The sequence below is a fragment of the Stegostoma tigrinum genome, chromosome 25, assembly GCF_030684315.1.
Source record: "Stegostoma tigrinum isolate sSteTig4 chromosome 25, sSteTig4.hap1, whole genome shotgun sequence".
Lineage (NCBI taxonomy): Eukaryota > Metazoa > Chordata > Chondrichthyes > Orectolobiformes > Stegostomatidae > Stegostoma > Stegostoma tigrinum.
This window is the reverse complement of record NC_081378.1, coordinates 45,969,262-46,113,440: the sequence shown is the minus strand read 5'-3', so window position 1 is coordinate 46,113,440 and position 144,179 is coordinate 45,969,262. Positions and strand designations below refer to the sequence as shown.

Sequence of the window (144,179 nt, the reverse complement as noted above, 5' to 3'; positions counted from 1 at the left end):
GGAAGGGATGGGTGAGAGGAAGAACAGGTTAGGGAGGCAGAGACAGGTTGGACTGGTTTTTGGATGCAGTGGGTGGAGGGGAAGAGCTGGGCTGGTTGTGTGGTGCAGTGGGGGGAGGGGATGAACTGGGCTGGTTTAGGGATGCGGTGGGGGAAGGGGAGATTTTGAAACTGGTGAAGTCCACATTGATACCATTAGGCTGCAGGGTTCCCAGGCGGAATATGAGTTGCTGTTCCTGCAACCTTCGGGTGGCATCATTGTGGCACTGCAGGAGGCCCATGATGGACATGTCATCTAAAGAATGGGAGGGGGAGGGGGAGCCACCGTGTGGCTTCCTCTACATTGGGGAAACCAAGTGGAGGCTTGGGGACCGCTTTGCAGAACACCTCCGCTCAGTTCGCAACAAACAACTGCACCTTCTAGCCGCAAACCATTTCCACTCCCCCTCCCATTCTTTAGATGACATGTCCATCATGGGCCTCCTGCAGTGCCACAATGATGCCACCCGAAGGTTGCAGGAACAGCAACTCATATTCCGCCTGGGAACCCTGCAGCCTAATGGTATCAATGTGGACTTCACCAGTTTCAAAATCTCCCCTTCCCCCACCGCATCCCTAAACCAGCCCAGTTCGTCCCCTCCCCCCACTGCACCACACAACCAGCCCAGCTCTTCCCCTCCACCCACTGCATCCCAAAACCAGTCCAACCTGTCTCTGCCCCCCTAACCTGTTCTTCCTCTCGCCCATCCCTTCCTCCCACCCCAAGCCGCACCCCCATCTACCTACTAACCTCATCCCACCTCCTTGACCTGTCCGTCTTCCCTGGACTGACCTATCCCCTCCCTACCTCCCCACCCATACTCTCTCCACCTATCTTCTTTTCTCTCCATCTTTGGTCTGCCTCCCCCTCTCTCCCTATTTATTCCAGAACCCTCAACCCATCCCCCTCTCTGATGAAGGGTCTAGGCCCGAAACGTCAGCTTTTGTGCTCCTGAGATGCTGCTTGGCCTGCTGTGTTCATCCAGCCTCACATTTTATTATCTTAATAATATATCCCCCCTCTTTCTGCTGCCACTTGACAGCAGCTGGTGAACAGAGGTTTTGAGGATCGGAAGGAATGTGACTAAAACTTTTATCATGTTTGTGAGGTCTGAGTAAGTACCCAAGCACAAATCCTAACAAATGTTCCATCACTTGTCCCTGAATGCACTCAGCCCCTATTTCTCATGGATGGATGTCAAGCACACCATTGTAAGAAATGGTATCTTTACAAATATTGTTAATAGGTGCAGTCTATCAGTGCTTCCGATGGAAGGCTATGTATTTTTATCTATCTGCATAAAAGTCAGGGAAACAGTTCTTAACCATCAGGGACAAAGTTAAATAAGGATAATGCCTAAGGAGAATGATGTTTCTAAATGAGAGCATGTGGGTTATCAGTGACTTGGAGACAGTAAGGACTGCAGATGCTGGAAGCCAGTGAATAAATGCGAAGCTGCCAAAGTACAGCAGGTCAAACAGCTTTCAAGCAGCAGGAACATCAATGTTTCAGGCTAAAACCCTTCATCAGGAGTGGGGAGGGGGTGAGGCTAGGGGAAGGGTAGGTGGGATGGTGATGGGTGGATGCAGGTAGGGGGTTATTGTGATTGGTCAGTGGGAAGGGTGGAGCGAATAGGTGATTAGTAAGATGGACAGGTTAGGTCAGGTCAAGGAGGGGAGGAGGAAGGGGAGGTCTGGACATGGGATAAGGCCGAGGGTAGAGGGATTTTGAAGCTGTTGAAGTCAATATTGAGGCCATTGGGCTGTAAGCTCCCAAGATGAAACATCATGTATGGTTCCTCCAGTTTATGTTTGGCCTCACTCTGACAGTGGAGGAGGCCAAGGATGAACATGTCACCAGAGGAGTGGGAAAGGGAATTGAAATGGATGGCAAATGGAGAGTTGTGTTGGTCAGTGCATGCAGAGCATGAATGCTCCACAAACCAGTCCGTGAGTCTGCGTTTGGTCTGCCCAGTATAGAGGAAACCATATTGGGAGCAATGGATACAATAGATAAGGTTGGGTGAAGCCCAGGTGAATCTCTGCCAGATCTGGAAGGATTGTTTGGGGCCTTGGATGGAGGTGAGAGGGGAGGTGTATGGCCAGCTGTTGCATTTCTTACAGTTGCAGAGTAAGGTACCAGGTGCGGTGGTGGAGAAGTTGTTGGAGAGTGTGGAGTTGATGACGGAGTCTCAGGGTGAATGGTCCCTGCAGAAAGTGGACAGGGAGGGAATTACCTTTTTAGTGGTGGGGCCTGATTGTAGGTGGCAGAAATGTCAGTGGATGATGCGTTGGATTTGAAGTTTGGTGGAGTGGTATGTGAGGACTAAGGGGACTCTATCCATATTGTTCGGGGAGGGGGTTTGAGGGTAGAAGTGCGGGAAATGGAAGAGATGCAGTTGAGGGCATCTTTAATTACAGAGGAGGGGAAATTCCAGTCCCTAAAGTAGGAGGATATCTGGGATGTTCTGGAGTAAATTGCCTCATCATGGGAGCAGATGTGACAGAGGCGGAGAAATTGACATTATGGGATAAAAGTTTTGAAGGAGGGTGGGAGAAAGGAGGTCATGATTTTGAGCTCCTTTACTGCTGTGTCTGCCTCAGTGCCTTGCTGTGTCTGCCTCAGTACCTATTTCTTTGAATGGAAACCTAGTCCACCCTTTAACGAACCTTCTCCACCCTCCAGTAAACTCCAGTGTTCTGCATATCCCTTCCCAGCCTTCTACCCTCCCTCAACCTCTTCATCGCAAAATGCCATCGCAAAATCAATCACCTGGATCTCTCTACCCCTCTCACTTACTCCAACCTCTCCCCATCAGAATGTACAGCCCTCTGCTCCCTTGTTTCCAGCCCCAGCCTCACTGTGAAACCTGCCAATAAGTGGGCTGCAGTGGTAGTATGGCAAACTGACTTCTACATCACTGAGTGACAATGGGAAGTGCAGATGCTGGAGAATCCAACATAATAAAGTGTGAAGCTGGATGAACACAGCAGGCCAAGCAGCATCTCAGGAGCACAAAAGCTGACGTTTTGGGCCTAGACCCTTCATCAGCTCTCTGATGAAGGGTCTAGGCCCGAAACGTCAGCTTTTGTGCTCCTGAGATGCTGCTTGGCCTGCTGTGTTCATCCAGCTTCACACTTTTTTATTCTACATCGCTGAGGCCAGGTGTCAACTCTCCAGCACCTCCTCCTACTATCCCATTGATCATGACCCCACATCTAATCACCACGCCATCATCTCCCAGACCTAAAATAACCTCAGGAGATCTCCCATCCATAGCCTCCAATCTGATAGTTCCCCAACCCTAATCTGCCTGTTTCTATCTCCTTCCCAAAATCCATAAACCTAACAGCCTTGGTCGACACATTGTCTCTGCCTGCTCCTGCACCACAGAGCTCACCTCCTCTATCTTCACTCTGTTCTTTCCCCTTTGGTCCAGGAACTTCCTACCTACACTTGTGTCACTACCCACATCTTACACTTTTTCCAAACTTTCCATTTTGCGGTCCCTAACACTTCATCTTCACCATGGACATAGAGTCCCTCTACACCTGTATCCCCCACATGGAGGGCCTAAAAGCCCCCTGCTTCTTCCTCTCCTGTAGATTCAACCAGTCCTCCTGTGCTGACACTCTCATTCACATGGCAAAACTGATCCTCACCCTCAACAAGTTTTCCTTTGATTCCTCCCACTTCCTACAAGGGATGGCCATGGGCACCCGCATGGGCCTGAGCTATGCCTGCCTCTTTGCAGGATTTATGTAACAGGCCCTTTTCCACAACTACACTGGCACCATCCCTCGCCTCTTTCTCCATTATTTTGCTGACTGTTTCGGCACTGCTTTGTGCTCCTACGAGGACCTCGAGTAGTTCACCAACACCTTCTACCCTACCCTCAATTTCACATGAACCTTTTCTGACAAGTCTCTCCTCTTCCTGGACCTGCCCATCTGCAGAAACGAACTCACCAGTGACATCCATTTCAAACCCATCGACTCCCACTGCTACCTTGATGACACCTCCTCTGGCCCACCCTTCTGCAAGAATTCTATCCAATACTCACAATTCCTCTACCTCAATCTCCACCTCCACCTCCACCACATCTGCTCCCAGGATGAGGCATTTTACTCCTGGACATTCCAAATATCCTCTTACTTTAGGGACTGGAATTTTCCCTCGTCTATAATGAAGGATGCCCTCAACCACATCTCCTCCATTTCCTGCACTTCTGCCCTCAAACCCCGCTCCCCAAGCAACAATAAGGATAGAGTCCCCTTAGTCCTCACATACCACTCCACCAACCTCCAAATCCAGTGTATCATCTTCCAACATTTCTGCCACCTACAATCAGACCCGTCCACTAAAAAGATATTTCTCTCGCCACCCCTGTCCACTTTCCACAGGGATTGTTCATTCCAAGGCTCCCTTGTCAGCTTACATTCCCCAACAACTTTTCCACCACCACACCCGGCAATTTTCCCTGCAGCTGCAAGAGGTGCCACACCTGCCTCTACACCTCCCATCTCACCTCTCTCCAAGGCCCCAAACAATCCTACTGGATCTGGCAAAGATTCACCTGCACTTCATCCAACCTGATTGACTGTATCTATTGCTCCTGATGTGGCCTCCTCTCTTTCAGGGAAACCAAATGCAGACTCGGGGACCAGTTAAGGAGCATCTGCGCTCCGCATGCACCAGCCACCCCAACCTTCCAGTTAACATCCACATTACCTCCCCATTCCCCCTTCCCTGGCAACATGTCCATCTTTGGCCTCTTCCACTCTCAGAATGAGACCAAATGTAAACTGGAGAAACAACACCTGATATTTCAAATTGGGAGCTTACAGCCCAGTGTCCTCAATATTGACTTTGGCAGCTTCAAAATCTCCACTGCCAGCCTTATCCCATGATCAGACCTTTCCCTCTTCCTTGCCTCCCTGACCTGACCTAAACTGTCCATTTTCCTACTCACCTATTCACTTCACCTTTCCCACAGACCAATCACAATAACCCCCGACCTATATCTACCTATTGCCAGCCCACTTACCCTTCCCTCAGCCCCAACTTCCTCCCGCTATTTATTTCTGGGCTCCTCTCCCCTCCCTAGTCCTGGCAAGGGGTTTTGGTCTGAAACATTGACATGCCTGCTGCTCGGATGCTGTCTGACATGCTGTACTTCTGAAGCTTCTCATCTAATGACTCTCAACACTGTAAGTGTTCCCGAGCAGTGAGAAGTGAGTCTTATATCCTGTATTTGTACAAGTGTCTGGCAGAATGTGATAAGTGATACCCAGCATGGGATAAGCTGAAACATAACCTCAAGGCAAAATAATGGGCAGAGGGAGATGCCAGTAATTGGTTAGATAGGACTGAACGAGTGGTTGACACTGGGTGGACCATCAGCCTCTTGGAATAAAGATAATGATTCAGATTTTTGGATCACTGGGATCTCTTCTGGGACAGAAAAACCTGTTCAAAAGGGATTAACTTCATCTGAGCTGGAAGGACGACAATATCCTGGTGGAGAGATTTGCCAGTGCTATTTGGGATTAAACTAGTAGGGTCAGGGGATTGGGAGAGTCCTAAGTAGTAGTGAGAATAGAAAGATAGATGAGGATGGTTCTGAATTAAAACAATAGCAATTTAACCAGAAAAGGCAGGCAAGAGCAATTCAGAGAATGAGGCAACTCTGATGAATTAAACTGAGATAATAAGGTGTAGAGCTGAATGAACACAGCAGGCCAAGCAGCATCAGAGGAGCAGGAATGTTGATGTTTCAGGTTAGGACATTTCTGAAGAGGGGTCCTAACCCAAAACATCAATTTTCCCACACCTCTGATACTGCCTGGCCTGCTGTGTTCGTTCAGCTCTACATTTTGTTATCTCTGACTCCAGCATCTGCGGCTCTTGCTATCTCTGAATGAATTAAACTGCATTTGTTTCAATGAAAAGGGTCTTAGAGATAAGACAGATGAATTCAGGGCATTTATGGGAACATGGGACTGGGACATCATAGCTATTATAGAAAAATGGTTGAGGGAGAGACAGGACTTGCAACTCAATGTTCCAGGGTTTAGATGTTGTAAGAAGGATAGAAAGGGAGGCAAGAGATTTTTTAAGGAAACCATTACTGCTGTACTTAGAGAGGATATTTCTGAGATTATTCAATGAAGCTACATGGATGCAACTCAGAAATAAAAAGGGGATGATCACCCTGATGGGATTGTACTAAAAGCCCCCCATATAGTCAATGAGAAATTGAGGAATAGAGAGATCTCAAATATCTATAAGAATAATAGGGTTGTAATTATAGGAGATTTTAACTTTTCAAACATAAACTGGGACTGCCATAGCATTAAGGCTTTGGATGGGGAGGAATTTGTTAAATATGTTCAAAATAGTTTCCAAATTTCAATATGTAGATGTACTTACTAGAGGAGCAAAACTTGAGCTTCTCTTGGGAAGTAAGGAGGTGTTAGTAGGGGTGTATTTTGGGACCTAGAGACTTGGGAGTTCTAGCCCAGGATTCTCTCAAGGTAAACTCGGAGATTGAGTCAGTAGTCAGAAAGGTAAATGCAATGTTGGCATTTATTTTGAGAGGACTTGAATATAAAAGCAGGGATGTACTACTGAGACTGTATAAGGCTGTGGTCATGCCACATTTAGAGTATTGTGTGCAGTTTTGGACCCCATATCTCAGGAAGGATGGACTGGTCCTAGAGCGGATTCAGAGGAGGTTCATGAGAATGGCCCCAGGAATGGAAAGCTTAAAATATGAGGAACATTTGAGGAATCTGGTACTATACTCAATGGAGTTTAGAAGGATGAGGGAGGATCTAATTGAAACTTTCAGAATACTGAATGGCCTGGATAAAATGGATGTTGGGAAGATGCTTCCACTGGTAGGAGAATCTAGGTCCCGACAGCACAGCCTTGGAATAAAGAGAAGACCTTATATAGCAGAGATAAGGAGAAACTTCTTCAGCCAGACAGTGGTGAATCTATGGAATTCACTGCCACCGAAGGTTGCGGAGGCCAGGTCATTGAGTACATTTAAGACCGAGATAGATAGGTTCTTGATTATCAAGGGGATCAAGGGTTATGGGGAGAAAGCAGGAGAATGGGGTTGAGGAACTTATCAGCCGTGATTGAATGGCGGAGCAGACTTGATGGGCCGAATTTCTGCTCCTATGTTTTACTGCCTTATGGTCTTGTAGGACCAGTGATCATAATTATGTTATTTTTAATAGCAATGGAAAAACAAAGAAACAAAGAAAACAAAGAAACCTACAGCACACGAACAGGCCCTTCGGCCCTCCAAGCCTGTCTAACCTGTCATCTATTTTCTAACGGTCTGTGTCCATTTGTTCCCTGCCTATCCATGTACCTGTCCAAATATATCTTAAAAGACGCTAATGTGTCTGCGTCTGCCACCTCCGCTGGCAACGCGTTCCAGGCGCCCACCACGCTCTGTGTAAAGAACTTTCCACGCATATCTCCCTTAAACTTTCCTCCTCTCACTTTGAACTCATGACCTCTAGTAATCGAGTCCCCCACTCTGGGAAAAAGCTTTTTGCTATCCACCCTGTCTATACCCCTCATGATTTTGTAGACCTCAATCAGGTCCCCCCTCAATCTCCGTCTTTCTAATGAAAATAATCCTAGTCTATTCAACCTCTCTTCATAGCTAGCACCCTCCATACCAGGCAACATCCTGGTGAACCTCCTCTGCAATCTCTCCAAAGCATCCACATCCTTTTTGTAATGTGGCGACCAGAACTGAACACAGTACTCCAAATGTGGCCGAACCAAAGTCCTCTACAACTGCAACATGACCTGCCAACTCTTGTACTCAATACCCCACCCAATGAAGGAAAGCATGCCATACGCCTTCTTGACCACCCTACTGACCTGCATTGTCACCTTCAGGGAACAATGGACCTGAACACCCAGATCTCTCTGTTTATCAATTTTCCCCAAGGACTTTTCCATTTACTGTATAGCTCACCCTTGAATTTGATCTCCCAAAATGCATGACCTCACATTTGCCCGGATTGAACTCCATCTGCCATTTATCTGCCCAACTCTCCAGTCCATCTATATTCTGCTGTAATTTCTGACAGTCCCCTTCACTATCAGTTACTCCACCAATCTTAGTGTCATCAGCAAACTTGCTGATCAGACCACCTATACCTTCCTCCAGATCATTTACATATATCACAAACAACAGTGGTTCCAGCACAGATCCCTGTGGAACACCACTGGTTACAGGTCTCCTGGATAGGCCTTTATGAAGAATTAAAGTTTTAATTGGATTAAGAAAAATTTTGATGGTATGAAACAGGAACGTTCAAGAGCTGATTGGTTTAGACTCTGTCAGTGATAGTAGGAACTGCAGATGCTAGAGAATCTGAGATAACAAGGTATAGAGCTGGATGAACACAGCAGGCCAAGCTGCATCAGAGGAGCAGGAAGGCTGAAGTTTCAGGCTGAGAAATTTCTGAAGAAGGGTCTAGGCCTGAAACATCAGCCTTCCTGCTCCTCTGATGCTGCTTGGCCTGCAGTGTTCATCCAGCCCTATGCCTTGTTATCTCTGGAGTAGACTGTGTGCAGGTAAAGGGGATCACTGGAATGTGAGAAGCTTTCAAATGTGAGATGAGAATTCAGAGGCATTATATTCCTGTTAGAGCGAAGGGTAAGGCTGGTAAGAGTAGGGTATAATGGATGACTAAAGATACTGAGGCTCTGGTCAAGAATAAGAAGGAGTCATACATTAGATGTTAAAAATTGGGATTGAGTGTATCTCTTGAAGAGTATAAGGTGTATAGGGGCATTCTTAAAAGGGAAATCAGGAGGGCAAAAAAGGGGAAATGAGACATCCTTGGCATATAACATTAAGAATAATCCAAAGCAATTCTATAGAACATTAAGAGCAAAACAGCAACTAAGGAGACAATAGGACCCCTTAAAGCTCAGTGAGGATGTCTATGCCTGGAACCACAGGAGATGGGAGAGATACCGAATGATATTTCACACCAGTTTTTACTGTGAAGAAAGAAGTGGAAGCTGTAGAACTCAAGGAAATAAATATTGATGCCTTTAAAACAGCCCACATTTCAGAAGCGGAAGAGTCTTAAAAAACAAAAAGGCTGATAAATCTCCAGGGCCTGGTGAAGTGTATCTCAGAACATTATGGGAAGTTAAGGAAGAAATTGCAGGGCCCCAGGAGAAATATTTGTATCATCTACAGCTACTGGTGAGGTGCTAGAGGACAGGAGGCTGGCTAATAGCGTGCCTTTGTTTAAAAAAGGCTGTAAGGAAAAGCCTGGGAACTACAGACCTGTGAGTTTGACATCAGTGGTGGGTAAGTGTTTGGAAGGGATTGTGAGAAATAGAATCCACATGCGTTTGGAGAGGCAAAGACTGATTAAGGATGGTCAATATGTCTTTGTCTGTGGGAATTGTTTCTCACAAACTTGATTGAGATTTTTGATGATGTAACCAAAAATGTTGGTGAGGGCAGAGCATTCAACATTGATACATGGACTTTAGTACAGGGTAAACTAATTAATAAAGTTAGATCATATGCGATTCAGGGTGAACTTGCCAATTGGATACAAAATTGGCTAGACAGTAGGAGACAGAGGGTGGTGGTGGATGTTGGTTTTTTGGACTGGAGACCAGCAATGTTGCACTGGGGTCGTTACTGGGTCCACTTCTGATGATCATTTATATAAATGATTTGGATGAGAACTTAAGAGGTTTGGTTAGTAAGCTGTGGGTGATATCAAAATAGTTGACAGTGATCAATTGGGCCAATTGGCTGAAGTGTGGCACATGGTGTTTAAAATAGGTTAATGCGAGGTATTGCACTTTGGTTAAACAGACAAGGACAGGACTTATACAGTTATTGGTAAGGCCATGGGTAGTGCTGTTGAACAAGAGGAGCCCAGGTACAGAATTCTTTGAAAGTTACATCACAGGTAGACAGAATGGTTAAGAAGGTGTTTAGCAAACCTACCTCATTACTCAAAACAGTGAGTATAGGGGTTGGAATATCATGTTGAAGTTATACAGGACCTTGGTGAGGTCACTTTGGAGTACAGTGTACAGTTCTGGTTGCCCTGCTATCGGAAGGGTATTACTAAGCTGGAGAGCATTCAGAAAATGTTTATCAGGATGTGGCCAGGACTGGAGGGTTTGAATGATAAGGATAGGCTGGAAAGGCTGGGACTTTTTTCACTGGCGCATAGGATATTGCATGGTGACCTTGTAGATGTTTATAAAATTATGAGGTGTATAGATAAGGTAAATAGCGAAAGTATTTTCCCTAATGTGGGGGAGTTCAAAACTAGGGGGCATACTTTTAATGTGAGAGGAGAAAGACTTAAAAGGAACCAGAGAGGCAACGTTTTTACACAAAGAGTGGTTCATGTGTGGAATGATCTGCCAGAGGAAGTGGTGGATGCAGGTACAGTTACAGCATTTAAAGGACATTTAGATAACTACATCAGCAGGAAAGGTTTAGAGAGAACAAAAACAAAGTTGCTGGAAAAGCTCAGCAGGCCTGGCAGCAACTGTGAAGGAGAAAACAGAGTTAACGTGTTGGTTCCAGTGAGGAAGGGTCTGAGGAAGGCTCACCGGACCCGAAACGTTAACTCTGTTTTCTCCTTCACAGATGCTGCTAGACCTGCTGAGCTTTTCCAGCAACCTTGCTTTTGTTCCTGACTTACAACATCCGCAGTTCTTTTGGTTTTTGTAAGGTTTATAGGGATATGGGCCAAACACAGACAACTGGGACTAGTTTAGTTTGGGAAACTTGGTTGGCATGGACGAATTAGACCAAAGGGTCTGTTTCCATGCTGCATGACTCTATGACTTTACATAGACAGGCACATGAGGGGGCCACAGCACCAAACCTTCATCAGAGGGAAGAAGCCCAAAGAAAACCTATCTAACAGCTGGGTTAAGCTTCTGTCAGCTTCTGTAGGGAGCTTCTGTCACCAGCATTGGCTATGAAGACCAACAGTTGCTCTGCATTACCTCTTTGTTAATCCTCTGGGAGCAATAAATTATTTGCGCTGGTTGTATGCTAATTCTATTAATTAAGGGTTTATGTAAACTGTTGTTTCTTGGTAAATTACTTTAGAACCATTGATGGGCTGGACCCTCTCTTTTGAGTAGACTGGACTCCTAAATTCAAATCCAACAATGGACCGGTAATTTTCTGGCAATGTTCTCCCACTGCATGAGATAATGTACTGGAGCTATTCAATGATATAATCTATTCTATTAGAACCATTGTGCATGTAGATCTGCAATTCTCTGATTGTTCTGCGAATAAGATGTCTGGATGTTGTTTTATACCGGTTTAGAAAATGCTATTTCACTGGCTTGCACTTACTTAACTGTTCCAACCAAGAATTGTAGCAAACTTTTATGATTGGTCTTAGGCCAGTCTTAAATAGGGATGAAAGTCTGGATTCCTGCTTCTGAGCTGAAAACACCCTGGAGCAATTCAGAGATTTAATTGGTGTCACATCCTCCACAAAAGCATGTAATTCCCTGCATAGTCAAAATCTTTATCCAACTGTCCACCTTCAGGTTTGTTATCCTATCATTTCACTCGTATAGGACTAATTGATTTTATGCAAATTTCTGGAGATATTCAACAGATCTGGCAGCATCTGTAGAGAGAGAAACAAACTCTTCAGATCATTGGATTCAATAATAACTGTGATTTGCTCTCCATGGATGCTGCCAGACATTCTGTGTTTCTTTAACATTTCTGTTTTAATTTCAGATTTCAAGCAGCTGCAGTTCTTTGTAATTTTCTGTTTGTTTTTGAGCTCAGTTTACTGCGTACAGAGAGAAGTTCTATCATTGGTAAAGTGTCCAATGATATAAAATGTGAGCTGATTTAACTGCTTCTAACTTATGCATGAGATTATTGAACATTGTTAAAGTTCTTTCCTTGAGAAAGCACATTAAACTCCCCCTCTTATATCTGATATTCTGGCAAAAGCAGACTGGAACCAAAGCAGTTAAGTGCATTAGACAGTCTAAACTGACCAAAGACAAAAATCAATGAGTAGAAAGATGTCAGGTTCACAAACTTGAACAAGTTTGGCTATTCCCACAACGTTTCAACAAAGATTTGGAAAATTAGGAACAAAGAGCTGAAACATGGAACTATTGTGTCCTTGGGAGGACGATACGAGATATATAGAGAAATACTTACATAAATCAGTTGAGTGTTTAGCATTGCATCATGGATGGATAAGATATTAAAAGCTTTGTGTCCCAGGATTTCACTGTTAGTAAGATAGGCAATTGACTTGAGGACAGTACAAAATGATTGCAGGAGAAGACTTAATTACTTTCATTCAACTCTTCTCTGGAATTCACTGTGTACAAAAAGGTTTGCTTTCTTCCTGTCTTGAAACCTATTTGTTTTCTGTGTGTCATTATTATGACAAGGTCAGCCAAGTGGACTTCATAGAATGTGAGTTTCCTGATTGGTGTTGTTAATCTGGTCCAATCAGGGAGCCCTGGCTGACAGATATAAACGGGAGTGCCAGGAATTCTGTGATAATGGGAACTGCAGATGCTGGGGAATCCAAGATAACAAAGTGTGAAGCTGGATGAACACAGCAGGCCAAGCAGCATCTCAGGAGCACAAAACCTGATGTTTTGGGCCTAGACCCGATGGGGAGAGGTTTCTGGAATAAATAGGGAGAGAGGGGGAGGTGGACCGAAGATGGAGAGAAAAGAAGATAGGTGGAGAAGAAAGTGTAGGTGGGGAGGTAGGGAAGGGATAGGTCAGTCCAGGGAAGACGGACAGGTCAAGGAGGTGGGATGAGGCAGTAGGTAGGAAATGGAGGTGCAGCTTGAGGTGGGAGGAGGGGATGGGTGAGAGGAAGAACAGGTTAGGGTGGCAGAGACAGGCTGAGCTGGTTTTGGGATGCAGTGGGGGGAGGGGACGGGCTGGGCTAGTTTTGGGATGCAGTGGGGGGAGGGGACGAGCTGGGCTGGTTTTGAGATGCAGTGGGGGAAGGGGAGATTTTGAAGCTTATGAAGTCCACAATTCATATTCCATGCCAGGAATTCTGTTCGCTCTAGAGGCTGGGCCTGACCTTAGCTGGGTCAGTGTCATGGCCTATGCACCTGTAAACAAAGTGTGACTTGTTGATGGGACACCAGTCTTTGTGGAATTATTTCACTGAGGCTATCCTTCTCCCTGCTGGCGGGAAGACATCAGTCTCATTAGTATAATGCCCTATGACTGAGTTTTGAGATGAACTGCTCATTTTCACAAAGCCGTTAGTTACAGAGATACTCGAGGAGCACTATATCTGTTAGCCATAACACAATATGGAGCTGGAGGAACACAACAGGCCAGGCAGCATCGAGGAGCAGGAAAGCTGACGTTTTGGGTCAGGACACTTCTTCAGAAAGGGAGGAGGGGGAGGAGGCTCTGAAATAAATTTGGGCGGGGGGGTGCTGAGCTGGGGAAGGTTGGTGGGATGGTGATACATGAGCGCAGGTAGACAGTGGTGGGGATTGGTCAGTGTGATGGGAGAGCAGACAGATGGGAGAGAAGATGGACAGGTCAAGGGGGTGGGGTGGAAAGGGAGGGTTGGTCATGCGATGAGGCTGGGGGTGGGGAGATTTTGAAACTAGTAAAGTCCGCATTGAGACCATTGGATTGGAGGCTCCAAGGCTGAATATGAGGTGCTGCTCCTCTAGTTTCCGGGGGCGTCAATGTGACACTGGAGAGGTTCGGCCCCTTGACCTGTCCGTCTTCTCTTCCACCTATCTGAAGAAGGCTCCTGACCTGAAACATCAGCTTTCCTGCTCCTCTGATGCTGCCTGGCCTGCTCTATTCCTCCAGCTCCACACGGTGTTATCTCTGACTCCAGCATCGGCAATTCTTACTATCATTGTTTCTGTTAGCGTTTTCTCTTTCCTTGGGTCAAATATCTGGCCCTTAGAGGCAAGAAGGAAAGTTAGTGGCATCCCAGAATCCTGCCACCTTCCCATCTCCACCGGAAATTCTGGGCAGAAAGGCTGAAGTTTCACTTTCTCAACCCAATGTTGCTGAGGACCCCAAGTGGTCAATAAGCGACCACTTAAAGACAGACTTCTGCCTGACACTGCATTTATTTTGTGTCTGAGTGTGAAGAAATAGTTGCACTCTCTGATTGGGCAGTGTGGAAAGACTATAAATTGGGGTAGGTGACAGGGCCCGCAATGTACACTAATCTAGAAATGATTCAGGTTCAGGAAGGAAGACACAGGGTTAGCCAATGAGGGCCAATACCCTCACATTTGTCTCCAGCCTTATTACCTGCAGCAGCACCCATCCCACAAAAGCAAGCCCCACTCCCTGCACCACCTACCTGTTCTACAGTCACTCCTTCATCCTAAGGGTCCAAATAAGAGTCAGCCAGCAGAAATTCTTCGATCACGAACCTAGCCCCAATGCGAAGCTGCCAGCAATCAATTAGTTGCCTGATTGCTGGAAGATCTTCCAGATCCTAACAAGGTATGGGCTTCTTTTTGCTAACCGAACCTGCTTTTGGACTGAGTCACTCTCTGGGTATGGGGACAGCCCTGCACTGCACCGCTCTAGCCATGAGAGCCAAGGGGGAGGAGGGACTTTAAGGTCACTCCAGGTGCCCCTTCCTTCACAAGGAGTTAGGCCAGTGTGAATAGACATCTTGCCAGAAGAGGACTACTCCTAAATTGCTCCTCAAACCTGGAACTCCCTGTTGCATTAGCAGTCACCACCACCTCCTCAATGCGGTCGCTGGACAGAGGAAATGCCAACCTCTGATCAACATAATTTGGATTTGCACAATTCAGATGGGGCCTTGAATCAGAATACATCATGGCACAATCTGATTGGTTTCTGGTTTTCCAGGCCTCCCGAAAATAGACTGCTCAAGACGCCCAGACACTCTAAACAAGATTCTGCCCCAGCAGTCATGATTGAGCCCTAATCCATCTGAATATTTTAATCACAGTTGTAAATTCAGAACTTAATTATACAGACCTTGATTTGATTTGTCCCATGTATTTAGGTACAGTGAAAAGTCTTGTTTTGATTGCAGTACAGGCAGGTCATACCATACAAAGTGCATTGGGGTGATGCAAAGAATACAACATATGGCTCTAGAGAAGGTGCACAGAGAGTGAGATCAAGATTAAATTTAAAATTTGAGATGTCCATTCAGAAGCCTAATAACAGGTGAAGAGGCTGTTCTTGAATCCATTTGTACGTGTATCTAAACTTTGTATCTTCTGCCCAATGGATGAGGGTGGAGGAGAATAGAGCAGGGGTGGGAGGGGTCTTGGATTATGTTGTTTGCTTTCCCAAGGCAGTGGGTATAGATGGAGTCAATGGATGGGAGACTGGTTTGCGCGATGGACTGGCACACATTCACAACTCTCTGTGGTCTTGGGAACAACAGTTGCCAAACCACATCGTGATGCATCCCGATAAAATGCTTTCTATTGTGCATCTATAAATGTTGATGAGAGATATGCCAAATTTTCTCAGCTTCCTGAGAAAGTAGCGGTGTTGTTGTGCTTTTCCGACCTCTCTGTTGACATGGCTGGACAAGGCGAGATTGTTGGTGATCATCACTCCCAGGAACTTGATGCTCTTGACCGCTTCCACCTCAGCACCACTGATGCAGACAGGGACATGCCCTCCACACTGTTTCCTGAAGTCAATGACTGACTCATTCACTTTGCTGACATTGGTGGAGAGATTGTCTTTACACCATGCTGTTAAGCACTCAGTCTCTTTCCTGTATTCTATCTCATTGCTTGAGATCTGACCTACAACAGCGGTGTCATCAGCAAACCTGTAAATGGGGCAGAATTTGGCCACGCGGTTGTGAGTGTACAATGGGTACAGTAGGGGGCTGAATACACAGCCTTATGGGGCACTGGTGTTGAGGATTATGGTGGAGGAAATGTCGCTACCTATTCTTACTGATTGTGGTCTATGGGTCAGGAAGTTGATGATCAGTTACAGAGTAGGGGAGCCAAGACCTAGTTTAGAGATGAGTTTGTTTGGAATTATGGGGTTGAAGGTAGAGCTGCAGTCAATAAGTAGGAAGCTGACATAGATATCCTTCTTATCCAGATGTTCCAGAGATGACTGTATGGCCAGGGAGATGGTGTGTGCTGTGAACCTGTTGTGCCAGTAGGCGAATTGCAAAGGATAAGGACAATTTGGGAGGCTTGAGTAGACATAGGCCATGACTACTCTCTCATCGTACTTCATAATTATGGAGGTCAGAGCCACCAGGCGGTAGTAATTGAGGCACATTGCATGATATCAGATATCAGTGTATATCAGTAACCCTTACTTTATTTCAGATTACTTCCTGAATTGCTCAGAATATTGCAGCAATAAAACAATAAAAGAGGCAGCTGAATGAACATTGACATATCAAGAAATTATGTGTGAACATTACAGAAAAGTCTCAAAGTAAACTGCTTAGACTGCCAAATGTTCCATTGAATCTTACTGGAAGCAAATGCAGTAGAAAGTCCTCAAATTGTCTACAAACCCATGACATCACTAGATACCCAGGTAAACATTGTAACTTTGCATCTATGTAGGTGCCTATGTAGGTGACTGACTGAGCTGTGAAGCTCAGTTCTGAAGGCTTGTGTCATTCCAGACTTGAAATGCTAACTCTAATTCTCTCTTCACAGATGTTGGCAGGCCTGCTGGTTTCTCCAGTATTGTCTCTGTTTTCTTCGGATGCTAACCTATCTTATTCCCACTGATCTCAATTGGACAGTTTCTACAGGAGATGGTTGTTCAAGGAAGTTAAAAATCTGTTCCAATGACATCAATGAGAATCTGTAGTGAAACAATAGATTGGAATTCCTGACTAAAGGAAAACATAAGGTAAATTGCAATGATGCATTTAAGATGTTAGTAGAGAATATTTAAGGGAGAAATAAATTGAAAGATATATTAATAGAATTAAATGAAGGGTGGCAGGAGATTCATGTGAAATATAAACCTTAATGAAATAACTCAACACAGGCCAGTATCCCATCACCAAGTCACCCTTAACACTGATCCATCTCCCTCAGATCCAGCTCTCAGAGTGAACAGAACCTCTGACTCTCCTGTTTATATCTGTCAGCCAGAGCTCCCTGATTGGACCAGATTACCAGCTGCAATCAGAGAACTCACATACTATGAGGTCCACCAGGCTGACCTGGTTACAATCACGACACTTAACATGGCTGATATTGTGATAGTGAGTCTGTGAAGAGATTGTGTGCTGTACATTGCTTGGAGAGAGGTTATTGAAGCTTTAGATCTTTTTTAAGGCTATGGGTTAATCAATTCTCTGAACTGTTTACACTATTAGACTTAGTGCAAGGTCGATTACTATTTACGTATTTTAGTGGTAACCTTGCTTCTGTGCTGTGTATTCTAGGACACCTGTATACACTATGAAGACCACACAATATAATCAGGAGAGCAGCTGCAGATTTACATTTAAAATATGCTTTTCCAAATTAGTAATGTCTCGAAGCAGTTCATATGCAATCGATTGATGAATTGCAATGATTTTAGGCAAATTCAATAGAAATTATGATAATTATACACTACATTTTGGAACAAATTGATTCCCTTTGCTGTAACCATAGCCTGTTAAGGATTATTACAACCTCAGTGACTGATAGCAGGATTCTGATTTCATCTTAATTTTCCTTGAAGCTATTTGCATGTAACAGGAAGAAAAGAGATTAGTTTGAACACTTTTTTTTCACAGAGTGTTATTAAAAAGTGAAGATTTTACCACAAATATTTACTGAGGCAGAGACTATGACAACACCTAAAAGAGAATTGGATACGTATTTGTGAACAAAGGAGCCCACATGGCACAGGGAAATGAGATTTGCTTACATTATTGCAATTGAGGAGCTAGCATGAATACAGTGGGATGAGCGGATTCCTGCTGTAAATTCTGTAAGTCCAAAGGTTTTGAGGTAATCTGAATAATGCAATTCATTTGAATTGTAAAAGGTTGGCTCTCATAGCACAAATTCAGTCTGCATCTTGATAGATATTATCAGGCTTGCTTTCTTCACTGTTAGTGCGTGTGGCATTGACTAATGATGTTTATTTTTTCGAAGCCCCCTGTGATAAGCAAAGTAATAAATGTGGTTTAAGGTAATCTCTTTTGTTCCATTTACTGTTCAATATTCCGCTTAGGAATACCAGCTAATAAACACAGCAAAGAATTACTCAGGCTAGACAAATGTCAACAAACTCATTAACAGCATAAAATGTTTAAAAACAGGCAAAATATGAAGTTTGTTTCTAATGTCCATGTTGGATGCTGGTGTATATCACATTGATTGAGATATTTCAGGCCAAATTGATAACATGTCCACTTTTCAAGAAAAATGTGATCGAAGTCAGTGAACAGTTCAGTGAAACTAACAAAAAGCCCTCCAAATGTTGTAATAGAACTAAAGCCTTTGTATTTCAGAGATCAACTTCCTTTCACCAAGTTACCCTGGCAACTGTGGCAGAAGAATATCCTTTCATATTTTGGTGCAAGAGCTAATTCTCCATTGCAGTCTCTGTTGTTAGGATCTGAGCCTACAGCACTGCAAAATTGGTGGAGGATTTCTTTTTATCTTTATTGAGCTTGTGGCCTTTTCCAAAACTGGGTAATTCCCCCTCATAATCAATTATTTTCTATTCCAAGCTATATCATGTCAGAAGACACTGTATTCAATCTGACGTGTTGCACTGTTTGATGTTTAGACTTTCTTCTATAAAGAGCTGATTTCCTTTGTATTGAAGTGAACAGAGGCACTAATAGTGTATTAAGATAAAGCAACGTTGTGCATTAGTTCTAATGGGCCAATTGTCATCTACTGTCCCCTCACACAAAATTGTTGCTGGAAGTAACTGCTGTAACGTACATTAATGCTTGGAAGTGCTTTTTAAGCATCATTTAATATAAAGTGCATAAATTCACTCGGAATCTGCTTTATTTTTACCTTGAGCTACTTCACACAATGGAACTTGGCATTAAGACAGAATGGAGGCACTTATGTGGAAATTTTCTTGACCTCGGGAGAGCACAATGCAGTTCTGAGGCAATGAGTTGCTGTTGATTAAAGTCACAGTTGTAATGTGGGATGCCAATTTGAAAGAGGCACAATGGAATTAATGAACAGATAATTTATGTTTTTAGTGATACTGTTTGAGTGATAAATGGCCGGAACACTAGGAGAATCACTTCCCCTTTTCTCTCACTTTTTTTTTGAATTATGTCACATTTGTTTTAGAGGCCAGACAGGGCATAGAAAGCACCAGATGGCTCCTATTGAATTCAAAGAGTGAACTAATCAGGAGATTACTTACAGACCTGGGCAAAAGCAAAACTTTCCATTGAATGCAGCGGCAAACTGAGGTGTAGCAATAAATCTTTCTTTTAATGATAAGATGCCTGAACATTGATGTAGGCCCAGGACATTCAAAAGTTAGAAGATGGATATTCAGAATTCAATACAACCCAAGGTACAGTCATAGAGTCATGGAGATGTAGAGCACAGAAAAAGATCCTCCAGTCTAACTCGTCCACATTGAACAGATCTCTTAAATTAATCTAGTCATATTTGCAGCGTAATGTCCTGAAGATTGACAACCAGAGCCACAAACAGGGCCCACCAGGACCCTCTGACTTTCTATTGTACCTTTTGCATCAGACGGCTACTGAATTCAGACCTTCAGTTGACATCAGACTGAATGTCTTTATTTAAGAAAGAGTATGTTTTACTTAAAAGTTCAATATATCTATAAGTAATTCAGAGTTATGATCTACTTTTGTGACACCTTCCCACATAAAGAATTCTCATTTCATTCGCAAAGAAGCAAAACAATTTGATATAAGCAAGAAACACATACATTCATTCCCTTCGCCTTGGCCAATGTCATCCTTTATGGTCTAAGCAGGTCTCTTTAAGTCCTAGACAAGGCATTTTTTGAAGGAAATAATCAGATTGTGATAGTAAACTGGAAGCTCAAGGATCATTGCCTCACTTCCCAGTCCTCACTGGTTGACACTCAGTTCAGTTGCATAGCCAGTTCCACAGCTCTCAGTAAGGTCAATTAACCAACACAGGTCAGGGCTTTAACTAGTTTATAAGGCTCTGCGCCACATCTAGTGTCTCAGTCTCTCAGTGGGCTTGAAAATCCTTTCCCAAGCATGACTTGAAATGTATGTGAAATTTGAGCAGCTACAATATGGCTTTGCTGTTGGCAGCAACAAATTGTCAAACTTGCAGGTGGTTTCAGACAGTGTGGATGCCAGATATTGAACTGTTGTGTTCACTATTTAGATATGGAGCCTGAATTCAAATGAATTTAGGCATTAGGCTCTTCATTTTCTAAAGTGCAAAGCAGTGAGTCAGCAGCAGATAGTCAAACTGACGTGACTCCTGAAAGAGTGAATTTGCATTAACAAAAGGTTTACCTGATCTGAATCTGCCTTTCAGTCTCAGGTATAAGAACTACAGCTGCCAGGAGTGTCTGCTATGTGCTTGCTGATAGATTCAGATGGTCACACTCCTCTTTAACATGACTCTACTGGGCCATAGAAAATAATTCTTTTGTGTGAAGATTGTGTGATTTTGGAACTCTGTGCCTCATGGTGGTGGAAGTGGAGGAGCAGAGGGAGGTGGATCATTGAATATTTTTCAGACAGGGATATATTTCACGTCAGGCAAAGGAATCAGAGGAATTTGGGTGTAAAAGGGACGGTGGAATTTGAAACACAAACAAATCAGCCTGATCTTATTGAATGTTGGTGGAGGCTCGTGGGATTGAATTGTCTACTTCCGCTCCTGTTTTGTATGGATAAATGTAGTTACATTCCATTTCCCAGCAATGTGGATGAATTTTAGACTTTACGATTGGAGAAACAAACTCCAACAGAATAACCAACCATTCTGGGTCTTAAAATTTTCCACAACAGTTAACGGGTTGTGCTCAATATAAACTGTGGCCTCCTATTTCCCATTTTCAACAAATACTTCAAAGAGATTAAGCACTAATGAAATACCAAGAGTTTCCTTCCCTACTGCAGAGTACCATTGCTGATGCTTGTTTAGCTTCCTGGAGAAAAAGTTGATTGGTCTCTCTCCATCCCAGCTTCATCCACTGAAGGTAGGCAGCTCCCAGAGTCATTTCCATTTTCAAAATTTGGGAGCTGGCTCAGGCTCTCCCAATAAAATGGCTTTCAGTTTTTCAAAAGCTATCTGTCATTTTGTAGTCCAACCTAGCTTTGTTTCTCTTCCTGTAGCTTTTATTTTGAATTGAATTAGCTTTATTGTCACATGTGCTCACATGAGTTCAATGAAAAGTTTATAAGCTGCCACTTGAGGTGCCATCTTATTTACAAAGTTACCTGGGTGCAGAATTTTTGCAAAAGAATAAGGAAAACAGAGTAAAAAAGTTAAATGTTATAGTCGTTTTTATTAAAATAAAGTAGAAAAACAAAGAAACACCATTAACTGTACAATACCACAGTCCATAAGCACGATGCCATGCTGGGCTCACACTCCTCAAAAGGGGTTGGTCTGCAATAATCCTTAACTGCAGTAAGCAATCTCATCAGGTTCTCCTGTTGTTCTGCACTAAGGTGAGTGAACAATGAGTCTCGGTTTGTCAGTACCTCTGTATTGATTAATCAAGTAGTGAAGGATTCAGTTTGAACCTCATTCATGTCTCTCTCCAATTCATCTCCACTGCTACCTTTGTCCTATATTCAGTGCTACTGGGATACACCATTACCTGCCTGTCCCCTTCTGGTCAATGGTATTGCTTTATCCTGTTGGTCTCATGAATGAGATGGTTTACTTCAGGAGCTTCTTTGTTGCTCTTTCTGGGCCATTAAAGTGGAATTTTAATGGTTGACCCAGTATTGATAGGACCACTCCTCTCACCACCTCCTTGTTCTATTTTTGGTCTTCTCAAAAGCTGCTGCGTTCATCCAACTTTGATCCCTTGAGGCCATTGGCAAAGAACAGATCAAACTCGTTCAGAGGTAGCAGGGTCATCTCCCAGGGACACTGCTCCCAATACATGGTCAAAGGAGAGAGGGTAGGAACCATCCGACAATCCCTCTTACTACCACTTTGGTACTTATGCATCCATTGGAGGGAACATCGTACCTTTTCCCAAAAGAAGCGTTTTGCTGGCCCTGGTATCCCTTGATAGGTCTATAGGCCTCCTCACTCCACCCTGGGGAAATGTGGCCACCCTACATTTGGATGCAAAATCCTAATAACTCCCATGGATTTGTTTCACCTCATCCATGCTCTTAGGTGTTCCTTTACAGGAGTTCGCAGTTGCAGTGAGAACCTTGGCCTAGTCAGTTATGTTGTCTGAGTGATTCCCATTCTCCGTAACCAGACATCCTACTTTAAAATCCCAACCTTCTAACAATAAAAGCCAAAATTCCATTTGCTTTCTCAATTACTTCATGCACCTGAAGGTTTTTTATGATTTGAGCATCAGAACACCCTCTGCACTGCACATTTTTTGAGCCTCTCTCTATTCAGATAATAATCTGCCTATTGATTCTTCCTATCAAAGTGAACAACTTCACCCTTTGCAACGTTAAACTCCATCTGTAAAGTTTTTTTGCCCACTCACTAACCTATTAATCTTTGAGATTTTTATGGAGTCAATGTGAAGACTAAAGAAAAATATTAATTTATATGATCTGTCATTTCCATGTTCCCCATATTAATTATGTAGTTGCATTCTCCAAAGCTTTTATATTTACTTTAGCTGTTCTCATTCTTTTTATATGCCCACAGAAGTTCTTGCTGTTTATATATTTCATGTCAGTTTACTTTCATAATGAATGTTATCACTATTCATTAACATTTTAGTCCACTGCTGGTTTTAAAAGAATCCTCTGGCCTACCACTAGTTTCTGCCACCTTGTATGCTTTTGTTCTTAGTTACATACTCTCTTTGATCGCTTTGGTTAACCACATTATTGGGTGGTTCAAGTCTCTCTTTTTGACCAAAATAAGTTTCTGATGAGCATTATGAAATAGCTGCCTAAAAGACTTCCACTTTTCATCCTCTGAATTCCTGCTAACTCTCTATTCCCAGCCTCTTTGAAACCTTTTTCTTTTTACCTATGTTTTAAGATAAGAACATTGGTTTCAGACCCAAGATGCTCTCCCACAAACTGAATTTGAAACTCTTCAATGTTGTGATCACTACCCACTGTAGGATCCTTAATAGTGAGATCTCTTACTCATCATTCCTCATCACACATTGCTAGATGTAAAACAACCCATTCCCAGATAGGTTGCACAACATATTGTTCTAAGAAACAATCCCTGATCACACTACAAATGTGTCTTACATTTTAACTTTGCCCACCTGATTTGTTCAATCACTTTGATGATTAAAATCACCTATGACTACCATGGCACCCTACTTATACGCCTCCACTATTTCCCAATTTAGGCATTATTGGTCAGTGAGGGGTCCTTTAGCGTTCCCACCTGTGATTTATTTCTTTTGATATTTTTTATTTTCAACCAAGTTGATTCCATTGGTTGTTCCCATTATTCCTAGCAGTTAAAACACAGGATTCTTGATCACAGTTCTCCTCTCACCACGAGCGTCTCTGTCCTGAGGAGGCACCTAACATTTCCCCTTCTTCCTTGGGGGCTTTGTTTCCTATCACTCTCTCCACCTGTAACTTTTTCTGTTGGTTGGGAGTGACTAGAGAAGGGTCTTCTCTAGTACAATGGTTTATGTATTAATTCTTAGTCAGTGTTTATTTTGTTTATTTTGTTCTTATTGGAAGGGTATGAAGCCTTTATACTACAAAGCCTGCACCAAACAGTCAAAAGCATTTTTGTTTAAACCTTTCAAATTCCAGGTATCTCTGGCCAGGTAGTTTCCTGAAGTGTTCAGAATTTTTGTTGATATTCTTCTGGGACTAACTGAAATGCATTTAATATACCCCTCTCAACTGCCTCATTGTGAGTGGCACTTACCTCAGCCACTGCAGTGTAAATGTTGTGAATTTCTCTTAAAAGTTTAATCTGTACTAAGAAGGATGAATTTAAGACTGGGTACCTTAGCTGTTGTGCTAACCACCCAAAAGAGATTAATAAAAAGGCTTTTACATCTGTTCCATCAAACTTAGGAATCAAATGAGTAAACTAGGTTGCCTCAACCCTTACATCTGAACTAACGGTATCCAAGGGATACAGCAGGATTCAATCCCCTCAGCTTGAGCTCTTTCAGTTTAAACTCCCAGTCCTTCTCTCTATCCTGAACTTATCTCTCATCTCTCTGTGCCTCTTGGACACTATTTTTTTCTCTTTCCCTTTCTTATTTTTCGTTTTCCAAAAGCCGCCAACTCTACATTCATGCTGTTATTGACTTTTAAAAGATCACGACTAAGTTAGCTTAACTCTTTTCATTAGTTCACAGCATGTGTGTGTTGCTGACTAGGCCAGTACTTATTGTGCATCCCTAATTGCCCTGGAAAAGGTGGTGATGAGCTCCCTACTTGAACCTAGCATTCTGCTGGGCTGGAGCAGGTTGGCAGCTAGTGAGAAGATCAATGAAGTTCGATATCTAAGGTATAACAAGCCTGAAACATGTGCAAGTGTATTCAGAGGCGGTCTGCCCTCCTTTAACCCAGTTGGTGACCTGTAGGTTTCCTACAATACTTCAAAACTAACTCCAATGGTTGTGGCCTGTTCAGGGAATAAAAAGTGAAATGCACGATCTATCTGTCTGCAAATTACTGCATTAGTTCTTTGAGTCATCTGGTTCACAGTGAGTCAGAGCATCCTATTTGCTCCCAACATTGCTCAGAGATCTGTACCAAAATATGTCCAGGCAGAGTCTGCTGGTTTTAAATAAAGGTGACATTCATGAAGTGCCACAGTGTACAGTACTGTAACCTTGTTGCAGCTGTCCTTTAGAATTGACAAAGATAAACCAATTAAGGAAAAAATGCTGGAACAAGCGGCTCTGAATTTATTATAATTGTTAGCTATATCTAGTGAAACAGTCATTACAAATTAGCCTATTTTCCACGAAACAATTAGTTCAATTTAAAGTGTTGCTGCAAACTAAAACTCGCCTCAAAAAATATTATCTTTGTGAACAAATTTGTAACTGTGTGGCAATAAAATTGAGTGAAATGAAATCCACATAGGAAAGGATGTAACAAAATTAAACAGTCACAATATCCTTTTTTCTCCCATTCTGTAGTCTGTGGACCTGAAATTTGCCCATTTTCTTCCCTTATAACTATGTTGGGACTTTAATTGAGAGGGATAATTGGCATGATCACAGATGTGAAAAAGTAGCCAAAATTCCTTGCCAAGATCATATTGGCTTGGCCACTTTGCTGAAATAATAAACATGTGGCACCAAGCTCAAGGCTGTATCAGCCCCAGCTCTTATGCAGTTGTGCCTACACTCTGCCATAGAGCAGTTGAACAGGCAGGCATACCAACAAAGATCAGAACCCTTGAGGTGCTTGATAATGGAATTGAAATTATTTGAATATTGTTGCAAATGTGTTGCTTGCTAGTTCTAGGAGAGAAGAAAATTGTCTAACTTTCTCACAGGGGAGGTCAGGCCTGGGATTGGGTGTGCTACATTTTTATGCCCTGGGGATTAAATTGCCCAGAATTTTATTTTGTGGATCCAGGATGAGCCTTTCTGCTTCTCCTCATCACTGAGAAATCAAAGTTAAAAATGTGCCTTGAATTAAGTAGCCACCCCAAATCCTTTAAGGACCACAGTTGCTTGCAGTTAAGCAGAGTGCATGCAAAAAACACAACACCTGTTTAGATTAGATTCCCTATACTGTGGAAACAGGCCCTTTGGCCCAACAAGTCCACACTACCCCTTGAAGCATCCCACCCAGACCCATCCCCCTATAACACAAACACCCCTGAACACCATGGGCAATTTAGCATGGCCAATCCACCTAGCCTGCACATTTTTGGACTGTGGGAGGAAACCGGAGCACCTGGAGGAAACCCATGCAGGCACAGGGAGAATGTGCAAACTCCACAGATTCAGTCGCCCAAGGCTGGAATTGAACCCGGGTCCCTGGCGCAGTGAGGCTGCAGTGCTAACCACTGAGCCACCGTGCCGCCTGAAGTAGGCAATCAGGTACAAACATGAAATGGAAAAACCCAATTTGCATGTTTAAAATCCTTCAGGTAGTTGGGCTACTCTCACTTTTAGGACCTGTCTGAAGCTGGTAGTTAAGGTCTTGGGCATCAGTAAGGCCATTCACTAACAGTAGCAATTTCCAAGTTACACTTACATAATGTCTTAGATGAATCAATGAGCAATATAAAGCAAAGTAGGGAATATTAGAGTTGAAAACAATAAAGCTTGCTCTTATATGTAAGTTCTAAAAAGTGCCTGAAAGGAGGAAAGTGAAGTAGAGACAGGATTGTATGAAGGAAAACCCCAATCCTAATCCAAATCCTAAACCTAAATCCCTGTTGCGTGAGGTTATTTGGAGGTTTTTTTTGTGGGAGATCTAAACCTCTTACCCTATCTTAACAAATTCACCTCTATAATTACCCACCCTGCTCTATGGTGTCTCTCAAGTCCAATTTCAGCCCCTTCTTACAACACTCTATTCCTGGAACCACTCAACAGATATCACCAAAGCACTGGCACCTCTTGCATCTATGACATCTTTAAAAGCCATTTGCACAAATGGACATTCTGAAGTCACCTTGCTTGGTTACAGATGGATTTGGAACATATCGGAAAGGGGGAAGATAGAACCACCATTCTCCAAGAGGGTCCTGGTTGAGAGGGTGGTCCAGAGGAGTTTCCTAGAGGACGAGCAGAGGAGGCCGCACCACCAGACACTACCCATGTCAGTGTCATCTCCAGGGTGCAGAGGAGTAGTCAGCAATATAGAAGGAAGGTCAATGGCCTCCCCTGATCCATCAGGGTTCATACCATATTTTGTCTGCTACCTCACATTCGCTGTATCTCTGCTACTGGATCCAACTTCCACAAAGATTCATGTTGTGCTATTCCCATTATTGTATGTGACACCTTCTCTTACTCTCTATTGGTCCCCCACCTTCCAAATGCTGAAAGCATTAACCCTGCATGTCCTCTGTCCTGCCTTCTCAGTCCTTCTGTAGATTTTGCTACATTCACCCAAATGCACCAGCACTAACAGCCATGTCATCCAATGCCATTTGACTAATTCCCATCCCTGCCCACCTCCCCACCCTTACCCCCTCCCCGATTTTGCTTGTTACAGGAGAAGACAGGGTAGAGTGACAGCCTGTACGGGTGGAGGGGAACCCAACATCCATGTCCTCACCCCCTAAAAGGATAGAATCCTGGCTCTTGCAGGAAAGGAAATCTGCTATCCTTACCTGGTCTGGCCTCCCACTGACTCCCACAACACTGTAATGTGGCAGTCTGTGGTTAACTGCCCTTGGAAATGGACTAACATGCAGCTCACTTCAATGGCAATTAGGGATGGCCAACAAATGCTGGTCTTTCAATCAACATCACATCCCATGAACAAACAAAATAAAGTGACATCCAACTTGGCAAGCTGTAACCAACAGATTTATACAGGGATTTATACAAGACTATACAGGGGGCATCAACTAGTTGGAATTCAATGACTTGGATGAAGGGACCAAATGTATAGTTGCTGAATTTGCTCATGACACAAAGACAGAGAGGATCGTCAGCTGTGGAGATTGCACAAAAAAGCTGCAAAGAGATCAGAAAGGTTCAATGGGTGGTGTATAATGTGAAAGAATGTTCACTTGTCTGTATTCATAGGGAGAATACCAAAGTAATATATTGATCTGAATCTTCGAAGTACCATCAATCACATCAACAGTAATTCGATCAGAAGTTGCTCACTGATTCATCAATGATAGATATTCCAGCCAAGGTATCCCTTTTGGTGAGGGAGAATGTCAGATCCTAGGGTGATCGTGGGGACTGACAGGTCTAGGGGATGCCAGGTCCAGGGGCTGAAGGGCCCTTAGGATCTTAGGGTCAGCAAGCGCAATGCCCATCTGCCCTGCTGAAAGGATTATCTGACAATCGTCAAATCTGGGACAATGATTAACTGTCCCAAAGCCACTTTGATAACTACTGAGAGAAGAAAAGTATGTTTAGTGAGTGAATGAGTGAGTAGGGAGACAGATAAGGAAGGGAGTAGAGACAAAGGCTTGAGGGGGTAGAGAGGAAGATGGGTGAGGGAGTAGGGAGAGTATGTAGGGGGCTGCATCGTTCAGTACACTGGTGGGGGGGTGAGGGGGGTGGTCAGGGGTACTTATGAAAGCTAAGAGATTGAGGTGTCCAGCAGGAATGTTCAGGTGAATTGGGTGTGGTGGGACATTCGAGGGAGGGGAAATGGTGTACCTATGGCAGAGATGCAGGATCAGTTGAGTGTCTGTTATAGATTGGGTGTCAGATATCTTGGCATGGAGTAGGAGGGAATTGGTGGGGGCCAATGTGTTGTTGGGATAGTCAGTTTGAAGGCATTGGGGAACACTTTAACATCTCCAAGTACATCTCATCATTGGAGATTTTGTCAGAATTTTCCAAAAGCTGAGTAGCAGCTCTTCAAACGATTAAACTTCCTGTGCAATTAACCACACAGTGAGTATGAGAGATAGTAGGAACTGCAGAGGCTGAAGAATCTGAGATAACAAGGTGTAGAGCTGGATGAACACAGTCAGCCAAGCAGCTAACAAATTCTTCAGAAAAGACAATGAAGAAATGATTTTTTTTTCTGAAGAAGGGTCTAGGCCCGAAACATCAGCCTTCCTGCTCCTCTGATGCTGCTTGGCCTGCTGTGTTCATCCAGCTCAACACCTTGTTATCACACAGTGAGCATGTTAGGATTTTCAAGAGATTCCAAAATGTACCTTTTAGGATGTGTCGGGTCTCTGCCGGTCCAGCAACCAGCAAATCTGAGCAAATATTTAAACAAGAAGGAATTGCAGAATGCTGTTTTACGATGAGATCTGGATGTTTTTGTACAAAACGTGTTCATGGGCAGGTACTGCATTATTTAGCATTTTTAAAGGTTTTAGTTTCAACTTTGACATTGCATGATATTTAGGAATCTTGAGACAAGCTGACACAATTGAAATCATGCTTTATGAATAATGATAAAACTTTATGATACATTTTTTCAGTATTTCCTGTCAGTTCTGTAGCTGTACATTTTGCTAGCAGTTTTTCTTTGAGAATGTGAATGAAGTCATCTAAAAATAGGTTGCATGAATTTAATTCAAATTTCAGAGTCTTCAATGGAATAGATAACCCTGAAAACAATCTTATAAGATGTACCCAGTCGCTATCAAATGTACAAAATATCCTACTCAAGAGTTTTTTAAAATTCATTTGTGGGACATGGATGTCACTGGCTGGGCCAGCATTTATTTCCTATTCCTACTTGCCCTTGAGAAAGTGGTGGTGAGCAGTCTTCTTGAATGAATGCACACTCTTGATACCATCAAATCTGTGAATGTGAAGTGCATTATGATCAGACTTATGCAATTGGCCATTTTTCCCCACGTACACAGGCAATACCTGTGACTTTGCTTGGCCTCTTTTGGTGCGTTCCTACCTTTGAGTGAGAAGGACTGGATTCAAGTCCCATCTGCTCCAGAGGTTGCTGGTTAGAAAATCCCTATAGGCAATATTTCAAAATGGGAATTGTTGTTTTGGAGTGTGTCACAGTTCAGAAGCGACATCTCATGCATACCAAGATCCAAAAGGCCATTATTCCTATAAGCCTTGACATTTAGGGATGGCAAGGCATTCATTTGTGGAAGATGTGATTGCCAAGGTTAATTCTATCTTCACTCAGCATCCACACACCTGTGGTCTTAACATTCTCGAATGTACTGTAGGAATATTGGCTGATTTTCCTTTTCTAACCTAGGGGTTCTGTGGTCAAAGGTAATGGATCTTGACTGTATGGATGATGGTCTCTTAACATGAAAAAAATGGCTTACATCTAGATAATACCGCTCATAAGTTCAGACTTCCCAAACTCCTTCACTCCCAATGTTGTTTGACATGTCATCGGGATCGCAATACTTAAAACGTTACCGTCAACTTATGGCAGGCAAACACTTTAGAGTGAGATAATGACCAAATTATCGGCCCTTTAGTGATGTTGCTTGAGGAATGAATGTTGACTAAGATGCAGAGAATACCTTCCCTGCTCTTCTTTGAAACATTACAATGGGATCTTTACATCACCTAAGAGATAAGATTGGGCCTCAATTTAACCGGCAATTGACAGGCAGCACCTCTGATAGGGTAGCACCAACACTGTATCAGCCTAGATTGTTGTATGCACTGGAATATGCCCAACAGTACCCAAAACTTCAACAGACAGCAAATTGGTACAAGTAAGGGCAGAGGCACACAGGTAAATAAGCAACAGGGACTGAAAGGGAAGCTGTAACCAAACATTTCACACCTCAGGCAAGGGAAAGATATTGTGCAACATCAATCAGACTAGATTGGTCTCCTAGACTATTTCCAGTAGGTTAAAAAGGTCAGAGAAAAAGATTCCCGGTTTCTCCAACAATTAGTGTGGATTTTTATTTTCTTAACGTCCATCGGAAGTTTACACTGTTTCAGGTGGGGTGTGAAATGAATTGAGATGCATTGCATGTTACAATTTTGTGAAATAGTGCATCTTTTCTTGTCATGTTTTTTCACAAGTTTGCAAGTGTAGGCTAGATTGCTTTTGTACAATTGAATACCTTGCTAAAATAAATCTGGAAATGAATTCTGCACTTTGAACAGAAACCCTTTGCATTGAAACTCTCTTCCTACTTTTCTGACAAGATGTTCATCCTTAACTCCTTCCCTCACCCACCACTGACCTATGCTATTTCCCTTGCAGAAATTTTTGCTGAATTCATTGCTTCTGTGTTGTCAGGGCTGCTTCAACCATTAAGTGAATGAAAAAGTTGCTTGAAGTGATAAGATTTTGGAGGGTGGGTGTGGCAGCTGTGCCATACTAGCATTGAGCTCCCAGCAAAGAAATACCTGAATTGTCCCTACTTTTGAAATGATATGAGTAACTTTCTGTGAGTGCTCAGCGCAGGGCAATGGATAGTTTCAGTTCAATCCTTCTGCAATTTCCTAAAGCATGCAGTTATGTCAGCCAGCAGCACTTTGCTTATCCTGACTATAACCACTCTTGTTCATGCTCATAAATGGCATCCCTTAGAGCATTTCCCTTCAAATGCACATGCTCACCGACCATTCAACTGCTTTTGCTGTCCTTGGCCTTTCTTCTCTTGTTCAGTTATCTTTCAATTGATTTAACCCTTCCTGCCTTCCTGCTTCTTTTACCTGTAATGTGCATCATCTCATGTTCCTGATAAATTAATTACAGACAACAGTCAGCAACTTCAGTGCAAGAAAAACAAAGAACACTTGGAGAATTTTTTAGAAGTGGAAAGGATTTGAATTGCGATTGCAAAACATAAAGATTAGAGATGAAGCAACTTGGTGCCTCATTGAACAAGAGGAACAATATTGGCAGTAAATCTTCCTTTAGTGAGAATTCTTGTAAATATGTCTTTTCAGGAACAAATGAGACGTTGCACATTTCTGATAATGGGAACATCTTGAAAGGCACAGATATCTGGCCTCGCTTGATGTCATTAGGGATAAGCACCTTCATAAGAGAAAAGAAAATGCAACAAATATACTTTAAGGTTGAAAAGATATAAAGAAGTTTTATTAAACATGTTGGAGAAAAAATTGTGGGAGAGTGGAATCTTATAGGACCTGAAGGGTGTGGAGAGGAGCTTCAGGAAGCTATTTGTAAGGATTAGGGACTGCAGGCTGGGGGAAAGGGGATTGAGAATTGTGAAAAGGATGTAACTTTACCTATAAGAGGGAGAATTGGTAAAGCATAGATTGAAATGGAGTAATATGGGTTGGCATGTTCAGGAGCATCCTGGCTTCAAGAATGATACAGTGCATGACCACACTTGACACAATCTACTCTTATGCCAGGGGCTGGGTGGAAAGCTGGGCAGGTATAGACGCATGTACATGACTCCTGGGGAGATGTGAAGCCTATGGGGCTAATGGCAAGGGCTATCAGGAAATGAGATCTAGATGATCAAGGCCTCACTGGCACAAAAGACCAGAGGATGGAAACTGTTTATTGGAAACTGAAACTACACAATGTGAAGATATACTCAAAATGAGCAAGATATGTGCCTTGACCTGTGAAGGAGGGCACTTCAAGATACACTGATTTACAGCCCTTTATGGGGCAACAGCATTACATGCAGATCCATGCAATGTACAGGACTTGGATCCATGGGCCCCCTCATCCCTGGCCATCCTAAACTGGGTCCCTGTGCACAGTCTGTCTCTCTGACCCAGAAAGTGCTGAGCACTTCATTTGCACCATCATTTTTGGAGACAGAGACCCAGGCAAGAACAGGAAATTCTCCTGCAGACACTCCTCCCAAGCTACAAGGGGTCACCGTAGCAGTAGAACCCATTGCCTCATATGTTCCCTGTCCATCTTGAATCCACTTGTTGCAGCAGGTTCTCAGCGCAGTAATCAATCCACAGGACATCCTGCATGGGGCATTAAATCAGGCACAGGTGCATTTAGAGCTACACAGAAAAGCAAATAAGAATGTATTGCAAAACCAATCATATTTATACAAATATGATATTTTAAACACAGTGCTTGGTCTCCTATACCACTAAAATGCCCTTAAAATATTTCCTTCTTCCTTTCCCTCTCACTATGTCTTCGACACGTGAAACAAGTTAGCTCTGGCAATTTGGATGGGTGTCTGCAGCGGCACCCATGCCTGGACAGTCCTGATGTGCTGAGAGTCTTCATGGGACGTTCATTGGCTTCAACTTCTAAGGGTAGTATGAGGGCAAGTAGGGTGAAGGTGGAGGGCGCTACCACCAGTGGAGGTGTCAGAGAGGCAGACAGCACACAGAGAGCCAGTTTAGGATGGCCAGGGATTAGGAGGCCATTGATCTGTGTCCTATACATTGCATGGGTCTGTGCATAACACTGTAACCCTCTAAAGGGCTGCAAATCAGTGGATTTTGAAGCCCCTGAGGGCCAAATGATTGCTGGTGTCTGCACCTCTCGAGAAAACGTTTAGGGCTCTTGATCTGGTCCTCCATGACAGCCAACAACATATCCACGGAGGCAGCCAGATAATCGAAGGCTCGGGCAGTAGGGTCCCCACCTACTTTTGTGCCTCTCCAGTTACTCCCTGTGCATGTGGATAGATTCCCTGATTAATGACACCACAGGATCCCCTCCTGACTGAGGCTGAGCGGGTACCTAGCCCCAGCAATCTTTTGCGTGACAGTGGCCTGGGAAATTTGTTCCTCAGCCATATGCAGAGCTGTCACAGTCAGGTGTACAAAGGCTTGTGCTCCCAATCTCTCTAAGTCTGACATTCCTACCGCCCATCCCAAAACCCCGGCAGCAGCAATGGCATAGCTAGTTAATGAGGTGGGATTGGTAAGATAGGCCGAGAAATCTCATTGGGCCTCATGACAAAAAAATGCTCCATTAAGATCAATATAAGATTTAAGCCAAAACAAATCCATAAGATTCAGCCCATTACATCTGACCACACTGTAAGTACTTCTCACTCATTCTAAACTGCACACTCAGTGTTGGCCATAATGAGTGAATGATCATGATCGTTCTCTTCATGGAAAAATTGATTCAGACAATGATAACTGTGAGCCTGAGTGTGTAACAGAACATTTGATAGAATCCCTGCAGTGTGGAAGCAGATTAATTCAGTCAGCTTGCACACAACAGGCAATTTTAGCATGGCGAATCCACCTAACATGAGGAAACTAGAGCACCTGGAGGAAATCCATGCAGGTATGGGGAGAATGTATAAACACCACAAAGATAGTCACCCAAGGTTGAGAAATGAACCTGGGTCCCTGGCACTGTGAGGCAACTGTGCTGACCACTGAACCACCATGCAACCATTGCTTGGGATTGTGCCACTAAATTTGGCAACTGTGTGATGGATATAATCCTTCATCAATTAGAAAAGACAGCATTCCCATTGAAACCATACCTGGGCAAGGCAATGATAATTGGAGCAATATTAAGAGGAATGAAAGCAGTGTGTAATAAAGAATTCTGAATCATTATGGATTGCAGTCCACTTTCTTTGGTTGTTAATGATGCTGCACAGTAAGACTTGAAGCCAACTGCTTTCTTTTACCTGGTACAATGTATCTGCACAATTTTCTGCTGCTACATATCCTTCCTCATGTTACAGTGAAGCCATTAAGTGAAACAATATGGACAAGTTGAATGAATGTCTTGAAGTCAGGTCACCATCAGCATAGTGTTTTCTATGTTTCACTAAACTCTGGTGACACTAACAGGAAAATTTGACAATGCCTCACAAGTGAATGCACAAGCTGTTGAAAAAGACATTTCTATTTCATGTTTCTAGTTTCCCTTATTCTGAGTTGAGACATCACTTTCAGATCAATATAACTAACAAACAATTTCAAGTGGAGGAATTTGATGCCAATAAGCAACTGAGAGGTACTCAGAAATGTATTGTAATCTACAGAAATGATGTAGGGTTCGAGGAAAAGCTAATAGTTCCATATGAACTTGCTGAAGATTCAGTGGTGCCAAATCACTTTGAACCAGGATGAATCTTTATCAGAAGAAGGAGGATATTCGCATATAAAGCAGGTAATGATCCTATTCAGAGGCCCAAGGAAAGCTTTAAGATGAATGTTTATTGTGCAGGACTTGACACAGCAACACAATCAGTTGAAGAAAAATTCATACAAACACATTCTGTGTTTAGATTCCTGATCAGTTTTACAGAATAGCAAATCCAAACAATTATGGAGCATAGTTTGAAGCTAGAACAAGCTTAAAAAAATGGGAATCCAAAATATTAATGCTTTCAATTTGTCTAGTGAACTACAAGCCATTTCAAAACAAGTTCCAATGTATGCATAAACTCAAGGTGTACTGAAGATTTTCTGAAAAAATATGCTGAGAAATGGTGTTCTTAACACATTTTTGCCCTCCACATCTGCTGTTTCTCCAACCTTCCACATTATAGCTTTACTCCAATCTCTCTGACTCTCCCTGATGGAGTTCTAACTGTTGGGTTTCTGTGCCATAACACCCTGGTCAAAGTAACTAATGCACATTGTAAATGACTGTGAATGCAGCCAGCTATGCTTTTACATCTTTTTTTAACCTCCCCATGCCCTTCCACTCAATCAACACTTCCTTCAGTCTTCCATACATGCATCACATCATCATTAGCTGACAAGTGTGGGTTTCAAATGCGTCCTCCGGTTTCCTCCCACAGTCTAAAGATGGGCAAGTTAGGAGGATTGGCCATGCTAAATTGCCCATAGCTCATGGATGTGTAGGATAGGTGCATGATGCAGGGTTACTGGGATAAAGTGGGGGGATGGGTCTGAGTGGGATGCTCTTCAGAAGGTTGGTGTGGACTCATTGGGCCAAATGGCCTGTCTCCACACTGAGGGGACTCTATGACTAATTACTTTCAAAGTAAAGACTACTATTGTGTGGTGGGAAGTACAGTAGCAAATTTGCACATAGTAAGTCCCACAAACAACAATGTTATAATGGCAAAAAATTTTTTTTAGTGGAATAGTTTGACAAGCCTGGACACTTACTTCCATGGTCTTCTTTAAGCAAAGAGGAATAAGGGATTAACTCATGATCTTAAAACTGAGCTCAGTTATATATTTTCAGCATTGTTACTGTTATCATTGCAACGTTATTAAAGATTAACACTTCAGCTCATATAGTTACAACAATTCATGATCGAATGAGATGAAAGTTACTATGGAGAACACCATGAGTAGTATACTTTCTATCACTGTGTGGTGCTGCTGTTTTTAAATATGCTGATAGTTACACATCACTTTTTGTATATATGTGAAAATGTAACATAAGCTATAATAGTAGTTCTAATAGTTTGACCTGTCAGCTTCCCACATCTCACAACTCCCTTGTCTTAACAAAATTCTGTCCAACAGTCCCTACTAAAATCTGGGGAAGAGAATTCCAAATTCTATGACATTCTGAGAATAACTGTTTCTGCTGATTGCTACCTTAAAGTTATTATTATAAAAGTCTTACTATTATTCAACTATGTCCTCTAGTTTTGGGCCAGTTGACAATGAAGAATGTTGATGCACAGCTATGGTTTTCAGTGAACCTATTTCATCTCAATGGATTCAAATGACCCAACCTACGCTTTGCCCATTGCTTGAACATATTTTCGTGAATTTATTCTATCTCAAACCTCAGCTGATTGATGTTGTGGGCACTTTCACAGAGGCTTGAGGAATTATTCGAATAGAGATCAATATGCATCAAACTCAGAGAAAAAAAAACACATCTTTCAAAGTAAAGACACTATTGTGTGGTGGGAAGTACAGTAGCAAATTTGCACATATTAAGTCCCGCGAATAATGAACATAATGTTGAGCTATTTAGGGAACGCATACAGTAACAACTCTTCGCAATATGTTATTCAAGTCGACGCTAAACCAGAATGCAAAATGAAACTTGATGCCTCATTGACAGAATCTAAAAACTAACGTCGAGTAGGGATGAAGCAGGTCCACATTAAGATCAGATAAAATCAATATTTTCTCACTGCTTGGGTTCATTCAAAACGCACAGCGATCGTAGATGTAAATTGATCCAAATCTGCGGCCTTTATTGTGTATGTAGACAGTATTAATTGTTTTACATATTGATACAAAACGACGCAATTGTGCTGAATTTGCCACAAAAACAAAACAGATTAACAGTGAATCACTACTGGTGCTTCTCCACGCGTGGTGCAGTCTCACACCACACGAGAACACATCGAACACTCTACAAGCCTCTAACACAAAAGCGTTCGGCACTCTCTCGGGGAATTCTCTCATGTCGGGACCTTATGTCTCCAAAGATAAGGCAACTTATTGCCGTTGACAGTCAGGGTCTTCCAGTTCACCGAGCCGGCCTCACCTCTTTTCCCGAACCGGAGTCCGAAAGGATTGAAGTTAAACTTGCTCCTGGTGAAGCGGAGTTTGCAGGATATCTGACTCTCCAGGTCGCTGTCCTGCAGGAAGTAGCAGAGGCTGGACTGTTCAGGTGAGTTCTGAGAGTCTAAATTCCGAGCCAACGCAGGCGAGTTCCGGGAAATTTGAGGTTTGAGGGCCAGCAACATTGAATCTGAGGCCGGGATAAGATATATTAGCACAAAAAAAACACCCGTCAATCTAGCAGCATGTCACACCCAATTAGTTCTGGTTACTTGCAGCATTACCGGGTGACTGGTAACCCAGTGAAACCTGACCCCTTCACATTGTTACTTGGACAGCCGTGTACTAATACCAATTACTAATAGCAACAAACACGGGGATTTCTGGAAAAGCTCGGAAGATCTGGCAGCATCCTTGGAGAAAGACCAGTTAACGTTTCGGGTCGAGTGACCCTTCCTCAGTATTATGCAAACCTCCCTTATAGAAACAGACTTCCAGGCCAATCACATGTCGGAATCCAAATGGTTTTCTATAAACTGAGTTGATTTGTTTTCCTGTATCTTGCTTCTGGGAAAAAAAATCCAAGACATGAATTTTTACTTATTGAAAAAAGAGTCATGCTGGACTTGAACTCTGTCTCTCTCTCTAGTTTCTCCAAAAATCTCTGTGTTTGCTTCACATTTCAAGCATCTGTGGTTCTTTGTTTTCAATGTTTACTTTGGATCTGTTTTATGTGGAATCTTATCATAGGGAGAGACCATTCAGGCTCCCTATGTCTGGAATACCATTCAATCAGATTAGCCCTAACCTGTATCTCAGCTCCTCTTCTCGGCTTGTGTTCTGTAAATCTCAATAGCTTGACTCAACCAAAATCTATGGAGCTGGTCAATTAATCCAGCATTCCCCGAATTCTGGGAGAGAGGGGGCTTCATTGCTTAGACCTTTATGAATACGTGTTGGGACATCATGTTGGAGTTGTACAGGACGTTTTCTGGGGTATTGTGTCCAGCTCCTGATCACCCTGATATAGGAAGGAAATTATTAAGCTGGAGTGGGTTCAGAAAAAAACAAAAAAAAACCCCAGGATGTTGACGGGAATGGAGGGTTTGTGCTATTTAGACAGGCCGGATAGGCTGGGACTTTTCCACTGGAGTGTACGAGATTGAGGGGTGATCTTATACAGGTTTATAAAATGATGAGGGGTATAGATATGGTGAATGGCAGATGTATCTTTCCTACCGTGGGAGATTTCAAGACCAGGGGACACATTTTTAAGATGAGAGAAAGATCTTAAAAAGGAATGAGGGGGTAACTTTGTTGCAGAGAGTAACTCGTATGTAGAATGAACTAGAGGAAGTGGTGTGTACAGGTACAGTTACAGCATTTAAAAGACATTAGGATAAGTTCACGAATAGGAAAGGTTTAGGGATAGGGGCCAAGTGCAGGCAGGTGGGACTAGTTTAGTTTGGGATTATGGTCGGCATGGACACATGGACCGATGGGTCTATTTCCTTGCTGTGTGATTCTACAACTACAGCTGTCTGATAATTGGCTCCATCCTGATGGCCATGCTATTAATTTAACTTCATGCCTCACAATCTGATTAAGAGAACAGTTTGCGTATATCTTTACTCCAACATCTCATTTTATCATTAACACAATTAACAGGAAGCTGATGCATTTCCCCCCTAGGGATGCAGAAACGATTAGACATTGTTCTAACACTGTTATCAATAGGGTTTGCAATACAGTAGATGCTGTAGCAATGTTCAATAAAGCAGTAAGCCCCCTCTCACTGAGGGACTTACTCCTACACTTACCTCGCCTGCACCAGAATTTCATACAAAGATTGCTTTCTCTCACACATATGAATGTTTAACACTGAGCTATCGTTGTAGCTTTGCAAATCACGCTGCTGCAATAGTAGAACACAGTACAGCGTTACACCTCTGTCTGCCTTACCTCAAGTGCAGCTGTACAATTTACCAGACTGATGTAGAAACAGATTGCAGCACTTACCCACCGACCCGAATTTCTCACTGGAGACCGGTTTTCCCAAGAGTGCATTGTGGCAATTTACCATAACAACCACGAACAGCAGTAGCTTGGTCATGTCACGTCCCTGCAGACAGAGAGAGCACACTAAGATTGCCACTGTGAACGAAATACAATTTGCAATTTCTGGTGGGACTGGCAGAGATGGATGTCCCACACACAACTGCTTCAACTTACTGATTCATGGAGCACACCTCGTTCATCGTGGCCCGCAAGCCATTAGATTCTAATTTGCGACGAAGATCAAATCTTCCCAGCCTAAACCCAATTTACAAAACGGATCTACGATTCGGCAGACGTGGACTATTAACACTGAATTGTTACTGAGCAAGAAACAACGACAGGTCCTGGGCAAAATCGACAATCCGCCTGGGCATATCAGTTCCGACGGGCTTGACCTTTCTCAAACAGAGAGAGCGCTGTCCACTCCTCCAGGTGCTGAACCGAAACTTTGACACTCGGGGCGGGCCCTCTAAGAGAGTCCAGTTCGACGTACTTCCAAAGACAGGAATATATGTCCCCCTTTTGCCTCAAAACTCGTTGATGAACTATCCCACCTTCTAATATCTGTCTTCCTTACAAATTTTTCGCGCTTTTTCTTGAAAGAAGCGTGCTTGGTAGGGACGCGAGTTAGCTTTTTTTAACCAAATTGTTTCAATTATTAAATCTTTATGCACTGAGTTTTGGGACTGTATGGTGAAATGCTACTTACTGATCAAAAGGTAGATTCCAGATATTGAAATGAGACTTCAGTTCGTCCGAGCTGACGTTACTTTACAAATCGGATTGGACCTTGCTCAGCGTTTGAAGTACTATAAAATCAAAGACATTGCAAACTAATTTACTAACAACGCCTCTGGCTGCCACTACCTGCCCCTTTGACACCGACCTCAGCTCAATGATCGATACCCATCAGGACTGGCTTATTAAGAGAGAATGGGACAGCCGTGAAGGAGGCCGTCCGGTCCGTCACACGTATGCCCGCACTTTGATGGAAGTAGCCAACCAATCCCATTCTCCTACTCTTTTCCCAGATCCTTGCCAATGTTTTCCTTTCAAGTTATTTATCCCATATTCTCTTGCAAGTTGCTATTGGACCTGTTTCCCGCCGCACCTTCAGGCAGCTGTCTATACTTGCCAGAGAACACCTATCCAAAAATCGCCTTACGTCAATGAGTTAAACCGTTCGGAAATGGCTATCGAATACTCTGTCCAAATTCTGGCATGTTTTGACCAGTTATATTGAAGATCCCCACGTCCTGCTCTTTACACAGCAAATGAAAGTGGCTCACCCCGTGGTGTTGTCCTGTTGGCCGTCCTTCTGCTCTATGGTTTAGTAAATTGGCGAACTCTTGTTTTTAACTCCGCCGTGAGATTCGTTCCCGTGGACTTCACGAAAATCATCTTCAGTATGACTCATATATGGGTGTTAAAATAAAAAAAAACCCTCCTCTGATGGATAAGTTAGGAATGTTATATAATAGGCGTTGCCTCCCACGGAAGCTGCAGTTCGAACTCAGTATGGTTCTGTACGGAGCACCACCCGTTTACAAACCTCGCTCCGTGCTGAAGGCAGGATTGGAAACTATCTTTAGATATTGTCCAGCTTTACACATGCCAATCTTCCAGATGAAACAAAAACCGATTTCCACTATATCCAAACCCGCATATTTCATACATCTGTGAATTCCCCCCATTCTACAAATACACTTGAACCAAATTTTTTAGTAGCATTTCAAAATCGTTCTGTTGGATTTTGCAACGCAAAAATACGCAACTCCAACCTCATGTTAAACTGCGTTACTGGTTTCGTTATACCTGTAATATCTTTGCCTGACAACTTGTACCTTCGCTACCTCCTAAGTTTGCAAATATTTTAGTATTTGTTGCTGTCAAGATGTCCACGCAACCAAATGCTTGTCACGTTGATCATTGGACTGCCACAGAGGGGCGCTGCATGGGTTTACAGCAGAGATACCTATACACAGGCACCTTGCTTTGTTCAATAAGGATTGACTATAGGACTGCCGAAATATGACAAAGCAATAGTTGCCGCGAAACACAGGAATTCACGATTCAGAAAAGTGCAAATCTGTATATACAGCTGGCTAATTTATTGGTAATCTTGAGATTGGAAGCAAAACTTTAAACGATAATCTCTTAGATTGGGATTTCAATAATCTTTTTAATCCTCACTGAATGCTTCCTTTATGCAAGCTTTAAGGCAAGCGAACAATAACTGCTGCAAATGTTTCCACGCGCCATTATAAACAAATAAGGAACGTTTCTCATATTTCACTGATCGTCACTCCACAGTGAACAAACCCATTCCATGTTCTTCATACACTAGAGTTTAGTGTTACAAAGTGCGTATTAACAATTCAGAGATAGCAAGAACTGCCGAAGCTGGAGTCAGGGATAACACAACATGGAGCTGGATGAACACAGCAGGCCAGGCAGCATCAGAGGAGCAGGAAAGCTGACGTTTAGGGTCAACTTTCCGACTCGACATTAACAATTGAACTGCACTGCAATTGATTCAAAATGTTCGGCGTTCAGTTCAAAATGATTGAACTGCTGCTGTTAAAATTGAGTAAATGCTAATTTAATGGCGACACCGCATATATACTTGCATAGCGAGTTGTACATTTATGGCGGAGATAATGGGAACTGCAGATGCTGGAGAATCCGAGATAACAAAGTGTGGAGCTGGATGAACACAGCAGGCCAAGCAGCATCTTAGGAGCACAAAAGCTGACGTTTTGGGCCTAGACCCTTCATTTCTGATGAAGTGTCTAGTCCCGAAACGTCGGCTTTTGCGCTCCTAAGATGGTGCTTGGCCTGGTGTGTTCATCCAGCTCCACACTCTACATTTATGGCATCTTGATCAGATGCCCATATAAAAATATATGACAATTACTCTTTAGAACGCACAATTACAGATACAGTTCTGAAGAAGGGTCACTGGACTCGAAAAGCCCATTGTGCTTTCTCTCCGCTGCTGCTGCCAAACCAGTTGAGTTTCTCCAGCAATTTCTATTTATTTTTGTTTCAGATTTCAAGTTTCCACAGTTCTTTATTTTATTTTAACTACACCTATTTTATTGTTATTTTCAGCATAATCGGATGCTTTATTGATTTTCCTTGTTAAATCAAAACCTGAGTGTTATTCAAAATTGCATTTTGACACAAGTCAAAACAGATTGGTAAAAATGCAAACTCTGAACGGGAACAACAATTTATTCAGTATGAGAAGAAAGCTCTCCCTTCCACCCGAGCTTCCCTGTAGCAATTCATAACTGCTACAAAATGAGGGGGAAAAATCCCTAAATTCTTTACTTCCTTTCCAAAACTGCAGGTTGGAAAGATGGGAGCTAGTGAATCATGCTTAAATTCTGCTCATAGCAATATTCACCTCCCTCAAACCCAACATAGAACAGGTGCAAAAATTCATTTGACATTTAGTGAAAAGAATCTTTGGATCTGAGCATTACTGAACAGCCAATTGTTATTGAGGATCTCTAATCTACCACAGATCTGATTCATGAACTTCCATCTCTGTCCCTTCTTTATCCATGGTCCTTGCACCACTACATGATACTATTCTGAATCATTGTCCAGGGCATATTTAGAGATGATCTAGTTTGAAACATGTTTGAATTGGGGACACTGAAAAAAATCATAATAAATTCCATTACAAACACACCAACTCACACAGTTGCCTTGACCAAACATCCTCACACCCTGCTTTCTGTAAAGATTCCATCACATTCTTCCAGTTTCTCCATCACATTTGTTCTGATGATGCCACCATTTGCAGTGGGATCTCAGAAATGTCCACCTTTTTCTTCAAACCACCATCATGGTTGACAGGGCCCTTAGCTATGTCCAACCCACTTCCTGCACTTCTGTCCTCAACGCTTCTCTTCCCTTGCACAACAATGACAGGGCCTTCCAATCCTCACTTACTGTCTCACAAACTTCTGCATTTAAAGGATCATAAGCCACTATTTCTGCCACCCCCACTAGACACAAATTCCCCTCCCTTTCAGTATTTCACAGAATTCATACCTTCTGACACACTATATTCCACTTCTCCTCCACACTCACAATACAGTCTCCTCTACATCAGGAGATGAAATGCAGACTGGATGACTGTTTTGTGGAATACCTATGTTCTGTCCATAAAATGATCCTGAGCTTCCAGTTGTCTGACACTTCAATACACCACTGTATTCCTACACCAATAATTCTGGCACAGGCCTGCTGCAGTGCTCCAGAAGAACAGCATCTCATTTTCTGCTTAGGTAAATTACAGCCTTCAGGATTCAATATCAAGTTCAATAATTTTAGTCCATGAATGCCTCTTTCTATGTCTATTACCTACCCCCACAACCTCAGGTGCTGTCATGACACAGGTTGCTTTCAGCACTGCCAATCCATTTTCACCCACACATAGTCCCCATTATCACTCATCCAGCTTCTCTTCTTCCCTGGCTTACTACATACATAGTGCAAACTTTATGTTATCTTTCTCTCAGACTCTCTGTAGTAATTTGTCTGTCAATTAGCCCATTTTTAGTCCATTTTAATGTGTTTGTCCCATTCACCTCGCATGTTGCTCTTTTCCATTATGGAGCTGTTTCTAGCATGCACCTCTTGTATTCTCTTGTATGTGTCAATTATTGCCTCATTGGGCTGTTTCTAACCACCCTTTCCCTATCTGACTGCAATGATCCTTTCACACAATCCACCAATTTTCCACCTCCTCACGCTTTTGAAGAAAACTTGCTTGCAACCCATTAAACTAATTAGCTATCATCTTTTATGATAGTGGGTTTAAGTTTGATTCCAGACTATCCTCAATTATTTGTTCACCCCTATTGAACGAGATCATTTATTCTAGTTTTCCATTCTGAGAATGATGCTTGCTGTATTTTTGTTCTTAATAGCCTAAATGTATATTGTATTTTACTTTAAAGGGTATATTCAGACCGCTTCAAACCAACTTGAAATAGGGAATAATGAGACATTGGTTTAATACCTTTACTCATGTTATGCGATCTATGACATACACTCACTATAAGGTTAGCCCCGCTGGGAGATATTTGAAGGAGCACTCCTCAAAAAGAATTGTAGATGCTTGAAATTAGAAATTCAAGTTCCCTGAGATTGTTGCATGTTGAACCTTTTAGAGTTTTTATAACGTCTTACTATCATGACAATATGTCAACACATTCTGGTATTTTTAGCAGGTACATAATGTGTGAACCGATTAAGTTATCTTATAAGTTATGTAATCCTCCTTAGTATGTCTGTATGACACCAAAGTTGCTTTTCTCATGCTTAATACCTCATGATCTCATTCTTTCTCATACCTTTCCTGTTAGACCATTGTATTTAGTCAATCAGCAGACTATATGACTGACTTGGTAGCTAGACTACACTATATCTGTCTTTGAAGATGTATAAGCTTTTAACACTAATTTTGTAGAATTTACTAAATTAAATTACATATTTTTCATTTGTGTAAGTCTCTGTATGGCTAGGAACTATCATTCATAATTGCATGATTTTCCCCATTTAGCTTAAGTTTGTCTACAGTGTACTTCGCTGTCTTCTGAAATGTTAGAAGGCTAAGGTAGGTATCTCACATATTAACCAATAAATAATCGATTTCAATTTGAATTTAATGATTGTATCTGGTACTATCCTAACTAATACAGGAGAGAATCACAACACAACATTTAACATATTAGAGATGTAGTCTGTTTATGGAAACTAGTTCAGCCATGTATATAGAAAAGGACTGAGCAATGACAGAAGAGTCCACACCATTGAAGGATATTGAAGGGCTAGCCTTATACTTCCTCACATGATCTCCCTTAATTTAAAAGTTATCTTTATAATGCTAATTGCAAGAGCTGTCTTAAAACAAAAGATAACAACACTTTGATCTGAGTTTGGAGGGACTTTTACTACCTTATATTGCCTTCTTGCTTCAGAGATTACTTTATGGAGACAATGTGTTGATTAACAAGGACTGTGACTAGTTCTATGACTGCTCATAAATAATACTGGTCTTGATGTTCTGTTCCCCAAATAGTCACAACCCTTCATCACTCTCCTATTACTCATTCAGATAATCATTTCTCTCTTTCTCTGAGAACCAGTATTAAGATCTAAGTTGAGACCACTAACCTTCTTTTAAAAAAATGAAATTCTTATACAGCTAGTTATTTACTGAAATAATGAAACCATACGATTTTGTGCTTTAAAACCTTTTTTCACTGTAAAAGAGTCAAACAAAGAAAATACTAAATACTATCTTGGGAAACAATTATATTGTAAAACCTGGAATGACCATAAGCTAAACATGAATTAATAGGCAAATTGAAGTTAGGAATAAACATAAATTATATATTAAGTGGTAAATACAATTGAAACAGACCTTATGAATTGGCTTTGCAGTCCACACAATACATATGTCACAAATCTAAGTTACAAAATCCTTCAAAGCCCTGCCTTAGTCAGGAAGGATTTCAGCTTCCTCCTTTTTAAGATTTTGCCTGATTCTCAGCCAACAGCAACACATAGATAAGCCAAGTTCTTGGGCTTGGTCAAGTTCGGCAGAAACTTCCTAACTTCGCTTTTGAGTCTGAGTGGTGTAGTTCTACCAATGCTGTTTTCAAATAACATAGAAAGCTGCAGAAACTATATCTTTGATTATTCTCAACTTCTGGATATAGCCGCTGGTTTGTTCAGACTGCTTGTACTGCACAATTGGATTCTTTACTTACTATTTAACTCTGATGCCTCTCAGAGTCCTATTTTATGATTCCAGCCAAGTTCAGTCTTCACAGTAGCTTTGGTTTCCACTTCAGTTCCAGTCTAGCTTTCCTTAGAAACTGGAATGATGAAAGCGCCTTTTTGGTTTCCCTTTTCAGTTAGGATCTGTCTAACAAAATACATACTTTGAAATCACACATTCCACCACAACTGACTGAATATAGATCTTTGATGCATATTACAAATTGCAGGTTTTGTGAAGTGCTGAATTTAACAGCCTCAAAGCAGAACTTCAGTTCTGAAGAAGGGACACTGAACTCAAAATGTTAACTCTGCTTTCTCTCTACCAGACCTGCTTAGCTTCTCTCAGAAATTTCTGCTTTTGTTTCAGATTTACAGCATCCGCTGTTTCCTTTTACATGAATGTAACTGCAGTTGCTCATTCACTCACTGGAAAGCTGGTGGCAATCCCATTGCAACCATATTCTGCCAACTCTGATCAAGATACTTCATGGTTGGGTGTGTTGATTGTCATTTTAATACCCTAGCTCACAACACTTTTTGAGTTACTTATGATAAAAGTTTATACCACCATCCTCTTTAATTGTGGGAAACTGCAGGGGCTGTCTGATCTATGTGGTTGTCGAAAACCACTTCCTGGTCTAACAAGAAGGGTGTCTTGTAGTTCACATGATTTAGTTTATTGCATGTTATCAACTTGCTACAGGTTACATTGAAATGACAGACTCTTGTAGAGACTTTGCAGGGGACCAGATGTTAGGTCCCACGAGATCCCAAGCTGTTCTCTCCACGCATCCATATGCCATCACAGTGGATGGTGCTTATGGCACTCCTTGGTAGTAACCCTTTCAGGCTCATAAATGACATGGATCAAACAGGATTCTTTGTCATGCATAGTGCTGAGCCCCTTGAGTGCTTTAGGAACTAAATAAACTGTCAACGCTTCTTCTCCTGCATTTCCCAAACCTGCAATTGCTACCATGAAGAAGAACAACCATGGGAAAAGAACAATGTTCAACGTCCACATCAAATTACACTCACACATCATCCTGACCTAGAAATATACCTTTTTTGTGGAATGTCGACATTGCCGGCTGGGCCAGCATTCATTGTCCATCCTGTGATGCCTTCAGAAGATGGTGGTGAGCTTCCTTCTAGAACTGCTGAAGTCCATTTGGTGTAGGGCCACCCACAATGCTGTTAGGGAGGAAGTTTCAGGATTTTGACTCAGTGGCAGTGAAGGAACAGTGATACATTTTTGTGAGGTCCCTGTAAGGCCCATGGTGGGGGGGAGGGGGGGGGGTCACTAATTCATCTACCTGTGGAACATGTTGAGCATCCCTTGGTAACAGGCAATGGCCTGCCCAGTGTAACTCATCATCTGAGCTCTTTATAAATATGACCTGGGGATGGCACTGCAGAACTGCCTGTCCTGGACTGGGACTAGCCTTTGTATGCCGTAAGTAGTGGCTCTATTTTTGTGTTCAACCATAAATGTCATTCCTTTCTATTTGGGCTTCCTGAGTTATTGCAACTTCCAAATCTCGATGGTGAGCAGTTTGGAGGGCAATTTCCAGGTTACCATGTATCTGCTATCCTTGTCCTTCTAGATAGTAGTGGATTGCATGCTTGGAAGGTGCTGTCTAAAGTGCATTGGTAAATTTCTGCTGTCCAGCTTGTTTATGCTAAACATGCTGCTGCTTTGTTTGTGGATGTGGTGCCAATCAAGCGGCAGCTTTCCCTAGATAATGTCAAGTTTCTTGAGTGTTGCTGGAGCTACACTCATTAGACAATTGGAGTATCATTCCATTGTGCTCCTGACTTGTGCCTTGTAAATGGTGGACAAGACTTGGAGAGTCAGGATGGGGATTATTTACATATTTGCATACCATCTTTCCTCTATTGTCACTGGGTCACATTCCTAGTTATATCCACCCATCTTGCTGTGGGTGTACTTACATTACTTATATTTCAGCAGTTCATGAAACTGTGCTCAATATCACTTAAAGATGGGTCCTAAATGACCACACTGTGAATGTCGTCCTCTCTGATCTTTTAAATATCTGTAGATTCCCATGTGCTTTAATGCAGCTGTGATATCATAAACTTCAGAACTTTAATAACTTCATGGATTGAAGGAATCAACAAATCTAAACTGTTACACATGGAAAGAAGCAGCAATGATTCTGTCTGGCATAAATTAGTAAAGAACAAGAACAAACCTATCTGGGAATTGAAAGCAATTAGCCATGCCTGAGGCAGGGAGTCCAAAGCTGTATGATCAAAACTGTTTTAATACCTGCTCGATAACTGGCTGCTCTAATGCCAGAAGGACAACTCTTCACCCTGCAAAAGAATTTAAGCAGTTAGCTGCAGGAAAGCTGTGTTTTCACAGAGACAGCTAACAAGGAACAAAAAAGTTACTTCGAAAAGAAGGCAAGCTGCAGACTTGCAATATTTTGGATGAAAGAATCGAAAGAATCACCAATAATATCACATCATACACCCGAAGGATGAAAAAATCTGTACAAGAGCCCAACACCAGAATGATTCAGACGCGGAACTTCAAAGAACAACACTGCAGAAGGCTCGAACCACCTTAACAGATGATGCCAAAGAAGGAACAAAATACATTCAAACAAATGTTTGTTCAGTTTCCAGTTAAAAATTGACTCGAAATAAGAAGGTATTTGTCTGATATGGGCATATCACAAGTTACACCTAGTTTGGCTATTTATTAAGAAATCTCAGAGACAATCAAATACTGAAACAATTATTTAAACTTTATCGGATGTATGTATCAACTAAAATAAGACCCCTGAAATAAGCAAGTTAAACTTCAAATTCAACTTGGCTGTTACCCGATTAATGGTGGAATTAGTTACAATTACAACCAACACTGCGGGCCAATCAGTTTTACCAGCACCTTTTCCTCGGTGATGGCCACCACACTCAGCTCTGCCCCCTGATGCTCTTGAATTTTTGGGAGATTACTTGCGTCTTCCAGGGTGAAGACTGACACAAAATTATTCAGCTCCTCAGCCATTTCCTTGTTCCCCACTACTATCTCTCCACCGTTATTTTCCAGCAGTCCAATGTCCACTTTTGCCTCTCTTTTGCCCTCTATATATCTAAAGAAACTCTTACAGTCCTCATTTATATTACTGGCTAGCTTATCCTCATACTTAACCTTCTTCCTCCTTATTTCATTTTTGTTGCCCTCTGCCGGTCTTTGTAAGCTTCCCAGTCCTCTGGTTTTCCACCTCCCTTCGCTATATTATATGCTTTCTTTTTTGTTTTTATTCTATCCCTGACTTCCTTACTCAACCATGGTTGCCTCATTGTCCCTGTACTGTGCTTCTTTTGCCTAGGGATGAATCTTTGCTGCGTCTCCTGAATTACTCACAGAAATTCCTGCCATTGTTGTTCCACTCTTTTTCCCGCTAGGGTCCTCTTCCAGTCAATTCTGCCCAGCCCCTCCCTCATACCTCTGCAGTCTCTTTTATTCAGCTGTAATACCATTGCCTCTGATTTTATCTTCTCCCCGTCAAATTGCAAAGTAAATTCTATCATCTTATGATCACTGCCTCCTAAGGGTTCCTTTACCTTAAGCTCCTTTATCAAGTCTGCCTCATTGCACAACACTAAATCCAGTATTGCTTGTTTCCTTGTGGCCTCCACCACAAGCTGCTCCAAAAAGCCATCTCGTAGACATTCCACAAACTCCTTTTCTTGCAATCCACTACCAGCATGATTTTCCCAGTCCCCCTGCATATTGAAAACCCCCATGATCACTGTGACTTTGCATTTCTTGTACACTTTTTCTATCTCCTGGTGTATCTCACACCCCAGCTCCTGACTGTTTGGAAGCCTGTGCCCAACTCCAACTGTGGTTTTTTTCATCTTTGCAGTTCCTCAATTCTACCCACACAGATTCTACACCATCTGACCCAACTTGGTTTCTTCCCAATGATTTAACTTCATTTCTTACTTAGAAGGCCACCCCACCCCCTGGCCCACCTGCCTATCTTTTTGATAGGATGTATATCCTTGGATATTCAGTTCCCAATCCTGATGCCCACGCAGCCACAAGCCTTGCAAACATTGCTACATTGCTTGTAGATTTTCTATATTTAGAAAGTTCCCTGTTGTGTTGGTTTTTCTTGGTCCATTGTAACTAACCTCACATTATTTTTGAGTCAAAAACAAAGCTAGATATTGTGGTTTACTGTTCCTTTTAATGAGCCAAGTGAATAGTTGAGGTCCCATGTAGCTCCTGGAGGATGCCTCAAGTTTCATCTTGTCAATTTTTGTTTTCATTACCTTTTCCTTTCCATTTTCCCTACATCTATCCTTTTCCAATCAGCTAATTTCTTTACCAGATCAATAACTTGCCTTCAATTCCATCAGCTTCAACTTTAGCTATCCTTTACTTTAGCCAGGTCACAATCAAATCATATTGAATGGTGGAATAGGATCAAGGGTCATAATAGCTTAATGATGCTCCTGATTCCTACATGTGTTTATAGTCATCTCTTCATAAAAAAATTCAATCAGTTTCTTAAGGCTGAATCTACTCATTGATGCTGAGTTGAGAGAACTTTTACAAAACTGGAAGAAAGTTCATCAATTTATTTTAAAGTCTAGAATGGAAGCTGATCCTTGGGATTTGTCACTGAATGGTGACACTTCTTTGTTATTTTAATTTGCTTATTTAAACTTTGGTGAATCGCTGTACCAGGTTCAATGTTAGGTTCCTAATGTCGACTTTGACTGTAATTACTAATGCAATGTAATGATTTGGAATCTTCACTGCTTCCTTACCAAAATCACCAGGAACGGTTTTCAAAGCATCCACTTTGTTATTGGTGAATTTCTTTGTTTCAGAGGTTGTAAAAAGTTTTTGTTTTGGTTTTCATATCACTTGCAAGTTTCCTTTGATTGTTTCTTTCTTCAGTTCTTACCACCTGTTCATTTTCTTATTTATTTGTGGAATGATGGTGTCGCTGGCTGAGCCAACATTTATTGCCTATCCCTAGTTGCCCTCGAGAAGGTGGTGGTGAGCTGCCTTCTTGACCTGTTGCAGTCCTCCTGCTGTGGGTTGACCGCAATTAGGGAGGGAATTCCAGGATTTTGACCCAGTGGCAGTGATGGAACAGTGATACACTTCCAAGTCAAGATGGTGAGTGGATAAGAGGGGGACTTGAAGGTGGTGGTATTTCCATGTGTCTGCTGCCCTTATCCTTTTCGTTAGAAATGGTCATGGGTTTGCAAGGTGCTGTCTGAGGATTTTTGGCGAGTTCCTGCTGTGCATCTTGTAGATAGTACAGACTGTTCTTGAGCATTGGCGGAGGAGGGAGTGGGTGCTTGTGGATGTGGACCACTCAAGCGGCTGCTTTGTCCTGGATGGTATCAAGCATCTTGAGTGTTGTTGGAGCTGCACTCATCCAGCCAAGTGGGGAGTATTCCATCACACTCCTGAAATGTGTTTGTAGTTGTTGGACAGGATTTGGGAGTCAGGAGGTGAGTTACTCGCCACAGTATTCCTTGCCTCTGAACTGTCCGTCTAAACATTGTGATTTTGTTGCAAGTGCAGTTGAGTTTCTGGTCAATGGGAAAACCCAGGATGTTGTTAGTAGGGGTTTCAGCGCTGGTAACACCATTGAATGTCAAGGGATAACAAAGTGTGGAGCTGGATGAACACAGCAGACCGAGCAGCAATGCTGCTCAGCCTGTTGTGTTCATTCAGCTCCACACTTTGTTATCTCGGATTCTCCAGCATCTGCAGTTCCCATTATCTCTGAATGTCAAGGGAAGTGGTTAGATTGTCTCTTATTGATGATAGTCACAGCCTGGCATTTGTGTGGCACGAATATTACTTGCCGCTTGTCAGCCCCAACCTGGATATTGTCCAGATCTTGCTGCATTTGAACACGGACTGCTTCTGTATCTAAAGAGTTGCAAATAGTGCTGAACATTGTGCAATCATCGGCGAACATTCCTATTTCTGACCTTACAACAGAGGGAAAGTTATTGATGAAGCAGCTGAAGATGGTTGGGACTCGGATACTACCCTGAGGAACTCTTGCAGAGATGTCTTGGAACTGAGATGACTGACCTCCAATAACCACGGCCATCTTTCTTTCTGGGTATGACTCCAACCTGTGGAGAGTTTGTCTCCATACCCTTGATTCCAGTTTTGTTAGGAATCGTTATCACTTTACTGCCGATCAAGAGTAAATTGATGAAGCTACCAAACAGGGCTACTTGCATGCCAAACAGCATAAGCAGCAAACGATAGACAGGGTGAAGTGATTTCACAACCAAAGGATCAGATCTAAGCTCGGCAGTCCTGTCACATCTAGGCGTGAGTAGTGCTGGACAATTTAAACAACTCAGTAGAGGAGGAGGCTCCACAATTATCCCCACCTTCAATGATGGAAGAAACCAGTGCATTAGTGCAAAAGATAAGGCTTAAGATCTTGTGGCAATCTTCAGCCAAAAGTGCCGATTGAGTGATCTGAATCAGCCTCCTCTTGTGGTCCCCAGCATTACAGATACCAGTCTTCAGCCAATTTGATTTACTCCGTGTGATATCAAGAAATGGCTCAAGGCACTGGATGTAACAAGGGCTAAGGTCTTTGACAATGTTTTAGCAATAGTACTGAAGACTAGTGCTACAGAACTTTCCACAGTCCTACCTAAGCTCTTCCAGTGCAGTTACAACACTTGTATGTACCCTACAATGTAGAAAGTTGCCCAGGTACGTCCTGTGCAAAAAAGACAGGACAAATCCAATCCGGCCAATTACTGGCCCATCAGTCTACTCTTGATCATCACTAAAGTGTTGGAAGGTGTCACTAACAGTGCTTTCAGGCTGCATCTGCTCAGCAATAGCCTGCTCAGTGACGCCCAGTTTGAGTTCCGCCAGGGTCACTCAGCTCCTGACGTCACTACGGCCTTCGTTCAAACACAGACAAAAGAGCTGGTTTCAAGAGGTCAAATGAGAATGGCAACCCTTGATATCAAGACTGCATTCAAAACAGTGTGGCATCAAGGACCCCCAGCAAAACTGCAATCAATGGGAAATGGGATGAACTCTCAGTTGCTTGGAATCATCTCTGGCACAAAGGAAGGTGATTGTGGTTGTTGGAGATCAGTAATATCATCCCCAGGCCACCTCTGTAGGAGTTCCTCAACACTGCATCCTTTGCGCAACCATCTTAGAATCACAGACTTCCTACAGTGCAGAAAGAGGCCATTCAGTCCATCGTGTCTACATCGACTTTCTGAAGAGCACCCAGACCTACGTGTGTCCCCCTCGCAACACACACCAATATCCCCACAGTTCCCATGGCCAATCCACCTAACCTGCACATCTTTGGACTGTGGGAGGGAACCGGAGCACCCAGTGGAACCCACGCAGACACGGGGAGAGCGTGCAAACTCCACACAGCTACCAAAGGCTGGAATTGAACCCAGGTCCCTTGATCTGTAATGCAGCACTGTTAACCACTGAGCCACTATGCTACCCTTCAGCTGCTTCATCAATGACCATCCGTCCATCATAAGGTCAGATATTCACTAATGTTTGCACCATGTTCAGCACGATTCACAACTCCTCAGGTACTGAAGTAATCCATGTTCAAATGCAACAAAATCTGGATGATAGCCAGGCTTGGGCTGACAAGAGGCAAATCACATTCGCAGCACACAAATGCCATGCAACTTCGATCTCCAAAAAGAAACAATCTAACCTCCAACCCATGACGGTCAATGGCGTTACCATCACTTAAGCACTCACTACCAACATCCTGGGGGTGACCATTGCCCAGACACTGAATTTGAATAATCATATAAATACTATGTCAAAGGCTAGGAATCTTGCAGGGTGTAACTCACCTCCTAACTTCCAAAAGCATGTCCCCCGTCTACAAAGCACAAATCAGGAGCGGAATACTCCCCACTTGCCAGGATGGGTGCAACATCAACAACACTCCAGATGCCTGACACCTTCCAGGACAAAGCCGCCTACTTGATCAGAACCATGTCCACAAACATTCATTCCCTCCACTGCCAGCGCTCAGGAGCAGCAGTGTGTACCATCTACAGGATGCACAGCAGAAATTCACCAAGGCTTCTTGCACAGCACCTTCCAAACCACTTCCATCTAGAAAGACAAGGGTAGCAGATATATGGAAACACCATTCCCCGCAAATTCCCCTCCAAGCCACTCACCAGCCTGACTGGAAAATAAGGCACCATTCCTTCAGTGTTGCCGGGTCAAAATCCTGGAACTCCCTTCCTGACGGCATTGTGGAAGCACCTACACAAGACAGAGTACAATGATACAAGAAGGCAGCTCAATACCACCTTCTCCAGGGCAATCAAGTGATGGGCAGTAAATGCTGGCCTAGCCAGTGATGCCCATTTCCCCGAAATGAACAATAATTCTTATGGAAAACAAGTCAATGCTGAAATGAGAGATTCGGAATGGGTTGAATGAATAATAATTTTCCATTGCTCTAAATTTGCTGCAGTGATGCAACGTTCATTCTCCTAAGAAGAGTTGAATTGCAACAGTTTAAGCCCAATCTTCCTTTCCCCAGGTTCTCAATCCTGATAATTCCCAGTTCCTATTTTTCATTCAGCAGAGGCTGAGTCCGTATCAAAGCTCTTTCGGCTAGTGCATGGTCCCCACCTGCTGGTCAAACAGTCTCATTACAGCCCACTAATGGTTGCTTTCTTTATTCATAAATGGAATGAAGGCATCACTGATAATGGGAACTGCAGATGCTGCCGAATCCGAGATAACAAAGTGTGGGGCTGGATGAACACAGCAGGCCAAGCAGCATCTCAGGAGCACAAAAGCTGACGTTTCGGGCCTAGACCCTTCATCAGAGAGGGGGATGGGGTGAGGGTTCTGGAATAAATAGGGAGAGAGGGGGAGGCGGACCGAAGATGGAGAGAAAAGAAGATAGGTGGAGAGAGTATAGGTGGGGAGGTAGGGAGGGGATAGGTCAGACCGGGGAAGACGGGCAGGTCAAGGAGGTGGGATGGGGTCAGTAGGCAGGAAATGGAGGTGCAGCTTGAGGTGGGAGGAAGGGATGGGTGAGAGGGAGAACAGGTTAGGGAGGCAGAGACAGGCTGGGCTGATTTTGAGATGATTGAGGTGGGAGGAAGGGATGGGTGAGAGGAAGAACAGATTAGGGAGGCAGAGACAGGCTGGGCTGATTTTGAGATGCAGTGGGAGGGGGGAGGGGACGATCTGGGCTGGTTTTGGGATGCGTGGGGGAAGGGGAGATTTTGAAGCTTGTGAAGTCCACATTGATACCATTGCGCTGCAGGGTTCCCAAGCGGAATATGAGTTGCTGTTCCTGCAACCTTCGGGTGGCATCATTGTGGCACTGCAGGAGGCCCATGATGGATATTTCGTCTGAGGAATGGGAGGGGGAGTTAAAATGGTTCGCAACTGGGAGGTGCAGTTGTTTATTGCGAACCGAGCGGAGGTGTTCTGCAAAGCGGTCCCCAAGCCTCCACTTGGTTTCCCCAATGTAGAGGAAGCCACACCAGGTACAATGGATACAGTACACCACATTGGCAGATGTGCCGGTGAACATCTGCTTGACATGGAAAGTCATCTTGGGACCTGGGATAGGGGTGAGGGAGGAGGTGTGGGGGCAAGTGTAGCATTTCCTGCGGTTGCAGGAGAAGGTGCCGTGTGTAGTGGGGTTGGAGGGGAGTGTGGAGCGAACAAGGGAGTCACGGAGAGAGTGGTCTCTCCGGAAAGCCGACAGGGGTGGGGATGGAAAAATGTCTTGGGTGGTGGGGTCGGATTGTAGATGGCGGAAGTGTCGGAGGATGATGCGTTGTATCCGGAGGTTGGTGGGGTGGTGTGTGAGAACGAGGGGGATCCTCTTGGGGCGGTTGTGGCGGGGGCGGGATGTGAGGGATGTGTTGTGGGAAATGCGCAAGACACACTCAAGGGCGTTCTCGCTCACTGCGGGGGGAAAGTTGCGTTCTTGAAGAACTTGGACATCTGGTATGTGCAGGAGCAGAATTCCTCATCCTGGGAGCAGATGCAGCGGAGGAATTGGGAATAGGGGATGGAATTTTTGCAGGAGGGAGGGTGGGAGGAGGTGTATCCTAGGTAGCTGTGGGAGTTGGTGGGCTTGAAATGCACATCCGCCCCCACCACCCAAGACATTATTCCATCCCCACCCTTGTCTGCCTTCCAGAGAGACCACTCTCTCCGTGACTCCCTTGTTCGCTCCACACTCCCCTCCAACCCCACCACACACGGCACCTTCTCCTGCAAACGCAGGAAGTGCTACACTTGCCCCCACACTTCCTCCGTCACCCCTATCCCAGGCTCCAAGATGACTTTCCATATTAAGCAGATGTTCACCTCTCACATCTGCCAATGTGGTGTACTGTATCCACTGTACCCGGTGTGGCTTCCTCTACATTGGGGAAACCAAGTGGAGGCTTGGGGACTGCTTTGCAGAACACCTCCGCTCAGTTCGCAATAAACAACTGCACCTCCCAGTCGTGAACCATTTTAACTCACCCTCCCATCCCTCAGACGAAATATCCATCATGGGCCTCCTGCAGTGCCACAATGATGCCACCCGAAGGTTGCAGAAACAGCAACTCATATTCCGCTTGGAACCCTGCAGCCCAATGGTATCAATGTGGACTTCACCAGCTTCAAAATCTCCCCTTCCCCCACCGCATCCCAAAACCAGCCCAGTTCGTCCCCTCCCCCCACTGCATCCCAAAACCAGCCCAGCCTGTCTCTGTCTCCCTAACCTGTTCTTCCTCTCACCCATCCCCTCCTCTCACCTCAAGCCGCACTTCCATTTTCTACCTACTAACCTCATCCCACCTCCTTGACCTGTCCGTCTCCCCTGGACTGACCTATCCCCTCCCTACCTCCCCACCTATACTCTCCTCTCCACCTATCTTCTTTTCTCTCCATCTTCAGTCCGCCTCCCCCTCTCCCTATTTATTCCAGTTCCCTCTCCCCATCCCCCTCTCTGATGAAGGGTCTAGGCCCAAAACATCAGCTTTTGTGCTCCTGAGATGCTGCTTGGCCTGCTGTGTTCATCCAGCTCCACACTTTGTTATCTATAAAGCCATCACTGACCAGGCAGCATTTATTGCCCATCCCTAACTGCCCAGAGAGCAGGTATGAATCAACCGCATTGCTATCGGTCTAGAGTCATGTGTTATCCAAACCAGATAAGGATCACAGATTCCTTCCCTAAAGTGAACCAGGTGGGTTTTCCGACAATTGACAATGGATTCACCGTCATCAATAGATTCTTAATTTTATTTTATTGAATTCAAATTCCACCATCCGCCATGGCGGGATTCAAACCTGGGTCTCCAGAACATTATCTGGGTCTCTGGATTAACAGCCCAGCCATAATACCACTAGGCCATCGCCTCCCTGAAGCATTGCTTATGAAGCACCTATTTGAAGTTTGGGAACACAATGCAAAATGCAGACCAGTCAGCTGACCAAATCTGAAAATACAAGAGCAGGAAGAAGCCTCAAGAAAGCTGATGATGTGGAATGTGGCTGTTGGATATTTTTCCTTTACTTCCCTCTTAAAATTGTTTCTTCCTTTAATCTTTGACTTCTTGCCTATTTCCCTCTTCCTTACCTTGCAATGCCATCTTCCTTACAGCCTCTCTCTTTCTCTCCCCATTCTTCATTTTCACTTCCTCCCTGTCCCAGTACTCGTGCACTCCACAGCACATGTGAGAGGGGAAAGGTTTAAGAGGGACCCGAGAGGCAACCTTTTCATACATACATGCGTGAAACAAGCTGCCAGAGGAAGTGGTCGAGGCGGGTACAATTACAACAATTAAAAACATTAACATTGAAAAGACATTTGGATACGTGGATAGGAAGGGTTTAGAGGGATGTGTGCCAAGTGCAGGGAAATGGGGCTCGTTTAGTTTGGGAAACTTTGTTATTCTGGACAAGTTGGGCTGGAAGGTCTGTTTCCATGAAGTATGACTCTATGGCTCCCTCACTCTGGGGGACTGCCATACAATGAATTATGCCTGGCTGGTTTTTGTCTGTGACTCCATGTGGAAATTTAGTTGACATGACCCGTTTTATCTGGAGTTTAAGAGAATAGCAGTTGATCTTGTTCAATCACATAATGTCATGAAGGGGATTAGCAGTACTGATGCTAAAAAAAGTTTTCATCAGCTGAAGTATGTAGCACTCAGGGCCACTACATCAGAACTGGGATGGCACAGTGTCTCAGTGGTTAGGACTGCTGCCTCATGGCACCAGGGACCCAGGTTTGATTCCACCCTCGGTTGACTGTCTGTGTGGAGGTTGTATGTTCTCCCCTTGTCTATGTGGGTTTCCTCCAGGTGCTCCGGTTTCCTCTCACAGGCCAAAGATGTGTGGGTTAGGTGGATTGGCCATGCTAAATTGACCATAGTATCCAGGAATGTGCAGGCCAAGTTGGGTAATTATGCAAAAAGCAGGATTACAGGATAGAGTAGGTAGATTGATCTGGGTAGGATGCCCTTTGGAGGACTGGTATGCATTGAATGGCCTACTTCTAGAGTGCAGGGATTGTATGAATAAGAGGCCAGCTGTTTAGTCCTGAGTAGAGAAGAAATTTCTACATTCAAAGAAGTGTTAGTCTTTGGAATTCTCTGTCTGGGAGAGCTGTGGATGCTCGTTCATGAAGGTTGATGTATTTTTGTAGGGATGTGATCATGCAGCAGAGTGGAATTGAGATGGAAAATCAGTTCATTTAATGATAGAATAGGGTCAACGGGTCAAATGTTTTATTTTAGCTCTTAAGTTTGCATTCTTTAGATTAAACTTCTGCATGAACGTAGTAACTAAATTTGTATTTGAATATCAAAACTTATTTATTTTATATAGAGTCACAAAATATGCTGCGGTGGAAGAGAAATGGCTGGATTTGTTGGCGCAATGGGTGTCCCACTGCAGGGTCAGACCCATCATGGTGGTCAGTGAACCCTAGGCCATATCTTGTGGTGGTCACCAGGTTAAATCACTGTGAGTTCAGCAGGTCAGGATGGTGATTGGCTTGGAGGGGAACTTTTCAGGTGGTGCGGTGTTCTCATGTATCTGCTACTCTGGTCCTTCTAAATGGAAGTAGTTTAGAAGGGGTTGTACAAGGAGCCTTGGTGAATCTCTGCTGTGCATCTTCTAGATGGAGCTGCTCTCCTCACCAGTTGCTGGCTAATCAGAGGACCAGCAGGTCAGTAGCACAGCTACGGCCATGATCAAGTAAGCATGTACCTTTTGAGAGAGTTAACTGATGATATCCTGGTCACCATGTAATATTCATAGACTCATAGAATCCCTACAGTGTGGAATCAGGCCACTTGGCCCACTGAGTCCACACTGGCCCTCTGAACAGCATCCCACCCAGACCCACCCCATACACTATCCCTGTAACCTGTATTTCCCATGGCTGACCCACCCAGCCTGCACAATCCTAGACACTATGGGCAATTTAGCATGGCCAATCCACCTAACCTGCACAATTTTAGACAGTGGGAGGAAACCAGAGCACCCAGAGGAAACCCACACAGACACAGGGAGGTAGTGCAAACTTCTCACAGACAGTCAGGCGGGTGGAAGTGAGCCTGAATCCCTGGTGCCGTAAGACAGCAGTGCTAACCACTGAGACCCCATGCCACCTGATATTCTTGCATAGCGGTATCAGTTCCATCTTAAATAGTTACTGTTGAACTTTGGGGAAGCCCATTAGTCAACCAACTTAAGCCCAACTATATCAATGGCTGTGATACAGGTACAACATATTTAGTTGCTGAAGTTGTTGTCTTGCTCGCTGAGCTGGCATGCTCTCGTTCAGATGTTTTGTCACCATGCTCGGTAACATCATCAGTGGAGCCTCTAATGAAGCGATGTTATTCTACTCCACTTGGAATTCTTACTGACCGGTCTGGTATGGTGAATACTGTCATTCCCTGTTTTGATCAGTATGGGTGTGTATATAGGGTATAATTCTGTATGTTTATTGATTGCATTAGGGGTAGAGAGCCATGCCTTGAGGAATTCCCGAGAGTGTCTATGTTTGGCTTGGGCTACTGTGGTTACCTTGTCCCAGTTAGACTGATGGCCTCCATTGTCTGAGTGTACAGCTATTAAGGAGAGTTTGTCGTGACAATTTGTTGCTAGTGTAGAGGAGAAACTACCAGGAGACGTGAAGAATTCTTCAGGAAGTTAAACTTTTATTTGCAAACAAAAGCTGTGACAGTCAGAAAGTGGTTTCTCGATTGCCTCCGATCCTCGGGGCTTGTTATCCTTTATACATTTTCAGTTATCATGCTCTTTCTCAGGTTGCCAACATGCCCAATGGGATCAGTAGGGGTTATCCTTCTACACTTAGGCAGTAAGTCAATGCTGTTAGTTTATGTTATCTTTCTGTCTCTGCCATTATGGCTGTTTCTTCTTCAAACTAAGATGATTATTTAGAACTGCATCTGCCACAATGGTCTCTTCTACTCCAAACTTAGTCTATAAGATAGTGATTATTTATTACTACATCTGTCACAACGGTCCTTCACCTCGGATTGACCCCATTACATCATGCTCGTCCTTGCTTCTAAGTTACATGCTTTAATCAACCTAATTAAGCTGCCGTTAATAGCTAGCCGAGTTATACTACCATTGTTCTACAATCCCTAGACCTGTTCAAGCACGTCATTCTATTTAAGGTACAGCATTTCATTGATTATTGCAACTTTCCATAATTCAGTACATCATCCTACTGATCACTGTAAGATTTGACCCTTCATCTGCCCCTATATTTAACTTCCCATCACTAGCTAATGTTCCTGTATTTTGATGGCTAGTTTCCTTCCTGTCTGTCTGAGGTAATGTTTATGGCAGTTGTTGCATGGTATTTTGTAAATCGCATTGACTCTGCATGTTGTGGGAATGGGGTGTTTAATCCTTGTGAATATTTGTCAGAGTGCTGTGGGCTTGTAGGCCACCATGATTCCTAGTGATCTTAGGCGTCTTGTTGTCAGTTCCGATATGTAGGAAAGTGTGGCCAATGTGTTAGGGCACACTTTGTCCTCCTGTTTGTTGTGTGTTTAGTAGGCACTTGTAGATGAAGGTGCAGGGATATCTGTTTATAGCAAAGATTTTGTATAGGTGCTCTTCCTCTTTCCTGCGTAGTTCTGGAGTGTTGCAGTGTGTCCTGGCCTGTTTAAAGAGTGTCCTCATGTGGCTTTGTTTGTGGACGTTGGGGTGGTTGCTGCGGAAGTTAAGGATTTGATCAGTGTGGGTTGCTTCTCTGTGTACTGAGGTTTGGAACTCCCCGTTGGTCATACACTCACCTCTAACATCCAGAAACGGAAGTTCATTGTTGCTTTCTTCTTCCCTCGTGTATTTAATCCCTGTGAATATGCTGTTGATGAGGTGGTGGGTTTCTTCTAATTTGCTGTGTTTAATAATGACAAATGTGTCATCTACGTTTAGTTGAACATGGGAGAAGATGGTGTGTTCTAACGTTCGCATGACTAGTTCTGCAATGAGTCCTGAGATGGGTGACCCCATTGGTGTGCCTTTGATCTGTTTGTATACTTGACCATAAAAGACGAAGTGTGTGGTGAGGCAGAGGTCCGGTAGTTTGAGTATGTTGTTATCGCTGATGGACCTACTGGTCTGCGTTGCTGCTTGCTCCAGTAACGTGGTCATTATTTCTTTGGCTGGTGGGATTTCAGTTGATGTGAATAAAGCTTTAACGTCAAAGGATACCACAATCTCACCATCGCTGATTTTTATGTTCTTGATGATATTGATGACATCTTGGGTCAAGTGGGTGGAGCGGGGTGATCCGTCGATCCATGTTCCAATCTCTGTTGCAGGTCCTTGGCCAGTTTGTGTGAAGGTGGAACAAAAACAAAGTTGCTGGAAAAGCTCAGCATGTCTGGTAGCATCTGTGAAGGAGAAAACAGAGTTACCGTTTCGGGTCCAGTGACCCTTCCTCAGAACCTGATAGGTAAACAATGGGTCTGAGGGAGATGTCTGGATTGTATACTTTAGGAAGCCCATAGAAGCTAGAGGTACTTGTGCCTTCTGGTGTCCATCTTGGTTATCAGCTCTGCATCCTTTAGGTTCTTCAGTGTCTGGGTGATCCTGTTACCGAGCTGCAGTGTTGGGTCTATCGCCACCTGTTGGTAGATGGCTGTATCTGTGAGCAGTGCCTTTGCTTTTTTAACATAGTCTGGTTTGTTCGCAATGATGGTCGTGTGCCCTTTATTTGCTGGCAGGATTATAATGTTCTTGTCTTTCTTGAGTTCATCCAGTGCTTTTTTTCTCTCTGATGAGTTCAGGTTGTCCCCTTTGATCCTTCTGTGTAGTGTGGGGATTACAATTCGTCAGAAGGTTTGTTGTGTTTCGTCCTTGAGTCTGGTGTCTTTTAATGTCATCTCCAGGGACAATAGGATTATGATATCCTTTGATGTCACAGCTTTATTCACATCAATCGACATCCCACTAGCCAAAGAAACAGTGGCCGCATTATTCTACGACAAACACTAACCAGCTTTAAAGACCCCCTTCCGCAACATGCAGAACCAACGTGCTTTACAAAATATTATGCAACAATCGCCACAAACATTACATCAAACTGACAGGAGGGAAACTGGCCAACAGAATACATGAACATCAGCTAGCAGCAAAACAGCACAACAAACTCTCCTTAATATCGGTACACTCAGGCAATGGAGGTCATCAGTCTAACTGGGACAAGTTAACCATTGTAACTCAAGCCAAACATAGACACACACAGGAATTCCTAGAGGCATGGCTCTCCACCTATAATGCAATCAACAAACATATAGAATTGAACCAGAAATAACACTACTGACCATAACAGACCGGTCAGTAAGAATTCCAAGCGGAGTAGAATAACAGTGATTCATCGGAGGCTCCACTGATGATGTTACCGAGCATGGTGACAAAATGTCTAAACGAGGACAAGCCAGATCGGCGAGCAAGTCAACAACCTCATCCACAACCCGAGCTACAGATCTTTGCCAAAATTTTTAGTACTTAGTTGCTCTGTTAAATAAATGATCTGATTCTTGTTTTCATAAGAATCTAGGCTCAATGTTCATGTCACCAATGTTAACATTATAGTAAAATACACGGAAATTGTATTTTCTCAACGGTGTATCAACAATGAAGGCTATTAAAGAGGTGACACTTGGAGGATGAAGGCCCGTAGATGGTCAGACTCCTTCCCAACCATGTACCTGTGTTTTGGGGACACAGCATCTATCATAGCAGGCCTTGGTAAAGACTGGTGATCATTGTTGTGGGTCGTGGATCCCAGAGAGCATGCTGGTCTCCCCATCCAACAGAGGGCACTATCCACCTTCCAAACTGTGGTAAAATGCCACAGAAGCAGCAACATAAGATAACAAAGTGTGGAGCTGGATGAACACAGCAGGCCAAGCAGCATCTCAGGAGCACAAAAGCTGACGTTTCGGGCCTAGACTCTTCATCATCTGAGATGCTGCTTGGCCTGCTGTGTTCATCCAGCTCCACACTTTGTTATCCTGGATTCTCCAGCATCTGCAGTTCCCATTATCACAGAAGCAGCAACATGCTCTGAATTGGCCACTTATGACATTGAGTGGCTAAGCCATCTCTGCCAGCTGCTGCTGGGAAAGTTGCTTAACAATGGGCACTACCCACCACATGCCCACACCATTCAACCAGCCTTCTTATCTCCCATTCTGTCTGCAAAGGCTTGGTAAAATCCAACCCAAACAATCTTATGTAGAAAACTATGAACAGGACACCATACAACAGAGGACCAGGGAAATCAACCTGGGCAAGCATTTGAATTGGAGTGAATTCCCTATATTATCACATGTACTCAATGAATGATGTGTAAACTTGATAACTCACCGGATTATGGCACCATCTTAGGCGGAAGATACCATAGTAATTGGTACAAAATGCAGGAAAAAAAAGTCTAGCATAAGAATAAAAATAAAAATGTTTCTTTTCAATTTACTGTCCTTCCATCCCAGTCCTTGCTGGCAACTAGCCTCCAGAGTGTGCCAGGCCAAGTCCCGAGACCACGCCGGCCTAGAAAACCTGAGGCCTCACCTCCAGTCTGCAAGGGGCCTCACCTATGCACAGCAGGGACTTGCCTCCTCATGATGGCCTCCAGACTGCGGACTCACCTTGCTGAAAAGGAGAAGGAAAAGTTCTTTCACTTGCATCTTTTATAACCTCAGGGCAAGTGCTTCCCAACAAATGCATTATTTTTGGGGAAATTATTCTTGAGGGAACATGACAGCTCATTTGTACACAGCAAGGTCCCACAAACAGCAATGAACCATCAGCTTTCATGATGTTGATGACTGAGCATAAATGTTAGCCTGGGCTCTCCTTCACGTCTTCAAATAGCATCACGGTTTATTTCACATCCACATGAGAGAAAACAGACAGGGTCCCGATTTAACATCTCAGATAGCAGTTGCAGAGACAAAACTACATCTTTACACTGGGACAGGAAGTGGAAATGGAAAATGTAACATTGAGTAGAATGCAAATACAAAGGAAGGGAGACTGAGGAAGCTTAAAGTAATGAACCAATTTGTTTTGGATGCCTGAATTAAAGTTATTCCCACTCATTTTCCATTATAATTCCATGCCACATCATCACTATAAAAGATATGCTTTGGAGTTCTTTAGATCATGGAATGGCATTGGAACGCCTAACCACAAGTATCTGAACCAGAAAACACTGGAGATATAAATATTTACCTGATGCATATCTTCAGGCAAATACTATAAAGCAAGAATAAAAATTGTTATATTTATCCCAATTATTATCTTCCACTATTCCATTTAATGGTATTAAAATGATGCCATTAACTACTTGGTTTGCTCAAAACATTTTGGGACAACTGGTGTTTCTAAACAATAGATTTCTGGACTGGAGAAAATACACTTGCATGGAAAAATGTACAAAGTTTTTGGGGGATGTAGTGGGCCAGTGAGCCTGGTTTGTTAAGTTCTTTGAAATGTCAACGAAGCCATTCTGGGGGGGCTGAATGACCTCCTCCTGCACTGTCAGATTCAATGAAACACAAATTTGTCTTAGTTGAAATGCTTCATCTGGTGATGGCATGGGGAGCTGGGAAGGTGGGATACATGGATAAGATTTAGTATCAGAGATAATGGGAACTGCAGATGCTGGAGAATCCAAGATAATAAAATGTGAGGCTGGATGAACACAGCAGGCCAAGCAGCATCTCAGGAGCACAAAAGCTGACGTTTCGGGCCTAGACCCTTCATGAAGGGTCTAGGCCCGAAACGTCAGCTTTTGTGCTCCTGAGATGCTGCTTGGCCTGCTGTGTTCATCCAGCCTCACATTTTATTATCTTGGATAAGATTTAGTCACGTGTTCACGGTGATCACCACATCCATACTCACCATTATTTGAGAGGAAGCTGCAATTTCACCCAACTGAACATTACAGAGATTGAAGTTACTGCTTTCAGGCCCCATTACAAACAGGGAATTCCAAAGCACATCTTATAGAGGGATGATGTGACATGGATTTATAACAGAAACTGGGTCGGAATAATTTTATGCTTTTAAGCATCTAAACGAAATTCGTTCTTTTTTTAAAGCTTCCTCTGTCTCCTTTCCTTATGAATCCTCCATAGCAATGACTCTATCTTTTTTTGGGTATGAACCGGTTTGGTCCCAGCCCTGGTCTTATCTCAAACACTGAGATAACCTTCTAATGACACACCTATGCAACACTAAGACTGCCTTTTTCTATCCTCAAGGCATTGTCTGACTTGGCCTCGCCTTAGCTTCCTTGATGTTGAAATTCTTATTCATGTCTTTGTATACCATGGACCATACTATTTCAAAGCAATCCTCCTGCTCTTCCACATTCCACTCTCTATAAACTCAAGATCATCCACAACTCTGTTGCCCTTTATCCTTCCTCGCACCAGCTCCTATTCACGCACCACCCCGTTCATGGATCAACGTGGCTCCTGATCGAGCAACAAGCAAGCTTTCAAAAAAATCAATCCATGGCCTCAGCCATCCCTATCTCAGTAACTAATGTCTGGTCAAGATATCTGTACTCATCCAAGTCTGGCCTCTAAACTCTGGAATCCCATCTCTAGGCATATCTACATCTGTTTTCTCCTTACAGACACTTTTTTTTAAACCTCTTTAACCAGGTTTTTTCCCTAATATTCCTTTGTGTAACTTGGTGTTGAATTTTGCTTCATAGGGCTCCTGTGAAGTCCCTCAAAACTTCAAGATATCAAATTGCTATAATAATTCAAGTCCAGGTTTCCAATTCGTCACGAACTTGATATCATATGTCAAGAATGTTTTGTCTTCAAGTTATCTCTTCTGGTCTTATTTACTAACATTTATTTTGCCACATGAACCAGTCTAGTTAGGGTAAAACCTGATTTGATTTGATTTATTGTAATCACATGTACCTAAGTACAGTGAAAAGTTTTGTTTCCCTCAATTGTTGAGGGGAATCAGGATGGAAGTAATGTACACTCTGACCATATTCTTCTAACCCTACCTATGGAGAACCCAGTTCCGAGGAAGGGTTACTGGACCCAAAACGTTAACTCTGTTTTATCCTTCACAGATGCTGCCAGACCTGCTGAGCTTTTTCAGCACCTTTGCTTTTGTTCTAGTTATGGGGATCGCAGAATGTGGAAGAACTGCAACTGTTCACTCCCGTTCAACCTGAGGAGAGGCATAATCCTAGCAATTAGCATCAGTGGTATGGACGTTTGTAGGACAATAATCAGAAACAAAATGGCTTGAGGACACGATTTCAATGTTTGATATGGATCTGAAGAGATTTAAGAAGGCAAATTTTGCTATGTGAATATTTCATTTTTAGGAATCCATAGAATCTAAATCCCCTTACATTATAACAGGGAAAATAGAGAGCTGTTCATTTTAGGATGGGTTTTGAGAGGTTAAATCAAGAAAATACTATTGCTAAATGTGAATTCTTAAACTTGTGAGCCTTTATGAAAGAAGAAGTCAGAAATTTTTATCACATAATAATTAGGTCAAGGATGTCTCTAGCAGATATACTGTGTAAGTGTTACCTTTCAAAAGTATAAATAGCTGGAAGAAAACCCTTTAAAATATATGATGAAAGGATATGGGAAATGGGACTAAGCAGAAAACAGGCAAGGATAACGGGATGACTAGCTTCTTTTGTTGGGTAAAATGTTATCATTCTACAAGACACTTTAGGCAGGCAGTAGAGATGTTATGTATAAGGATGATAAATTAGCACACTAATAACGTACTTCAAAGATTCAAAGGTACCCTGGAATAAAGCAATGTTTCATGGTCATTATGATCATGGGTTTCTCCAAAGTATTCCAGTTTCATAGTAAACAAGGAAGGACATATCAAAAGATCTGCATCTGGGAAGTGAATCAGGAGAAGCAACAACTTTGAAGGTAGGGTACATTTGGCAAACAATGGTCATATCTATTTATATTCAAAGTGAAGATTGGAATCAACCTCTCTCTCCTCAAATTATGGGAAGGTTTTGTTTTGGTAAACTTGAGTCTTTCAATGAGAGCTTATCAAGGAAGTTGTTAAATTGAATGGACCAGGAAGGTATCTATTTCTGTATCATATCTACATTCAGTTAATTGCTCTCCAGCAGGATCATAGTAAAATTGGCCTCAGTGCCTCTAAGTTAAGGACAGGAACATCAGCTCTTGCTCCTGATCATTTTCCACTAATTTTAATCAAAAGTGTTTACATGTAGATATTATACAAATAAAGGAGTGGTATATATATGTATACCCTTCTGATTGAATAGTCTATCAGTACACAGTGTTACATGTAATTACAATGGCCACACGAAAGGGCTATCTTAAGTTGCTAAATGCCTCAGTCAGCAGGCAACATCAGCAAGAAAGAGGAGGAAAATTGGATTAAAATAGTTAGAGAACTCAGAGTTAATGTTTCGGTCAAGTGACTCTTCCTCAGAACAGTTCACTTGATCCAAAACGTTAACTCTGATTTCTCTCTACAAACGCTGCCAGGCCTGCTAAGCTTTTGCAGCGATTTCTGTTTTTATTTCTGATTTACAACATCCACAGTTCTGTCAGATTTCATTAAAATAGCTAGGTTGTTGTTTTTGACCAGCTCAGACTTACTGTGCTGAATGTCCTTTTCCTCTTCTGTAGAAACGTACGGCGCTATGAGGAGAAAAGCATAGAGTTAATAACAAAATACGGCAGTTTGTTGAATAACGAAGTTGACGATTTTCAGTACATTTGTGGCCAACTATTAGAATGGACAATTTAGGAAGTTACCCAGAGCTTGATGAGTGTTGTAAGTAAATTGGAAAGTAATTTAAGTCAGCATTTAATTTCATGGCATTATATCTCATTTTTTCAACTTTCTATCTTAAGAATTACACTTAGAACACAAGAGGTAAAACTGACTGAATTGTCTGCAAAGGGACCTCATAAATGTTGAATTGATGCAATGAGGTGATAGAGTGGAGACTGTACCCCAAGTATATTTCACAATCTGCTCTTAGGCATTGTGCCAATGGGCTTTGATGGTAAGAGTCCATAGCCTTCATTGGAGAAAAGGAGGAGGAGAGGGGACCTAATTGAGGTATACAAGATAATGAGAGGCATAGATAGAGTTGATAGCCAGAGACTATTTCCCAGGGCAGAAATGGCTAGCACGAGGGGTCATAGTTTTAAGCTGGTTGGAGGACAGTATAGAGGGGATGTCAGAGGCGGGTTCTTTACACAGAGAGTTGTGAGAGCATGGAATGCGTTGCCAGCAGCAGTTGTGGAAGCAAGGTCATTGGGGTCATTTAAGAGACTGCTGGACATGCATATGCTCACAGAAATTTGAGGGTGCATACATGAGGATCAATGGTCGGCACAACATCGTGGGTTGAAGGGCCTGTTCTGTGCTGTACTGTTCTGTGTTCTATGTTCTAATTTTAAACTTATTAATGCCCGTGGAAACCACGTCAACAATATAACCTTGCATAAATGGGATGCCTTTTACATTGTACACATACAACTTTAAATATATTTATTCATTTATTTTAAGCAACCTGTACAAATATAATTTGCCTTTGTTTAAGAAATAAAATGTGTATAGACAGCTGTAAATGGCTTAAGGATATGCACATAAAATATTGCTGGTGGTAAGACGAAATGCTGAAGTATTCTCATAATTAACTATTTGAGCTGTATGGTATTGTCACCAAAGTTAGATTTGCGCATTAACAACCTTCCTGCTGACCTGTACTAGACCAAGATCCATTGACAAAGAGTTGTTTAAAATAAGATTCATCCACTTGTCTGTAAAGGGAGGTAAAGCTAGATTATTCTAGTAAATTGTGGCTGGTATGAGATTTGCCTTCTGTTTGATTACAGGGCAGATTTCATCTGAAGGGGTCAGCTTTCAATTGTTGTAATTATGTACATTTCCAAATTCAAAGTAGCAAAATAATTGTGCTTTTAAACTGAGGCACATTGTACCCTCATGGGTCTATTTTTATGAGCTGATCTCAGTCAGGCTAGGGGGCCAGTAGTGGAGAGGTTAGGGAATGGGGATATGATACAGTTGATCTCATTGTTTTTTGGGGTAAGGAAAGGGGAAGAAAATCCCTTCTGAAGCCATTTCCATCATCTGATGTCGTATTATAGTGTGCATATAAAAAAGAATGAGGTTCAGTTATAAAGTGACCTCGGTTCAGGGTCTGAACTTCAGAGGAAGATTTGCATTTATTTAGCAGCTGTCATGACCTCTAAATGTCCTCAAGGGCTTCATAACCAATCAAATGTCTTTTGAAGTCTGATTAGTGTTGCAAAGCAGAGAAAGGGTAGCCAGTGTGCAAATAACAACTCCCATTAACAGCATACTGATGTCCGTTTCAGACTGCTGGCTGATAGATAACTATTTCTTTTCAATGCTTTGTCACATTGTAAAAGGATTAGTCTCAAACCAAGGTAAAATTGAATGGAGGCTAACACTTATTTATATGATCACTCTTCCTGTATTAAAAGATTGACCATTTATTAAGTGGTATCTTGCCTTGGAAATTGGAACTTGTGTCAAAGCCCTGTGTTAGATACTTGAGCCCATACTTAGACTGCCATAGCAGTACAATACAGTGGGAGTGCTGTGCTGTTGCCATGTTTTGCCTTTTAGATGAGACAATAAACTAAGATCTTGGCCTGCTGTGTTCACCCAGCTTCACACTTTATTATCTTGGATTCTCCAGCATCTGCAGTTCCCATTATCTGTTCCTAGCAGACGAGGGAGAAAAATGTCTTGGGTGGTGGGGTCGGATTGTAGATGACATTTTTCCATCCCCAGCCTTGTCTGCCTTCCGGAGAGACCACTCTCTCCACCACTGTCTTGTCTGCTCCACACTTCCCTCCAACCCCACCACACCAAGCACCTTCCCCTGCAACCGCAGGAAGTGCTACACCTGCCCCCACACCTCCTCCCTCACCCCTATCCCAGGCCCCAAGATGACTTTCCACATCAAGCAGATGTTCACCTGCACATCCACCAATGTGGTATACTGCATCCGCTGTACCCAGTGTGGCTTCCTCTACATTGGGGAAACTAAGCGGAGGCTTGGGGACCGCTTTGCAGAACACCTCCACTCGATTCGCAATAAACAACTGCACCTCCCAGTCGTGAACCATTTCAACTCCCCCTCCCATTTCTTAGATGACATGTCCATCCTGGGCCTCCTGCAGTGCCATAATGATGCCATCCGCAGGTTGCAGGAACAGCAACTCATATTCCGCTTGGGAACCCTGCAGCCCAATGGTATCAATGTGGACTTCACAAGCTTCAAAATCTCCCCTCCCCCCACTGCATCCCAGAACCAGCCCAATTTGTCTCCGCCTCCCTAAACTGTTCTTCCTCTCACCTATCCCCTCCTCCCACCTCAAGCTGCACCTCCACTTCCTACCTACCAACTTCATCCCACCCCCTTGACCATGACTGCAGATGCTGGAGAGTCCGAGATGACAAAGTGTGGAGCTGGATGAACACAGCAGGCCAAGCAGCATCTTAGGAGCACAAAAGCTGACATTTCAGGCCTGGACCCTTCATCAAAAAAGCTTTCTGCAATAATTTTGGGATCTCTTGAAAAATTTGAACCCACAGATGAAACAAAAAAGTAGACTGGGTAAAATATCATTTTGAAGCCATTTTTTTTCTCAGAAAAAAGCCACAAAAGGCTTTTCTGAGTTTGCAATGCTACATTATCGAAACCTCTGCATTTGGTGCGACTTCACAGAATTCCTGTCTTAAACGAGGATGCCAGGTATAACCCCAGTAACTCCAGACCATTAACAGTTTTTAAACTCCATCCCTCAAGCAATGGCAGACAAAATTCCATTTGCCTTTTTAATCACATGCACAAGGACACCCAAATCCCTCTGCACAGCAGCATGCTGAAATTTTTTACCATTTAAAACATAGTCTGTTTTGCTGTTATTCCTACTAAAATGGATGACCTCACACTTATCAATATTGTACTTCATCTGCCAGACCTTTGCCCACTCACTTAGACTATCCATATCTCTCTGCAGACTTTCAGTGTCTTGTGCACATTTTGCTCTACCACTCAATTTAGTGTCACCTGCAAATTTTGACACAGCACGCTTAGTCCCCAACTCCAAATCATCTATATAAATTGTAAACCGTTGAGGTCCCAACACTGATCCCTGAGGCACGCCACTAGCCACTGACCGCCAACCAGAAAAACACCCATTTACCCCTACTCTTTGCTTTCTACTGGTCAACCAATCCTCTATCCATGCCAATACATTACCTGTAATACCATGCAACTTTATCTTATGTAGCAGCCTTTGGTGTGGCACCTTGTCAGATGCCTTCTGGAAATCCAGATACACCACATCCACAGGTTCCCCATTGTCCACCATGCAAGTAATGTCCTTAAAGAACTCCACCAAATTAGTTAAACATGACCTACACTTCATGAAGCCATGCTGGGTATTCGCAATGAGAAATTTAATATCCAGATGTCTTGCTATTTCTTCCTTAATGATAGATTCAAGCATTTTCCCACCACTGGAGTTAAACCACCTGGCCTGTAGTTACCTGCTGCTTGTCTACTTCCTTTTCTAAACAGTGGTGACACCTTGACTGTTTTCCAATCTGCAGAACTACCCCAGAGTCCAGTGAACTTTGGTGCATTTGCTATTTCCCTCCTCATCTCTTTTAGTACCCTGCGATGCATTTCATCAGGGCCAGGAGACTTGTCTACCTTTAGCCCCATTAGCTTGCCCAGCACTACCTCCTTAGTGATAATGGTTCGGTTTGCATGTACAATAATTTTCAGACTGAGAGACCACTTCGGACAGGCAGCAGTCTTCGAGATGACATGATCAGACAAACTCTTGATGAACTAGCACACACAGGAAGCCTGTAACTGGGTTGTCATCATCTGCTGATTGCCATTGTCAGCAATCACTTCCTTGTGACTGTGATTGCCTGCTGAGGAAGTTTCATGTCACTGGTCAAGGGTTTTGTAGGTCTAGAGCCCCATCTTTGACCATACATTTTAGCAGGTGGAATTGGCCCCTGGCCTTGAGATCATTGGCATTCCTTTGTCCAATTCCTTTTCCATACTTGCTCTTGATCACCATGTGTTCTGAAAAATTGTGTCCCTTTATAATGGAGTTGCCTCCAAATCAGTTTCTTCTGACTGAAGATCTCCCGTATATAGAGTTGATAGCCAGAGACTATTTCTCAGGGCAGAAATGGCTAGCACGAGGGGTCATAGTTTTAAGCTGGTTGGTGGAAAGTATAGAGGGGATGTCAGAGGCGGGTTCTTTACACAGACAGTTGTGAGAGCATGGAATGCGTTGCCAGCAGCAGTTGTGGAAGCAAGGTCATTGGGGACATTTAAGAGACTACTGGACATGCGTTTGGTCACAGAAATTTGAGGGTGCATACATGAGGATCAATGGTTGGCACAACATCGTGGGCTGAAGGGCCTGTTCTGTGCTGTACTGTTCTATGTTCTATGTTCTATAACCTCAGCCTCAGAGATAACGCTTGGAACAGTTTGAATAAGTTACTCTTTATTAACAGTGCATGCTTTCTCAAGATTCCTTCGGCACCACCTTCCAAAGCCACACCCTCTACTACTTGCAAAGACAAAAGCAACACATTCATGAGAACGTCACCACCTGCAAGTTCCCCTTCAGGACACAGGCCATCCTGACTTGAAATTCTATCACTTTTCCCTCACTGTTGCCAGGTTAATAATTCTGGTACTTCCTTCCTAATAGCACTGTTTGCGTCCTTACTCCCCATGGAATGCAGCAGTTTAAGAAGGCAACTCGACACCACCTTAAATATTGAGTTGTAAATAATTGGACCAGAGTAGCCTAGTGAACTCCTGCAGAATGTTGTGGAATATCTGTCCATTCAGTTGTATCACGGCTAATCTGTGCCTCAAATCCCATTTATTTCATACCTCTAAGTGCAATTAGAGATGGGCAGTAATTGCTGACCTAACCAGTAATACCCGCATGCCATGATTGACTATATAAAAATAATTTTGTGAGAACCACCATGCTGAGTTTAGAAGAGAAAGTTCCTGGCTACCATACTGCTTTAAATTCTTTGAGAATGAGGATGGTGGAACTCTGCCTTGCTGCAATTCTGGAGTTTTAGAAAGTTATTGATGATAAAACAAAACTAAACATCTAAATTAGAACATCGGGCAAGATAAATTGATTTGAAAATAGGAAGCAGCGAGTAACTCAGAATGAGACGTTTAATTTGCAGCTAGACATTGACCCCTAAACTAACCAGATTACTAAGGTCATGTTTACATTCTGTTAATGTGGATAAAGTTTATCCGTCTGTACTCCAACCTGACTAGTGATTAATGTTTCCTAAGTACTTTATAATATGTGTTGGCCCCTTTAAAAACACATAATTGTTTCCTTAAATAGATATAAAATACAAATGTGCTTGTCCAGTGAATATTCAATATTTAACAATATCCATACAACTACACAGCGTTCTTTGTTTCTTTTGAATTGAAGAACTTTGCAGACCTTCCTGCTGAACTCATTCATGTTCTAAGTGTTGGGTGTAAAACAATCCTGCCTGATCTGTTCTTTGCTCAATCCTGAATGAAGGTTGTATGCTGGAGAAGAAGGTGAGGCAGGGTTAGAGAGAAAATGCAGTGAGGAATGTGTCAGCAGTGTCGAGCCAAGGGGTGGAGCCAGACCGAACAGAATAAAAGATATTTAACCTTCAACAAGGATCAGCTAGTGCTGCAGAATTTTATCTTCTGCATTATATTCTTTTTATATCTTTGCACTATTCTCCATGGGCAGAGTATGAAGACATGAAAGTTGATTAACCATCGAGGCACACTGTGAGAAGCTTTCCTTGTGTGGCCGCTACCCCATTTATACCTGAGGTTAGCACAGCCAATACTATGCAGGAGTTGAGGAAGGGCGCGGGGGGGAAGGGTTTTACAGTCTCTCAGGAACATATAATGAAGAGGGGCCCTCTTCACACATCCAGCCACAAGTATTCCCACTGGATTTTTGCTGTGATTTCAATGCTAGATCTTCAATCTGCACTTGGCCAGACAGCTTGGAGTGGGGTTCAATCATACAATTACAAACTCAGAGGCAGGAATATCATCGCCAAATGAATGACTTGTATTTTACTGCACATTTTCAACCTCTGAGCATCTTAAGCACTATCTGAAGCATATGAATCGTCTGATGAATAGTGCTATGGCCTTCTTTATATGGCACTGCAATATCAATCTGAAATTGTTACTTAGGTCAATGGACTGGGGATCAAATTCCCAATCTTCGAACTCAGAGAGAAGACACTAAGCCAAGCATGACACAATCTAATGACCATTTGATAAAAACCCTTGAGTGAAGCAGGCCTCAAAAAGTTACAATTCCTTTTTGGGCTGCTGGACGGTGACTATTACCAAATTATTCAACAGCAAGAGTTTCAATTTTGTCCATCAGTGCACATTCCAACAGCAGACTGGCACTGCGTTAACATTTGCAGTGGTTTTCTGATCAGTCTGCTGCCAAAATTAGATTCACCATTGCATGATGGTGTTGGTGTCAGAGATGCAGGTGTCTTCAGTTTTTGCTAGCCAGAAGTGTTATCACACAAAACTGAGCGCCTTCCCACCAACAAAATCACCGTGACATTTTCTCTTGCTTCTTTCTAAATTAGTAACCACCACCAGTCAAGACAAACCATCAAAGGTGGTGGTTGGAGGTCTAGGGAGAGCGGGAAAGGATTAAATCAAAATGGAGTTGGAGGACAAGATAAAGCACAGTATTCCCTGCAGTGTCCACCTCTCTCTAAAGACATTGAGATCATTGATGGACATCACGCGGTCCTTGTCCAAGGACACCTGACCACGAAATGTTTTTGACTCCATAGTAGGGAATAGATAATGCTCATTGGTCTTTGTATTTAAGAGTTGGCGATTTGTTGTTGCCAGGTATTGGACTAATTTGATTAACTGGAAAACACAAACAGTGGTGAGGATAGTAAATGTAAAATGACAAGGGTGTCTTTGCAATGGGAATAAATCTTTTCTATTGTATATGTTAACAATTATGAATAATGAGAAAAACAAAAGCAGAAATTGCTGGAAGGGTCAGCAAGTCTGTAAGACAACATGTGTGCGATGTCTTTGAACTGTTGCACATCAGCAGACACATGGTCTTTGGCAGAAGGAAGGCAAGGAAGACTTGCGGATTGGGGATCTCCCTAATCTTGCAGCTTCCATCATCTGCTGTAGCCATTGATATCACACAAATATCTTCTGCCTGGATCGTCGTTGAGGATTTAGTTTGGATTGAGCTATGTCTGGCTCCTCCTTCTGACCTTACCATCATAGCTGGCCCAGCTACTAGTTAAAAACTCCAGAGGGCACTGTCCTTGGGATCAATGGAGACCTCAAGACTCTCCACCACAGCAAAGGGGTCAATCCACAGAGAGGATAAACCCCATCAATCCTCCTGTAAAGCGCCTGGTGGACGTTTTATTGCACTAAAAGCGCCAGAAAAATGCAAGTTGTTGTTATAAATTATTGTCCTGAAGGCACTAGGGTCAATATTTAAAACGGGGAGCAGCAAAGCACAGAACATACGTTATTTAAAATAGAAAAGTATCGTTTGAACTTTTCTACAACAGAAACGCTGCGATATTTAACGTAATCGGTGTCAGTTGAGATCCTGGCTAAACCCCCCACGTTTCTGTAGCCCTGAAACATGATCCTCTGGTCTATTTATGTAAGGGGTGGGTGAACATATTATTTTAAAACAGAATGGAAAATTGAATTATGCACCAAAGTGAATGTCTCAAAGTTGGCTGTTGATAATATTCACTCACGTTATTAATCAATACAAAGTGACAGGTAAATGGAGGGGTCGATAGTCTGGGGGGTGAAGGGGCTGATTGGGTTGAGAGTTAAGCCGTTACGTGAAATGGGCAGGACACTCACGTGATAAAGGCACATAGTGGGAGTTTTCTTTTTCCCTTGAGGAGCCACTTCTTCTATCCTAAGTGGAGAAATGACTGCGTAGTGGAGGTCCTTTCATGAGGCACTTTAGAGCGACCGCTGCGACTTCCAGTGAGAATCCCAACGCCGGGAGCAGCGTTTTCACTGAGTCAAAACCAGCGCTGAAGCCAACTTTCTCGCAGCCCTCTTGAATGAAAGGGGGGGTTCACTTCAAAGCAGAATGCCGCTTCTCAGGTCACTGTCGGTGACCTCTTTGAGCGGACTCCCTTTCTGGGAAGATGAAAGTTTGCCTGTGAAAGACTTGATGTTCTTTGAGATTTCATGGGAAGTTACCAATAAAGGTCAGTAACTGGTCTCAGCTACAGAAACGACCCCTCCCCACTCTGTCGGGCGCTTCGAGTTACACTCTAACTCGATGCTGGATTTTACAAGAATCGCTTAATTTCTGAATGAACCATTTAATTTTAGTTCGTTCTTTTTTTGGTGGGGGGGGGAGGGGGAAACTGGCGAGTTAACCTTTAATTTCCCTGCCACTGCGGTGTTATCAGCTCCCCGGACCTTTTGACCTCTTCCAAGTTGCTCATTAACTTCTGTCCAGTTAACATTCGGAATTCTTTGGTGGGGTTGGGAAGCTGCAGCAGTTTGATTTAGAAAACGCCGGTTTGTTCCACGCAAAACTTCATTTTCATTTTCCTTTCCGCTCTCTTTTAGTGAAAACTTCGATTAGTCTGGAACAGGGTTCCCAAAGCCTAAAACGGAATCCATGATCTCTAATTCTCGTACAGACTGAGCTTTATAAAGATCTGTGGTTGCCTTTTTTTTAAAAAAAAGCGTGATCTTCAGTTTAAATATTGAGTTGTAAAAAATTGAATCATTGGACTAGAGTAGCCAAGTGAACTCCTGCAGAATGTTGCGGAACTGCTGTCCATTCAGTTGTATCATGGCTAATCTGTACCTCAATCCCATTTATTTCATACCTCAAAGTGCGATTAACTAACAATGTATTAATCTCCGTTTTGAAAATTCCACTTGCCTGATTATCCACAGTCTCACTGGGGGATAGAGATTTCCAATTCCCATCACCACTATTTTATGTGGAATAAGTGCAATCCTGAATTATTCCTAAATACCCCACTCATTTTAAGTTTATAGCCCTTCCTGGAGGGTTTAAAAAATTGCTCCAAAAAAATCCCACATGTACCTTTGACCCTAAAAACAAATTAACAGCTTTTGATCTCTGTTGAAGGGTCTAGGCCTGAAACATCAGCTTTTGTGCTCCTGAGATGCTGCTTGGCTTGCTGTGTTCATCCAGGTCCACACTTTGTTATCTTGGATTCTCCAGCATCTGCAGTTCCCATTATCACTCAGCTTAGATATTTATTTAGGCTTTGAGACTTTATGTTGACTGATCACATGATTTAAGATTATCTACTGTTTCAGAATTGCAGTTGACAGTTTCTTTCACAAATCAAAGCCATTGCCTCTATCTTGAGTGTTCAGAGGTGACTACAATATTCCTCACCCTCATGGTATTATGGAGTCTGCTGAAGTGACAATAACACTTGCTTTATTTCGGAAGTAGCTTACTGCTGCTTCATCTTGGCACTAGGCTGAGACAGCAAGATCATGTGACATTGTAATTTGCTAATAAGGAGTCACAGGAAGTGGCAATCAGACCTGATTTCTGATAGCGTGGGGCTGGATGAACCCAGCAGGCAAAGCAGCATCTTGGGAGCACAGAAGCTGATGTTTCAGGCCTAGACCCTTCATCAGAAAAGGGAGATGGGGTCAGGATTCTGAAATAAATACGGAGGAGTGGGGAGGCGCACTGAAGATGGATAGAGGAGAAGATGGTTGGAGAGGAGAGTTTTGGTGGGGAGCTAGGGAGGGGGGAAGGACGGACAGGTCAAGGGCGTGGGATGAGGTTAGTAGGTAGGAAATGGAGGTGCGGCTTGAGGTGGGAGGAAGGGATGGGTGAGAGGAAGAACAGGTTAGGGAGGTGGGGACAGGCTGGGCTGGTTTTGGGATGCAGTGGGGGGAGGGGATGAGCTGGGCTGGTTTTGGGATGCAATGGGGGGGGGTAGATTTTGAAGGTGGTGAAACCCCACATTGATACCATTGGGCTGCAGGGTTCCCAAGCGGAATGTGAGTTGCTGTCCCTGCAACCTATGGGTGGCATCATTCTTCCTGTCCGGCAGACCCGACCAGTCCCCCTCCACCGACACCCTCATCTGCCCAGCTGAACTCGTTCTCACCCTCAACTTCTGTACAGTCTAGGCCTGAAACGTCAGCTTTTGTGCTCCTGAGATGCTGCTTGGCCTGCTGTGTTCATCCTGCTCCACACTTTGTTATCTTGGACTATCCAGCATCTGCAGTTCCCATTATCTCTGATAGTACATTGACTGAGTTTGTTCTGAGCCAAGAGTCTGGCAATACACAGTACATATGCTTGTACTGCATTGGAAATAGGACGAGTTTGATACCACAGATTGAAGCTGTATTTTTTTCTCCTAAAGAGGAAATGAGGAGCTAGGATGGAGAGCTTGACCTGGGAGGTAAATGGAGAAACAGGCCCCTGTTCAGAAAACATGGCAGCCCAAGAGTCGAGGGGAACACGGAGGAAAACCAGAAAATTGGGTGCATTGAGGAGTCCACTTGGTGCAAGGATCTGGGGGGAAGGGAAGATTGCGGATTTCACCAGCAAAACACAGTAGTTGATAGAGTATACATATGCTGCTCAGTTACTTCTTGTTTTTAATTCATTTGTTGGGTGCAAGTGTTGCACAAGGCCTTAATTTATTGCCCATAGCTAAATGCCATTGATTAAAAAGTGCGCTGCCACTTCCAACTGCTGTAGTCCATGGTGTCTAGGATTAATGTATTGACAGCTTTAGCAAGGAACCTGTAGGACACCCTCTCAATGACTGCGGAAGGGCAAGATCGCTCTTGACTAAGGATGACGTGTGCCTTGAAGGGATAATGTCAGATGGTATTCACACATATCTGTTGCCTTTGTCCTTTTTAGGTGGTAGAGATCACATGTTTGGAAGGTACAGTTAAAGGAACAAAAACCGAAGTTGCTGGAAAAGCTCAGCAGGTCTCGCATCAACTGAAGGGAAAAAAAAGCAGAGTTAATGTTACTTCTGGTTATTTTCTTCACCAATGCTGCCAGACCCGTTGAGCATTTCTAGCAACTTTGGCTTTCGTCCCTGATTTACAGCATCTGCTGTTCTTTCATTATTTTTTACTTAATGTCTTAAGGAGCCTTGGCAAATTATGTAGTACATCTTGTTGATCATAATACACACTGCTGCCACTCTTGATGATGGCGGATGTAAATGTTTAAAATGGTAGATATGGGGTACTTTGCCTGGATGGCGTTTTGAATTTTGTGTTTTTTTTTATTCAATATATTCCAATAGGGAAATGCAAAGAAATCTCAGGAGCCAGTGGAGCAGTTTGCAATGATGAAGGGTGGAAATAAGGCCAGAAACACCTGTTTAATGTGAATGTGAACTGTCAGAGCAGAAGAGAAGATTGCAGAAGTCAGCCCAGTTCCACTCACTTCAGTGGAATCTAGCACTGGGAACGAAGATAAAGGATTGAAGCTTGTTTTGTTCTGACTGCCCAAGAGGGTGTCACCAAGGGTCTTTCAGCTTCCTTTGTGCAGTTGCCCAAAGACAGAATTGGTAATCAGCCGGTCTGTGACATTGACAAATTCCTGAGCAAAAACGGGTCCACTGACCAGTCCTGGAGCAGCAGCCAGTCACCAGGGGAGCTCCCAGTCATTACTTTTTCTTGTAACTGTTGACTGGAAAAATATTTTTTTTCTCTGCAAATGTAATGAGGGCTGGGATCTACTAATTTGACATATAGACGAGGTGTTGGTGAGACCACACCAGGACTACGGAGTAGTTTTCTTCCCCTTATTTAAGGAAAGGTATCATTTCATTAGGGGCAGTTCAGAAAATGTACACTAGTGATCCTCAGGTAAGGAGGGATTGTCTTATGAGGAAAAGCTAAACAGGTTAGGACTGTACTCGCTGGAGAATGAGAAGTGATCTCATTGAAACATATTGGATTCTTAAGGAGCTTGACAGGGTAAATGCTGAGATCATGTTTCCCCTCATGGGAGAGTCTCGGACCAGAAGGCTGGGTCTCTGAATAAAGAGAAGCCAATTTTAAGAGAGGAAGGGTCACTGGACCCGAAATGTAAACTCTCTTTTTTTTATTTTCCTTCACAGATGCTGTCAGTCCTGCTGAGCTGTTCCGGCAACTTTGTTTTTGCAGCCAATTTTAAGACTGAGATGAGAAGGCATTTCTTTGTGGGTTGGGAGTCTTTGGAATTTCTTGTCACTTGAACTGTGGGGGCAGAGGTCTCGCATAATATTTAAGGCAGAGATAGATTCTTGATCAGGCAGGAAATTAAGCGTTACAGGGAAAGGGCAAGAAATTGGATGTGAAGTGTCAGAGAATGGCAGAGCAGATTCAAGGACTGAACAGCCTCCATCTGTTCCTGTTTCTTATGGCCTTATTATGATCTCGAAGGATATATAATGTATCAATTCTGCATTATCTGATCTATTGTGTAAACGGGGGGTCGAAACAACTGCAAATAGCCAATTCATACACCAGCTAGAAGTTTCCAATGGCTGCAAACCTAATTTTCGATTTGCTATTTGCATTGTTTACTTTTTGTACTTTTCTTGGTCTTCTGGTAATCTTGGTTGTTTCATTTTGTTGACAATGAAACAATAAAATTGCTAATTTCACCATACCATTGAATTGAATAGCGACCATTTCTTCAGCTCTCCTTGAGTACACACATTTTTATAGGGTGGTGTAAATGAGATGTTATACTTGAAAATGTGGATCTTTTTGGTTTGTTTTGGTTTTTTGTTTTTGAAGGTCAACAAGTGAGAGTTAGGGTGCTCCACTGAATACTGTGCAGTGACTAAGAGTAGTTACCATGAGCAGAATGGATAGATAGTGTAGAGTGCATTACTTTGGAATGTGGCAATAATGTCAGAGTCAGAGTTTTACAGCACAGAAGCAGACCCTTCGGTCCAACATGTCCATGCTGACCAGATAGCCCAAATTAATCTAGTCCCATTTGGCCCATGTGTTTAGCACTGCAGCCTCACAGCACCAGGGACCCGGGTTCGATTCCAGCCTTGGGTGACTGTCTGTGCGGAGTTTGCATGTTCTCCCCGTGTCTGCGCGGGTTTCCTCAGGGTGCTCTGGTTTCCTCCCACAGTCCAAAGATGTGCAGTCTAGGTGGATTGGTTATGCTAAATTGTCCATAGTGTTCAGGGGTGTGTGGGTCACAGGGGGATGGGTCTGGGTGGGATGTTGCATGGGGCGGTGTGGACTTGTTGGGCCGAAGGACCTGTTGCCACACTAGAGAATCTAATCTAATCTAAACCCTTACTATTGAACGACATCTGGATGGGTACATATGTTGTAATTGTACCAGCGTCCACCTCTGGCAGCTCATTCCACACACACACCACCCTCTGCGTGAAAAAGTTGCTCTTTAGCTCCATTTTAAAATCTTCCCCTTGCACCTTAAACCTATGCCCTCTAGTTTTGGGCTCTACTACTCTGGGAAAAAGACCTTGGCTCTTCAGCCTATTCCATGCCCCTCATGATTTTATAAATTTCCATAAAGTCGCCCCTCAGCTTCTGATACTCCACAGCAAACGGCCCCAGTGTATTTGCCCTTTCCTTGTAGATCAAACCCTCCAACTCTGGTGACACCCTTGTAAATCTTTTCTGCACCCTTTCCAGTTTAACAGCACCTTTTCCTGTGGCAGGGAGACTAGAATTGAATGCAGTATTCCAAAAGTAGCCTGACCAATGTCCTTTACAGCTGTAACTTGACATCCCAGCTCCTATAGTCAATGCACTGACCAGTAAAGGTATGTGTGCCAAATGTTGCCTTCACTACCCTATCTACCTGTGACTCCACCTTTTGAGGAACTGTGAACCTGCACCCCCCAGCAGCACTTCACAGGAGTCAACCGCTAAATGCAGAAGTCCTGCCCTGACTTGTCTTACCAAAATGCAACCCCTCACGTTTATCTGAAATTAAACTCCATCTGCTATGATTCGGCCCATTGGCCATGTGTCGACAGAAACCAGTTTAAAAGAGATTGCTGAGGCATGGTGGAGTAAAATTATGGAAGGAATTTGAAGGTAAGATTTGTGACTTCCAAGTCACTTTTTGTGAAGTTGGAAATTTAGTGAAAAAGGTGATGATTGTGTATTTGGTATCAGTACTCCCAGTAAAGTATGGCATTAATATGCTGGTCAGGTAAATTAGCCCACTGCTGCATTGGTGATGTGAGCAATCTGTGGCTAACTAGTAGAAGACGGAGTTGGAATACTGGTTGGCATCCTGAAATTCCCAGGATAACTCATGGAGAGCAACAGAGATTGCTGCTGGGATCAAAATTATTTATAATACACTTTTGTCACACAAGTCACAAGTATGTGCTGTAGCTAAGATTGCGGATGACCCAAAAATAGATGTGGAGGCAAGCAGTGAGAGAGACAGGAGGATATGGATATGTGAGGCAGATGGAATATATCATGGGGGGATAGATGTGAGATTATGCACTTAAGCAGAATGAATAGAGAAGTTCAATATTGTTTTTTGCAGTGCACAATCTCCAAGTAAAAGACATTTGGAGTGTTCTGATGCATGAATCACAGTTCGCATTCAAGTTCTGATAATAGGTAAAGCAAAAAAATGGAGGACAAAAATAGAGACTTCTTAAAATTATAGAAGGAACTAATTAAATCACAAGTAAAATGCTGTGAACAGTTTTGGTCCCCTTTTCATATAAGGAAAGATATATCATATGGGAGGCAGTCCAGAAAAAGTTTTCTTGAGTATGGAGGGATTTTGTTTTGAGCTTAAGTAGGTTGAGCCTGTACTCCTTGGAATTTAGAAGATTACAAAAAGACCCACATTGAAACACAAGATTCATAGGGGCCTTGGCAGGGTAGATCTGTGGAGCTTTCTTCCCTTGTGGGAGAGACGAGGACCAGAATAAGGGGCTACCCATCTAAGACCAAAATGAGGAACTAATTATGAAGGTAATGAACCTGTGGAATTCTTTGCTGCAGAGGGCCACCAAGGCTGTGATTGACAGATTGTTAAAACTACAACAGAATGAAAGCTTATGTTGGGGGAAATGGGAGAAGTGGAAAAGTGGAGTTGAGGATTATCAGACAAGCCATGATGATGTTGATTGGCTCACAAGCTTAATGGACCAAATGGCCGCCTTCTATACATTAAGGTCTTATTCTATTTTAATTTCAGGATTTGGCAAGAATCATATTAGCTTGCACAAGAGTGTCTGTGTCCTCTGTGATGGTGCGCTTTGGATATGAAGTACTAAAAGGCTGATTGCAAAACTTAATGTCCCTTATATTTGTAGGAACAATTATTAATGTTATGCTGTTCTGAACTGTGTAGATCAAATAAACAAGGAAGAAACCATGTGTCTGTATTGCACTTGATCAGTTACTCTCCTCAGCTTGTTTTACAACCCAGAGATCATTTTACCATGTTGTGCACATGAAGGCAGCGATGCTAACATGGTGAAACCCCAGAATGAGTGAATAGGAGACTATGGAACATTTCAATTCATCATCTGGGTGTGTTGGGGGGTAAGGAGAGGTGCAACAATGACCTACTGCTATGGAAAAGATTTGGAAAGGAACAGAGTAGACAGTACTTTTGGAAATGGGGCAACACAGTGGGTCATTGGTGCCTCACAGTGCTAGGAACATGAGTTCGATTCCACCCTTGGGCGATGGCCTGTGTAGAGTTTGCATGTTTTTCCTGTGCCTGTGTGGGTTTCTTCTGGGTGTCCTGGTTTCTTCCCACAGTCCAAAAGATGTGCAGGTTAGTTAAATTGTTAAATTGTTTCACACTGTCCTGGGATATGCGGGATAAATGGGTTAGCCACAGGAAATGCAGGGTCACAGGGATAGGTTAGAGTGTGGGTCCAGGTGGGGTGCTGTTCTGAAAATCAGTACAGGCCTGTGGGCCAATGGCCTCTTTCAGATCAATGAGAATTCTATGATCTGGACAGATTAAACATTCTCATGTTGATTTTATTCACATTTAACAGAATTTAAAATCTGACACTTTCTTTCAGTCGGTGGTATCTATACTGTAATCCAGACAAAGGCCAAAGTCACAGCAGATGAGTGGGGTGAGAATTATGTGCTGATTGGCCCATATTATGAACATAATGTGAAGACGCAAGTAGAAGTGTGTGAGCCAAACAACGCAGCCATAAAAAAAGCCATAGATTCCATGAAGTATCAAGGATTTCAGGTAAGGACTGCACTCTAAAATACTTCCTTACGTGAACATTAATTCATATACCTCCAGTGCCATTAGTTTTATCATTAGATTGCGATGCTGAACTTGTAGTCTTTATGGGTCATGTAGTTTTTGATTTTTCCTCTCTGCTTTCTAGAGTAGTTTGATGAAACTGAAAGGTTCATTCAGGCATTTCTGAGAGCACGTAAGAATCAATCACATTGTTGATTGTTTGTAGCCAGCGATAGGGTTAGGGTGAGACCAGATGAGGATGGCAGACTTCCTCTGCTGAAGGACATTAGTGAGGCAGGCTTTGTTAAAACCATTTATACTTTTTATAATAAAGCTGGAAGAAAAAATAATTGACTAATTGAATTTAAGTTTGCCCAAGGTGAACATACTTTCTCTCTGGGCCATTTATCTTCACCTCTAGATTACCGTTGTCGTAACATCATCATGCCATTCTACAGTAGAAATTTGAAAGAACCTGTTGTCGTCAACCAGGTTATAATTTTATGCAAAATGTTCACAAAAGGCAGTTACAATTCGAGGAAATCATCTTTACTTTGCAATCTCTGCTTCCAGGTTTGCTTTGGCAGATGGCTGATTGAAGGTAATCCATATGTGCTGCTCTTTGACATTAGTTCTGCAGCCTGGAATTTGGACAAATGGAAAGGAGAATTTTGGGATACTTGCCACGTTGGCATCCCTCATTATGACAGTGAATCAAATGATGCTGTAATTTTTGGGTCCTTAACTGCCTTGTTTTTGAAAGAGGTACGTTGACCTTTTTTACCATTTTTGCAACTTTATTTAATACTTCAATGGTTACATATGTTTGAGATCCTTGCTATATTTTGAATTGGTGCAGAATATTCCAGAATTGACCATTAATATTTTTAATATTTCCTCTTCTCTTTTCTGCTGTGCCCCCCCCCCCGCCTCGCCTTCTCTCCACCCCCGACCTTTCTCACTACAGAGCGAGTTTATGTCCTGGTCTATTTGTGTCCACATGTGTTGTCCATGATTTGACTGTTACTTACATTGGTCATCTGTTTCTTTCTCAGGGACCCAAAAGGATGACTAGTTTGTGAAGTGAGAGAGAACTTTCATGAGGCTAATAAAACATCTGAGTGCATTTTTTTTTTGTGAAGAATGAAAGAGCACACCTTCCCAAACTGTTCTTCCCTTCCATAGGTCACAACAGTGCAACTATTGCAAAGGCTGTTGATGGAGAATGGTTTTCTGATGTAGTGTCAGAATCCGTCCTGCCCACCTTGAGATCTAAGTGTGAACCGTTTGAAATTGACTCGTTTTTTACTAGCATGGAGCAAAAGCTGGCTTTGTAGATAAGATCTGACTCTATATAAAGGTGGAAAGGACTCTATCTTGGGCTATTCCTGTGTCTCTGTGCAATCATCAGTTCAAATTGCAGCTCTACTCTTTAATATGGGTTTGACCTTGGCAAGTGGTGCTGTAGTACTTTTTCTGATTTAATGTGAGCAGTACCGTTGCAGCCAGGCATTCTTTTTGTTTTATGAGCTAATATATAGCCCCCAGTTTCAATTCTTGCCAATGTTGCCTACCACTCTGAAAGGGGTGCACAAAATGCTGTTGAGAGCTGGGAATTCAGAATCATGAGCAAGTTGAAGTAACACCAAATCATGCACTTTAAATGTCTATCATGAAGTACATGTCTTTTGTAATTGCACAAAATTTGTCTTTTTAATGCTTTTGTTTTACTGTGAATGCATTTTTTTTTATAACCTTGGCATCTACAAGCCTAATGGGTTACTGATTCTCACCCAGTGTATGTCGTAATTGTTTACATCTGATAGCTGTTATTTATTTGGGGTTAGTTTGCATCTTCTAAGATGATTTCTATTGTTTACTCAGGTCGCTGATCAGTTCCACGACAAACCTAACATCATTGCCCAGTTTCACGAATGGCAGGCTGGAGTGGGGCTCGTACTGAGCAGAATCCAAAAATACCCAATCGCAACAATCTTCACCACTCACGCTACGTTGCTGGGCAGGTACCTCTGTGCTGGTAATGCTGATTTTTACAACCTACTTGATAAGGTGAGCTGGTTAACTGACTAGATCAGTGACTATTTTGCCAGGTTACTTGAGATTTGAAGGATGGGTCTGTTAACTAGTTTTCAGTTTCATTCAGTTGCAGATTTTACTTTATGTATTGTTTACTCAAATTTACAACTTGTTTTCTTCAAATCAACAATGATTTTTCATTCTTAAGAAATAGGAGCAGAAGTAGGCCATTTTGGCCCAAAGACTCTGTTCTGAAATGCAGTGAGGTCAGGGCTAGTCTCATAATTGTCAACTCTGCTTTTGTCAAATAACCCTTGATTCCTCGCTGATTTTAAAAAAATTTGTCTATCCCAGCCTCGACAGCCCTCAATTTCACTGATCTCAAAAGAAGTTACTCCTCATCTGTCATGAAAATACAACCCCTTTTCTGCTAAGAATATGCCCTCCTGTTCTGGAATCTCCCACAAAGGAATCAACCTTTCCAGATCTACTCTGTCAAGCCCACTAACGATATTGTATGTTTTGGTATCTATAAACAAGTAAATGAAGGTTAGCGGGACAGTACAGGCTATCTACTAGCATTATGGTTTGCAGATAACAAGACTTTATTTTCTGTACATGTGCACACGCATGTGGAGTATGTAGGGAAGTGTTATCCAGTGCGTACATTACCTTGAACTGATATCTGTGGAAAGCACATCTCCAAGAAGGAGAGGATGTTGGTAAGAAGCTCAAAAGCAGACCCTTGGACAACAGAGTCTGCCTTATCTTTTTCATGTACTCAGTACCTGAGAGGGGGGGGGGGGGGGGGGGAAAGACTAGAGCAAGAACTGTCCCGAAATGTGCAACTAAGGACAATGGATTGCTGCCCACCTCCAAAACCAAAGAGAAATGTTGCAGTGGGAGAGGGTTAGCTAAGATTGTATACACACATGAATAAAAGCCCCAAAGGATGTATTAGCCGGTAGTGTCAGGGTAAAGGCTGTCTGTAGCAGTGTTGGAATATGGAGAGAGTACAACACCAGATGTCATAGTCGATGTTAGCTCAGATGACGAGTAGTGATACAGACAATATCCCATTTTGAGGGAGTATCCATAGAGACAAGTGAAAATTTAAAAACTCCTTAGCCAGAAAGTCATCAATTGATGTAAAATCAGAAGATGAGTCAAACAGCACTGCTTTTTATTTTGGGGGGAGAAAAGTTTAAATAACCATGGAATGAATTGTATCGGCATTCTAAGAGAAATTGGGGAAGAGATAGAGGTAATATTACAAATTTTCAATAATTTGAGGAATTAAGGTGGAGTGTGCGGAAAGGTAATGAATAACTGGCTGGACCAAAGATACCAAAGCAGAAAGTAGAGCTAAAGAGTAAATATTCAGAGTGGCAACAAATAGAATGCCATAAGGGTTGAGGTCTGCTGAATAGCAAAAGTTTTATACTGATACTTAACAAGGAAGTTAATTCATTAAACATTTATTCTATAAATTAGCTGGTAACATTGCCATGATGGATGATATAATCATTACTGAGGTGAGAAAATAAAATCAGGAAACATGACAGATAGAAATTCCTGAGAAGACTCAGCAGGCCTGGCAACATCTGTGGAGAGAAATCAGTTACCGTTTTGGGTCCAGTGACCCTTCTTCAGAACTGATGAAAGCTGGAAAAATTTTGGTCGGTCTTTTTTTAATGTGGAGGACTGCGTGAGGGAAGGGAGTTATGGAGTAAGTGACAGGTCCAAAGGACAGGACGGAGTCCAAAGAGAGAAGAACAGTTGGACAGCCAAAGGAGTGGATGAGAGTCAGGAGGCTTTGTTAATGGAGACTATTAGTGGCTAACGATGGGTTATGTGTAATAACAGACCATGTGATAACAAGGCCTGGTGTGTGGGGCTTAGGAAAGTGTACTCGAGCCCTTAAATTGTTGAACTCTAACTTGAGTCCAGAAGGCTGTTAACTTTTTATAAGTAGAAAATGAGGGGCTGTTCTTCAGCAAAGCTCAGCACATGCTTGGAGTACTGCAGCAAATCTGACATAGGGATGTTGATCAGGGAATAGGCTAATGTGTTGAAGTGGCAGGCAACTGGAAGTTTAGTATTTGTATTTTTTTTGTAGACAGAACGGAGGTGTACAGCAAAGTGGTCACCCAGTCTATGCTTCGTTTCCCCAGACTCTAGGCGATCACACTGTGAACTGTGACTGCAGTAGACTAGATTGGATTAAGTGTGGGTAAGGTGCCGCTGCACCTGAAAGATGTGTTTGGGCCCTTGGATACCTGAGGGTGGGAGTAAACAGATAGCTGCAGAAGTTGCAAAACCTGCAGGGGGAGCTGGTGTTGGAGTGGGAGGATAGGATATTGGGAGTGAAGGAGTGGAGCACGGGGTGTCCCTGAGTACTTGTGGGATGTTGACAAGGGAGGGGAGGGGGATATGTGTCTGTTGGCAGCATCCTGCTGGAGGTGGTAGAAATGGCAGTTGATGATCCTCTGGATGTGGATGGTGGTGGGTTGGTGGGTGATGACAAGGGGTACCCTATCGCTGTTGTGGGATGGAAAAGAGGAGGTAAGGGCTGAAGTACAGGAAATGGGTTGGACCTGACTGAGGGCTCTTAACTTCTTCAACTGAGCATTCCTCAGTGCCACAGAAGGTGGGAATTTTGGAGGCCCCCATGTAGGAATAGCATTATCAGAACAGATGACCTGAAGAAACTGGGACAATGGAAGAGAGTCTTTGCAGTAAGCAGTGTGTGAGGATTGTATAGTCAGGGTAATTGTGGGAATCGGTGAGTTTATAGTGGATATTGTTGGCCTATCACCAGAAGTGGAATCAGATGTCAAGGGAGAGGTCAGAAGTTGGAAGTGAAGGCAAAAAGGAAAGGTGGCAGAGTGTCATTGCTGGTTAAAGAGGAAATTCTCAATAGTGTGAAAGGATGTTAGTTCTGACAGTGCGGAGTCTGTGTGGGTAGAGTTGAGAAATACCAAGGGGCAAAAAGTATTAGTGCGTGTATATATAGGCCCTCAAACGGCAGTGATGATGTTGAGTATGCCATTCAACAGGGAAATAGAGATGCATGTGATAAGGGAATATTGGTGATCATGGGTGATTTTAATCTGTACATAGATTGGGCAATAAAATTAGCCACAATGCTGTAGAGGAGGAATTCCTAGAGTGTATACTGGATAGTTTTCTTCTCCAATATATGGAGATATAGGAGAAGATGCAGAGGAGATTTACCAGAATGTTGCCTGGAATGGGGGGGAAGGTCTTACAAGGAAAGGTTGAGAGAGCTAGGGCTTTTCTCTTTAGAACGACGAAGGATGAGAGGTGACTTGATAGAGGTGTATAAATGATGAGAGGTATAGAGAGATTGGACAGACAGAAACTTTCCTAGGGTGGAGGTAGCTATTACGAGAGGGCATAGTTTTAAAGTGAGTGGAGGTAGATATAGGGGAGACGTCAGAGGTAGGTTCTTTACTCACAGTGGTAGGGGCTTGGAATGCTGGAGAGGCTAGTGAAGTCAGCCTCATTAAGGGCTTTTGAGTAGCTGGTAGATAGGCATATGGATGATAGTATAAAGTAGGGGTGGAGGTTAGATAGACCTTAGGATTAGGGTAAAAGTTCAGCACAACATTGTGGGCTGAAGGGCCTTTAATGTGCGATTATTGTTCTATGTTCTATGTACCAACTGGAGAGCAGACCATCTTAGAGTGGGTGCTATGTAATGAGAAAGAATGGCAGAGCTGGCTCGAAGGGTCGAATGGCTGCCTCCTGCTCCTATCTTCTATGCTTCTGAGAGCAGATTGGAAATTGGAAGTGAAATTGATGAACTTTTCCAATTCCGGACCAGCGAGAGAAGCCACATCAACGATATCGTTGATATACCAGAGAAAGAGTTGTGGCTGGGGCCCGGAATAGGGTTGGAACAAAATGTTCCGCATATCCCATAAAGAGGTGTAACTGGGGCCCGTACGAGTACTCACGACCTGTCCTCTGACCTGTAGAAAGTTAGAGAAGTTGTTTAGTGTGAGGACCAGCTCGGCCAGGTGGAGGAGGGTGGTATTGGTGGGCTTGGTTTCAGGCCTTTTATACAAGGAGAAATTGAGAATCCTGAGACTATCCTCATGGAGGGGATGGACGTGTAAAGGGATTGCAGTCCATGGTAAAGATGAGGCAGCTGAAGCCCATGAACTGGAAATTCTGAAATTTGATGTAAAGTGCCAGAGGAAGTGGGCAGAGACTGGACAAGGTGGGGGTGGGGTTAGAAAACCAAATTAAGGTGGGAAGAGATGAGTTTTGTGGGGCAGAAATAGGCAAAAACAATGGGTCTGCCTGGACAGTCCTGTTTGTTGATTTTTTGGGAAGGAGGTAGAAGCGAGTTGTGAGGTTGGGAGACTGGGTTGGAGGCACTGCTGGGGATATCACCAGATGTCAATCTGGATTTCAAAAGGAAAAGTCTGGATTGACCAGCATCAATGAATTCCTGATGTAACCTGCAGGAAAAGAGGATGTCATAAATAATTCTATCTTTATGTAAACGGCCTGGGATAAGCTACCTATCAGACTAGTAAATAAGGACAAGGCAAGTGGGATTGGGGGAAAAACAACAAAAAGCAGACAAAATACAGGGAGCAGAGGTAAGGAGTAAGTATTGAGTTGCAGGAAGTGGAGTTCCACAAGTGCATGTATTAGGGTAACTGCTGTTCACAATTTTATATTAATAATTTAGACTTGTAAGTTGTTTGATTTTGATTTCAATTTCAGAACTTAAGGGTGATTTTAGGTAAGTTGAGTGAGCGGGCAAATGCATGGTAGATGCAGTATAATTTGGATAAGTCTGAAGTTTTCCACTTAGGAAAATGGAATGGCAGAACAGAACTTACTCGCAGCAACTGGGAAATGTTATTGCACAAAGGGACCCTAATCTCCTCGTACACTGGTCGTTGAAAGCAAATCGTAGGAGTAGCAAGCAATGTCATTCACTGCAAGTGAGTTTGAATACAGAAGCAAGGAAATGATTTTCAACTTAGATAATTCTAGTTTTCATTTTGTAAAGAGTGAAAGTAGGCATTCATTACTTAGATAAGCATCAGCCTGGGTGACAACACTTAAGATTCTGAGAGTGCAGATACATAAATGGCAAAGTTTCAATTTGGTCCGTAAGCCCATAATATCAAAACCGGGCGTGACTTTATTTCTAGAAGGATAGGTTTGAAACATAGAAATCGTCCTAAACTTGCTTCAAACTCGGTTACTTCTCACGTGGTGTACCTTTTGACTTGATCTTAACACTCTGTTGGGGGGTGGAAGCTAGAAGCTATTTTTCATTTTGCCTCCTGTCTGCGGGTGAGCTAATTGCCTAATCACTGTCTACAGTATAGTTGACCATTCAGCCCTCTTGTGCCTGTGCTGACTCCCTTGAGGAGTGATTCACCTAGTCCCACTCTTCCACCACCTCTCTACGACTCTGCAATTCTTCCTTTGCAGATATTAATCCAATTCCCTCTTGAAAGCCCCCAGTTGAATCCGCCTGCACCACATTCCCTGGAAGTCTGTTCCACATCCTAACGACTCATGAATAGAGTTCTTTTTTCTTTTGACAACTATCTTAAGTATATAGTGCCTTGTTTTCAATCTCTTGTAATAATTGGAACAATGATTTTTTTTTTCCTACTTACTACTTCCTACTTACTTTGTCCAAACTGCCTCATAATTTTCCTCCTGTCATGGCACAAGAGAAGGCGATCATCCAGAGGTAATGATGCTCATTTAGTATGTGCCGATCTCCTGCTCTTTCCCCATACCTTTTGCACGTTATTTTTAACAAATTAATCGTTCAATGCTGCCTTGAATATTTAGGTTATATTCTTCTGTCAAATCTGTTAAGCCTCAATATTTTGATAATGGACACCAGGATTGTGGGAAAGAGAAAAAGCAGAAGCCAACAAAATAAGATGGTTGCCAAGAAATTAAATGGGGAATAGAGAAGGAATATCTTTGTACAAAGAATGATGAAAATACAATGAATAAAATGCAACTGCTGCTGTACAGAGCTATTGCAAAGACCTGTTCTCATTGACCTTTGTAATTCTGTTGAAAAATCAGTTGGGCAGCACCATTATTAGCTCTGTGCAATGCTGTTTATTTTCTTTTAAATTACAAGTTAGAAATTAATTAAGCATAGGCTTGCTTTGGTTGCCGATTACTACAGAATATCTCACATCTCCATATACAGCATAACGGAAGGCTGGCTATTTGTTTTGCAGTAAGTGGTACAATGCATGTAAGATCAAGAACAGCTTCTTCCCCGCTGTTATTAGACTTCTGAATGGATGTCTCAAATTTAAATTTTAATGTTGATCTCGCTCTTTGTACACTTTCTGTGCAGCCATAAGTGTATTCCTCACTGTTTTGTTACCCTAAAGCACGATGTATGGCATGATCTTGCTGCACTGCATGCAAAATACAACTTGTACCATACCTTGGTACATGTGACAATAATAAATCAAATCTTGTAAATAAAGATGTCATCGAGGAGAAGATAAAACAACAGCACTGTCAAAAATTAGAAAGCACGCATAATTTGAATTTGTAATTTGTCAAATGTTTCCACAGTGCATGGTGTTTGATCACTCTTGGGGCTGTTCCAATTGAGGCCTTCAAAATATTGTAAGAAAATGATAGGAAACTAATTTCCTGGTTATCACCCTATGAAATTAATCAAAAATCCAATGTCATCTCAAAATTGGCACTAAGCTATTCAGGTGCAAAACATGTGGTTTTTTTCATATGGGACAATGATATAATGTAATGTGTCAGTGGTGGAAAGAGTGAGTGAGTGGTGAAGGTGGCAGATGGGCTGCTTTGTCTTGGATGGTGTTGAGCTTCTCAAGTTGCACTCATTGGGCAAGTGGAAAGTCTTCTATTACAGTCCTGGGCAATCACAGGGAGGATAAGAAATCAGCTTGGTTTCTACAGCACTCCTCTGGCCCGCTGTTGTATTTTGTATGGTTGGTCTAGTTCAGTCACTGACAAATTGTGACCCCAGGATTTTGTTAGCAAATCTGGATTCTGTGATGGTGTTGCCATTTGAACAACAAGTGGAGGTGGCTAGATTGTCTTACTAGAGATGGTCATTAACTCACATTTGTGCCATGCAAGTGCAGGGTACAAATGTGAGTTATCAGCTGAAGCCTTTACTTTGCTTAGGTCTTTCTGTTGAGGGGCCAGGGTTCTTCAGATACTTGTAATCCTTACAAACATGCACACTTACTGATGTAATGGTGGAGAAATCTGGCGAAAATTGTTGGCCCTTGGACACTACCCTGGTGAATTCCTGCAGAAGTGTCCTGGGGCTGAGATAACTGGCCTTGAGCAGCCACGGTGACTTCCATTTTTGGTGCTTGTTGTGACTCCAAATGATGGAGCGTTTCCTTCAGATTCTCATTGACTCCAGTTTTGCAAGGAGTCCTTGATGCTGCACAGGTTCAGATGATACCTTGATTTCAAGAGCTGTTGCTCTGTCCCTCCTCACCTCCTGGATTTCATCATATTTGTCCATATTTGGTCCAAGGCTAGAATAAGCTCCAAAGCTGAATGGACCTGGTGGAACCCAAACTGAACATCAGCGAACGGCTTAAAGCTGTTGATGACCCCTTCCATTACTTCGATAATAAAATGTAGACTGATAGGCTGTTAATTGGCAAGTTGGATTTTTGTTCTGAACAGGACATTAGTGGGCAATTTTCCACATTGCTGGTAGATGCCAATGTTGCAGCTCTACTGGGACAACTTGGCTAGTAGTGTGGATAACTTTGCAAAATGTGACTGGCCCTTCTGAGTCCCTGCCTTTCTGTCTTGCGTGCAGGGAATATATCTGATTTGCTCCCTGCTGATTTTAATGTTAATTGACCACATGACAGGTTGGGGGAATGCAGTAATACTGCAAGAAAAGGAGGTCCCCCCCACCCCCAAACGTTTAGGGGTGGGGAAGAAATGCTGACCCTTGCATTGGGTTTTCCCGTGGCCCTCTTTTCTGAGGGAGGATGCTGTTACTGTTTAGGGACTGTTGCTTGTTCTGCATTATTACTAAACCATTTGGTATATAGGTGGAATGTCCCCTCTCGGGATGGGAGGTATGTGGAACATTTTTAATATAACATCCTGTTACAGATCAAACATGTTGACATGGCTTCCTGTTAAGGTGGATGATTTGCCTCTGAATTATATACAACACTTCTACAGGTACATTTGCCTAGGACCTGCCCTGTTATTATAGAGATGACAGGTGCTTGGTTAATCTGAGTGTCACCATTGCTTCAGGCAAAGCCAGGAAGACGGGACCTTCAGCTGGTGCAGGAATTGAACTTGCAGTGTTGATGTCACACTGCATTGCGTGCAAGCCAGCCAGCCATCCACCCAACTGAGCTAACTGACTCAACTGGAAATCTGATACGTAATGCATCCTCCCTTTTAGAGAAAAGCGCCTCTGACCAATTGGTGATTCTTCAACAATGTGACTTTTGTGGAGTGATTACACTAAAATAGCTTGGAAGTACAATTGTTGAAGCCCAGTGTTAATAAGAAGCTTGGTTTGGAGTTTTCCAGTGATAGAGAATTTGTTTCTTTAAAGTTGTTTTTCCTATAGGATTTGTATTGCTCTTTTTTTTTTAAAAAGAAGGCAAGATATTGATGGGTGGGGGGGGTGGGGTTGGGAGAAAAAAAGACTTTTTTGACATCTGGAAGTCTGACTTAGTATGTTCAGAATGTCATTGGGCATTTTTAGTCTGTTTTAAAAATTTGCTTTCTGTCAGTAGGTCTCATTTGGAGTGAACATCTTTGGGCCTGACACTGTGGGCCTGACATTCATGAAAATGCTCCTGCCTTTAGGCATCTGCCTATCAATGTAGTTTAATGAGTAAACTGAAACTTGCCATGTGCTTTGCTGCTGGCCTTTTGGGTCCCATTGACCTTTTTACAATCAAGAAAACCCTTGTTAGGACATCTGATCTTCAAGTAAATGTTAATTTGTCAAACCATCTTGTAATGCATAATGGCTACAGAATCGTAAGTACAGGTAGTTATCCTACAAGACCGAGCATTTCTTAACTTTTCAGTCATGTTCCCCTTCAATGCAGAGATTTGAGTTCTCGCTTAGTGTGAAACCACTTGGATATCTCATACTCTTTTGTTTTTCTCTTGCTAAACAGTTCAATGTTGACCAGGAAGCAGGGGAAAGGCAGATTTACCATCGTTACTGCATGGAGCGAGCCAGTGCCCACTGTGCGCATGTATTTACGACCGTCTCTGCCATCACTGCTGTTGAGGCAGAGAACATGATAAAGAGAAAACCAGGCAAGGTTTACATTGGTCTTCTGTTACTTGTCCTCTTCTTTAAATTCAGTTTTGAAAATTGCTACTGCTCGGTCTGCATTATGAAATCAAAATTCACAGAGCCATCTTCACCAAACATTATCAGCTTCAAATAAAACTGTTTTGCTTTTGCATTGCTTCAGTTTATTATTTTGCAGCTTACTAACAGAAAATTGTTACTGTAGAAACTGGCAAAATTGAGAACTAGCAAATGTACAAGAGCTGAGAAATCACAAAGCTTAATTAAAGTAAAGCAATTTCTGTAGGAGATCTGACCCTTTATCAGATACAAACATTGTCGCTAAAAAATCAAGATTTTTATCTGCTTCAGTGGGCAAGTGTATATCTCATTAATAAAACAAAGAACTGAGGATGCTAGGAATCTGAAGCAAACAGAACCTGCTGGAGAAACTCTGTGTGTGTGTGTGATCTTGATTGTATTGTGTTGTATCCATAATTAATCTAGTCCCATTTGGCCCATTGTCCTGCTCAACCCTTTCTATTCATGTACCCATCCAGATGCCTTTTAAATGTTATAACTGTACCAGCCTCCACCACTTCCTCTGGCAGCTCATTCCATACATGCACCACCCTCTCTATGAGAAAGTGGTCCTTTTATATCTTTCCCTTCTCACCTTAAACTTATGCCCTCTCTTTTTGACTTCCCTACCCTGTGGAAAAGACCTTGGCTATTCACCCGTCATGATCTTATAAACCTCAATAAGATCACCCCTCAGCCTCTGCCTCTCCTGGGAAAATAGCCCCAGCCTATTCAGCCTCTTCTTGTAGCTTAAACCGTCTGACCATAAGACACAGGAGTGGAAATAAGGCCATTCGGCCCATCAAGCCCACTCTGGAAAACATCCTTGTAATCCTTTCCTAAACTCTTTCAAGTTTCATAAACAGCTTCATATAGCAAGGAGACTAGATAATTGAATGCGTTATTCCAAAAGTAGCCTACCCAATGTCCTGTACAGCTGCAACATGACCTCCCAGCCACTATACTCCATGCACTGACAATAAATGCAAGTATACCAAATGCTACCTTCGCTATCCTGTCTACCTGCAGCTCAATTTTCATGGAACTGTGAACCTGCACCCCAAGGTCTCTCTGTTTGGCAACACTCCCCAGGAATTTTACCATTAAGTGTATAAGTCCTGCCCCGTCACTAGGGAGTTTATTACTGATTATCCTGCCACTTAGTACAACTAGCTTTTTGGGTTTTGTGATGCAGGCATTCAGATCATGACGATTCTTTTGCTTTTTCACTGAAGTATTTTCATTAAGTGTTTTCAAACTCAAACTTCAAGAGGTCCTATGATAACAATGTGTTTCCAGTGGGCACATGTAATAAGCTCACTAACTTCTATCTCTATCCAGCATCGCTGCAGTGATTGCAGAATACCCTGATTCCTTTGAGTTGTAGGAGTTTAGAGAAGTGCAAATGATTTAAAGGCCATTTGTTCCATCTTTAGTTCATCTGTCTAGAATGACCCAGACGGCCGGACGTTGCATCCGATCGATTCTCAAATGATTTTGGGGCACCGTGCTTCTATCTGTATTTGTGATCCTGTTCTATGCATTCTGTGTGAATAACTTCCTGCTACTTGTTCAACATAATCACTGCCTTCCTTGATTCTCCTGTATTGCTATTCCCATATGACTTCCTAGTGCCTCCCTGTAAAAATTCCTTTAGGACACTACCTTTCGAGATTATCACTAATGTTATTAGGATATCTTGATAAAGACCTCTACAAATTATCTTTGACTCATTTGATTTGTAGTAACTAGCCATCATTGTGCTAGGCTTCCTGGGGATTGTGAGCTATTGAGGACCATATCTGATACGGATATGATAGCCCTTGTTTCCATCATCTTGAATACTTCCTAACACCTTTGCCCATCGCATAAGGGAGTGCAATTGTTGTTAGGAGAGTGGCCAACCTAATTTTTTTTGACGAGCTGCTAGAACGTACTTACTCTCCCAGCCTGCAAATACAGACAAAATAGTGACCCGTTGCATTTAGGTTCATTTTTAAATGTTTGCTGTTTTCAAAAAAAAGCTGACATCTGGAGAGTGACTGATATCCCTGCTGTACTTAATTTTTATCTTTTTGTTCTAGATGTCATCACCCCAAATGGCTTAAATATTAAGAAGTTCTCTGCTATGCATGAATTTCAGAATCTGCATGCCTTGTACAAGTCACGAATCCAAGAATTTATTCGGGGCCACTTCTATGGGTATTGCTTGTTTATTTTTGTTTTTTTTTTCTGCTTTTGTGTTGTGGCAAAACAATAAATTTTTAGAAGGTGCTGTTAAATCACTGTTTCGTAGTAGGTTTAATCAACTAGGAATTAGAGCCATAATGCTGAGCTGTGTCCTGACAATAATCTTCTATTCAACACACCACTTTACTCACTCGTTCAATCCGTTGCAAAAAAAAATTGCATGTACAGAAAACTGGTATTCGATGAAGCCTTTCTTTACTTCCAACCACCTTTTTATGATCTCACTAAGCTAATATTTCTCTCTTGCCTCTTCATAGTGGCTTGTCCCATAAATCCTTTTTGAGGTTCCTTCTGTGTAACAATATCAGCAATGCTTCATCACTCCTATTTACTGGGAGTGAGAGCTTTTGCTTCATGTATAAGATTGCCAATGTTTACAGTGTGCAATCTAGTCTGAAAAGAAATTCAGTATCTGGCTGTTTAAGAAAATCCAGTTATTGTAAATTACTGTTAGTACTTGGTTGACTTTCTGAATTCTGAAAGCATTCATTGAAATTCTAATGTCCAAAGCAGTGCAATTTTTTTTAATAAAAACAAATATTGTGTGAGGAAGAGATGAACAAAACTTGCAGCGGTCATTCAGAGTGATTATTGTTTTGTCTTGTCACTACAATAGTCTGCACAGAATCCAGTTTTACAAGTGGAGGATATTTTAGCATTGAAGTTCATTTTATATCTTGTACAGAGATTAGTTATTGCAGGGTTTATTTGCTAGAGCATATTCCACCCATTTAAATTGTTATATTTGATTCCAGCCACCTGGATTTCAATTTGGAAAAGACACTGTTCTTCTTCATTGCTGGTAGATATGAATTTACGAATAAAGGAGTTGATTTATTCATAGAAGCTCTGTCAAGGTTAAACTTCCTCCTTCGGGTAAGAATGTGAAAGTTTTTTGCACGAGGCATGCTATTAGTCTTCACCAAATCATAATGTTTTAATCTGGGAACAGGTTTTCGCTTATTCTCAACCAGTAGTTTATAATTGCTGTACTTTGTTTTCATCACAGCCAATCACACTTTATTCTGTGCAAAGTTGACAGTCTAGTCTGATGCTTGAGGTGTTCAAATGATGGGATTTGTGTACATCAGTTACATGCTGGATATTACTTATGGATTGGCTGTCAATGGTGTGACTTTACTGAATTGCACTTCATCCAGATTGGATGATTAGGTGAAATAGATTCTAAGTACAAAGAAAGTTCTTCCAGGATGTGTCAATAGTGCCACTGCTGATTTTCATTTTCATTTCCCTTTCTCTCCCTATCCAGTACCTTTTTTCTAATGCCTATCCAATTTACTTTTAAATGTTGCAAATACCATCCTCCGTGATTTAACAGAAAAGCAATCAAAGTTCTAATCATTTTGCTGAGAGTCTTCTGTCTACTCCTTTCATTCTCTCATTTGATGCTGACCAAGAGATTTGCCTCAAGCACTCTCTCTTTGTGACACCAACTTGTAAGGTGCTTCTAAATACAAGGCAACTTTCATCTGGGGGTGATGATGGCCTAATGGTATTGTCACTGGACTGTTAGGTAACAGACCCAGATTCGAATCCCACCATGGCAGATGATGGAATTTGAATTCAGTACAAATCTGGAATCAAGTGAAATGATGACCATGAAACTATTTTTGATTGTCATAAAATCCCCATCTGGATCATTTATACCCTTTTAGGGATGGAAACGGCCGCCTGGCCTGGTCTACATGTGACTCCAGACTCTTAGCAATATGTTTAACCCTTAACTGCCCTCTGAGTAAGAAATACTCGCCTAGCCAGTGTTGCCTTCATCATGTAAATTTTTTTTGTTTTTGTTTTTTCTTGTTAAACAGAAGAGCATTTCTAACTCTCAGCTGTACTGCGTGTGATCTAATTTAGCTCTGTTTTATTGTGCTATACATAGTTGACTTCACTGTGGAATACATAGTCTGACGCTACATAAAATTGGCTTCAACTTGCACATCATTCTGGTTCATAAGTCTCCAACTTGGTACATTCTGTGACATCCTGAAATAAAAAGTTAGAATCTATTTTCATCTGATTATCTGCTCCAGATGAAATGCTATTCAATAATGTGCAGTATTGAGAACAATAAATATGAATAATATCCAGGATGCATTTGAACACCTTTTAACCATCTGACCGAGATTCTGCTTTAACCACCTCCTTTATCGACCTGCTGTACAACCTTTAGGGATCTGTAGATACACATAACAAGATCTCTGATGTTCAGTACTTTGCAGGGCCCATCCTCCAGTATATTTCTTCTTATTAACTCTCTCCAAGTGAAATAACTCTACTTTTTTTTCCCCAAGTTGAGTTCTATTTGCCACTGCATTGACCAGTCTGTTGTTAACTCCCTCACTATTAACCACCATTTTCATGTCATCGATGAATTTCTTGATCATATACCCAACATTTCAGCGCAAGTCATTTTACTGCAAGCCATAAACAGCAAGGGCCTCAGCACCAAGTCTTGTGGAAACAGATTTCCAGTGACAGAAACATCCCTCTATCCTGCACCAAATGCTCCCTACCTGTACAAAAATTTTGGGCCCAATGAGCCACTTTGGCTTGGATCCCATGTGCTCAACTTTTCTTGACCTGTCTGCCATTAAAGACTTATTGAAAACCTTGCCAAAGTCATGGAGACCACAGCAAGTGAATCGACGTCCTCAATACTCGTTCAATTAAGTTTGTCAAACATCACCTTTCCTTAACTTATCCCTGATTGATGTGTCTCAGTTGCACACACGTTCTGTCGTTCAGAATTCTTTCTCATAACTTCCCCAAAGATGACCTTGTTACTGGTGGCATGCAGCATCATCGTTCTGCCTGGAGTTCTGTCTTTTGGAACTGGAGAGAAGAAAATCCATGGCGGGAGGGAAGAAAGACACAATCGAGATTATTAAGTAGAATTCCATTTGCAAAAGATTCAACTTTTTAACAATAGTTCAGGGCTCAAGTTTCATACTGTAATTATTTTCTTTTCTGTGCGAAGACAACTTGCATTTGACATACGAACACTTCCCAAAGTGTGCCTCAGATTTGATTATGCCCAGGATTTTGAGAGCCACCAAACAGAATGGAGAGCCTTGGAATTCTCTGCATTTAATTTTCTTTGTTAAAAACCAAATTAAGTGTAACCCTTGGGGCTAAAGGAATCAAAAGGTATGGGGAGAAAACTGGAACCTGGTACTGAGTTGGATGATCAGCCATATCCCTTTGAATGGCTGAGCAGGTCTGAAGAGCTAACTGGCTTACGCCTATTGTGTTTTTTTGAAGTGGATAGATTATAAAGAACATCTTGAGGGAGGGACTTAACAGAACACAGACCAACAGGCAGCTGAGGACACAATTGGTAGAGAATCTCCAAGCTATCTGTAGATTACTGTTCATTCCTACCACCAATAAGAGCAATTAATACAGCATTTCTTCATCAACACGTGATCAGATTTGTAAAATTCTGTAATTGGTCAGCAGTGCTAGAAAACATGAGCCAGAAGAAATGATTGGTTTGTACAGAAGAAGTGCCACAGCTGCAAGGAGTAGGCAGAATTTTTCACCCTCCCTCTGTGCAAACCAATCACTTTCTTCTGGCTCATGTTTTCTAGCTTTCTGTCTACTCGGTATGTGCTGAATTTCTTTTGCTACCTGTCTTTATTGTCCTAGTTGTGCGGTTGAGAAACCCAGCCCCGAGCCTTGGGATGATGTCACTTAGAGAGAAATGTAATGTTCTTCTGATATTCTTGTGCATTACATTTTATCATGGCATTTCACCTGAAATGATGAATATTGGCATCTCTCTCCCTTCATTTGTTCATGGGATGTGGACATTGCTGTCTAGGCCAGTGTAAATTGGCCATTCCTGACTCTGCTAAAGAAGGAGCTGGGTGAACGGTTGCCTTGAATTGCTGCAGCTCTCAAGGGTTTAGGGGTAATCATCGTGCTCTTAAGATGGGAAGTGCTACAATTTTGACCCCATGTGTTTTTTTTTGCATAAACTGCCTTAACAAACAAAGGTTTCATAGTTGTTTCCTGCAGTGTTATTTTTAGATGTAAAACCAGGTTTTAAAAATGTTCTTTATTGGACTAAGCAGCAAGGGATAATTTCAAAGTATTAAACACATCTGATTTTTTTTTTAACATGCAAAGATTTGTAACTCAAATCTTGTGAAAGCCTTGCTGTATAGTTTGTTTCTGGCCTGTGGGGGAGCTTAGCTTTGGTTCATTTTGGTTGAACTACATTTTTTCCTTTTTGTTAGGTTCACAAGTGTGATGTAACAGTAGTGGTGTTCTTCATAATGCCAGCAAAAACGCACAACTTTAATGTTGAAACATTGAAGGGGCAGGCAGTCAGAAAACAGCTCTGGTAAATCTGTAATTTCTATATTATTAAGGAACTTTGCTACATTTGAAACCCTTGGAGCACAGTCTTTCAGCGTTGTGACCCTGCATGATTTAGAATGAGATCATTCTTCTTCAAACCGGCCTGTGCAATTACTGTTGATTATTAAAGACTGCATAGTGTGTATCACGAATCCGTGGTGATTCTTTCCTATTAGTGAGAATTTAAATTAGAGACTTAATTGTAGAAAGCACTACTTGCCAATATAATGTTTTTTTTGCTCTGGTCATTAATTTTATTGATCGTTGAACCTAATGCATTGATCTTCATTCCTCTAAAGGCCTCCGAATTGAGCCTTCAAATTTACCCTGAAGTAATAATCATTGGACTTCACAAACACGATGGCTCAGTGGTTAGCACTGCTGCCTCTCGGCACCAGGGACCGGGTTCAGTTCCATCCTCGGGTGACTGTTTTGTGTGCAATCTGCATGTTCTCCCTGTGTCTGTGTGCATTTCCTCTGGGTACCCTGGTTTCCTCCCACAGCCCAAAGATGTTCGGGCTAGGTGGATTGGCCATGCTAAATTGTCCATCGTGCTCAGGGAGGTGTAGATTAGGTGGTTTAAAGAGGGAGGGGTCTGGGTGGGATGTTCTGAGGTTCAGTGTGGACTGGTTAGGCCGAAGGGCCTGTTTCCACACCAGAGATTCTACAATCCTATCATTAAATTTCCCTTTCAGCAGCCAAATGAAAGGATGTTAACGTCTCCATTTTCTTTAGTGCTGTAAACTTTGAAGAGTTCAGCTGCAAGACATTTCACTCTTTATTCCCCACAGGGATACTGCCCACTTAGTCAAGGAGAAATTTGGGAAGCGACTTTATGAAGCATTGTTAAAGTAAGTTATTCGGATACCTTAGCCCAAGTTTAAAAAGAACTGTGTAGATGTACTGTCGATAAACTGTGTACTTTTCAATACTGCTGCAATAAGAGGGCTTTTTAAATTTTTTTTGAAATTTAGTACAAACAGCCAGAGTAAAGGTGGGAAAAGTTGAATTGAACCATCTTTCGTGTACACAAACTAGCTCACTTATTGAACACAGCAGGCCAAGCAGTCGCAGAGGAGCAGGAAAGCTGATGTTTTGGGTCTGGGCCCTTAAAGATCCTGTAGTGTGATTTGATAGGATCTCTACCTCTATGTCAGTAGGTCTTGGTTTAAATCCCATGTCAGGGCTTGTTGGCAGGGAGGTAACGTGGCCACGAGATTGATGTTTTTTTTTCCCCAACGTGAAGTTCTTCTAATATTCCTAATGGCAGACAGTAAGAGTGCAAGGGTTTCCTGGTCAGCTGTCCTGCAGAATACAATGGCAAACCTCTAATATTTTACCTGGTATGTGTGGACCAGTCTCATGGAAGTCCATGGCTAGACCTGTGGAAGGTTAAGCTTAATGCATGGACCTAATGGGCCAATTGCCTGTATCCTGTGCTGTGAATGGGGTAACTTTGTACTAAATTACATCAATCACCCAAAAGTTTATCAATTCCACTTGTCTTGATTCAGTATACTTGCTAATTATTCTGTATATTTACAGAGGAGAGACCCCAGATATGAACAAGTTCTTTGATCGGGATGATTTGACCATAATGAAAAGAGCCATCTATGCAACTCAGGTATACTCAAGAATGGCATAATCTCTTCACCCAGTATGTAGCTGTAAAATAAATTCATTAGCTGAAGCATTTGGAACATTACTGATTCATGAAAGCTGTTGTATAAATATGAAATTACATAGGAAGTGTCTTCTTCAAATTTTTGAGACCTATTGTGTGAAAATTCTCTGTAGAGAAAGTACAGTATGGGTGGTGTTTGACAATTTTAGATCCAGCAGTTTTGAATTACACATGCATTTGTTGCTTTTTAATGTTTCAAAGTTGCAGCTCCAAAATTTCTTCCTTTTCACGTTACTAGTTAGCCCTAAGCTTCAATGCTAGTATTCAATATGGGAGGTGTATTGCATACGGTTGGATATTGACTATTCACCCCTTAAACCAGTTGAACCACTTGGCATTTCATGATCTAACTATCTAACCACTAATTTAATCTAAATGTCCAAAATAAAACAGAAGTCTGTTGACTTGTCTGTGTTGGGACGGGACATTTTCCAAAAGGGGAGAAATAAAATGCATAGATTGTTCTGCATCACTTCTTTACATTTAGTTCAAATATTTGAATCTGTTTCCAATTCAAACCAGCTGTAATGCTGTTGAGAAGGAATTTGTTGTTAATGATTTGGAATTAATGCCTCACTATTTCGTTCTGATTCAACTGAAAGGTCCCTCTTAAAGGTGTCTTTGCACAAGCCACTCTTTTGAGGTGTGATTTGTCCTAAAACTGCTTAAGTTTTGCTGCAATTTTTTGGGCTTGTAACGATATGTGATGGGACTTGAACCTCAAATCTTCTGCCCCACATTACTAAACTGCCACAAGATTCCACACTGCAGTAGTGAGCCATTGTTTAGCACTTGTTTTTACTCCAGCCACTGACTAGAGCTTTGTTCTAACTGACTTCAGCGCCAAACGCTGCCGCCAGTGACCACACACAACATGCTTGATGATGGTAACGACCCCATCCTCAACACAATCAGGCGAATCGGGCTGTTCAACAATCGGGCAGACAGGGTCAAGGTATGCACTTTACCTTCTGTTCGCAGGTGAGAATGCATTGACTACAGACCCAGCCTTGGTGCTTATGTGCCTTTCTTTTGTAGTGTTGTGTTTCCTGTTATTTTTATTTTAAAGAAAGCATCCCCTGCTATTGAATACGACTATGGTGCACATCGTGAGATCGACTGCTAATGTAAATTCATAGACTTTGCAAACAAAAGCAGGTAGCTAACATGATTTTCTAATGGGGGTCACTTGGCTTTCTATAGCTGTCTCTTAGTTCTCGCCCACTAAAGTGATAAATTTTATGTAAAATCTTCTATTGTCATGCAATTCGGGGATTTAAGTGAATTGCAAAGCACAGAACAAAAACACCCATTTAAACAAATGTGCCCTCGAATTTTGGAATGGCTTTCCAATGGTCAGTGACGTAGAGGTATCGGGTAGGGCAAAAAACATGGTCAGGACCTGCTCCTCAGCAATTTACATTTGTGTTTGATTTGTCCCCCATTTCTGTTTTAAATGTAAGTTTGGGGATGTAGGCTGCTAATGGACCCATTCTGTAAGCTGCCCTTGCTGACATATTGTCCTCCTCATGTGAGACTGAGAGGTGAGGACGTGCAAGTATTTCTGATTACACTCTCAAATGGGTGGCTTGCTGAACATATGTTTGGTTATGTTCTGAAAATGCATTTGTAGATTTAAATCTTGATTTGAACTGTCAGAAATCTCCTGTTTTGAAGTGAAGCAGTGAGGGGATTGATCTCTTCATTTGCCCCACTCTTCAGTTGCTTGACCTTGGAGGAGGGAGGAGCCTCCAAGTTTGATCTTTGCACCCAGGGCATGTTAGTCATTAAGCCTTAGTGGTCAGTCTAAGTGTAATTTTCTGTGGTGACCTCGATATGGAATGAGGGAGCCTACCAGTGATAGGACCTATTGAGGTAATGGGGCGGCTCGGTGGTTAGCAATGCTGTCTCTTGATGCTAGGGAGCCAGGTTTGATTCCGGCCTTGGAGTGACTGCAAACTCCACACAGACGTCCACCTTGTGTCTGGGTGGGTTTCCCTCGGGTGCTCCAGTTTCCTTAAACAGTCCAATGATGTGCAAGTTAGCTGGATTGGCCATGGGAAGTGCACGGGTAGGGTAAGGGGCGAGTCTGAGTATGATGCTCTTTGGATGGCCAGTGTGGACTTGATGGGTCAAATGGCCTGCTTCCATGCTTTAGGGAGTCGATGATTCTATGAGAATTGTGAATCACCAGATTTTGTTCCATAAAGAATTACTTTGTTGTACGGGACTTCAATATCCCTAAACGGAGATAAATTGAAGCCATTTGTTTTTTGCACAGAGTTGGATGTGAGGGATAGACTTGAGGGAAACCAAATTTCTCAGAATGGAAAGTGGGTACTGATTGAAGGACACTATTGATAGAGATGCAGCATAGAACATTACAGTGCAGTACAGGCCCTTCGGCCCTCAATGTTGTGAAACTAATCTGAAGCCCATCTAACCTACACTATTCCATTATCATCCCATATGTTTATCCAATGACCATTTAAATGCCCTTAAAGTTGGTGAGTCTACTACTGTTGCAGGCAGGGCATTCCACACCCTTACTACTCTGAGTAAAGAACCTACCTCTGAATCTGTCCTATATCTATCACCCCTCAATTTAAAGCTATGTCCCCTCATGCTAGCCATCACCATCCGAGGGAAAAGCTCTCACTGTCCACCCTATCTAATCTTCTGATCATGTTGTATGTCTCTATTAAGTTGCCTTTTAATCTCCTTCCCTATAACGAAAACAGCCTCAAGTCCCTCCAGCCTTTCCTCATAAGACCTTCCCTCCATACCAGGCAACATCCTGGTAAATCTCCTCTGCACCCTTTCCAATGCTTCCATATCCTTCCTATAATGTGGCGACCAGAACTGTACGCAATACTCCAAGTGCGGCCGCACCAGAGTTTTGTACAGCTGCGATGTGACCTCATGGCTCCAAAACTCAATTCCTCCTCCACCAATAAAACCTAACACATCATATGCCGCCTTAACAAACCTATCAACCTGGGTAGCAACTTTTAGGGATCTACGCACATGGACACCGAAATCTCTGTTCATCCACACGACCAAGAATCTTGCCATTAGCCCAGTACTCTATTCCTGTTACTCCTTCCAAAGTGAATGACCTCACACTCTTCAGCATTAAACTCCATTTTCCACCCCTCAGCCCAGCTCTGCAGCTTATCTATGTCCCTCTGTAACCTGCAACATCCTTCCGCACTATCCACAACTCCACTGGCTTCGGTGTCATCCGTTAATTTACTAACCCATCCTTCTATGTCCTCATCCAGGTCATTTTTATAAATGACAAATGGCAGTGGCCCCAAAACAGATCCTTGCCGTACACCACCAGTAACTGAACTCCAGGATGAACCTTTCCCATCAACCACCACCCTCTGTCTTGTTACAGCTAGCCAATTTCTGATCCAAACTGCTAAATCACCCTCAATCCCATGCCTCCATATTTTCTGCAATTGCCTACTGTGAGGAATCTTATCAGACTCTTTACTGAAATCCATCTACACCACATCAACCGCTTTACCCTCATTCACCTGTTTGGTCACCTTCTCAAAGAACTCAATAAGGTTTGTGAGGCACAAACTACCCTTCAAAACCATGTTGACTATCCCTAATCAAATTATTCCTTTCTAGATGATTATAAATCCTATCTGTTCTAATCCTTTCCAACGCTTTACCCATAACCGAAGTAAGGCTCACTTGTCTGTAATTACCAGGATTGTCCCTCCTTCTTGAACAAAGGGACAGCATTTGCTATCCTCCAGTCTTTTGGCACTATTCCTGTAGACAATGACAACATAAAGATCAAAGCCAAAGGCTCTGCAGTCTCCTTCCTAGCTTCCCAGAGAATCCTAGGATAAATCCCATCCGGCCCATAGGGCTTTTCTATTTTCACACTTTCCAGAATTGTTAACACCACCTCCTTGTGAACCTCAATCCCGTCTAGTCTAATAGCCTGTATCTCAGTCTTCTCCTCAACAGCTTTGTCTTTGTCTTTTTCCTGAGTGAATACTGACGAAAAATATTCATTTAACACCTCTCCTGTCTCTTCGGACTCTGCGCACAACTTCCCTCTACTGTCTTTGACTGGCCCTAATCTTACTCTTGTCATTCTTTTATTCCTGACATACCTATAGAAAGCTTTAGGGTTTTCCTTGATCCTACCTGCCAAAGACTTCTTACGTCCCTTCCTGGCTCCTCTTAGCTCTCTTTAGGTCCTTCCTGGCTAACTTGTAACTCTCAAGTGCCCTAACTAGGCCTTAATGCCTCATCTCTACATAAGCCTCCTTCTTCCTCTTGACAAGAGATTCCACTTCTTTAGTAAACCACGGTTCTCTCGCTTGACCACTTGCTGCCTGCCTGACAGGTCCTTATCAAGGACATGCAGCAGCTGCACCTTGAACAAGATCCACATTTCAATTGTGCCCAGCCCCTGCAGTTTCCTTCCCAATCCTGTGCTTTGCAAATTTTGCCTAATCGCCTCATAATTGCCTTTCCCCTAGCTATAACTCTTCTCCTGCGGTATACACCTATCCCTTTCCATTGCTAAAGTAAACGTGACTGAATTGTGGTCACTATCACCAAAGTGCTCACCTACCTCCAAATTTAACACCTGGCCTGGTTCATTACCCAGTACCAAATCTAATGTGGCCTCCCCTCTTGTTGGCTTATCTACATACTGTGTCAGGAAACATTTCTGCACACATTGGACAAAAACTGACCTATCTAAAGTACTCGCACTATAGTGTTTCCAGTCAATATTTGGAAAGTTAGCCGCCCATAACAACTACCCTGTTACTTTCGCTCCTATCCAGAATCATCTTTCCAATCCTTTCCTCTGCATCTCTGGAACTTTTCGGAGGCCTATAGAAAAGTCCTAACAGGGTGACCTCTCCTTTCCTGTTTCTAATCTCAGCCCATGGTATCTCTGTAGACAAGTCCTCATCAAATGTCCTTTCTGCCACTGTAATACTGTCCTTGACTAACTGTGCCACACCTCCCCCTCTTTTACCACCTTCCCTGATCTTTTTCAGATTAGATTCCCTACAGTGTGGAAACGGGCCCTTTGGCCCACATGTCCACACTGCCCCTTGGAGCATCACACCCAGACCCATCCCCCTATAACCCTCACACCCCTGAACACTACGGGCAATTTAGCATGGCCGATCCACTTAGCCTGCACATCTTTGGACTGTGGGAGGAAACCGGAGCACCTGGAGGAAACCCATGCAGACATGGGGAGAATATGAAACCTCCACACACAGTTACCCGAGGCTGGAATTGAGCCTGGGTCCCTGGTGCTGTGAGGCTGCAGTGCTAACCACTGAGCCACCCGTGCCGCCCCAAACCCCAGAACCTGCAACAACTGTCCATGCTCTTTCCATGTCTCTGAAATGGCCACGCTGCTAATCGTAGCTTTCAGACCAGGCAGGAAGACTGTGGTCAGGGTGCTTCCCTTAGAAGTACTACAGAGATTTGGCAATCTGTGACTTTTCTTTTCAATGATAAAGGTGTGATTATAGGTATGTTTTTTTTGTCTACATTAAAACTGTTCTATAACTTGCCTCTTGCTGCAAGCCTGTCTGGTAATCTTTAATTTGATTTCTGGTATAATTCTTAACACAGTTTGACGCTGGATCTGTTCTGCTGTTGGACATTTATTACATGACCTTGAAGAATTACAGAACAAGTACCATTAGAACTTGATCAATATAATTAATGTCCAGTGCTGTAAGAATTTCATCAGAAACTAACTAAGATTGTCACCTTTCATAGCATGATACATTTGAGTGCAGCATTAATACACTGAACCTTGTTTTATGTAAGTAAAACTAAATTGTATGTACCTTGCACCTTTTTATCATCTTGCAGGGAAAGTGGTCATAGAGAGTACTAATCTCTGCATTCCAATGGGAACACCATGGCCAGAGTTTACCAGCATGGTCTGAGCATGAAGACTGACTGACAGCTGTTCCTGTGGCATCTCTGAGCCATCAGTTGGCACCCTCTTCTCATTCTGTATAACTTTGTCCTCTTGACCCCATCCCCCACACCCAAGTCTATTTATTGAATCCTTATCCTTGACTTGGTGTGTCTTTTAAAGATTGTGTTCTACATTAATCAGAATCTGTTGCCTCCTGTCAATTGGATTACACCTCCATTATTTAATCTAAGTGGGAATGACGGTGGGAAGTTCTGATCTGTGACTGTTCAAAATCATTTTGCATCTTGCCTGCACTTGCTGCTGTTCTTCGATAAGAGTTTATTGTTTTCCACTTCCTAGATCAAGCAACTTTTTAATAGTGTATTCCATCAATTATCTCGGGTTATCTTTACTTTAGCCTTTCTCTGGTATGTCAGTTGTGCTCTAGATGGTATCTCTCTCCTGTCTTGCCCCTGAATCAGAGCATTGTGGTTTAAGACTCACTCCAGACATTTTGAGTACAAAAAGAGGGCAACACGGTGGCTCAGTGATTTAGCCCTGCTGTGTTACAGGGACCTGGTTTGATTCCTCCCTCGGGTCTGTATGTCATTTGCATATTTCTCCTGATGTCTGTGTGGGTTTCTTCTGGATACTCCAGTTTCCTCCCACAGTTCAAAGGTATGCAAGTTAGGTGGATTGACAATGCTAAAATGTCCTGTTGTGTCCAGGGATGTGCAGGCTGGGTAGATTAGCCATGGGCAACGCAGGGTTACAAGGAAAAGGTGTGGAGGTAGGTGGTCTGGGTGGGATGCTCCTTGGAGGGTTGGTGTGGGCTTGATGGGTTGATTGGCCTGCTTCCACACTAGGCATTCTATTTCATTATAAAAATCTAATCTAACTCTCCAGTGCAGTACTGAAAGATCACTGCAGTGTCAGTGTATCTATCTTTCTCATGAAATGTTAAAGCAATTTAACTGCCTGCTTGAGTGAACATAGGTTTGTATACGAAATGTTTGTTTTTTGAATTCCCTCATTTGGCAGTATTTATTTCTCCTGCCGCATCATTACCACGTTAATAACTAAAATAAGGCAAAACTGTGGATGTTGGGAATCTGAAAGTGCTGGGAGAACTCGTCAGGCCTGACAGAAGGGCCACTGGACTTCAAATGTTCACTGTGGAGGTAATGTTTTGAGTCTAATGGCCCTTTGGTTCTGACTGATACTGCCAGACCTACCAAGCTTTCCCAGCACTTTGTTTTAGTTTCTGTCACTATCCCAATGCTGATTGTGAGACTTTGCTGCACGCAAATTGGTTGTTGTTTGTCTTCATTAACCTAACTGCATTTCAGAAGTAGGATACTAGCTCAAAGTCATTGTCATACAGCATGAAAACAGGCCCTTGGCCTCATTTGTCCATGCTGACCAAGTGTCCTGTCCTAAACCAAACCAGTCCCATTTGCCTGTGTTACACACACATCCCTCTAAACCTTTCCTATTCCTGCACCCATCCAAATGTCTTTTTAAATGTTGTAATTATAACTGCCTCTGCCACTTCCTCTGGCAGCTCATTCCATGTACATACCACCCACTGTGGAAAAAGTTGCCCCTTAATTCCCTTTTTTAAATCTTTTCCCCCTTTTCCTTAAACCTATGCCCTTTTGGACTCCCCTATCCTGGGAAAGGACCTTGACCATTCACCTTATCTCGGCCCCTCATTATTTTATAAACCTCTTTCCGATCACCTCTTAACCTCTTGGACTCTAGGAGGTGGAGGGAAAGGGCTCAGTTTCTCCTTATAACTCAAACCTCCCAGTCTTGGTAACTTGCTTTTGTAAGTTTTTTTTTTTGCACCCTTTCCAGTTTAATAACATCCTTTTAATAACAGCAATACTCCAAATGTGGGCTTAACAATGTCTTGTAAAACAGCAATGTGACCTCCAAACTCCTGCCTTCAAATGGGTCAGAGCATTGAGTACAAGAGTGCCAAATGCTGTCTTCACCGCACTGTCTACCTGTGACACCACTCTCAAGGAACTACGTACCTGAACCCCAAGGCCTGTCTGTTCATCAGCGCTCCCCAAAGCCCTACCATTTGACTGAATCAGTCCTGCCCTGGCTTGTCTTACCAAAATGCAACACCCCAGATTTATCTGCATTAAATTCTATCTGCCATCTCTCGGCCCACTGGCCCAGTTGATCAAGATCCTGTTATATTTTTAGATAACCATCCTCATTGAAGAACTATATCAAACAATTTCTTGAAAAAATTCAATGTTTTGGCCTCAGTCACTAGCCGTGGCAGAGATTTGGGTGTCCTGAGACATGAAAGTGAATCTGAGAGGTTTTTTAACATTTCTGAACTTCTTTTTAAAAAATAATGAAGCATTGTTTGCACAGAAATCCGTTTTGTATACAGCGTCTCTTTTGAGGTTTATTTTCTTTTCCAGTTAGTTTCACATATATGCCCATGCAGTCTGGCCACTTTAAAACCTAAATTCAGTGGACATCACTGCCTTTCATAAGATGCTATTGTATTCATAAGAATTATTCCCTGCTCGGATGATGGGCATGCAGCCACTTCCCAGAACACCATAGCCTGGATAGTTTTTCTTTTTCATTCATTCACAAGATGTGGGCGCCGTTTAGCTGGGCCAGCATTCATTGTCCATTCCTAATTACCCAGAGGGCAGTTGAGAATCAGCCATGTTGCTATAGATCTGGAGTCATGTGTAGGCCGGACCAAGCAAGGATTCCAGTTTCCTTCCCTAAAGGGCATCAATGAATGAGATGGGTTTTTCCTGACAATCGACCAATGGATCCATCGTAATCATTAGAATATTAATTCTACCTTATTTTTATTGAATTCATTAATATAGATCAGTCCATAGATAAAGAGAAGAATAATGACTAGCTTGTGGTTTTAAAACAAAACTCCAGATGTTGAAAGTCAGATAAAAATTACTGAAAAAAACTCAGCAAGTCCAGCACCATCTGTGGAGAGAAACTGAGTTAATGTTTTGGCTTCAGTGACCCTTCTCCAGAAGGACCTATTTGAAGAAGGCTCACTGGATCCAAAATGTTAACTCTGCTTTCTCTCCAAATTTGCTGCCAGACCTGCTGAGTTCTTCCAGCAATGTTATCTGACTTTTCTGAAGTTTTTTTGTTAACAACGCATTTTGCCCCTTGTCTCCTTACACTGTACTGTCTGACCTTAATTTTTTTGGTTTATTACGAGGCACCTCATTTTGAAGGCCATTCAAAAATCCAAAAAAGAAACATCTTGCATTACATTCAAGTCCAGGACAGTCAACCAAAATTTCCCCTTCCTGATGTCATTGTTTTTCATTTCTAGAAGTTCTTCGGTTCTCTCTAGTAAAGGTTCCATTTCATTTTCTACAACTTGTTTTAATCTTACGGATCTGTAATTCCCCAGCATGATCTGTTGTCTTTTCTTAAAATTGATGTCAGCAATACACTGGTCCTATATCTACACTTTTTTCCCCCCCCCCAATGAGTTATTGCATACAGTAGTGTCGCCTCTATCTCCCCCCTCAATCATTCGAAAAATATGGATATGATCATCAACCAAGGGCTTTATCCACCTGAGCTTATTCAGTACATCCTTTTTAAAATTTTGAACGCCTATCTAATTGCTAATCTCATCATTCAACATCATATTGACCTCTTCTGTCTCCTTTGTAAACACTTGAAATGAAACAATTTATTTAATATTTTTGCCTTTTTCCTGTGATTATCATCCTGTTTCTCCCTTTAATGATCCTATTCTCAAAACAACTGCCATCTTTTATATTGATGTGCCTGTAAACTATTTTACTAATTTGTTTTCTGTTACTTAATCATTTCATTTAATAGATTTTCTCTGTCTTCATAAATTTTTATTTTAAACTTGTCTTTTTTTGTTATCATTGTCTCCTCCCTTTCCAAATTCCACCCCAGCTATCAAAGATATCTCTTATCCTGGCACTAGACAGGCAACAAGGCCTTCAGGATTCTTATCCTTGACTGCAATAGAGGCTATCTGTTCTCGTCCTAATTATAGACTCGCCTATCAGTAACATTTTCTATTTTCTTCTCTCCCTGGACAGTCTGGTGATTGTGGTGCCATAGTGTCAGTGTGGCTGCCCTTCCTACAATCTTTCTCCTTCTCCTGACAAGTACTGAGTGTCTTGTACCTGTTGGCTAGGGTCAGTGTTTGCTAGACAGTCCTTGATCTCTCCTAAATGTAGCCGATCTAACAGGCAGGCATTCCATTTCCCGAGCCTGTGTTTTTTTGACCTGGGGTGTAATTATATTCTGTCAAGATATCCCTCCCTCTGTCAAGATTTGGGCTGCAGCCTTCAGCCGGCGATGCCATTCCGATGTCTGTGTATACAAGCTGGCTCCACCATGTGTTAAACTAGTGTATTAAATCTTCCTTTTGGTTATTTCTGGCTATTTAACTAATTAACTATGGATTTAGTGCAGAACACAGTTTCCTGATCCTAGTTTAGAGAAAAGAGGAGCTTTATAACCTTACCAACCAATCACATACCCTTTTACCTAAGTACCCTGTGCTAACATTTAGCTCTCCGGTGTCAGCACCTCTCAACCCCCTTCTCAGATCACTCCTTGTTCTAGCAAGCCAGAACAGTACCTCTGCCCTCCATCGTACCAAAATCCCTCACTGCTTTCTGTTCAAAATCTCCTGTAATTATTCCTGTGTCTATGAACCCTCACTCCAGACCCTACTGGAGTGGTCAGCCCCAAGTGATGTGAAACCACTTCCTTATGGAGCCAGGCCAAGTCAACTACCGGAACGTTACAACATTAATATCCTGGTGACCCTAAAGCTGTAGTAAAAATGTACCTTTTAAACCCAAGTACCATTTCAACTTTCATGTTGTTTTAAAATCCCCTACGTTATAACTTCCCAGATTGTTTTCCATCCTGAGTTTCTATCATCCACGAGCCCTCTTTTGCCGATGGATTATGAAGAGTTTGTTCGTGGTTGTCATCTCGGCGTTTTCCCATCTTATTATGAACCTTGGGGATACACTCCTGGTAAGTGTCATTTTATTTTGTGTCCCTATTTTTATTTTTTAAAGAGTAAACTACTTTAGAGTTTTGTCTTCCAAAAGCTGGAAAAGGCTGTAGGCAAAGGCAGTATAGATACTGTTTTAAATGGCCACTTCACATTGTGGAAGAAGAAAGAGCTACTTCTGGGTACATCACACAGCATTCAGTCATTGAGTATGTGGTGTGATGGGTGCACTATTGTTCTGGAGAACTGTAGTGCTTTATCACTACGAAAAGAGACTGGTGAAAGTGAGTTCCTCTTATTTGCCTGTTTGTACTGCAGTGATAGGTGCCCTGATCAGTTACCGCTTTCAAATAATTTGGGGTCCTGTTTATGGCATGGTATCTCATTTTGTGTTGGAGATTCTGAACTGAGGCAGGACTACTGTTGTGACAAATGAGATGCCAAATTTAAACTAATCTCTTTTTCCTGCCACTGGAATATCATTGAATCCCTACAGCCTGGAAGCAGGTCATTTGGCCCAAAATGTTCACACTGACTCTCTAAAGCATCCAACTCCGATGCATCCCCCACCCTATATTTCCCATGGTTGATCCGCATAAATCCCTGGACACACTAGTGTGATCAGTCTACCTAACCACTTTGGACAGTGGACAGTAGGAAGTGGGAAGAAACTGGAGTGCCCAGAGGAAACCCACTCAGACACTGGGAGAATGTGCCACACAGACAGTCACCTGAGGCTGGAATTGAACCCAGGTCCCTGGTGTAGTGAGGCAGCCGTTCTAACTACTGAGCTGCCCATATCCCTGCATTCCTTGCATATTCATGTGCTATCAAAACGTCCCTTAAACACCCCTATCATATCTTGCCAGGATTTTAAAAATGCAATTTTCCCAGATATGATCCTGATTAGTTCAACTCCTATGATGATTCTATCATGCTACAAGGTAAGCAATCTTCCTATTCCTTGCATTATATTTTTTCATTTCAGAACCCTTCACAACTCGTGAATTAAATTGTCTGTGGAATATGTGGACATAACTGTTCTAGTAATTGCATAATCAACCTGTTTTAAAAATACATTGGAAGAAACAAAAAGTAATATCAAGGGCTAGTTATCCTGATAATTCACTTGTCCTTTAACGCACCAGTACCCAACTGCATACCCAACATGTTTTTGGCTCCACCACTAAAAGTAGTAGATTAATGTGAATTTCCAAGTTATTTTATCAATCTTCATTGACTTCATGTTCATTTTTAAAATATATATTTCTATTATCACATGCCAATCGGAAGATAGTGTTTTCAATCTTAGGTCGGGAACTCGGATTTCTAACCTATTCACTCCACTGCACAGAGTTTACTACATTATCATATAATTAACTGATAGCTCTCCTGGTCATCTCAGGTGGATATTTAATGTTCTTATTGCATTGCTCAAAAAAGGAGCAATGAACGACCCTTGTATTTGAGCCAATATATTGACTAGTGGTGGGAGTTAGTGTATCTTCCACACCATCGATCACTGAATTTTAAGGCAACTTACACTTATGTTGACTGCTTTCCACATTGTCCTTTCCCAGTTTGCGGGGGGAAAGAAAAGGTGATGGTGTAAGGAAGCCCATGAAGTTGTGGAACTAGCAGATAGGAGCACAGAAAGCAATAAAGGAAGAGAGTGTATATGTGGCAGTACTTTAGCAGATATACCTGTACATCTTTACTTAGATTTTAGTATTTATTTGCGTGATTAGTGGAATGTAAAACTTGACTAGTATTAAACCATATATATATAAACCTGATGACTGTGATATTTGCTTTTATAGCTGAGTGCACAGTAATGGGAATTCCTAGTGTGACTACCAACCTATCTGGATTTGGTTGTTTTATGCAAGAGCATGTGGCAGATCCAACAGCCTATGGTAAGTTAAATGCTGTATAAGGCACTGCTCATTAACTTGACCAAGAAAATTTTCACTCCTTCTGTTGTTTTTGCGATCAGGGATTTATATAGTGGATCGTAGATTCCGATCACTGGATGAATCTTGCAATCAGTTGACTCAGTTCATGTTTGGATTCTGCAAGCAGTCACGTCGCCAGAGAATTATCCAGAGAAACAGAACTGAAAGGCTTTCTGAGCTTCTGGACTGGAGATACTTGGCTAGAGTAAGTACATGCAACTAATGTGACAATTCGTGAAGGATCAAGGGCCTGTCTATGTGGAAATGTTATAGGTCTACTCTGGAGTTTTGAGATCGGTGAAGCAGAAATTGCAAATCTACTGAAATGACTGAAAACCAATAAATAACCTCCTTTGTGACAAGGGTAGAGATTTGTCAAAATCTGTCAGGTTTTCCTAAAGGAGTTGACAAACAGTGGGGTGGTTTCTGACTGACTGTAAACAAGGCTAGGTATTCTCATGCTCAAGAGAATTATAGTCATGGTAACAACTGCAAGCACATTAAACAGGCCTCCATCATAGCAAACTGAATGGGATTTATAATCCAAAACAAAAATGGGATTACCTGTACAGGAATAACAGCCAACATAGCTTCAGAAAGAGTTAATTGTGCCTGATCAGCCTCAAGACTTAACTGAGAAGATGTGACCTAATGAAAGAAAGCAGGAGCCTTGTGCATAAATTTGAACATACTTGCACTTGTAAGAGAAACCTTCAGAAAATCAAGTCTGTGTCTGTCCAGGGTTTTAATGTGAATTAACAGTAGGCTAAGAGACAGAAATATAAGGTAACTGAAGACACCCTATGTTGCAGTGAAGGGAGGTTGGATGGAAGTGGACCATATTGAGTGGGCTTCCATATACTTCTAACATTGTGTAGTTTGAATGGTCATTGTCTCGTGGTGAGAGAACTGAATTCACAGTTGAAACAAAAATAGAGTATGTTGGAGTCAAGGTTCAGCTTAGACCTTCAAAAGAGGTTTTCTTTTGCAAGTTGATCAGTGCAAAAAAGCTCCCAATGTAGCAAATGGGTCTTAGCATTTGAAGAAGTGGGTTGACTTGTCTCTTTTTGTGTGTTCAAATGACTTGAGCTGGCAGCAAAGCAAATAGGATTTGGGTTTTTAATTATTACTAATTAGTACAGTAAGAAATAGTTATCTGTTTCTAAACGGTGGTGACGGTATAACTGTTGTGGTCATTAGGATTAAAATACATTACAAAATAAAGTTTGTACTGCTATAATTTCATTATATGAACCAAGTATTGTACATTGCAAAATGCAAGTCTAAGGTACAGAATAGAATTGAAAGGCCAACTGCACTCTGCAATTTGTACTGATATACATAGATCATGTGTTTTCAGATTGAGTGAGTTATTTCAGTTCTCAGTTTCATGTGTCCAGGTGAGTTGTTCTTGAAATATTAACCTGCCTCATAATCTATTTGTTCTAAATCATCTTTGGAGTCAATTCGTCAATTCCATCGCACTTGTATTTCATGTAGTTATGGGAAGACTTAGTGGCAGTGGGAGAGTAGGATTTTGGTTTTCTAGCAAAGTCTAGACACAAGTTTTCTGCTTTTTAGCAAGGGAACACTTCAGTTGCTTAGTTGTCAGAGTTGCTTTGATACACATTGCCTCGGATCAGTTTCAGTGGTCATTTCTGAAAGCCTTTCTATCTTGTTTATATGTGCTTTGATACATTCAAAACTCCAGACAAGCACTGTGCATTTGTCATGGCTCTTAAGTGATAATTAAAAAATAGTGAGTGGGTCAATTTGACATACCATTGTGACAGGTTTCCATTTATTGCCTTAAACACTTCATTGACTGGGCAGTTCCATTTAAGACCACTCTGAATGTTGTGTTAAAGCTGCATGGTGTTTTTTCTTTCAGATCACAGCTTGAAGAACTGATCACTGACTCATGCCCTAATGACCATATAGAGGAAGGCAGTGTAAAGGATCCCTGATACAAGAGGAAGTAGTTCTAACATATGATTTGATTTTTCAAAAAAAAATTGCAGGGTGATTTTTGTGTGAGATGGACAAGATTCTGATGATTCATCAGCTTAGGGAGACGACCTGAAACCAGCTTTCACATATGCCAGACAAGAAAACTAGAGGATATCAGTTCAAGATTGTGGAAGTTACTGACCGAGATGATGCCTTTTAGAAGAGAAAAGTATTGTTGGAGTGTTACTGTGGCATTTTAAGAATTGGAATAGAGATTAGTCAGTTTTAATTCCTGGCTGAAGAAGCTAGTATGATTGGAAGAGGGAAAGCCACCTTTCTTTAGTAGTAAATAAAAAATATTCTTACCTCTTAAAATGGTTTGAAACCAAGCCTTCAAAATTAAATACAGCTGATTCTGAAATAGTCTTAAAGGTGTAATTTAGATTTTTCAAAATGTAATTTGAAATTCCTGTAAGTTCTGGAAAAATAGCTCATACCATTATGTGATGAATTAACATGTATAACTCTCTCTTGTTTTTGGTTGCATCATTTTCCTGCATCTTTTTATATTGGTTTATTTTTAAATTTTGTTTCTTTTCATATTCAGTACTACATGTATGCCCGCCATCTTGCACTGAGCAAAACCTTCCCAGAAAAGTTCCAAATGGACCCAATCATTCCACCATTGGTAAGCTGGTTTGGTTTCTATTAAGGCAGCATTATAAGAAATGGTTGCTTTCCAAACATCATATTTTAAAACAAAATTAATATCATGAATTAATTTCTTCTTCTCCAATAGACAGAGGGTTTCAAATATCCCAGGCCAGCGTCAGTGCCCCCATCCCCTTCAGTGTCCTTGCATTCAAGCCCGCACCAGAGTGATGAGGAGGATAATGACGATGAGCGATATGATGAAGATGAAGAAGCCGAAAAGGATCGAAGAAATATTAAAGCTCCAGCTTTCTCTGGTCTGGTTCCAATAGGAAAGAACCAGTCAGATCTAGAATATCAAAATTGAATAGATGGCTAACTTTACCACTCGGAGAATGTATGGTTACAATACCTTGTACGTGGATAGTAAATGAAGGGGGAGCAGGTTACAAGTAACAGAGACTATGAAGAGATCTAGTACTCAAATGACAAATGTGTATTGGAAACTTGTGTAAACTTGCAAATAATTTACAGTATCTTAAAAAGATGAGTCCTGTGAATATTAGGTAAATCCCTTACCCTGATAGATACATAAATTTTCCCCTGAAGGGATAAAATTCATTCTTCCCATTGTACATCTGCTCAGTTTGTTTGGATTTCAAACCTTTAGAACTTATTTCTCATAATGAGCTTCGTGAACTTGCAAAACAACCACCCTTTTGATTTCTGGAACGCACTTCACCATTTCAATAAGTGAGGTTCATTTTATTAGAATATTTATAGCATTTTATAATTGAATCCTTGGTTCTCATTGGGTATCATGTTTGTGGTTTAATGTTTTGGAAATGAAGGCATGATGGGGTAACACTTATTCTATATAAAGTTTGGACCCAGTGCGTGAAAGAGCCTGCAGCAGCTGGCATTTGAACTACTGCTTGTCATTGAGTTTGGAGCACATCTCAATGTGTTTTCTGACATGAAAAATCCTCCTAAGATATCGCAAGATTGCAAATTTGTGCTTTTGAGACTTGGAACACTGCTTTTATTCTTTGGATGCTAAAGTAAGTAATAATCACTGGTGTGAGTGCAAGTTACCTCATTCATTGAAGGTCACCTGCTCTTGGTTTTGCCATATTTTTTAATCCGGGATTTTTTTCCCCCATTTTTAGGGATTGTGTGAAATGGTATGCATACATCCTTCTACCATGCATAAAGGGGGAAATCCAGTTTGAAATTAACTCCATTGTTACATTGCAGTTGCTGCAACCCATAAAGATGATGACACAAACGTTCCACTCTTTTAACCTGAAGGAGCCACTTTCCAAATGGGAACTGAAGCTTGCAATATATTGCACTTGGTTTGGGGCAGGAGGGGGGGGGTGGGGAAATGTAGCAAAATTGTTGGGAGATGATTGTACTAAAACTAAATGATGTAACTTTAATTGTTCTTTAAAACCCAGTAAAATATTTCAGTCCAATAAGTTTTGTTCTAGTACTTTTACTGATGTATGTCTGTGCTTATAAAAGCTGTTGCTGTCAAATGCATGATTTTAGGATAATGTATCCTTTTGCCAAACTTTAATTAAAACAGCTTCAAGAGGAAATTCATCTGATTTAAGAGGTATCTTCCAACTCAGTCTGAACCATAGTCACTCAGCCAGCGCATAGATCTGTTATGCTGAGCAATTCGAGAATGGCTTTGGGGGTAATTATTTCAGTTAGAGAAATTCCAGAAGTTGGAGCTCTGTTGGAGAAGAGGAGGTTGATGGTTAATTTGTTAGAGGCGCTCAAAATCTTGAGCATCTGTAGAGAGCAGGCAAAGTGAAACTGTTTCCATTTGCAGAAGAGGTAAGAACCAGCCAATAAAGATTTAAAGCCCCTGGCAAAACAACCAAAGGGGCCATGAGGAAAGATGTTCTCGCTAGTGGGTGGTTGTGTGTGGCCTGTGATTGTGTTGGAGGAATGTTCAGTAATGCTTTCTCCACCCCCTTGAAAACCAACGAGTGGGATTACCCGAGGGTCACTCTTGCATGAACACGACTGGTCAAATCGAGGCTTGCTGTGCTTCAATGATTCTGTTTTTGTAAGGGACGGTCAAGAATTAACAATTAACATTGTTGAAAGGAGGGGTATTGTAGTGAGTTAGCAGATCACCTCTGAAATTGGAACTAATAGAATGGAGAGGTTGTCACTGGCACTGTCTCAACATTTTTTAAAAAAAAACCTTTCATCCATTAGTAGTTATAGTTGTTTGGCTTGAGCTGACTGTGTCTCAAAAGAAGTGTGGTGTGGGGATATGTAATTTGGCTCGACTGTACAGTAAATTTGTTCTCCATGTCTGAAATAAGACAGTATTCAGTTAAGTTCCTGTATAAACATGATCTCAAAGTACTGAATGCCACATTTACAAACTGTTCACTTGGAAGAATGATGCATCAGCTATGATTTATCAGCTTTGTCAAAAATCATTCATCAACTGTTACAGAACAAGGCCCTCTTCATTGGGCAGAACTTAATGTGGAGGAACGTAATGTTGTCTGCTCCATTGATTGCCTAGGAGTTTGTTACTGGTGTTGGTGAGATGGCATTGAGAAGGGGATAGTGGTGGCATTCAGTAGATTTCTACTGTATCTGATATGAAACTGTTAAGCTAAATTATGTTCCAAGAAATAATTGAAACAAAAGTGAAATAATGCAATAATTGATTGGACTGCTTTTGTAGCAAGACCATAAAAGAATGAGAGCTTTGTTTGCTGCATTGTCATCTTCTAAAAATCAAAGATCCTGTAAACTCTTGTTTATATCTTCCTGAGTCAGCATTGAATAGAAAAATTTTGTTATTACAAAACGTGCTTGGCGAGGGAAATTACTTCCAATACTTGCAACAAAGGTTTGTATTAACAGATTGGAATAAAGCAGAAAATCACTTTTGTTCGTGATGGGTAGATAGGGAAATGTGCTCTGTCACAAGTTAGTGGGGCAGATGTCTTGAGCACAATCCCAGCCCTACGCTTAACTATAGTCTGCAGCCCCAGGTACCAATTGCAAAGTTTAGATTCCAAATGTGATACTATACTGTGGTCAGTGCAAAGGACATTGGAATCTCAATGAGCTGTATAATCAGTAGAGCAAATATATATTCTCCACTTTTAGGAATTTGACTGATATATGAAAATCCAAAGGCGATTTTGGAAGTAATCAAATTAACATACAGATGATCTTCACAGACTGCTTTTAATGGGCTCTTTCTCTATTTGCAACATTAATTGATCCAATTAGCATAATTGGGTTTCAGCACAGAAGCCAAATAGTAACTGGTTGTTGTTTTAATTTGCAAGCATCATTTAATATGCCCAATGCAATAGTTACGTCTCTTTGCTGCTGGCGTTTAAGTTCACCTAGAGACACTGAAGAGCAAAGGTCCTGTGGCAGAATGAATAGTGACCCAGCCTCGACGTCAGAAGTTGCAGGTTTGAGTGTGACCTCCAGGACTGGATGACTAATGAAGGTGTATTCATCAGTCAACCTTTCCATCCAGATTATCAACCAGCAAATCCTCCCAATGCATCTTAATTGTTGCTCTTATTGTCTACTAACATTGTTAGCCAGCATTGTGATGGAATGTTTCACCCTCTGCAATCACTAGCCATGGCTCCAGCATCCAACATGCATGTAAAGGTATGTGGTGCCATAGCAACGTGGAACTCCCCAAATGAACTGTGACACCACCAGCATACTGGTCGTGTTCTTCATTTGTTTTTCATTCAGTCAGTTAACTGCCAATAATTGGTTTTATTTTTGAGAGCATAGTGGCATCAAACTAATGATTTGAAGTTCTTTCAATTTCCGATTGAATGAATAGGTTGTGTCAAAGATCAGTTTTTGTAGATGACAAACGTTCTCTCTTACCTTTTTTAAAGTCCCAACAGGTCTGATACCCTTTTCCAATAAACCCTTTTCATGTTAAGTTAATCTGATATTTATATCTTTAACACTGAAGTACCTGATTAATATGTTACTAATAAACATTGTTAAAATATGGAGGAGGCAAAGGGTTTACTTTGTTTTGTACTGAAATAATATTTAGTATGTTAGATTGATTTGAGTCAGATGTAGCTGACAATCTGCTATTATGTTATTTCATCATACAGTGTCATGAAAACTTGAAGCTGTTGACATATTTCATGATTACAATGTTAATCCCATTTTTCCAAGTCTTGTCTTTTGGGGATATATAGTAATCGTGATGGACATCAGCTGTGGCTCAGTGAATAGTACCCCTTGCTTCTGTAAATTCAAGTTCACTTCAAGTATGCAAGCACACACTCTTTGGACTGACACACTAATAGACAATAAACATAACCCAGTACAGCACAAGAATGGACCCTTCAGCCCACGATGTGCTGAACATGATGCCAACACCACCTCATCTACTTGTGTAGCCACTTTCAGGGAGCTATGGATTTGAACCCCAAGATTCCTCTGTACAGCAATGCTGTTCAGAGTCCTGCCAGTAAATGTATACTTTTCCTGTTATCATTTGATTTCCTGAAGTGCTACTCCACAACTCCACTGATCTCTGTATTGTCTGCAAACTTAAATAACCCATGTGTCTACATTTTAATCTAACTCATGTATGTAAAACCGCAAACACCAGAGATCCCAATATGGATCCCTGTGGAACACCACTAGCCATGGACCTCCAGCATGAAAAATACCTTTTTCACCACTTACCCCCTGCCTTCTATGGGCAAGCCAATTCTGAATCCGTGCACCCAAGTTACTGTGGATGCTGTACACCTAAATCTTCTGGGTGAGCCTACCCTGAGGGACCTTGTCGAAAGCCTTATTGTAGCCCATGTAGACAACATCCACTAGTCTGCCCTCGTTGATCACCTTTTGAAAAATTCAATCAAGTTAGTAAGACCTGTCCTGCCTCACACAAAACCATGCTGCTTGTCACTAATTAGGCCATGTCTGTCCAAACGTTATGTAACTCCTATCCATAAGTTCCATAGAAACAGTCTGTTTGGCCTAATAAATCCACACTGACTCTGAAGAGCATCCCATCTAGACGCAACTGCACCTCTCCAGTGGCTAGCAAGGATACAAAGATCTTGGTCAAGGCCCTAGCAATCACCACTGTTGCTTCTTGTAATAACCTGGGTTGGATACTATCGGGTTCTGAGCACTTTTCCATCTTAATGCTCTTCAAAAGGTCCAACACCAATTCTTTCCTGATCTGAAAATGACCTAGCATATTAGCATGCTCCACACAAATCTCACCATTCTCCATATCCTTCTCCTGAGTGAATAATGATGCAAAGTACTCATTTAGGATCTCTCCCACATCCTCTGACCGCAAGAGCGACTTCCCTCCTTTAGCCTTGAGTGGTCCTACCTTCTCCCTTATTTTGAAACTCTGTCCCCTGGTTTTGGAATATCCTGTGAAAAAAATACCCTTTCAGTATCTACCTTGTCAAATACTCTTTCAATTTTTATGTTTCGATAAGGACGTATCTTACTTTTTAACCCTAATGGTGTAGACCCAACCTGCTTAACCTTTCCTAATAAAATAGCCCCTTCATCCCAGGAATCAGTCTAGTGAACCTTTCTTGAACTATCTCCTTTGTTATATGCTGGACATCAGTGTTAGCTATTTGTAACTGATGTACAACAACTTCCAGATCTCTCTGCTCAGCAACATTTTGAATTTTCAATTTGAATAATACTCTGTTTTTACAAGTTTCTTGGCAACTGGGAAGATTCCTTGACAAATCCCAAGATGAGCAGGGCAGCTATCCACAGTATCCTGGTCAACCAGCACAAAAAAAACCCTGCTTGAAATATCTGCCAACCAGTTCAGAGATGTTATGACACAATGCTGAAGCAAGTGGGACTTGAACCTGGTTTTCCTGGCTCAGAAGTAGGGACATATCAATGCACCACAAGCGATCATCTGGTGCCTTGATGATCATGGCCCCTCAAACGAGGCAGCTGTTCTTGTCATTAGAACATAGAACATTAGAGCACAGTACAGGCCCTTCGATGTTGTGCCGGCCTGTCATACCAACCTGAAGCCCATCTAACCTACACTATTCCATGTACATCCATATGCTTGTCCATTTAGCTCCTTTGCTCAGTACGAACTGAATGCCTTGTTTTCTTTGTCTCAGCAGTAATTAATTTGCAAATTCCTTCAGCTTCTAAAGGCTTCAAGTTACACTGAGCTCTTGAAAGAGCTGACCTGAACTTAGCTTTGGCTTAAGAGTGTATATTGTACATTGATAAACTAACTTTACGATGGTCTTCAATAATTAAACGTAGTGAGAAGCAAGTAGTTCTAAAAGATAACTTCACATGTCAATTTTCATAATTATATTAAAATGGCAGTCTGTGTATGTTGCCAGATTATTTATTACACAAAACTATGCTCTATATTTTAAATTAAGACTTGTTTAATTTAAAACCGCAAAAATGCTGACCATTCGATGAAGAACATGATCATCTTTTTGATTTAAATTTCACTAATGTTGAGCTGAATGTAATTTTGAAAGTCCTAACTCTCAGCAGTAATGATTAACATTCAAAGACTTTTAATTCATTTAAACAATTCCACATTTCAGGCAGTTTAATAAAACAGATTATGAATTGTCATGTACAATTCATTAATAACTTAGACATGTTTTGTAACCACTTGGTACAGAGTCACATGACACAGATGAAATCTAGTAGATGTGGGGGAGAAAACCCAAGTTTGCAGAAGTGTTTCAAAAGGTTAGACGAGTAATTTTCTCCAATTTGGCTTCTCTTGCCAAAAATGCTGTTGTGCACTTTCCTCATTCTCACCTGTAATTCCAAAAAAAACTCAAATGAGTGATAATTCATAGGGGTCGTTGTTCAAATCTATTGGAATGAGTAAATTGGGTAGTTGCTAATTCTAGGTTGACTTGTGCCTGAAGTAGTTATCAGATCAATTGCACCCCCACACTAAACCCCATAATGCTTGTGTTATTGATTTTCTTAACTGTCCCTTCTCCAATTTTGTCCCTGTGCCAGTTGTGGAAGAAATAACATCTTTATGACTGACTTTGAGCGAAGAGCGAAGCAAATAAAAAATTCAAACAACCTTTTGTACCTATCTGCATTCCTTGTGAACACTTTTTTGTTCATAGGTGAATGAATTTGATCATTAAAATGGATCCTATTTACAAAAGCATTGCTGTGATTAAAAAACTTTGTCTAAGTGTGGCAAGGAAGTTGTGATAAAAGCCAATTATTTGGTAGAATAGGGTAAATCTAGGATGGAGAAGGCCACAATGAAGTTACACACTAGGACACCATTCATCCCTTCAGGTCTCCACTGTCTTGTCTAATGAGCAATCCAGCTAGTCGTCTCGTTTGTTCTTTTCCCATGTCCCATCAATGCTTTTCATATTACCAATTGTCATTTGGTCATGCAGAAGCTGAGTGTTACTTTAAAAAAAAAACACATTTTTGCCTGTTCCCTATTTTGTTCAGTCCAAACTGTTGCAACATTTGTATGTGTGCTTTCTGTTTGCAAAACTAGGTGACAATCATTCTTTGGTTCCTCAAGGCAATGCTTTGAATAGCATCAACCTGTGTGGTTCAACATTGAAAACATCACAAAACCTCCTAAAAAGTCTAATATATGATCCTTTATCAAACACCGTTTTAACATTGCACTTGTCTACCTCCTCTGCTATCTCATCAAAAAACTCAAACCAAGTAAGATAGCATTATCTGTTGTTAAAGGAGAGCTAGCGAAGATTTTATTTAAATTTGTCCATCTGTGTCCCTGTTAATTTCTCCTGATTTTTCCCAAAAGATATTGTGCTAGCGATATTAAATTGACTGCCAAGCTTACCTACATCTTTAAACAAGTGTATAAGATAATAAAATGTGAGGCTGGATGAACACAGCAGGCCCAGCAGCATCTCAGGAGCACAAAAGCTGACGTTTCGGGCCTAGACCCCCGAGCTCTGATGAAGGGTCTAGGCCCGAAACGTCAGCTTTTGTACTCCTGAGATGCTGCTGGGCCTGCTGTGTTCATCCAGCTCCCCACTTTGTTATCTTGGATTCTCCAGCATCTGCAGTTCCCATTATCTCTTTAAACAAGTGTTTCAGGTTTGCAGAGGAGACTTTTGTCATGCAGTGGTAGCGTCAGTACCTGGCCTGGGAGTGCCAGGTTTAAATCCCAGCTGCTCTTGAGGCTTGTCAGAACACATCTGAACAGGTTGATTAGAAAAATAGGTTAAAGTTTTGAAAATGTAAGGTTTGTGGTGAGACCTGTTGTGCTGAAGAGGTAACACACCCCATATCTGGGCCAGGAGCCATGAGTTCAAATCCCACCTGTTTCAGTGACATCATAAAATAGCTGAACAATTTTGAACTAAAATGTAACATGTGCAGATGCTTCACTCCTTTAGAACTATTCCCGCATCTTGCAATTTATTTGGCAGCAGACACAAAGAAGGCAACTAACCTACCAAGGAGTATAAATGTGCCTCATACTGACTCTTAAGCAGTTCACTGGTGCTACTTGACAACCCACCTTCAGGTCAGACAGACTTCAGATTTTCTAAATCAAGGATGACCATAAATGAATTTGAATTGATGTAACACCCCTCTGTCCCAAACCAGCTCACAACCAATGAATGAATGTTGAAGTCCATCAATATTTTGGGAGGAAAGTGAAGCAGCCAATGACTATATGAGAAGGACCCACAAAACAGCAAATGACATCCATAAGCAGTTAATGTACTTTGCTGAGCTGGTGTGACATAACAGCACTCCCCTGCTCTCTCTCAAACCCTACCATGTGGTCTTTTAATTATGTAATTGTGTACAAATTTCCTAATGTCTCAGTGAGTGATTGGTGTCATGCCTGACTTACTAACCAGGAAAATGTCAAGTTTAGTTCTTGTTTGTGATGAACATGCAACAGGAGACAGCACGGTGGCTCAATGGTTAGCACTGCAGCCTCACAGCATGAGGGATCCAGGTTCAATTCCGCCCTTGGGCAGCTGTCTGTGTGGAGTTTGCACATTCTCCCCATGTCTGTGTGTGTTTCCTCCGGGTGCTCCAGTTTCCTCCCACAGTCCGAAGATGTGCAGGGTAGGTGGATTGGCCATGCTAAATTGCCTATAGTGTTCAGGGATGTGTAGATTAAGTGGGTTATAGGGGGATGGGTCTGAGTGGAATGCTCCAATGGTCAGTGTGGATCTGTTGGGCCTGTTTTCATAGAATCCCTAAATGTGGAACAGTCTGTCTTGAATGGAAGTGAATAGGGGGGAAAGTAAGTATTAGTAGAGGCATATGAGCTCTGATGCTTTCTAACTCCATAAATATGTTAACAAAGACATGAATTAAGCTTTGCAGTGATGCCTACTGTCATCAAAGAGTCTGACAATATTCACCTACTCAGTTCACATATTCTTTTAATTTGGGAGGGTGGGATAATAGAGGATTCTTGACAAAAGTGAAACAAATTTCTCAGTATGAGCTGCCATATTTAAATTAAAATTGAGCAAATCCTCTCATTTCATAGAATCCCTAGTGTGGAAGCAGACCATTCAGCCCATCAAGTCCATACTGGCCCTCCACTGTGCTTACATTTCCCACCCTAGACACTATGGGCAATTTAGCATGGCCAATCCATCTACCCTGCACATCTTCTGGACTGTGGGAGGAATCCAGAGCACCTGGAGAAAAGCCACTCAGACAAAGGGAGAACATGCAAACTCCACACAGACAGTTGCCCAAGGCTGGAATCCCTGGCACTGTGAGGTAGCAGTGCTAACCATTGAGTCACCATGCCTACAAGCATAGACCCCCATTTGAAAGGAGTTCAGGGTAGATCTATGGTTCCCACCCTTTAGAACTTTCACAAGACTTCAAATTCTTCTTTATCTGGGATATGGTATCATGGGTGTACTGTATTGCTTTATTCAGCCCTAAATGAATCTTTGGCTGAGGTAGTCCTGTGATCTATTTCCATCTGACGTGAAATCTCAAAAGGACCTAATTAAGCTCCGCGGGGATCGACACGTACATTAAGTGAACAGTAAGTTTCTAATATAATCTAGAATCCCTTGCACAAACTTTACCCCTTCATACTGAACATGATAACAACTCTAACTAAATTCCGCTTGGAAAAAGCAAAATACTAGATTCACTTAAGAAATAGATTTCCTTGCACAACAAAAACAAAGTTGCTGGAAAATCTCAGTAGGTCGGGCAGCATCTACGAAGGAGAAAACAGAGTTAACGTTTCAGGTCTGGTGACCCTTCCTCAGAACTGGTTCTGCGGAAGGGTCACCAGACCCAAAATATTAACTCTGTTTTCTCCTTCACAGATGCTGCCAGACCTGCTGAGCTTTTCCAGCAGCTTTGTTGCTGTTCCTGATTTACAGCACCTGCAGTTTTCTTTTGGTTTTTACAGATTTCCTTGCAGCTGTTGAAGCGACCTTACAATGATTTGGAAGGTAGTTAAATAGAATCTGAACTGTTCAGGAGTTAACATTACTGCAGGTTTGTGGAGCACTGTAGGTGAGACGAGCAAATGAGTAACCACTGGTCTTCCCAACCCCTTCTGTTGGTATGTTGCAGGTTTGTAAGTCTACATGCCCCAGTGAACAACAAACATTTGGTTATCTGCAAATAAAAAAAACACTTGCCTTCTAGCTGTGCCTGTCTGATGGAAGCCAGTAGTATCGCTGTTGCTTCTGATAGAGTTAATGGGTTGGTGTTTTGGCTTCTGGTTTCTGCCAATAGACAAGAGAATGATTATATCTGTACAATGGAATGCAGGACTGAAAATAACCCACGTCATACCAATACTAGTTTGAGAAGTATAGGGGCGCGGTTAAGATATTTAGACATTTCTCGCCGATTATGTATCCAATTCTATCTCTTACCAATATCTATTTTTTCAAAGAGGTCCCCATCGTTACCACCATCCGCAATGAACCGACGTCCCTCTGTAATGAGAATTGTGAAGGGATATTTGAAATACTATTTTCTCAAACGTGTAGAAGTCTCATAATCCTGCCCGTTTTGACTTTGTACATTTTACCGGCAGCCTTTCATTCTGTGACTTGTGAAATGTTCTGCTAACCGTGAGTTTAGGAGCAAGTTACTGCAGATACTGGAATCTGAACTGAAAGCAAAGAAAAGAAATACGTTGTAAATCACAGATAACACGGAGCTGGCTGAACACCGCAGGCCACGCAGTATCAGAGGAGCAGGGAAGTTGACGTTTCGGGCCGAGACCCTTCTTCACAGCGGGTTAGACAGCATCCGTGGAGAGGGCTCAAACTAACGTTTCGAGCCCACATGGTTCATTGGAAATGGGAAAATTTTAACCCCCACGGTCTCCAGCTGTATTCAGGCAAGAGCGGAGCAAATGGGTTTTAAATTGTGCCTCTCGGCTTCCCGGACCGTCCAAACCCAGTTAACTCAGTTCTCCGAGATAATGGGAACTGCAGATGCTGGAGAATCCAAGATAACAAAGTGTGGAGCTGGATGAACACAGCAGGCCAAGCAGCATCTTAGGAGCACAAAAGCTGTTTTTTTCACGCCTAGACCCCTGAAACGTCAGCTTTTGTGCTCCTGAGATGCTGCTTGGCCTGCTGTGTTCGTCCAGCTCCACACTTTGTAAACTCAGTTCTCCTCAAGCTCGGTCAGTGTTTTGTAAGTTGAGGGGGCATTCCATTTGCCCTCCACATGGTATAAAACTAAACAGGCCTGAAATAGTTTATTTTGAGAAGTCAGTAAGGATTTATTGCATATTAACGAATGGAAGGATAGAAGTCAACATTATGGAAAGCTTCTATCAGCATCATTTCAATCCATCAGTTTATCGTGGGAACTGCTATTCTAGTTACTTCAGATGCTATTATTGAATTTAAAAAAAACACCAAAACAATTAGTTTTAAACCCTTGTGATTTATGTACACAGTTATGCAATAGTAATACAAAACTGATATTAGTGATTGATATGATAAATAATAATAATCCATGAGACATAAGAATTCTGCAATCTCTGGGCAGCCATTAAAATGATACGGTTCCAGCTCTCATTTAGCTTATCACAAACAGAAAACGGAAAGCGCTGGAGAAACTCGGCAGATCTGGCAGCATCGGTAGGGAGAGAGGGGGGAGAAAAGCAGTTAGCGCCTCGAATTCAGTACGGCTCTTTATCAGCGTTTTCTTATAACGAAAGAAATGCGGGTGTTGGAAATGCTGGGAAAACTCAGCAGGGCAGGCATTATCTGTGGATTGTCACCAGCTTGTTTCTGCACTCGCCTGTCCTTTGTTTAGAAATGAGGTATAAGCAAAACGCAAAGGTTTAAAACGAGTTGAAACAAGTATTTGAGAAACAATTACTGTACAGACCATGGATCTGACTGGGAGCCGTATTGTAAAGAGAGCAGTTCAATTCAGAGTTCACTTACGTGCTCCTTTCAAATACAGCATTGCCTGCGGTGTCCAATTACGTCTCTGAAAGCGAACCTACACAAACAAGAAGCATCAACTGGTCAGGGGGTTTGTTTTCAAAAGAGTCTGGAAGACGAAGCGTGAACACGATAAACGAGCTGAGAGGAAAGGCGCGCCTAGAACAAGTTGGCGTGGGTACCTGCGGAGCGCCCCGGGTCTGCACCGTGAATGAAGTTAGAAGCAGCAGCAGGAGAGTGTGAGCGGTGACAGCCCCCAGACCCTGCACAAGAAAGAGAGGGAATAGCTCAGTGAATATCCGGGGCAACTTTTCACTGTGCCGCTCTGTCAAAAATTAATTGTCATAATAAACAAAAAAAAGGAACGTGTCTTTTTTTGCTTTCACCGTCCGAATAAACTTCTACAGTCAAGACTGAACCCAGAGTGGCGCTTGTTTTGAAGCAAGTCCGAAGAAACAGACCCCTTCAGAACCTGCCTGTGCTGGATATTGAAAGATTCCTTCCTGTTTAAATCAGTCTGTTATCTATACAGTACGGTGAAGCAAGCAGGACCACGGAGCAAATCTCTCTCACCTTCATCTCCTGTTCGTCAATGTTCACTTTGCAGGCGGAGAGAGAGTGTGTGATGCTATTCTCTGGTCCTTGCCTCTTTAAATGCTCTCCGACAGGTCCCTCTGGCAGGACGGGTAGAGCTACAGCGGCCACATGTCAGTCTCGGTGATTGGACGAGTTGGAGGCACTGACAGAGCCCCGCGGAGCTACCTGCAGGTAAGGGGGGGCGGGGATGGACGCCAGTGACTCGCCAGGGTCAGACCCCCCGCCCACCCACCAACACTTGCAATGTCAGCACTGCAATCCTCAACTTCAAAGATATTTTCTAACCAGTCTGCTCAGAGAGGGATGCTGTCAGTGCCAGGTATCTCCAGCAGCAGAGACAGCAAGAACAGAGAGTGCAAGCCCACTGGAAAGAGAGAGAGAAAACAAAATTGACAATGGTGCAGAATCATAAGACTGTAAGAAATAGGAACAGAAGAAGGCTGTTTGGCTTCTCTGACCTGCTCCACCATTCAGTAGGACCATTGCTGATCTGACATTCCTCAGGATCATAAAATGTGAGGCTGGATGAACACAGCAGGCCAAGCAGCATCTCAGGAGCACAAAAGCTGACGTTTCGGGCCTAGACCCTTCATCAGAGAGGGGGATGGGGGGAGGGAACTGGAATAAATAGGGAGAGAGGGGGAGGCGGACCGAAGATGGAGAGCCAATGGGAGAGAGATTCCCTGAGGTTGGTCCGGAGGGAGGAGGGTAACTTCTTCAGGTTAGGCATCCCTGGAAGAGGCTTCGCAGTGAGGTTAAAATAGTATCAGAGATAATGGGAACTGCAGATGCTGGAGATTCCAAGATAATAAAATGTGAGGCTGGATGAACACAGCAGGCCAAGCAGCATCTCAGGAGCACAAAAGCTGACGTTTCGGGCCTAGACCCTTCATCAGAGAGGGGGATGGGGGGAGGGAACTGGAATAAATAGGGAGAGAGGGGGAGGCGGACCGAAGATGGAGAGCCAATGGGAGAGAGATTCCCTGAGGTTGGTCCGGAGGGAGGAGGGTAACTTCTTCAGGTTAGGCATCCCTGGAAGAGGCTTCGCAGTGAGGTTAAAATAGTATCAGAGATAATGGGAACTGCAGATGCTGGAGATTCCAAGATAATAAAATGTGAGGCTGGATGAACACAGCAGGCCAAGCAGCATCTCAGGAGCACAAAAGCTGACGTTTCGGGCCTAGACCCTTCATCAGAGAGGGGGATGGGGGGAGGGAACTGGAATAAATAGGGAGAGAGGGGGAGGCGGACCGAAGATGGAGAGCCAATGGGAGAGAGATTCCCTGAGGTTGGTCCGGAGGGAGGAGGGTAACTTCTTCAGGTTAGGCATCCCTGGAAGAGGCTTCGCAGTGAGGTTAAAATAGTATCAGAGATAATGGGAACTGCAGATGCTGGAGATTCCAAGATAATAAAATGTGAGGCTGGATGAACACAGCAGGCCAAGCAGCATCTCAGGAGCACAAAAGCTCCCAGTTCCCTCCCCCCATCCCCCTCTCTGATGAAGGGTCTAGGCCCGAAACGTCAGCTTTTGTGCTCCTGAGATGCTGCTTGGCCTGCTGTGTTCATCCAGCCTCACATTTTATTATCTTGGAATCTCCAGCATCTGCAGTTCCCATTATCTCTCTCCATTCCTCAGGATCACTTTCCTGCCCTTGCATTCTCAACTGATCAAGAATCAGCCTTAAATATACATCAGGACTCCACCCCCACAGCTCTCTGTGGCAAGGGATTGCTAGGACTCAACCCACTGAGTGAAGAAATCCCTCCTCAACCCAGTCTTAAATTGATGGTCCTTGATTCCAAAATTATACCTTCTGGCCATAGACTCCCCTATGAGGGGAAACATCTTCTCAGCGTTTACACAGTCAAGCCCCTTAAGAATCCTGTGTGTTTCAATCAGATCACCTCTCATGTTGTTTATCTCAAGAGGTTTGGAATATAAAAGCAGCGATGTGCTTCTGAGGCTTTATAAGGCTCTAGTTAGGCCCCATTTAGAATACTGTGTCCAATTTTGGGCCCCACACCTCAGGAAGGACATACTAGCCCTGGAGCGTGTCCAGCGGAGATTCACACGGATGATCCCTGGGATGGTAGGTTTAATGTATGATGAACGGCTAAGGATCCTGGGATTGTACTCATTAGAGTTTAGAAGGTTGGGGGAAGATCTAACAGAAACTTACAAGATGACATATGGCTTAGAAGGGGTGGACGCTAGGAAGTTGTCTCCGTTAGGCAGGGAGACTAGGACCCGTGGGCACAGCCTTAAAATTAGAAGGGGTAAATTTAAAACTGAAATGAGACGACATTTCTTCAGCCAGAGATTGGTGGGCTTGTGGAATTCATTGCCATGGAGTGCAGTGGAGGCCGGGACGTCGGATGCCTTCAAGGCAGAGATCGACAAATTCTTGATCTCAAAAGGAATCAAGGGCTACGGGGAGAGTGCAGGGAAGTGGAGTTGAAATGCCCATCAGCCATGATTTAAATGGCGGAGTGGACTTGATGGGCCGAATGGCCTTACTTCCACTCCTACGTCTTATGGTCTTATTCTCCAGTGAATAGAGTCCCTACCTGTTTAATCTTTACTCACAAGACAATCCCGCTATACCAGGAATCAGCCTAATGAAACTTCTCAGAACTGCCTCCAATGAAATGATACCTTTCCTCAAATAAAGGGATCAAAATTGCTCACAGTGCTCCAAATGTGGCCCACCAGCACCTTGTGCAGTTGCAGTAAGACTTCCCAACTTTCACACTCCAAAGCCCTTGAAGTAAGGACCAACATTCCCTTAGCCTTCCTGATTACCTCCTGCACCTCTATACTAGCTTTCTGTATTTCATGTACAAGTTTCCCCAAGTCCCTTTTTGTTCTGGCTTTCTGCAGTTTTTCTCCATTTTAGTCATATTCTGTTCTTTTGTTCTCCCTTCCAATTCAACAACTTTGCATTTCCCACAAATATTTTCATAAGCCAACATTTTTCCCACTTACTTAACCTATCAATGTCTCTTCAAACTGTTTCATCCCTCTCACAACCTACTTTTGCACCTTTTTTTGTGTCTTCCACAAATTTGGCTACATTACTTTCACTTCCCTTCTCCAAGTCATTAGTATATATTACAAACAGTTATGGTCCCAGAACTGAAACCTGTGGACCTCCTCTGGAACACCTTATCTCCACTCATTGTTTCCTGTCCATTTGCCAATTCTCTAACCATTCCAATATGCCACCTCCAACACCGTGGGCCATTATCATATGATTTAACCTTTTGTGAGATACCTTGTCAAATATCTTCTGGAAGTCCAAATGCAACACGTCAATTTGTTCCCCTCTATCCACTTTGTTTGAGTTTTCATTGAAAATCTGTAATAAATTTGTCAGACTCCATTTACCTTTCATGAAGCCTTGCTGACTCTGATTAGTTTTGATTTTTCATATGTTCTGCAGTTATTTCTTTCGCAATTGATCCAATACTTTCCCAACAATAGATATTAGACTAATTGATCTATAATTACTCCATTTTTGTCTCCCTCCCTCTTTGAATAGGTGTGTCACCTTGGCAATTTTCCAATTCTACAGTATTTCCCCAGAATCAAATGATTTTTTGGAACATGCAATCATTCTACTCTCTCTGTAGCTGGCTCTTTTAGAATCCTAGGATACAAAACATTAGGGTCAGGGGATCTATCTGCCTTAAGGCCTATTAGTTCCTCTAATACTATTTCTTTAGAGAGGTTAAACAATTTAGTTCCTCCCCCATACTTTTTAGTGTTCAAAGTATCTCCCAGTGTAAAGACAGATGCAAGATATCTGTTTAATTGCTCTGTCATTTCCTTATTCCCCAAAACCATCTCCACATATTCATTTTCCAAGGGGCCAATGTTCACTTTGACCTCTCTCTTCCTTTTTATATATTTAAAGAAGCTCTTATTGTCAATTTTTATATTTCTCACTAAATGATATTCACAGAAAATATTCTCTGTTTTTATTATCTTTTTAGGCCTCCTTTGCTGGTTTCTGAATTTATCCCAGTCTTCAAGGCCATCACTGACTTTGACCTCCTTATATGCTTTTTCTAACAACTTAATACTCTCTGTAACTTCCTAGGTTATGTTGCAAAATTTGGTAGAAGATTTGTGGATTGGAGGCAGGAAATTAGAATTTGGTGTTTGTAAAATGTTAGGCTGGAAAGCAGTGCACGGCCCCTTTAAAAGATGATGTGCTTTTTCCATGCTTAGAGATTTTAAATGGGCATCTGTGAGCAGCTTGAAAGTTTGCAAGTACTCAGAGAGCATCTGAATTGAAACCTTTGCATCAAAAGGTCATACAGTTAGCAGGTCAAGTAGCAGTTTTGTTTTGTTGTCAAGACAACAAGTTTTGAATTTAGCCAATCAATTTGAACCAGGCACTTAGATACCAAAAACCAGTTAAATTTAAATCTGATGGTTTTGACAACACAGGGCCAATTCTATTGCAAGAAATTGATATGTCATCAAGGGTATAAAAGAAGAGTGCAGTTGGACAAAGACAGGAGAATTAACTTCCATCTGCCAGAGTTAGCAGCTCTGAAGACAGAATTGCCAGCTCTCACAGTCTTCTCTAAGTTTTAGAGAAAGCACCGAAGGGTCTAGGCCCAAAACGTCAGCTTTTGTGCTCCCGAGATGCTGCTTGGCCTGCAGTGTTCATCCAGCTACACACTTTGTTACCTAAATCAAAGGTACCTACGGCACAACTAGTTAATTTTCCTGACAGAAGAACCAATGGAGAAAACATTCCTGGCAAAACATTTGTATAAGGATGCATTCCTGACAGACCATTCGATGGAGAAGGCACAGAACGTTCCGGAAGACATATAACCTGACTGTAATTTCAGCAGGCCAAATTCGATGTTTTTTTAAAATTTAAATAAGTGGGACTTTTATTTATTAGAACAGCATACCATTATAATATTGTTTTGTTCAGGAATAGTTAATAGTTAGAAGGGATTTATTCAATTTGTTATTAGTTTAGTGAATTTATCCACTGTTAGAGCTAGATAAATAAACTGTTGTTTTAAAGTGAGTGTCAGGGAATTATTTTGTTTGACCACTAGAAATTGTTGTATTCCAGGTTACATCACTTTTCACACTCCTTTTCCTTAGAGGGGGTCAATGTCCACTTTATAACAGATAAGGGGCTCGTGTCTGGGATTTGAAAGGATTTGAACAGGCCTGAATGGATTAGTACAGATCCTAATATATTTGAACAGATTTAGGGTATGAAAGGTCCTAGTAGATTTCATCAGATTTGGTGATTAGTGTCCTAGATCTTTAAATAAAACGTGAGTGAGAAGTGGAAAATCCGATTAATTTCAGTTGCTCACTGTTGGTTAAAAGTGGGGAAATGGCTAAAGAGGTTCTGGGGTCAAAAATGCTTCCCAAATTTGCCAAGGAAGTTTGGAAAAAGGAAAGTTTGGAAAGTCAGTAAAAGGAGACACTTTTAGAATTAGCAGACAGGGAAGAATTGGATTTAACTAGCGATAACAAGAAATTTAAAATTGTAACAGACTTAGCTAAGCATTTCGGTTGATCAGATAAACAGTCAAGAGCACACGGCTTAGAAAACATTAAACTGCAAATAAGACAGCTGGAGTTAGAAAAGAAAGAAAGGGAAAGAACAGCCCTAGCTGAAGGGAAAGAAAGGAAACTGAAACAGCTTGAATTGCAGTTTAAAGCAGAGCAAACAGAAAAGGAAAGAATGCTTGAGTTGGAAAAGATGAAGCAGCTTGAACGTAAAAAAGAAAAAGAGAGAGTTTGAACTTCAGAAATTGACAATTAGTTAGGCAAGTTAATTTAAAAGGAGATGAAGGTAGAAGGTAGACTTAGTGAGCAGGAGAGTGATGGTGAGCAAATCCACTGTAACTTAAGGCCTGGTAGGGATGTATACAAATACATCAAAATGTTATCAAAATTTGGTGATGGAAAAGATGGAGAAGCCTTTTTCATTTCTAAACAGATGAAATGGCCAGAGTCTGTGGATAATGTCAATTCAGAGCCAGTTAGTAGGCAGGCATTGCGAAGTGTTTTAGCACTGCCAGAGGAGGTGTCAGGAAAATATGAAGATATAAAATAGGATATCCTAAGTGTCTATGAATTGGTCCCATTTTGACAATGGTTCAGAAATACAAGAAAGGAACCAGGTCAGACTTACATTGAGTTTGAAAGAATTAAATAGAGAAACTTCAATAGATGGATGAGAACATTAAAAATTATGAAGACATATGAGGATTTTAGAGGTACTATTCTGCCGGAGGAGTTTAAAGACCCACTTCCAGAAGTGATAAGAACTCGTGTTGAGGAACACAAAGTTAAACGGTGTGAGGTGCTGCAGAAGTGATGGACGAATATGCATAACTGGAAATCTAGCTTCCGACAGCAATTTCATTCCATGTAAGAATGGAAATTGGGAAAGAAGGAGGCCCTTCAATGAAAAAAAAAACAAGTAGATTACCCTGGGAACAGTTTATCATGGATGAAAAAGAAACCCAACATGGTAGAAAAGAGGTGACAGATCTCAGGTGGTTTTGCTGCGATGAGATGGGACACACAAAGTCACAGTGCTGGTAGTTTAAGAAAAACACTGGGAAAAATGATATGGTAAAAAAGGCTGAACCAGTGAGATTAGTTGTGGTAGTGAAAGAAATCCCGGGAGAAGTTGAGGAGCTACAGGAGGGTACACAGCCTAGTCATGGGCTGGAAAGTAACATCGTGCCTGGTCTTTTCAAAGACTTCACCTGTATCGATAAGGTTTACTCAGGAAGAGCAGGGGAGTAGGTAATGAAGTTAACATATTGTAAGGTATGGGAGATGGTCAGTCTGTAAATATGAAAATATTTGCACTCTTTCTGAAATATCGCCTGAGAGAGTGATAATCTGATTAGTGTTGCTCTGTGTAAGATAAGGCTAGGAAGTCCAATCAAGACTGGGAATGTAATAGCAGAAGTGATAGAAAAATTGGCTCTTCCAGGAATGCAATTTGTCCTTGGAAACAATATCACTGGATCACAGATGGGAGTGATGCCCATTTCAGTTGAAAAGCCAAAAGAAAACCAGGGAGCTGAGGAATTAAAAGAAAAATATCCTGGAAGTTTTCTGGACTGTGTGATGACAAGATATCACAGACAGAAGTTAGAACAAGAAGGGAAAACAAAAGAGAAAGATGAAGCAGTTGAGGTCCATTACCTGACATCCTGTTTAATGAGATGGTATGAAAATACCTAGGCTGGTAGAGGATCAGGCAAAGATGTTTAGTTATGAAAGATTAGTGGAGTTACAACACAAAAATGCATCAATAAAAGAGTTATATCATAAAGCCTACATGGTAAAGGAATCAGAATGTATTCCAGAATGCTATTACTCAAAAGATAAAATCTTATGGCAAAAATGGAGAACTTGGTAGGTTAGTGCAGATGAGAAATGGGCAGTTGTGTTGCCAATAGCACACAGACAGGAAATATTGTGGGTAGCACATGAATTAACTGCAGGAGATCATTCAGGATTGAGCGAGATTCAGGCTAAGATAGAAAAGCATTTCTCTTGGCCTGGATTACAGAAAGATGTGGTTGAATTTTGCCATACCTGCAATACGTGTCAGATGGTAGGAAAGCCACAGGCAGTAACAAAACCAGCACCTTTGATGCCGATTTCTGCATTCGAAGAACCTTTCATGTGGGTTATAATTGATTGTGTACGTTTCCTCCTAAATCCAACACTTTAAATCAAATGCTTGCGATTCTGAATCCCAGGAGCATTAAACAGATGGCATCAGGCCCGAAAGACAGTGGTGAGGGCTTATTGCCAGGACTACCAAATGATTGGGATAAAGGTATCCCATTTATATTCCTTGCTGTTAGAGATGCTCCAAATGAATCAAATCAGTTTCCTCCATTTGAATTGATCTTTAGACAAGAAGTAAGAGATGGCCTTTAAAAATAATTAAGGAAAAGTTGATAGGTCCGAAGTCCAAGATCTCATAGTTGAATTATGTATCTGAGGTGAGAGAGAGATTAAACAGAGTAGGTGAATTGGCTACGCAACATTTGAACAGGGTACAACAAATAATGAAGCAAGAAGCAGATAAGAAATCTAAAATTCATAAATTTGCCCATGGGGATAATGTATTGGTGCTATTACCACTGGTAGGAGATTCCTCCAAAGCAAGGTTTAGTGTATCCTATCAGAATGAGAAGAAGTTAAGACAGATGAATTATCTGGTAAAGATGCCAGATAGGATAAAAATCTATCAGGTATGTTATTTGAACATGCTGAAACCTTACTATGATAGGGAAAGGGAACCGCAAAAACAAATATTAGTTACTGCTACTCAGAGTGAGGAATAAAATCCAGATGATTTGGATTTTGTTGTGCCTCAGAATAAATTGAATAATGAGGAAGTCCTTAAGGAATGGGATAGGGTAGTGAGCTATCTGTCCCTAGAACAGAAAGCTGAACTGAAACACTCATTGTAGTGCTATGAGGACATATGTAGAAATAGAATGGGGAGGACTAACACAATAATACACGTATAGTAGTGAATGCTGTTCTGATAAACAACACTGTGACAGGCTTAATCCTATCAAAACAGTGCAGGTTCTTAAGGAATTACAAGCGATACTCTAAGAAAACGTCAAAAAGCCGAGTCAAAGCAAATGGAGTTTGTCAATCATTGGTTCCCAAACCTGATAGTACTCAATGATTCTGACTATTGGAAGGTCAACACCCTGATCAAATCTGACTCATACCCAATTCCAAGGCTGGAAGACTGTGTGGACAAGGCAGAACAAGCCACTTACATCACAATGATGGACTTACTTCATGGTTACTGACAAGTACCTTTGTCAGAGAGACCAAAAAAAGTTTTGTCTTTTGTTACCCCAAATGGCTGTGTTAATTTAAGGTAATACACTTTGGAATGAAAAACACACCAGCCAGTTTTCAAAGACTTATGAAAAGTGTTCTTGCAGGATTGACTAATTGTGCTGAATACATAGATGTTTTAGTGATCTTTTAGTCATTTGCAGAAAGATTACGTGGAGAATTTGGCCATGCTCTTTGGCAAAAACAGAATTTGCGAAGGTGGAAGTGACATTCTTAGGGCACAACATTGGATACGGATGGATGTCACAGAGAAACGTGAAGACAAGGGCCATCAAGTAATTTCTAAGACCATTCTCAAACAAGAAAGCACTTTGATTTTTAGGACTGAGTGGATTCTGCAGGAAATTTGTACCATGGTACTGTTGACAGATTTGTTAAAAATGAAAACAAAATGTCAGTGGACAGAACAACGCCAGGAGGTATTTGAGAATTTAAAAGCAGTGTTAATCACTGCAACAGTTTTAGCTGAGCCAAATTTTTTGAAGCCCTTCAAAGTCGCCATTGATGCAAGTGATGTGGGTGTTGGAGTTATGATGTTACAGGAGGGTGATTGTGGAATTGAAAGGCCAATTAGTTGCTTCTCAAAAAAGACAATATCCACCAGAACAAAGAAATTCAATCATTGAACAAGAGTTATTGAGTTTGGTAATGGCCGTACAACAGCTTAATATTTATGCTGCTAACAATGCATCAGAGATGGTTGTGTATATGGATCATAAACCATTGACATTTCTGGAAAGATTTAAGGACAAGAACACGAAACTGTTTAATTGGACTCTGATGTTACAAGCATTTACAAATTTTACACGTTGCGGCTTGTGAAAATATTTCAGATACTTTATTGTTGGTTTAAAAGAAAGATGTTTCTATAAGATAGAAATGGTAGTGTTCAATGTTGTCTATGTGTAGAATTAGTATGAAATGTGTAAATCTAGATGAATGAGATATGACTGTAGTGATGTAATGGAGTTAAGGCTTTAAAAGAAAAAGAAGATGAAGGTATCTTTTCATAACGATGGTTAATTTTTTTTCTTAAGGGGTAGGTGTTGCGAAGTTGTGTAGAATACTTGTGGATTGGGAGGCAGGAATTAGCATTTGGTGTTTGCAAAATGTTAGGGGGGAAAGCAGTATGTGGTCCCTTTAAAAGACGATGTACTTTTTCCATGATTAGAGATTTTAAATGGACGTCTGTGAGCAAGTTGAAAGTTTGCAAGAACACAGAGAGCACCTGAATTGAAACATCTGTGTTAAAAGGTCATACACTTTGCAGGCCAAGCAGTGGTTTTGTTTTGTTATCAAGACAAGTTTTGAATTTAGCCAATCAATTTGAACCAGGCACTTAGATACCAAAAACCAATTAAATTTAAATCTGATGGTTTTGACAACAAAGGACCAATTCTACTGTAAGAAATTGTATGTCATCAAGGATATATAAGAAGAAGGCAACTGCACAAAGAATGAGAACTAATTGCCATCTGCCAGAGTTAACAGCTCTCAGTTCTCAAGACAGAACTGCTGGCTCTGACGGTCTCCTCTAAGTCTTAGAGAAAGCAGCATCTAAATCAAAGGTACCTACAGCACAACTAGTTAATATTCCTTACAGAATAATTGACAGAGAAGGTATTCCTGACAGACCATTCAACAGAGAAGGCACAGAACATTTTGGAAGACTTGTAACCTGGCCATAATTTTGAGAAACCAAATTCTACGTATTTTTAAAATTTCATATAAGTGGGAATTGTATTTATTGGAACAGCATACCATTGGAATCTTGTTTTAT

At 42.1% G+C, this 144,179-nt stretch overlaps 2 protein-coding genes and 1 long non-coding RNA gene across 4 annotated transcripts; 1 reads left to right on the top strand and 2 right to left on the bottom strand.

Annotated features, from left to right (window-relative positions):
- Positions 1-39,341: 39,341 nt before the first annotated feature.
- LOC125463270 (uncharacterized) lies at positions 39,342-41,135 on the bottom strand. The gene is made up of 3 exons (XR_007249798.2): positions 40,582-41,135; positions 40,002-40,101; positions 39,342-39,356 (listed from the first exon to the last, which is right to left on the bottom strand). It is a non-coding gene; the product is annotated as an uncharacterized LOC125463270 (long non-coding RNA).
- A 35,613-nt stretch (positions 41,136-76,748) lies between these two features.
- On the top strand, positions 76,749-122,213 carry gys2 (glycogen synthase 2). Its single transcript, XM_048554327.2, has 16 exons — positions 76,749-77,093; positions 84,927-85,108; positions 85,682-85,873; positions 86,993-87,178; positions 96,355-96,499; positions 98,642-98,759; positions 99,563-99,683; positions 103,073-103,179; positions 103,988-104,047; positions 104,742-104,820; positions 105,722-105,835; positions 115,750-115,876; positions 117,677-117,772; positions 117,853-118,016; positions 120,369-120,449; positions 120,561-122,213. The coding sequence occupies exons 1-16, from the start codon at positions 76,973-76,975 to the stop codon at positions 120,777-120,779; spliced, it is 2,112 nt and encodes a 703-aa protein (XP_048410284.1). The 5' UTR covers positions 76,749-76,972; the 3' UTR covers positions 120,780-122,213.
- A 4,819-nt stretch (positions 122,214-127,032) lies between these two features.
- Positions 127,033-133,591, bottom strand: spx (spexin hormone). Of its 2 annotated transcripts, XM_048554571.2 has the most exons (6): positions 133,465-133,590; positions 133,074-133,154; positions 132,892-132,949; positions 131,353-131,415; positions 131,113-131,199; positions 127,033-127,261 (listed from the first exon to the last, which is right to left on the bottom strand). In XM_048554571.2, exons 1-6 carry the CDS (start codon positions 133,468-133,470, stop codon positions 127,191-127,193), a joined length of 366 nt encoding a protein of 121 aa, XP_048410528.1. In that variant the 5' UTR covers positions 133,471-133,590; the 3' UTR covers positions 127,033-127,190. The 2 variants fall into 2 exon arrangements, with proteins under 2 accessions (XP_048410528.1, XP_048410529.1); XM_048554572.2 differs by lacking the exon at positions 133,074-133,154 and having other exon boundaries at positions 133,465-133,591.
- Between the last annotated feature and the right edge of the window lie 10,588 nt (positions 133,592-144,179).

Excerpts from the sequence above, each read along its gene's own strand:
- gys2 (XM_048554327.2), top strand. The coding sequence starts at position 76,973 with ATGCCGCTTCTCAGGTCACTGTCGGTGACCTCTTTGAGCGGACTCCCT. Across the intron at positions 96,500-98,641 it reads CATGATAAAGAGAAAACCAG|ATGTCATCACCCCAAATGGC; the intron begins GCAAGGTTTACA and ends TTTTTGTTCTAG. Across the intron at positions 118,017-120,368 it reads ACTGGAGATACTTGGCTAGA|TACTACATGTATGCCCGCCA; the intron begins GTAAGTACATGC and ends TTTCATATTCAG.
- spx (XM_048554571.2), bottom strand. Across the intron at positions 132,950-133,073 it reads AGACCCGGGGCGCTCCGCAG|GTTCGCTTTCAGAGACGTAA; the intron begins GTACCCACGCCA and ends TTGTTTGTGTAG. Across the intron at positions 127,262-131,112 it reads CAGACAGGCACAGCTAGAAG|GTGAGAATGAGGAAAGTGCA; the intron begins GCAAGTGTTTTT and ends TTGGAATTACAG.